This window comes from Muntiacus reevesi, chromosome 4 (assembly GCF_963930625.1).
Source record: "Muntiacus reevesi chromosome 4, mMunRee1.1, whole genome shotgun sequence".
In the NCBI taxonomy this organism is placed as follows: domain Eukaryota; kingdom Metazoa; phylum Chordata; class Mammalia; order Artiodactyla; family Cervidae; genus Muntiacus; species Muntiacus reevesi.
Window position 1 is genome coordinate 43,763,879 of NC_089252.1, and position 144,179 is coordinate 43,908,057.

A 144,179-nucleotide genomic window follows, 5' to 3' on the forward strand; every position below is an offset into this window, starting at 1 on the left:
AGGTGGAGGACTGGAGATGCTCTCCTCAAAGCCGGTGTTACCCAGAGGCTTTTACAAGTCTTCCTAATCACTCTGTCTTTGGAATAAGTCTTATCCACCACCCACAGGGAAGCCCCATGGGGCTCCAGGTCCTTCTGTTACTGAGTCCAAGCTTGCTCTGCTCGCCGCATGGAGGCCAATGAATCCAAGAGATGAGGTGCTGAGACAAGGAAGAGACTTTAATCGGGGAGTCGGCAGACCAAAAAGATGGCAGACTAGCGCCTCAAAATAACCATCTTATTGGGGTCTGGATGCCTGGTTCTTTTATAGATCAGAGAGAAAGAAGCAATTAGGAACTAAAGTCAAAAGGCAGAATAGGGAGGGCGATGCAGTAAGGAAGTCAAGTGAAAGGGCCTTCAGTCTTTCAAAACATCTCCAAGGGAATGTCCAGCCTTCAGAAGGGGTGTGTTAATCTCTTCTATTCACAGGTGGGCAGGGACAAACTATCCCTCCCAGAACTGAACAAAGGCACTTTAGTTTACAGTCAAGCAGAGGGACAGGGTCCTCCAGGCAAACCATTGAGTATGGTTATAATAATAAAAGCAAGTCAAACAGTTTCCAACATGGAGTCAGAAGTGGCTTCCTCCCTGCAACACTTCCTTTCTTTTCTAAAGCTTTCCTTTTTTTTCTCTCCAGTGGCTGGCAGTGACTTTCTCCCTCCCTCCCTCAGCTTTCCTGCCCCCCTGCCATGGACAGTCTGGGGTCCACGTTCTCCTTCCTCTCCAAGTGGGCCGGGAGGATCCGTTTTCTGCTGGCCTTGACCTGAACACCCCCCAGAAGTCCGGTGAGAACTTCGGACACGGCTTCCCCACGAGTGTTTAAAAAACAAAGCCCCGGCTCTTTCCACTCACATTAAGCCTCTGACTTACTACCTTCAGGCCTCCCACTTTCACTGTCCAGCCATGGGCAGCCAGGCCCTCAAGTTGGCATCCTTCAGACATCCCGGGGACTTTTCCACCTCTTGTCCCCTTGCCCCCAAAGGTCAGCTTCTCGGCACAGCTGTCCTTCAGTCACAGACATTTATTTCCGTGTTCTGACTGCCAGGCCCTGAGCTGGACACCGAGGCGGCTGCAAGGGAGGACGGCCTGAGTGCTGCCCTCCAGACGCTGAGCCCTCCTCTTTCTCAACAGCTGTCTGCAAGCCCGCCGCCGTCCTCCCAGCTTCTCACCCACTCGGCATCTGGTGCCACTTTCTTGTTTTGACATCTTTTCAGTTTTCTGTGTCTCCCCAGCTTACGTGCTTAGATGTCCTCCATCTACACCCATCCACGTATGGAGTGTGTCCACCGCAGAGCAGGACAACTCAGTTCAACCCCCTCGGAACTCTCTGATGTGTCAGACAGATGAGAAAGAAGATGCACGACAGGAGCAAAGGAGGGCAGATGTTAGGAACGGAAAAGCTGCTGTGGTGACGGGCAGTGGGTGCTAGTACTGATCAGGCATCAGGGGAAATCCTCACCCTTCCCATCCCAGAGGTCCCACAGGGTCAGGCGCTGTTACACAGACCTGTGCTTTTTTTTATTACCATATTCTATGGTCTTGAGAGTCCCTTGTACTGCAAGGAGATCCCAACCATCCATCTTAAAGGAAATCAGTCCTGAATATTCATTGGAAGGACTGATGCTGAAGCTGAAACTCCAATCCTTGGGCCACTGGATGCAAATAACTCACACATTGGAAAGGATCCTGATGCTGGGAAAGATTGAAGGCGGGAGGAGAAGGGGACGACAGAGGATAAGATGATTGGATGGCATCACCGGCTCAATGGACATGAGTTTGAGTAAACTCTGGGAGTTGGTGATGGACAGGGAGGCCTGGCATGCTGCAGTCCATGGGGTCTCAAAGAGTTGGACATGACTGAGCGACTGGACTGAACTGAACTGAATTGATGGCATATGGGATCTTAGTTCCCCTGCCAGGGATGGGGACCATGACCCCTGCAGTGTGAGCGCACAGTCTTACCTACTAGACAACTGGGGAATTCCCAGGGCTATTCTTTTATTTAAAGAGAGGAACTTCCCTGGTGGTTCAGTGGTTAAGAATCTGCCTGCCAATGCAGGGGATACAGGTTCGATCCTTGGTCCGGGAGGACACCATATGGTGCAGGGTAAATAAACCCATGCCTCCAGAGCCCTGACCTCTGCAACAAGAGGAGCCACAGGCAGCGCAGAGAAGAGGAGCCTCGGCTCACCGCAACTAGAGAAAAGCCCAGGTGTCGTTAGTGAAGACCCACCACAGCCAAAAATAAATATTTTTTTTTTAAAGAGAGGTTAACACATACTTGTTGAAAAACTTAAAAAACTATCCTTTGCACTTCTTTCCACTTTTTAACAGACTTACAGACTTTCCATATAGAAGGGGTGTCACCTGATTGGAAGGAGGGACTTAACCCAAGGGAGAGGAGCCGCCATCACCCACCCTGGAGGAGCAGAGCAGGGCAGTGGTGGGGCGACTCCACCTTCATGGCATCCTTTTGCCCTGTTCCGTTCTGGTTCCACGTGAACTTGTTGCTCTGGAAATATGAGTCCCTCGAGACGGCAACCGCACCACACTTGACCCGTCTGAGTCTGTGTAGGAGGCGCTGGCCTGGAGTGTCGCCAGCCGAACACCAGCCTTGCTGCGAGTGTTCTCTCTGAGCCGGGAGCTGTGCTCAGAGCTTTACCTAAACTCCTCTCACCCTCACCCCTGTTTGAGGGCGAGGACGCTGAGTCTCAAGGAGGTTACAGAACTGCCTAGGGGTCACACTGCTCGAGGGAGGCGGACCCGATCCACACCCACAGACCCCAGAGCTCCCAGTCCTGGAGCCTTCCACTAGTCAGCCTGCTTCCAGATAGCCTTCCAATATGGGGACATGACTTTAATTCTGTGGGATAACGCTGTGAGGCAGAACAGGGGATGTTCACTCTGGACGCGGTGACCTGAATGAAATGGGGAGGCCACCAGAGTGAAGACGGTCCACATCAGCCTCCCTGCACTCAGCCGTCCACTGCCCCACGGCAGGTGCGGGGGGGATGGCAGCGGAGGCTGCGTATGCAGGCGGGGGTGGAAAGGTGCGGGTGATTACACGAGGGAGGGGAGCCCAGAGCTGAAGGCTCCAGCCCTCGGATCGCCCATTTCCCTCATCTAGCCAGTGGTTCTAACAATAGTGCCCACCTCACAGGGGCAAATTTTGGAAGTAACCTGCTCAGTCAGGAGAAGACAGACTTCAGCCAAAGCAAGGCCGGCCACATCCTGATGCCGAGGCTCAGGCCACGGTGTCTAATAGGCGCCTGCTGTCAGCCCAGCCCCAGGTCCAGCGGTGAATCAGGTGCAAGCAGTGAAGCTGGAGATGACTCAAGGCTGGGCCTCCAGGGTTTCTGACAGACAGAGCAGAACTACTGATGCGACACAGCAGTAACGCCGCAGAGAGGGCAAGAGGCGGACATGTTGGCAGGACAGTATCTGAGAGCAAAGGAATCTTGGGAGAAATTTCCTACAGAGGCAACAGGACGTGGTTTAGACCGGGCTGGTTTTATGGAGATGAGATTTCAGGAGCTTGGAGGGCTGAGTATATAACGCGCAGGAGATTCCAGGAGGCAATTCCAAGACAAGTAGGATCAGCTGCCCAGCGCTTCCTGCTCCTACAGAAGGGGAAGAAGACAGCCAGTACCCTGTTTAGGGATCTAAATATGGCAGTAATAGTCAAAGTTGCTCAGTTGTGTCTGATTCTTTGCGACCCCATGGACTATACAGTCCATGGACTTCTCCAGGCCAGAATATTGGAAGGGGTAGCCGTTCCCTTCTCCAGGGGATCTTCCCAACCCAGGGATTGAACTCAGATCTCCCGCATTGCAGGTGGATTCTTTACCAGCTGAGCCACAAGGGAAGCCCAAGAATACTGGAGAGTGGGTAGCCTATCCCTTCTCTAGGGGGTCTTCCCAATCCACGAATCGAACCAGGGTCTCCTGCATTGCAGGTGGACTCTTTACCAGCTGAGCTACTAGGGAAGCTTGGCAGTAATAGGGATATTAGTAATTAGGATATCAAACTCCCCAGACTCCAAAAATAAGCAGTCCACTCACTGTAGGGAATTGACTTGTTGGTATCAAACAGAAGGAGCCAAATCAGTACCTTAAAAGTCAGGGTCCTACTTCAGCATCTCTGCAGCACTGATGAGATAAGATCGTGGAGAGGCTGTTTTAAAACTGAATGTAGTGCTCACTTTGGCAGCACGTACACTAAAATTGGAAGGATACGGAGATTAGCATGACTCCAGCACAAGGATGATGTGCAAATTCGAGAAGTGTTCCTTAGTTTTTAGTGGGAAAAAAAAAAGGAAAACTGAATATATTTGTCCATATTCATTCATTCATTTCAGACCAACAGCTGTCAATTTAGTAGTTAGTCCTTTTCTCTTTTTCTCCTGAAAGAGCCTGGGCTCTCGTCACTACCCCAAAACTTCTCAACTTCCTTGGGGACTAAGGAAGCAGGGAAATAAATGAATGAAATAACACACACAAACAACACGTTTATCTGGCACGGCATATGTTCTCACTGAATTTCAAGCAGGCACGTGGTGGTAGCAGTTGAGAATTCGGCCTCTGGAGCTGGGCTGTCTGTGTCACGCCACTTTTTGATGAGCGACCTTGGGCAGGTCACTATCACTGTCTGGCTCCCCTTCTGACATCTGGGGCCAAGAATACCACCAAACCCATGGAGTTCTTGTGAGAATTAGATGAATGAATCCATTTAGAAGCATAGTACAGTGCCTTGCACATAACAGGCATTCAGAGAAGTTAGCTATTATTATTAAATTATGTTATCAATTTACTCATTAAGGAATGGAAAATTGCCATGCCTGTAGGCAGTACGCATACGTGAGTGAACTGGGGGAGCTGGAGGGCCTGATCTAAAGGGGAGACTGACGTTAAGGGAAGCATGGAATCGGCGCTGTGATTTTCAGAATGTCCTCCAGTGGAATGTCACCCCAATTCCCAGCACGGCTCCTGAAAAGGTAAATACCTTTGACATTTTCTCTTCAAGCCCTTATGTATTCATTTATTTCTCAAAACCCTGCTTTCAGGGAGAGCGAAGCGTTGGCCAGATCTTAAGTTGTGAGGTTTGTTCTTTCTCTTTCTTAAGCCCACCTTACCTTTCTTTCAGGTCTCCCGTCCAGCACGTTTCTCCCTCGATCCCAGACCTCAGCGAAGGGCGCTGAAAGCTCAGGGCGCGCTAGTGCAAATCCGGAGTGACTGCAAAGGTGGGATTTGGGGCGTCTGCATAGCGCGTAGGGGGCGAAGCGGGGTCTCTCTGGGGGACTCTTGACTCACCAGCAGGTGGCGGTCTGTCTGCAAGGCGTGCAAGGTTCATCCAGAAAACTTGAACGGAATGTTGATGCCACTGCATGACAGAGGCACAGCCAAGTCTCCCCGAGCAGAGCCGTGGGCATCCGCGAAAAGGTGGGGGAGAGAACGGAGCGGACTTCCTTGCCGGCGTGACTCAAGGATTCAAACGCCAAGAGCGTCCTTCGGTAAACGCTTCAGGAGGGGTGAGTCCTGAGCAGCGCACAGAAAAGGGAGCGCCGACTTTCTCTTAGGGCATTGTCCGTGGCTTGTATTGACTGACTTCCCGACACCCACCCCGGGGCAAGACATTTCTTAGAAGGGAACTGCCTGAGCGGATACAGGGAGCGTGGGAAAACCCGGGAGGCCGACGCCGCGCGCCGGACGAGCTGCAGTGGGAGGAGCGTGGGGTCCGTCCCGCCAGATGGCGCTGTCTGGCTTACTTTCGGCCTCCCGCGCGCGTCCCTAGAGGTTCCCCCGTCGCAGCGGCCGCTCTAGCCGGGCGGACTCAGGGCTCTGTGGTTCCGGGCGGAAGTGAGGCGCCGAGCGGAACGGCCTCTGGTGACATTTTCTCCGGGCGGCGCGGACGAGTGAAGGGACTTGGTGGAGGAGGCTGCGGAGGCGGCGGGGTTCGCTTTGGCCTCCCCTCCACCCCGGTTGGGGTCCTCACCGCAACCCTCTACCCGTCGCTGGAGCTTGCGCTGAGGAGAGAAGGCGACGGTGGGGCCGTCGCGTTCCGAGTCGCCGCGGCCCGGAGGGACCCGGCCGAGGGGGGCTCGGTGCGTGCCCCGACGGGGCGCGCGCGGAGCGGGTGACGAGGTGCGGGACCGCTGAGCAACGCAGGTGAGACGCGAAGGGGCGCAGGGCCGCGGCCCGGCTCCGAGCCGAGCCGTGGGACCCGGGCTGCTTGCCGGGGAAGCGGGGGGTCAGCTTCAGTGGGACGGGGTGCGGGCCGCGGGCGAAGCTTCTGCGGCGTTTCGGGCGCCAGGGTCGTGACGGGCAGGGCTGTCGGGCGCCGGGTCTTCGAGCCCGGAACCCAGCGGGAGGCGCGGCCCGGGTGGCGGCCACCTGGAGGGGCGAAAACAGCCCGACCCCTGGCTCACCGGCTAGCCGGTGACCCTCGCGTCCTCCGGGCCCGGCGGACTCGGCGGGCCGAACCCTTCTCCCCGCTTCCCTGCCCCCGGTGGATTCCTTTCCCCGGCGGCTGGAGGTGTCGAAGCTCTTGGGCCGCGCGCGGGGGTTGGGGAGCGTCTTCGCGGCCCCGGAGTTGTCTTTCGCGCAACTTTCCGGGGCCCCGGGTGGCCGGGCGTAGCGGCCGCGGCGGCTTTGCCAACTCTGCTGGCCCCGCGAGCCGGGAATCTGGCGCCGACACCTGCTCGGACTCCTCTGAGAGCCCGGGCGGCCGCCCGAGCACCGCGGCTGCTAAGGCCTGGGAGAAGGGCTCTCTCCGGCTTGGCGCCGCCTGCGTTTTCGGGCGCTTCCACTACCTTCTTCGGTCGGCAGACGCCCCCCTGGTCAATGGGAGGGATGTGTCAGTGTCCAAAATTGACCTATTTCTGGCGAATTTGTCAACTATATTTAGAAAAACCCGGCGAGGATGTAACCTGACGAGCCTCAACTTGGTCGTCATCATCTTTCTCTTTTCCTCAGTGGTACTTTGTACTTTATTTTCTCCTGATCCGTAGTCAGACGCGTTATCCATTGCGCCACTGGCCCCTTGCTGTACTTTCTTTTCTCGTAGCACCGATTTCAGTGTCTTGTTGGGGCGGCAACTCCCCACAGAACCTCAGCCCGTCATTCATTCTCCTTTTTAAATCGTCCTCTCTGCTGTCACAGAATAGGCGCTCACAGGTTGAAGGAATGAACGTCTGTACCTGTTCCAGGTTGAACCGCTTGAGCAGTTTGTGCTGGATGTGCTTTTGGTTTTCGCCTGAGCTTCTGCTTTCTGAATCCTCCCACTCAGTAGGATGCAAAACCCACTGATGATGCTTTGTCAAGGTTGGGCCTTTTCATTACAAATACACCCGGCAGTTTTGCTTAGGCGCTTGTGCAGTGTCTTGTGTTAACAGTTTGAAATTACTCTCTCTCTCTTCTCCTGGGATATTTTAAGGAGGGAGGCTATTAACTTTCTAATGTGGTTTTGCTGATCCTGGCAATCTGGATCCCTTCAGTAAGAACATTGCCTTTTAACAAGCATTTTTAGAGGCATACAGTTGTTACCTGATGTCCTGAGGAGTGACAGTGTTGATCTTTTTTAGTAGGAAGTGTAATATTTTTGTCAAATAGTCTGGGTAATACAATACTTAGTTGAGTGTTTTATGCACAGTAAATATAAAATTAGGAATTAAATTTGAATTCAGGAAACTTAAGATGAAATTTACTGTGATGACCTATATACTACTTTATGAAGAGCTTTAGTGAAATTTCATCTAGTTTCGTAAAATGAGAAATAAAGACATTTCTAAATCATATTCCTTCAGAGTGCTTTTCAGTACCACTGTAATCTTGAGATGTGAAACCATACTTTTTTGATAATGTTAACAAAGAGGTAAACTTCAAAACATAAAATAGGAAAGGAGAAGCTTCAAGGTAATTACACCTGAAGTGTCAGCTAAATATGATTTCTTAATGGGAAAATTTTTTTTCTGACATCTTATTTGTGAAAAATGGGATGGACTAGATTTTGGAACTGGAAACTTTCTCTATTGTTAGCTTCATATTAAGCTCACAATGTTACATTACTGACTAATTCAGTTTGTATTACTCTTAAATGCATTTATGAAAGGGTGTCATAAATGCTCTTTCTTTTATAGTTTGCATGATTAAAGATAGATTTACCTTTAGATTCTAATTTAATGAGGTTCTGAGAGAACTGAATGTTCAGTGTTTGTTCTTCAAAGGTTCTGTTTCATATGTGACATTACCCTTAGTGTATGACTAGTAACTTGTAGGGGGCTGTGTAAGTTACTCATTATTCCAGGGGTTGTTTTGCTGGGATCTTCAGTCTTATGTTTTTTATTTTGATGTGTGTGTGAATAGAGTTGACATATGAGCAGTTAGAATGTTTTCTTTCTTTTGAAAGTTTGGAAGTGATATATGTATGCGTACCCAGACACACACACAGGCTTCCCTGGTGGCTCAGTTAGTAAAGAATCGCCTGCAATGTGAGAGACCTGGGTTTGATCCCTGGGTTGGGAAGATCCCCTGGAGAAGAGCATGGCAACCCACTCCAGTATTCTTGACTGGAAAATCCCCATGGGCAGAGGAGCCTGATGACTCTAGTCCATGAGATCAGTAAGAGTCCGACATGACTCGGCGACTAAGCACACACACACAACACACACACACACTGGAGACCGAGACCCTATGTTTGTAACTTTGATAAATCGCCTTAGACCTTCCTGATCTTCTTGCAGGTAACTGGCACCATGGAAACAGTTTATATTCATATTTACTGAATTGGCAGTAATTGAGAAAATCTTTACAGATTTACAGGTGAAATTTACAGATTTACAGGTGAAAAATGTGGTACTATTAATGTGTTTTCTTTTGAACCACACTGATTTCGGTATTCTGTATTATTTTTGTAAGGGCCAAATAAACTTTACTGTGTAAGTAAAAATGAAATAGACGTTGATAATTGAGTAAAAAACTATGAGACTGTAGAAGAGGGGAAGAGCCATTGTGAAAAGAGAGACCAAACACTCAGGCGGAACTTCTTCAGTCTCCCAGCACTAACTTATTGATGCTTACCGTGAGCCAGTAGCGCTCCGGTTGCTGCTGCTCTCTAGTGGTGAGTGTGACCGGCAGGCCTTGATGCTAAAGAAACTTAAAGGTTTTTTTTTTCCTAAGCTTACACTGTTCTCGGTGTTGCACCTTCTGTAAATTTGGTCCAATGTGTAGTGATGTGTATCCATCCTAATGGTATTACAGAGTATTTTCAGTACCCTAAGAATGCTCTCTCTGTCCATCTCTCTATCCCACCCCACGTCCAACAACGACTGGCAATCACTGATCTTCTTATTGTCACCACTGTTTCACGTTTTCCATGATGTCATATAGTTGTAATCATACAGTATGTAGGTTTTTCAGATTGGCTTTTATTTACTAATACATATTTAAGCTTCCTTTGTGTTTTTTCATGGCATAATATTTAGGTTGGTGCAAAAGTAATTGTGGTTTTGCATTGTTGAACTTTGCTATTTGATATTGGAATACATTCTTAAATAAATGTAGTTATATTATACATCATTTAAAAAAATTTATTTGTTTGTTTATTTGACTGTGCCAGATCTGGTATGTATGTGTCATCTGGCTCCCTGACCAGGGATTGAACCCCGGCCCCCTACATTGGGAGCTGGGGAGTCTTAGCCACTGGAACCACCAGGGAAGTCCTGTTACACATCATTTTAATGGGCATTTTTCACTTTTTTTTTTTTGCTAATGACTTGTTACTTGCTATTTGCTTTATATTTATTTTAGACCATGGAAATGATGTTAGACAAAAAGCAAATTAGAGTGATTTGTTTATTCAAGTTCAAAATGGGTCGTGTAGCAGCGGAGACAGCGTGCAACATCAGCGATGCATTTGGCCCAGGAACGGCTGAGGGACGTGCACTGCAGTGGTGGTTCGAGAAGTCTTCAAAGGAGACGGGAGCCTTGAAGCTGAGGTGTGCGGCGGCTGGCCACCCGAGGTTGACGGCGACCAATTGAGAGCAGTCATCAAAGTCGATCCTCTTACCACTACATGAGAAGTTGCCAAAGAACTCAGCATCAGCCATTCTGTGGTCATTCAGCACTTGAAGCAAATTGGAAAGGTGAAAAACCTCGATAATGGGTGCCTCGTCATCTGACTGAAAATCAAAAAAATCGTCGTTTGGAAGTGTCACCTGCTCTTATGCTGTTCGACAGCTATGAACCATTTTTTGATCAGGTTGTGGTGTGTGACAAAAAGTGGACTTTATGTAACAACTGGCAACAGCCAGCTCAGTGGTTGGACTGAGAAGAAGCTCCAAAGTATTTCCCAAAGCTCAACTTTCACCAAAAAAAGTCATGGTCACTGTTTGGTGCTCTGCTGCTGGTCTGGTCCACTACAGCTCTCTCAGTCCTGGCCAAACCGTTACATTTGAGAAGTATGCTCAGCAGATTGATGAGATGCACTGAAAACTGCACCTGCAGCCAGCACTGGTCAGCAGAATGGGCCCAGTTCTTCTTCACAACAGTGCCTGACTGCATGTCGCATAACCAGTGCTTCAAAAGTTGGATCAAAAAAAAAAAAGTTGAATCAATTGGGCTATAAAGTTTTGCCTCATATGCCACATTCACCTGACCTCTTGCCAACCGATTACCAATTCTTCAAGCATCTAGACAACTTTTTGCAGGGAAAATGCTTCCACAACCAGCAGGAGGCAGAAAATGCTTTCCAGTAGTTAGTTGAATACTGAAGCATGGATTTTTACACTGTAGGGACAAACTGATTTGTTGGCCAAAATGTGTTGATTGTAATAGTTTCCAGTTGATTAATAAAAATGTGTATGAGCCTAGTTATAATAATTTAAAATTCTCTGTGTGAAACTGCAGTTACTTTTGTACAAACCTAATCATTTCTTTGTAGTGTTGAATACTATACCTTTGTCTGGATCTACCACCTGAAGGTTGGTAGGTTGAAGAAACTTGAGCATTTAAACGTGGAACTGGAAATAGATTTCCAGGTGGACATTCCAGGCTAGGGAACAGCCTAAGCAAAGTTGTGAGTATCAGTGATTTTGGATGGTGTGGCCAGTGCCTTGAGTTTACAGAGGGATAGATGTAAGCTCAGTGGGGTATCAAATTATCAAATTTTCAATCAAATTTGATAAATTAATATTTTCCTTTAGTTGTCAAATTCCAGTCTTAAATGCGATTGGTGTCATGAAACTTTTCTAAATCCTTTTATCTTTAATTGAAACTCTTTACCTTACTCTTCAGAAATGATTGAACTTAGGGAAGTAAACAGTGTTTTCTGCTTCTGTGTGGGCAATTTCTTTCACCAGAAGTGAGATTGATGTTAAGTCAGTTTTCACATATGGCTTACAGGTCCTTGTGGTAAAAGAAAGGAACAAGATGAAACTAAAATTACCTTGCTTGTTTTACTCTCTTGTATTTCTAAACTGCCAGGAGAGAGAATATGTATTATATATATTATACATATTTATTACAGCATTTTAATAGAAGTGAATAATAGTAAATGTGATTTTAAAATAATTTGCAGTGTGTGTTATTTATTGAACTGTGTATGTGATTTACAGTGTTGTGTTAATGTCTGTTGTACAGCAAAGTGATTCAGCTGTGTATAGGTATATATGTATATGTGTACATATATACACACATTCTTTTTGTATTATTTTCCACAGTGGTTTATCACAGGATATCCAGTGTAGTTCCCTGTGCCGTCCAACAGGACCCCATTGTTCATCCATTCCGTATATGCTAGTCTGTATTGCACAACCCCAGTCTCTCTCCATTCCCCTCCTTGTCTTGCTCCTGCCAACCACAAGTCTATTATCTGTTAATAGGGTTTAAGTTTTGTTTCTATTCTCTTTCATGTCTTTATTCAAAATAGATACCTCATACCTCTTTGCTCAGATTCTGTCACTTGAAATAGCCAATAGATAGATGATGCAAGTCCTGAGTTACTCATTTGACCTTATTTACTTTTAAAACTACTTGGATGAGTATTTTCTAGTTGTGCTGTGTGCTTAGTTGCTCACTCGTTTCAAACTCTTTGCAACCCCATGGACTGTAGCCCGCCAGGTTCCTCTGTCCACGGGGATTCTCCAGGCAAGAATACTGGAGTGGGTTGCCATGCCCTCCTCCAGGGGATCTTTCCAACCCTGGGATCGAACCCAGGTCTCCCACATTGCACGTGAAGATTAGTCAAAAGTAGAAATCTGTCTGCAGAACTTAATTTGAGGGTGGGGCAGTCATACCTGGTTAAACTAAAACCCATTTTCTGAGCACTCAGGCACCAGGTGGAGATGGGCACAAAAAGAAAAGAAATTTATGCTGAAGGAACTCAAATCTAGGGAACCAGATGATTTCTCTTCTTTCCTGCTCTAAAATGTGGAGAAGAAAGCCATGATGTTAAAAAAAATAAAATGTGGAGAAGAAAAGTAGGCTGTAGGAGAAAAAAAGTATTGGATAACCAAAAAACTAGTGTATGGAGTTAGTCTTTTCATTTATAAAATAATTTGAAATCAGATATTGGAAAATGACTTTTTTTTCTTAAACGGGTCTGTAAGAGTAAAAGAAAATGATTGGAGACGTGAATGTTCTTTTCTGTACTGCCGGTTCGTGTACCAAATACTTTTTTTTTTTTTTTTTTTTTTATTAGTTGGAGGCCAATCACTTCACAACATTTCAGTGGGTTTTGTCATACATTGACATGAATCAGCCATAGAGTTACACGCATTCCCCATCCCGATCCCCCCTCCCACCTCCCTCTCCACCCGACTCCTCAGGGTCCTCCCAGTGCACCAGGCCCGAGCACTTGACTCATGCATCCCACCTGGGCTGGTGGTCTGTTTCACCATAGATAATATACATGCTGTTCTTTCAAAACATCCCACCCTCATGTTCTCCCCCAGAGTTCAAAAGTCCGTTCTGTACCTCTGTGTCTCTTTTTCTGTTTTGCATATAGGGTTATCGCTACCATCTATCTAAATTCCATATATATGTGTTAGTATACTGTAATGTTCTTTGTCTTTCTGGCTTACTACACTCTGTATAATGGGCACCAGTTTCATCCATCTCATTAGAACTGATTCAAATGAATTCTTTTTAACGGCTGAGTAATATTCCATGGTGTATATGTACCACAGCTTCCTTATCCATTCATCTGCTGATGGGCATCTAGGTTGCTTCCATGTCCTGGCTATTATAAACAGTGCTGCGATGAACATTGGGGTGCACGTGTCTCTTTCAGATCTGGTTTCCTCGGTGTGTATGCCCAGAAGTGGTATTGCTGGGTCATATGGCAGTTCTATTTCCAGTTTTTTAAGAAATCTCCACACTGTTTTCCATAGTGGCTGTACTAGTTTGCATTCCCACCAACAGTGTAAGAGGGTTCCCTTTTCTCCAAATACTTTTTTCTCTGCCTGGACTTAAAGTCCATGTATTGGTAAATTTGTTTTGATTATTGTTCAAAGAGCAACAAAATTAAATGTTAGATCTTATTTATTGACAGCAGCCGTTCCCAAGAATGTGGATAAGCTAGGATTGTGTTTAGGTAAGACAGAAATTCGAGTTTTCATTAGCATGGTTAACATTCGGGAAACCAGGTACTGACCAAAGGAATCAGTAGAAGTTACTTTTTTACTGAGTTGTCTGGCTTAAAAAAATAGCGTCTATGATGTCCAGAGTCAACGTTTTGTTAGGTGTGTTATAATTAGAGAGAGGTATTGTTGAGGATAGGGAAGTTGGGTGTGGACTAAAATTCTAGGAAAACAGGACTGTTTTCCTTTCTGTACCAAGAACAAAAACCTCATGTGGTCAAGATTTTAAGCAGTATCCTGTCTGCCTTAGTTTTAACCTAGCATAGAAGCATAGTTTATTCTTAAATCAGCATTATATCATCAAGGGTTTCCCATTATCTTTCTCTCCTATTTGCTATGAGCCTGAGGGCATGGTAGGTTTTGGCAATATTTTGGGGACCTCAGGTCCCAGCATGTGGTAACCCATCTTTATTTGTACCCTCTTCTGAGGGAGATAGAAAATGGCCAGAGCAGAAATCTTGGAGGAAATCTAGAACCTGTGCTTTTAAAATTATTCTTGATTTACACTAATAGTGCTTATGAGTACTTAGAGGGTCTGTCGTTAGCACTGGTGCATTCTTTGCATTTGGTAACTTCCTTGGCTGCTTTCTTGTTGCTAGTTTATTCACAGCCCTGGTGTTGGGCCAGATACATGTCAGCAGTGGTAGTATCCGCAACATGAAGTGATTTGAGCAGCCGTTATCACTTGTGGCCTATTTATAGAGCTTATATCAGTGAAGAAGAGGTTGGCTGGCAAGCAAGTAAAGCTGTTCTCTTCCCCTGGTTGCAATCTCATAATTTATTTTTCAGTTCCGAGTAGGCCAGATCCATTCAGCTGCATTAATTTTCAGTGTTCCTTTTCTGTACGCTAGCCCTTTTGCACTCTAGTGTGTTTTGGTCACCTTCACTTTTGAAGGAAAAAAACCAAATAACTTATCACACTGAAAAATAGTTAGCAGTACTTCCTTGATGGCATCTGCTATTCAATGTTCAGATTTCTCCTATCTCATAAGTGTGTTTTTACAGTTATTCAGATTGAGTCCAGTAGGTCTCTGCATTGTTTTGTAATCTATAGGTATCACCCTCCCGCCCCCGCCCCCCCCATTTCTTTTTCCTGGCCAATTATTTGTTAAAAAAACAGGAGCATTCCCACAGTTTGAATTTCCATTTAACATTGCTGTAGTGGTATACCAGTCTCCCATGTTTCTTGTTAATTGATACAGGTTTAAAGGTTGAGCAGATTTGGTTTCTGTAATATATTATCTCTTTTCTCATTTTTTTCTATTTTTTCTTTGAGGGGGCAAGAATATTTTATAGATGATGCTGCATATTTGCATCAGGAGACACTTAATGTTTGGTTCTCTGCAGTGTTAGCAGCTGTAATGCTCATTGTCCATTACTTACTCATTGTTCTTTACTCTGAATGCCTTTCATCATTCCTAGTTCTGAGTCTTTTATACTGTCTTGCTTATAGTTATAGCCTCTTCACCCTTTTTCTTTTGAGAGCTGAGGGAAAGGAAGAGATGAGTTGCTGTGTAGAAAAGGGTTGTTTCCACTGTATTCTAATTCTGTAGGTGTTTTTATTTCAATCTTGGTCTTTTTTTAAATAAATGCATTTATTTATTTATTTATTTTGGCTGTGCTCAGTCTTTGTTGCTGTGTGAGCTTTTCTGTAGTTGCAGCGAGCGGGATCTACTCTCTAGTTGCAGTGCGCAGACTTCCCATGGCAGTGGCTTTTCTTGTTGCGGAGCGTGGGCTCTAGGGCATGACGGCCTCAGTAGTTGCGACGTACGGGCTCAGTAGTTGAGGTTACCGGGCGCTCGAGCACAGGCTCAGTAGTTGTGACACATGGGCTTAGTTGCTGTGCAGCAGATGGGATCCTCCTGGAGCAGAGATCGAGCTTGTGTTTCCTTCGTTGGCAGATGGATTCTTTCCCACTGTGAGGGAACCCCCATCTCGAGTTTTGATTTCTGCACTGTCCACATTATCTATGCTACAACTTCTCAGTGGAAAAGCTTACCCCAAATCCTGACAAATAATTGAAAGAAGTCCTTCGAAAACAAAGTTTATTTTGAGATATTGGTACTTAAGAATACTGTTGTCATCAGAGTATGTTAGTATTTATGTATATAAAATAGAAAAGAGATTAATTTTTCTATTTTAAATGATTTGGGAACATCACGGTTGTAGTAGAATGTCTTCTAAGAACTAAATCTCTGGAGAGAGGAGTTTTTATTTTGATTTTTAGTAAAATAATGTTTTTTACATTGTTTGCGTTATGTGGCTTAAGATGCTTAGTTTCATGGTGTCTGATTTTGCATCCTTATAAATATGCAGTCACTTTATATAGTGTTCTAAATGTAAGGGAGCAGGTTTACCAGACTTTCAGCAGTTGTGTCTGTTTTGTCTATTTTATCTGGAAAGATAAAAGGGGAATTACTCTATTAGAAATCATGCTGATTCTATGTGATGGAATATATGTACATATATTAAACTTCTCTATTTTATTTTTAATTACTTTTTTGGCTGTGCCATGCAGCATGTGGAATCTTTACTGCCCTGACCAGGGATCAAACCCATGCCCCTTGCTGTGGAAGCATGGAGTCTTAACCACTGGACCACCAAGGAAGTCCATCTGATGGAATATGTTTTTATATACAAGTCACTAGTACTACTAAGCAAACACAGTATTTCATTAGTTGTCTTGGTGATATTTTTAAGTGATTCAGTTCATCAATTCAACCAGTATTTGTTAAACATTATGTTAGGAACTGTAGGGAATGGAAGGTGATTAACATAATCTCTGTTTTCAAAGAAGATTGTAATATGATGGGGCTGGGGAAGGTGAATAAAACCATTGATACAAATACGTTGTATCTTTAATTGCTCTCATCGTAATGTATCCTTTCTCCTCTCCCCATTTATGAGGTGAATACTTGACCCCTGGGGCTATGTACTCGGTCACTGTGCGTGTAGAGGGGGAGGCTGTTTCCCTTAAAATACTACCCTCTTACAGCAGTATATTTGTGTGCCACAGTCAGAAAAATCGGTTAATAATTGTTAGATGCTAATTTCTTTTGTATAATTGCTAGTATTGTGATTCTCTCCCACCATTAGATTTTCACAATATCTACTCTGATATCCAGCTTGTATAACACTGTAGAATCACTTTTTGTGAGTCTTTCTGTGACAATTGCCCATCGTAGCCGGAAGTAAGCACACAATACTGTTTGAAAGCCCTGCTTCATTCTAGTTTTTTTTTCTTTTCTTTTCTTTTTTTTTTCATTCTAATTTTATCTTAACAGATTGCAGTGCTGTCTCTGGTCTCAGTCTCCTGTTCTTGTTTGTTGCGGGAAAAAAAAGAATAAAAAAATAAAAAAAACAAAACAAGGGCTCAGTGGTAAAGAATCTGCCAGCCAATATACAGTCACTTTATATAGTGTTCTAAATGTAAGGGAGCAGCTTTACTAGGCTGTTTGCAGATGTGTCTGTTTTGTCTATTTTATTTTGAAAGATGAAACGGGAATTACTCTATTAGAAATAATGCTGATTCTATGTAATTTTTTTAAACTTCTCTTTTATTTTTACTTTATTTTTCGGCTGTGCCATGCAGCATGTGGAGTCTTACTGCCCTGACCAGGGACCGAGCCCATGCCCCTTTCAGGGGAAGCATGCAGTCGTAACCACTGGACAGGAGACGCAGGCTTGTTCCATGGTCTGGGAAGTTCCCACATGCAGCTAAAACCAAAAGCCTGTGATCCACAGCTGCTGAGCCTGTGCGCTAAAGCCCAGAGCCCCAACTACAGAAGCCCAAAGGCCCTAGAGCCCTAGCTCCGCAACAAGAGAAACCACTGCAGTGAGAAGCCCACGCACCGCAACTAGAGTAGCCCCTGCTTCTGCAGCTAGAGAAGAGCACACACAGCAACAGACGTGCCAGCACAGACGTAAATAAAATAAAAACCCAAGCCAGGCAAAGCTTTAAGGCACTTCAGGCCTTTGTAGTTTCTAGGTGTAGAGTAGGCAAAGTTTGACAAAGACCCAAGAGTGGTTTTAACTGATGACTGATTGTCAGGATTTTTTTCTTTTTAAAACCTCGATTCCAATTACATATTAGGGAAGTTACTACTTCTTAAAAAATGAGTTAGCAGTAGATGCAAGCTATAATCTGTTTCATATCATTACTATATTGAAAGGAGGAAATTCTATTATCCTAGAGTTAGCTACATTCTTATTGGTGGTCACATGACTTTAAGTCTCAGTGGCTCAGATCATGAACTCCTTGCCAAATTCAGACTTAAACTGAAGAAAGTAGGGATAACCACTAGACCATTCAGGTATGACCTAAATCAAATCCCTTATGACTATACAGTGGATGTGAGAAATAGATTTAAGGGACTAGATCTGATAGAGAGCCTGATGAACTATGGACAGAGGTTCATGACATTGTACAGGAGACAGGGATCAAGACCATCCCCATGGAAAAGAAATGCAAAAAGGCAAAATGGTTGTCTGAGGAGGCCTTACAAATAGCTGTGAAATGAAGAGAAGCGAAAAGCAAAGTGAAAAAGGAAAGATATTCCCATTTGAATGCAGAGTTCCAAAGAATAGCCAGGAGAGATAAGAAAGCCTTATTCAGCAATCAATGCAAAGAAATAGAGGGAAACAACAGAATGGGAAAGACTAGAGATCTCTTCAAGAAAATTAGAGATTCCAAGGGAACATTTCATGCAAAAATGGGCTCAATAAAGGACAGAAATGATATGGACCTAACAGAAGCAGAAGATATTAAGAAGAGGTGGCAAGAATACACAGAACTGTACAAAAAAGATCTTCACGACCCAGATAATCACGATGGTGTGATCACTCACCTAGAGCCCGACATCCTGGAATGTGAAGTCAAGTGGGCCTTAGAAAGCATCACTACTTACAAAGCTAGTGGAGGTGATGGAATTCCAGTTGAGCTATTTCAAATCCTAAAAGATGCTGTGAAAGTGCCGCACTCAATATGCCAGCAAATTTGGAAAACTCAGCAGTGGCCACAGGACTGGAAAAGCTCAGTTTTCATTTCAGTCCCTAAGAAAGGCAATCCCAAAGAATGCTTAAACTACCGCACAGTTGCACTCATCTCACACGCTAGTAAGGTAATGCTCAAAATTCTCCAAGTCAGGCTTCAGCAATACATGAACCAAGAACTTCCAGATGTTCAAGCTGGTTTTAGAAAAGGCAGAGGAACCAGAGATCAAATTGCTAATATCCTCTGGATCATTGAAAAATCAAGAGAGTTCCAGAAAAGCATCTATTTCTGCTTTATTGACTACGCCAAAGGCTTCGACTGTGTGGATCACAATAAACTGGAAAATTCTGAAGGAGGTGGGAATACCAGACCACCTGACCTGCCTCTTGAGAAACCTGTATGTATGCAGGTCAGGAAGCAACAGTTAGAACTGGACATGGAACAACAGACTGGTTCCAAATAGGAAAAGGAGTACATCAAGGCTGTATATTGTCACCCTGCTTATTTAACTTATATGCAGAGTACATCATGAGAAACGCTGTGCTGGAAGAAGCACAAGCTGGAATCAAGATTGCTGGGAGAAATACCAATCACCTCAGATATGCAGATGACACAACCCTTATGGCAGAAGGTGAAGAGGAACTAAAAAGCCTCTTGATGAAAGTGAAAGAGGAGAGTGAAAAAGTTGGCTTAAAGCTCAACATTCAGAAAACTAAGATCATGGCATCTGGTCCCATCACCTCATGGGAAATAGATGGGGAGACAGTGGAAACAGTGTCAGACTATTTTTGGGGGCTCCAAAATCACTGCAGATGGTGATTGCAGCCATGAAATTAAAAGACGCTTACTCCTTGGAAGGAAAGTTATGACCAACCTAGATAGCATATTGAAAAGCAGAGACATTACTTCGCCAACCAAGGTCGTCGGGTCAAGGCTATGGTTTTTCCAGTGGTCATGTATGGATATGAGAGTTGGACTGTGAAGAAAGCTGAGTGCCGAAAAATTGATGCTTTTGAACTATGGTGTTGGAGAAGACTCTTGAGAGTCCCTTGGACTGCAAGGAGATCCATCCAACCAGTCCATCCTGAAGGAGATCAGTCCTGGGTGTTCATTGGAAGGACTGATGCTGAAGCTGAAACTCCAATACTTTGGCCACCTCGTGCGAAGAGTTGACTCACTGGAAGAGACCCTGCTGCTGGGAGGGATTGGGTGCAGGAGGAGAAGGGGCCGACAGAGGATGAGATGGCTGGATGGCCTCACCGACTTGATGGACTTGAGTTTGAGTAAACTCCGGGAGTTGGTGATGGACAGGGGGGCCTGGCATGCTGCAATTCATGAGGTCGCAAAGAGTCAGACACAACTGAGCAACTGAACTGAACTGATACAAGAAGTAAATATTTTTAACAAAAGTATAGAAACAGTCCAATTGCTTTGATTTTTAGTGCTAGGAAAGTGCATCATTTTTGAATCATAAATTTGGTAGTAAAAGTGTGTAGTTGAATATTTAAACTATAAGGCAGCTAACAATTTTTAGATTTTCACGTTGAGCCTATTTTTAAAAAAGAACTTTAAAAAAATGTTTTTAGGAACTTCCCTAGTGCTCCAGTGGTTAGGACTCCGTGCTTTCACTGCCGTGACCCTGCATTGAATTTCTGATCAGGCAGTGCAGCCAAATAAAAATTTGTTTAGATTGCAGTGAAGCTATTTAAACTGCATATCCTTTGCTTAATAACTCCTTTTCTCTTCTTTTTTGGCATAGTTTTTACTTTACAAGATTAACCATTTGGCATGCGTTGGGCATAATATTAAATAAGTACAGTGGATGAAAAACTATACCATTTTCTTCACATATATGTATAAAGATAAAGAAATGGTGGTTGTGTGGTTTCTAGAAAATGAATCAAAACAATGGATGTTTTTAGGGAAAGCTATCAGAGGAGCAGTCTTGTTTACCTTCTTAAGTGTAAGATGTAGATATATTTTGTTATGCAAAAGATGTATTCTTATATATTTGTGGGAAAAACAAATCATGAAGTGGCTTGGTGGTTTTTGGAGGGCCAAGCCACACCACGGGTAGGGTCCTAGTTCCCTCAGCAGTGATGGAACTTGTGCCTCCTGCAGTGGAAGCAGAGTCTTAACCACTGGACTGCTGAGGAATTCCTGGTGTGTGTTATTTAAATATTACTAGCTTGTAGTAATTGAGTCATAGATCTAAGCAAGGATATGAGATGTATTTATTTGCATATCTGGTGGCTACTGTTTTGAAAAAACAAATTCATTTCTAAAGCCTTGTACCAAAAAAAAAGCCTTGTATCATTGTTAGGCGTATTTGAAAGACACGTGCTGTGCTGTGCCGATGATGCGTTTGTAGTTAAATCAGTGCTGAAGTAACTTAACTGCACAGTAGCAGTTTGTCCTTAAGAATTTTAAATGATTCATACATTATTAACAAATATGTGAGATTTTAAAATGTCAACTTAATTTAAAAAATGAAGCTATCCTTAAGATTCTATTTTAATAAAACATTTTATTTTAAAATGATATGGAACTTCCCTATCCATAGGGCCTAGCAAAATGCCTTTTGTTCAATAAATGCTGATTATATGTTTAAGGACAAGACTTCTCTGTTCAGTGGTTAAGACAGTGTGCTTCCACTCCGGGGGTCATGGTTTGATCCCTGATCAGGGAACTAAAATTCTGCATGCTGCAAGGCCAAAAACAAACAGACAAAAATAATATGTTCAAGAGATATTATATACCTACTACACATTGGATGGGCTTCCCTGGTGACTCGGACGGTAAAGCATCTGCTTGCAGTGTGGGAGACCCAGTTTTGATCCCTGGGTCAGGAAGATTCCCTGGAGAAGGAAACGGGAACCCACTCCAGTATCCTTGCCTGGAGAAACCCATGGACAGAGGAGCCTGATAGGCTGTAGTCCACGTGGTCGCAAAGAGTTCGGCATGACTGAGCGACTTCACTCACTTACTCACTCACACATTGGGTATTTTTCTAGTGGTTTGGTTATAATCGACAAAATCTATGCCTTCTTGTATCTTACAGTCTATGAAGCATACAGGCAATAAACTAGACATATCAATAAGCAAGATAATTTTAGGCACTTAAAGAATAATGGGCTATGGGTGAGAGGATGCATTTGATGCATTCAGGGAAGGCCTTTTTTAATGTGAATTTAAATTGAAATGTGAATATTTGCAAATACCTGAAATATTAGAGCCAACCTCATAAAGAGCTGGGAGGGAGTTCTTTCCTGGCAGTTTGAACAGCAAGTACAAAATACCCTGAATCTGAAAAGATGTGTTGAAGAATTTGGAGCCTAAAGAGACAGAGATGATGCTGAAGTGAAGTTTGAGCAATACATACCTTGTAAGCCAAAAAAAAAATTCAAATTTTATTCTAATTGTAAGGAAATTTATATAAACTCCCTACAGTTTCTAAGCAAGTAGCAGTCTTGTTTGCCCTCTGCAGTGTAAAATGTGGATGTGCCTTGATTTGCGCAGGTGATATATTCTTGTATATTTGGGGACAAAGCTAAATTTTAGCACCAGGTTCCCCACAAATATGTGTGCATGATGGGTGGTCTTTTTGGTTGCCCAGAAGCAGGTCATCTACAGACAGTTTAACAACAAAAACCAAATTTTGAATATCAGACTTCAAATATATTACAAAAACTTGTTTTAAAAGGAATCTGTGTTAAAACTTTATCTTTTAAATATAACTTACTTTATCTTTTATAAATATCCAGGTGTTCAGAATTTTTTTTGTTTTGGTTAAAGGAGACTACTTGTGTAGCATGATCTAGTCTTAGGTTGAGAAGCAGGTTGGAAATTCAGAAACTGTTCTAAATATATCTGTCTAAATATATCTAAATATAACTTGGCCATTGACCTACATAGTCTTTTCTTAGAAATGAGGATTATACATTTCAGGTTAACTATGAACAGTAATTAATAAAAATAAGATTTCTGAAATCCTAAATAGAATTGTTTAGATAAGTTGTCAGTGTGGATAGATCACTTATTCTGTGTATCTTTTTAAATTACAGCTTTTATAAAAGCCTACAAGTAGGCAGTAAAGCATTTACGAATTTCTTTTTTTTAAAATATATTTATTTTATTAATGGAGTCCTATGACTCAAAGTACTATTATATTCACTGATAAGGTTTTCTAAAACTGATTATTCAGGCATCAAGCATTTGCTAAAGGATATCAGTATCCTCTTAAAATATGTAAGCTTTTTGAATTTGGTGAGCAAGTCAGAAAGTATACTACTACAGTTATATCAATGGAAAGTCTATGATTGAAAATACAGATTTCATTGGGAAGGAATCTGTATTCCTGAGATTAGAGCTGAAAGCAGTTCTTTGTTGCAGAAAGACTATCAATAGAATATTTATGAAGTAACTACCAATTTGTTTTTAAAATCATTAGTGACTGAAAGAAAAATTATTTTAGGGAGTTTTTCAAATGAAATTTCCTATATCTTTAAAAAATATTCCTTGAAACTTTTTGAAAACATCAAGAGGCCTCAGCTAATTCATTGAGTATTTTATGTTGTGGCTAAAATTGACCAGCAGCACTAGTAGTGCCGCTTAGAGGCATTGGTTTTCTGATGCTGAGAAGGACAGGCCAGAGTAATGCAGTTTGTGCTCATGTTCCCTTTTCCATGAAGTCTGTGTAAGTAGAGCCACTAATTGCAGTGGTGTTCTGAATGCCATGACCCTAGTTTCTGTGGAGATGTTCATGCGGAAGATGACTGTAGTGTGTGTGTGTGTGTGTCACCGTACGGATTTTTTTTAAAAGCAAAAATGAGCTCTGATGGGTTCGTTTAACTGTGGTAAGTCCAGTGTACAACTGGCCTGGTTGAGTCTCGGAGCTCATTTGATATCATCTGGGCACATTTTGTATTTTTCTCACTCTTTACTGCTCTTTATGGGCTTCATTTCCAACCAGGCAGTCCTCTCATAAGGATACAGTTGGCCCTCCTAGCAGCTCTAAGCCCGCAAATTTCCTCAGCATTAATGAAAAAATTAATAGACTATTTTTAGAGCAGTTTTTTATTTGTAGAAAAGTTTAGCAGAAAGTACAGAGAGTTCCTTTATTGCCCCCCTCCTTCAGTTTCCCATGTTATTAACAACTTTGCATTAGTTTGATGTTTATTGTTTATTACAGTTGGTGAGCTAACACTGATAAATTATTAAAGTTCAAATTTGTATTAAAGCTCACTCTATTGAAAAAGAGACCCTCTGTTGAATAACACAGTATAACAGTTTTCTGGGTTTTGACAAATGCCTGTCCATCATTACTGTGCTTAGTTTCTCAGTCCTATCTGATTCTTTGTGACCCCATGGACTATAGCCCTCCAGACTCCACTCTCTGTGGGGATTCTCCAGGCAAGAATACTGGAGTGGGTTGCCATGCCCTCCTTCAGGTTGGTCTTCCCAACCCAGGGATTGAACCCAGGTCTCCTCCATTGCAGGCAGATTCTTTACCAGCTATGCTACCAGGGATTCTGTCATTAGAGTATCCAACAGTAGTTTCACTGCCCTGAAGGTCTCCTTGTTAATTCCTCCACCTTCTCCACTGCCCTCTGGTAACTTCTGATTTTTTGACAGACTTTATTTTCTTGGGCTCCCAAATCACTGCAAATGGTGACTGCATCCATGAAATTAAAAGACGCTTACTCCTTGGAAGAAAACCTAGACCAACCTAGACAGCATATTAAAAAGCAGAATCATTACTTTGCCAACAAAGGTCCATCTGGTCAAAGCTATGGTTATTCCAGTAGTCATGTATGGATGTGAGAGTTGGACCGTAAAGAAAGCTGAGCACCAAAGAATTGATGCTTTTGAACTGTGTTGTTGGAGAAGACTCTTGACAGTCCTTTGAACTGCAAGGAGATCCAACCAGTCAATCCTAAAGGAAGTCAGTCTTGAATATTCATTGGAAGGACTGATGTTGAAGCTGAAACTCCAATACTTTGGCCAACTGATGAGAAGAATTGACTCATTGGAAAAGACCCTGATGCTGGGAAAGATTGAAGGCAGGAGGAGAAGGGACGACATAGGATAAGATGGTTGGATGGCATCACCGACTCGATGGGCATGAGTTTGAGCAAGCTTCAGGAGTAGGTGATGGACAGGGAAGCCTGGCATATTGCAGTCCATGGGGTTGCAAAGAGTCGGACATGACTGAGTGACTGAACTGAACTTTCTCATCACTTTTTTTTTCTCTTTTTTTCTCATCACTTTAAATACATCATTCCATTTCCTTTTGGCTTGTAGAGTTTCTGTTGAGAAATCAGCTGATAGCCTGATGGGAATTCCCTTGTATGTTATTTGTTGTTTTTGCCCTTGTTGCTTTTAATGTTTTATCTCTGTCATTAGTTTTTGTCAGTTTGATTACTGTGTGTCTCGGTGTTCCTCCTTGGGTTTCTCCTGCCTGGGATTTCTGCGCTTCCTGGACTTGGTAGACTATTTCTTTTCCCGTGTTAGGGACGTTTTCAGCTATTACCTCTTCAAATATTTTCTCAGGTCCTTCTCTCTCTCTCCTGCTTTTGTGCTGTGCTAAGTCCCTCAGTCCTGTCCAACTCTTTGGGACCCTATGGATTGTAGCCAGATAGGCTCCTCTGTCCTTGAGGGTTCTCCAGGCACGAATACTGGAATGGGTTGCTGTGCCCTCCTCCAGGGAATCTTCCCAACCCAGGGATCGAACCCACGACTCTTGTATTGCAGGCGGATTCTTTACCATCTGAGCCACCAGGAAAGCCCAAGAAGACTGGAGTGGGTAGCCTATCCATTCTCCAGGGGATGTTCCTGACCCAAGAACTGAACCAGGGTCTCCTGCATTGCAGGACGATTGTTTACCAGCTGAGCTCCAGGGAAGCCGCCTTCTCCTTCTGGGACCCCTATAATGCAAATGTTAGTGCCTTTAATTGTTGTCTCAGAGGACTCATAGGCTGTGCTTATTTCTTTTCATCCTTTTTCCATATTCTGTTTTGTGGCAGTGATTTCCACCATTCTCTCCTCCTGGTCACTTACCCCTTCTTCTGTATCAGTTATTCTTCTGTTGATTCCTTCTGGTGCATTATTTATCTCTGTTCATTTGTTCTTAGTTCTTCTAGGTCTTTGGTAAACATTTCTTGCATTTTCTCAATCTTAGACTCCATTCTTTTCCTGAGATCCTGTATCATCTTCACCATCATTATTCTAAATTCTTTTTCTGCAAAGTTGCCTATCTCCACTTCATTTAGTTGTTTTTCTGGGGTTTTTATCTTGTCCCTTCATTTGGGACATAACTTTCTGCTTTTTCATACTGATTAACTTTCTGTATTGTGACTTTTGTTCTAGTTGTAGGATTTTGGTTCTTCTTGCTTCTACTGTATGCTCCTTGATGGTTGAGGCTAAGAGGCTTGTGTAGGCTTCTCTGATGGGAGGGAATAGTGCTGGGAAAACTGGGTCTTGCTCTGGTTGACAGGGCCTTGCTCAGTAAAACTTTAATTCAATTATCTGACAATGGTGGGGTTTCACTCCTCCCCTGGTAGCTTTTTGACCTGAGGCAACCCAGCCCTGTGGGCTGTGGTCAGGTTAATGGCAGTTTTCAGGAGGGTTTATGCCAAGGGGACCTTCCCAACTGCTGCTGCCAATGCCCTAGCCCTGTGGTAAGGCCCTCCTGACCCACACCTCCGCAGAAGACCCTCCAACACTAGCAGATAGTTTTGGTTCAGTCTTCTGGGGCCATTGCTCCCTTCCTCTGAGTCTTGGCTCTTGGAAGGTTTTGTTTGTGTCCTCCAAGACTGGAGTCTCTGTTTCCCCCAGTCCTGTGGAAGTCTTGTAATCAAGTTCTGCTGGCCTTCAAGTTTCAGATTCCCTGGGGATTCCCAGTTCCTTTGTCAGATCCCCAGGCTGGGAAGTCTGAAGTGGGATTCAGAACCTTTACAACAGTGGGAGAACGTCTTTGGTATATTTTTTTTCCAGTCTGTGGGTCATAGTGTATCATGATTGTGCCCCTCCTACTGTCTCACTGTAGCCTTGTGTTTGTTTTTGGACATGGGGTATCTTTTATTTGGTAAACTCCAGTGTCCTTCTGTCGATGGTTGTTCAACAACTAGTTGTGATTTTGGTGCTCTTGCAGGAGGAAACGAGCACTTGTCCTTCTACTCTGCCATGTTGTACCTCACAATTTTTTAAAGACTGTAGAATCTCTTTTCTGTTCACTGTTTTCTTCCTCGGTGAGCTGATATATTCAGCTGTCACCTCTGCTTATAGTGATAGTGTTCTCTTGTATTTCTGTTTGTTTTTTAACTTTGAGACTTGCGTTCCTATCAACATTATCTAACTTAAATCATAGTTGATTTTTTTGTCTTTTTAGTTTTCTTATAGACTGCATCTTAGTTTGGGTAGTTACCCTGTACCCAATTGTATATGTCATTAACCAACCCAAGGAGTGGAGTGTTCTGTGTATGTCTTATGGGTTGAGTTTGTTAATAATGTTAAAAACATCTATATTCTTGTTGATTTTCTGCCTAGTTTTATCCATTTATAATGAGAATTGACATCTGCAACTATTAGTGTTAAGTTATCTCCTTTCTATTGGGTTGGTGTAAACGTAATTATAGTTTCAGACTGCGAATTTTAGATCATTATAACTGGCTCAAACACATATTTATTAATCAAGGTAGGAACCATTACAGTCAACACATTTTTGCGGATGAGAAAGAAGTTTGTTTATTCCTGTAGCGTAAAAGCTGTGTTTCAGGATTCAGTGAACTCTTGGAAAGCATTTTCTGCCCTCTGCTGGCTTTGGAAGCATTTTCCCTGCAAAAAAAAGTCGAGATGCTTGAAGAAGTGGTATTTGGTTGGTGAGAGAGCAAGTGAATGTGGCAGATGAGGCAAAACTTCATAGCCTAATTTGTTCAACTTTTGAAGCATTGGTTGTGCGACCTGTGGTCAGGTGTTGTCATGGAGAAAAATTGGGCCCTTTCTGTTGACCAATGCTGGCTACAGATGGTGTGGGTTTTGGTGCATCTTATTGATTTACTGAGCATACTTCTCAGATGTAATGGTTTCCCTGGGATAGAGAGAGTTGTAGTGGATCAGACCAGCAGCAGACCACCAGTGACCATTAACTTCTTTGGTGCAAGTTTGACTTTGGGAAATGTTTTGGAGCTTCTTCTCGGTCCAGCCACTAAGGTGGTTGTTGCCAGATGTCTATTGTATAAAACCCACTTCAGCAACTTCTTGTGTGAGAGGATAAGCTTCCATGATTGCTCTCAGTTGGTCATTGTCAACTTCTGAAGCTGGCCACTGTGCTCCTTGTCTTCAAGACTCCTGTCTCCTTTGCAAAACTTCTTGAACCACCACTGCACTGTATGTTCTTTAGCAGTTTTTAGGTTAAATACATTGTTGATAATGAGAGTTGTCTCCACTGCTTTACGACCCATTTGAACTCGAATAAGAAAATTGCTCAAATTTGCTTTTTGTCTAATGTCATTTAATAGTCTAAAATAATTACAAAATAAACAACAAGTAATAGGTCATTAGCAAAAAAAATAAGGAGAAATGTGCATTATGATTATGGGTAACATAACATTTATTTAAGAAAGTATTCCAGTATCAAATGACAAATTTCAATAATTCAAAAACCACAGTTACTTTTGCAACAACATCATATTCTGTTAGTTTTTGCTTTATGTAGTTTGAACCTTTGTTAAGTGCACATATTTATAAGTAATGTATACATTTGCAGTTTTTATGTTTTCCTGATGCTTCTTTTGTGTCATTATGAAGTGTCCCTCTTTGTCTCTAGCATTATTTCTTAATGTCAGTTTTGTCTGATGTTGATATGTTTTAGCTTTCCTATGTTTGCTCCTTGCTAGTGTTATCTTTTCCCACCCTTTTTAAAAATTTAGTCTGTTATATTTTTGAATCTAAGATATGTCTCTTGGAAACTGCATACAGTTAGATCTTTTTTATCCAGTCTGACAAACTCAGTCTGTTGATTGGAGTGTTCACGGAATTTATATTTAATGTAACTATTAATATGGTTAGATTTACTGTTGCCATTTTGTTATTTATTTTCTAACAGCTTGTTTTTTGTGTGTTGTTGATCTTCTGTATTTACTTTTACTGCTTTTTTTGGAGGTAGGGGTTTTTCAACTATATTTTCGGAGTTGTTTTCCTAGTGGCTACTCTGGGAATTGCATCTTTATCTTCACTTAACCACATTCTACTTCAGATTAATACTTATATCCAATAAAATACAGAAACAATTCTGTATGGGAGAGCTCCGTCTTTCCCCTCCTTTTTATGCTATTATTTTTATACATATAACATCTGTGTATATTATAAACCTAGTAATACAGTGTTGTAATCAAACATTTGTACAATCTGGTATTTTTAAAAAGAAGATTCTCTTAATGTACACGTTGGCATTCTTGATGTTGTCCCATAAGTTTCTAAGGCTCTTTTCATTGTTCTTTAATTTTTTAATTCTTCAGATTGTATACTTTCTATTGAGCTCTCCTTATGTTCCCTGATTCTTTTTCTTCTGCCTTAAATTGGCTGTTGTGAATTTTTCCTTTCCAATGGGCAAAATGTCCATTTAGTTCTTCTTTTATTGATTTCTGTCTTCTTTCTGAGATTCTTTATTTGTGGAATCATGTTATCATATGTTCCTGTAATTTTAAAAATCGTTCGCAGCTTTGCTGGGTTTTCGTCGCTGTGCGCAGGCTTTCTTGAGTTGCAGCTTTCTCTTTGAGGGCTGTTCTTGGTTGCAGTGCTTGGGCTTCTCATTGCAGCGACTTCTCTTGTTGTGGCGTACGGGGCTCTAGGCACATAGACTTCAGTAGTTGTGGCACGTGGGCTTAGTTGCCCTGAAACATGTGAGATTTTCCCAGACCAGGGTTTCAACCCGTGTCTCCTGCATTGGTAGGTGAATTCTTAACCATTGAACCACCAGGTAAGCCCATTTTCCTGTAATTTTTAAAGCATATTTTTCTTCACTTCTTTGAACATATTTCAAATAACTCTTTTGAAGTCTTTGTCTGCTAAGCCCAACATCTGAGGAAACTCATTTTTCTGGTGACTTTTTTTTTTGGCCACACCTTGCGGCGTGCAGGATCTCAGTTCCCCAACCAGGAATTCAGCTTGAGCCCCCGCAGCAAAAGTGCCAAGTCCTGACCACTGGACCACCAGGGAATTCCCTCTAGTGACTTTTTATCTCCTGTGAATGGAGCACATTTCCTGCTTCTTTGGAAGTCTCTTAATTTTTTGTTGAAAACTGGACATTTTAGATAATATTGTAGCAACTTTGGATTCTGATAGTTTTTCCCTTTGAAAACATAGCTGTTTCTTCCTTTGACTAACTGGGTAAATTTGTGAAATGTGTCTCTCCGGCAGTGTGTTGTTGCTATGTCTCTGCTTTTTGTTTTTTTCCTGTTTAAAATTTTAAGACTGGTTGCTCTTATCCTTTCTAGTGTAGCTTATTGGCTAGTCAGTGCTTGGACGGAATTGTGCTCAAAACACCTCGTTCCTGGAAGGATTTTTGTTCTTTGTTGATGGACCTGTATGTGAATGGGGGAACACATTTTAAAGTTCAGGCCATTTTCAAGTCTGCCTGGGCTTTTACTTTCTGTTGGACCCTTTGGCATCTCCTCTGGATTATCATGCAGCCTCAGCCAAGAATATGCTGAACCTCATTTGTAACTGCATCCCCAGGTTAGTGAAACCTAAGACTGCCTTGATTTCTTGCTGCTGATATTGCAGTTACACCTACAGTGCCCCGGAATAGGTGTGGCTGTCCACGCCAAACTGAATGAGGCCCTTTTGTTAGTGCCAGCTGGCAGGTCCTGAGGGCATGCCCCCTATCTATAAGGCAGAACCTACTGAGCTACAGGTGGGGGGGAGACGAGAGCAGCCTCAGGCAAGACGGAATTTCACTATTCTTAATCCAAATTTTGCAGGTTTTCAAGCATCAGCACTTCTGTTTGTGTATGTTTTTGACTGATTTCCAGAGCACTGAAATTAACTGCTTCTGTAAATTTTGTCTTGCTTTATAGTTTCATTTTGGGGAGAAGATTTGCTAACCCCCCCCTCACTTGCCCATGGGCTTCCTTTATAGCTCAGTTGGTAAAGAATTCTTCTGCAATGCAGGAGACCCCGGTTCAATTCCTGGGTCGGGAAGATCCCCTGGAGAAGGGAAAGGCTACCCACTCCAGTATTCTGGCCTAGAGAATTCCATGTATAGTCCATGGGGTCGCAAAGAGTTGGATGCAACTCAGCAACTTTTCCCTTGCCCACAGCCAGAGGTCTTGCCCTGTCGATACTTAGGAACCCTGTGTACTCATAATCCATCACATCTCTCACCCGGAAGTAACAACTGACTTGACATTTTGGTAACCATTCCCTTTCTTCTTGCCACACAAGTAGGTGCTCCCCTGGAGGCTCAGTGGTAAAGGATCCGCCTGCCAGTGCAGGAGATGCAGCTTCCATTCCTGGGTCGGGAAGATCCCCGGAGAAGGAAACGGCTGTCCACTCCACTATTCCTGCCTGGAAGATCCCACGATCAGAGGTGCCTGGCAGGCTGCAGTCCATAGAGTTGTAAAAGAGTCGAGCATGCCCGAGTGACTAAACAACAACAACTGCGCATCTGTTTATCCATGTGTGACGTGTCTTTTCAGTTTGTCCAGTTTTGTACGTTATAAACATTGGATTATAGTGTAGGGTTTGTTTGTGTTTTTTTCAATTTGTATTTTCTTCTTTGTTTTTTTTGTTTCAGTTCAATCAGTCATGTCCAACTCTTTGCGAACCCATGGGCTGTAGCATACCAGGCTTCACTATCTCCTGAAGTTTGCTCAGACTCATGTCCATTGAGTCAGAGATCAGTCATCCACTCATCTCATCCTGTCGCCCCTACTCCTGGCCTCAATCTTTCCCAATATCAGGGTCTTTTCCAACAAGTTGGCTCTTCACATCAGGTGGTCAAAGCATTGGAGTTTCAGCTTCAGCATCAGTGCTTCCAAGGAATATTTAGGACTGATTTCCTTTAGGATTGACTGGTTTGATCTTGCAGTCCAAGGGACTCTCAAGAGTCTTCCGGTACCACAGTATAAAAGTATCAATTCTAAGAAAAAAAAAAAAGTATCAATTCTTCAGTGCTCAGCCAACTTTATGGTCCAACTCTCACATCCATGCATGACTACTGGAAAAACCATAACTTTGACAATATGTACCTTTGGTGGCAGAGTGATATCTCTGCTTTTTATTTTTTTTCTCTGCTTTTTAATATTGTGTCTAGATTCATCATAACTTTTCTTCTAAGGAGCAGGTGTCTTTTTCGTGGCTGTAGTCACCGTTTGCAGTGATTTTGGAACCTAAGAAAATGAAATCTGCCACTGTTTCCAGTTTTTCCCCATCTATTTGTCATGAAGTGATGGGACCAGATGCCATGATCTTAGCGTTTTGAATGTTGAGTTTTAAGCCAGCTTTTTTATTCTCCTCTTTGACCTTCATCAAGAGCTTTTTTAGTTCCTCTTCACTTTGTGCCATTAAAGTGGTATCATCTAGTATCTGAGGTTATTGATATTTCTCCCAGCAGTCTTGATTCCAGCTTGTGTTTCATTCAGCCTGGCATTTCACCTGATATACTCTGCATAGACGTTAAATAAGGAGGGTGACAATATACAGCCTTGATGTACTCATTTTGAACCAATTTTGAACCAGTCTGTTCTATGTCCAGTTCTAACTGTTTCTTCTTGACCTGCATACAGGTTTCTCAGGAGGCAGATAAGGTGATCTGATATTCCCATCTGTTTAAATAATTTTACACAGTTTATTGTGATCCACACAGTCAAAGGCTCTAGTGCAAACAGTGAAGCAGAGGTAGATGTTTTTCTGGAATTCCCTTGCGTTTTCTATGATTTAGCTGATGTTGGTAATTTGATCTCTGGTTCCTCTGCCTTTTAACATTCGGCTTGACCATCTGGAAATTCTTGGTTCATGTACTGCTCAAGCCTGGCTTGAAGGGTTTTGAGCATTACCTTGCTAGTATGTGAAATGAGTGCAACTGTGCAGTAGTTTGAGCATTCTTTGGCATTGCCCTTCTTTGGGATTGAAATGAAAACTAACCTTTTCCAGTCCTGTGGCCACTGCTGAGTTTTCCAAATTTGCTGGCATATTGAGTGCAGCGCTTTCATAGCATCATCTTTTAGTATTTGAAATAGCTCAACTGGAATTCCATCATCTCCACTAGCTTTATTTGTAACAATGCTTCCTAAGGCCCAGTTGACTTGACACTCCATGATATCTGGCTCGAGGTGAGTGACCACAGCATCGTGGTTATCTGGGTCATTAAGACCTTTTTTGTACAGTTCTTCTTGCCACCTCTTCTTAATCTCTTCTGCTTCTGTTAGGTCCTTACTGCTTTTGTCCCTTTTAGTGCCCATCTTTGCCTAAATGTTCCCTTGGTATCTGTAATTTTCTATTGTTCATTTAAGAAGGCTTTCTTATCTCTCCTTGCTCTTCTTTAAACTCTGCGTTCAGATGGGTATATCTTTCCCTTTCTCCTTTGCCTTTTCACTTCTTTTCTCAGCTATTTGTAAGTCCTCCTCATACAACCATTTTGCCTTTTTTGCATTTCTTTTCTTCTTGGGGATGGTTTCGGTCAGCCCCTCCTGTACAATGTTATGAACCTCTCTGTCCATAGTTCTTCAGGTACTCTATTAGATATAATCCTTTCAATGTATTTGTCACTTCCACTGTATAATCATAAATGATTTGATTCAGGTCATCCCTGAATGGCCTGGTGGTTTTCCCTACTTTATTCAATTTAAATCTGAATTTTGCGATAAGAAGTTCATGATCTGAGCCACAGTCAGCTCCAGGTCTTGTTTTTGCTGACTGTATAAAGTTTCTGCATCTTTGGCTGCAAAGAATATAATCACTTGATCTCAGTATTGACCATCTGGTGATGTCCGTTTGTAGAGTTGTCTCTTGTGTTGTTGGAAGAGCATGTTTGCTATGACCAGTGCATTCTCTTGGCAAAATTCTATTAGCCTTTGCCTTGCTTCATTTTGTACTCCAAGGCCAAACTTACCTGTTATTTCAGGTATCTCTTGACTTCCTACTTTTGCATTCCGTCCCCTGTGATGAAAAGGACATTTCTTTGGTGTTAGTTCTAGAAGGTCTTTTAGGTCTTCATGGAACCATTAACTTCATCTTCTCCAGCATTAGTGGTTGGGACATAGACTTGGATTACTGTGATGTTGAATGGTTTGCCTTGGAAACGAACCAAGATCATTCTGTCATCTTTGATATTGCAGCCGAGTACTGCATCTTGGACTGTTTTGTTAACTGAGAGCTACTCCATTTCTTCTAAGGGTTTCTTGCCTACAGTAATAGATATAATGGTCTTCTAAATTAAATTTGCCCATTCCTGTCAATTTCACTGTTTCCTAAAATGTTGATGTTCACTCTTCCCATCTCCTGTTTGACCAGTTCCAATTTACATTGATTCATGGACCTAACTTGGGGCTTGTGGCTCAGCTGGTAAAGAATCCGCCAGCAATTTGGGAGACCTGGGTTCTATCCCTGGGTTGGAAAGATCCCCTGGAGAAGGGAAAGGCTACTCACTCCAGTATTCTGGCCTGGAGAATTTCATGAACTACATAATTCATGGGGTCGCAAAGAGTTGGACATGACTGAGCGAATTTCAGTTAACCTAACGTAACTAATGGACCTAACATTCCAGGTTCCCATGCAGTATTATTTCTTTACAGCATTGAACTTTACGTACAAGTGGCTGCAGTTTCTGCTTTGGCTCAGCCTCTTCCTTCTTTCTGGAGCTATTTCTCTGCTCTTCTCCAGTAGCATATTAGATACCTAGTGACCTGGGGGGTTCATCTTTCAGTGTCATGTGTTCTTGCCTTTTCATACTGTTCATGATAGAAACCATGGCTTCTCTTGTGGAACTCTGGCTCCAGGCGTGAAGGCAGTAGAGGGCCCTCTACCTTCTGATAATAATACAAATCTGGCTTTCCCCAGAGGAGAAGGCACTGCTTCACCTTTTAAGGGGTGGCTGTGTTTTTTCTCCTTCAGCCCTCATTTCCTGGTCTGGAGAAGGAGCGTAAATGATCTACTGTTCCTCATTGCCACTTTTCAAATGATTTTTCTCTTTCATTTATCCCTATACTGCTGTGTTCTTTTAGCCACTGACCCCTTTATATTGAAATGATTTTTGTTCCTTGATTAGTGTCATTTTGTCCATTATTACTTTTGTCTTAATTCTTGGCCACTTCAGTATACGCATGGATGACCCTTCTGACACTACCCACTCAGTTCCCATAATGCTTTTGTTTTCTACCCTACTTCAGCCACTTATATCCATAGTCATACTATAACCTATGTTTCTTGAACTGTCTGTTGTATTTTTATTCCCATTCCATCATTGGTGGATTTTGGGGGTAAAATACTCAAGATCAGATACTAGGAAATGAAAATGCTGTTTGTTTGTCATGACAATATCAAGTTGCTCTAAGTCTCTGATCAGTTATTTGTAATTTCTGCAGTTCCCTCCTTGCAGACAGTCATTCAGGGATAGCACTTTGAATAGCACTGTTGCGGGATAGGGAGATGAGAGAGGATGGTTACGTCCCAGGTCTCATGTGAGTCCCTGGGTTGGCTGCCAAGTGTGGGTTCTTGGCTTTGATGCAGGAAAGAATTCAAGAGTGAGCCAAGGAGATTTATGAGTGTGGGCCATATCAGAAGGCGAGAGAGGCAGGCACCAGGGTATGGGGTTGTAAGTTTTTATAGGAGTGGGTAATTTCGTAGGTTAATGAATGGGAAGAGAATTGTAGCAATTTGGGGGAAGGGGTGGGCATTTCCAGGAATTGGGCACTGCCTACTTTTTGACCTTTTGTGGTTAGCCTTGGAACTGTCATGGCACCTGTGGGTGTGTCGTTTATCTTTCTGGTGTGTTACAGTGAGTGTGTACTGAGGGTTTGGCTTTCCTGGTGACTCAGTGGTAAAGAGTCTGCCTGACAATGCAGGAGTTATGGGTTCGATCCCTGGGTCATGAAGATCCCTTGCAGAAGGAAATGGCAGCCCACTCCAGTATTTTTGCCTGGGAAATCCCTGTGGACAGAGGAGCCTGGGCTACGGTCCATGTGCGTGCTCGGTCGTGTTCTACTCTGTGACCCCATGAACCGTAGCCTGCCAGACTCCTCTGTCTGTGGATTTTTCCAGGCAGAAATACTGGAGCAGGTTACCATTACCTACTCCAGGAGATCTTCCTGACTCAGGGATCAAACCCAGCTCTCTTGCGTCCCCTGCATTGGCAAGCAGATTCTTTACAGCTGCGCCACTAGGTCTTGTTGCATGCATGCATGCTAAGTCGCTTCAGTGGTGTCCGACTCTGTGTGACCCTGTATACAGCAGCCCACCGGTCTCCTCTGTCCACGGGATTCTCTAGGCAAGAATGCTGGAGTGGGTTGCCATTTCCTTCTCCGATCTCACGACCCTTCTGTAATCTCAATTTCATTCAGTGTTTTTGGACTAACACCTTCTATCTTTCCAGTTCAGTGTATACCCTTACTCCACTGGGATGTCCATTCTGTAGCTTCACTGCATTTTCACTACCCTATACTTTCTTAATGTTAGAACATTAAAATCATAACATTATAGACAGTCTTGCCTTTTCTTGAGTTGTTTTACTTGCTTGATGAAAGTACAGTTCTGGTTAAATCCAACTTCTACCTCTGCATTTAGACTTACGTAGTTGAACTTGAAAGGAGAAGACACATCCATGTGTACCTTGTAACTTTCATGGTGCTTTAAATTCATATTGTCTGGAGATCATATACTAGATCATTCCCTAGTTTCTTGACTTTCTCACTACTGTTTCACCCCAGTCCTATGATCAGCCTCCCCACCACCTTGTTTCGTCCTTACTAACGACCTTGCTTTCGACTTCCTAGAGAAATTTGCAGTCAGAAGAAAACTTCCATAAATTCCTATTATGTTTGTCTTTGAGCCATGCAAGGCTAGAATGACACCTTTTGTTTTGATGATAATTTTTGCCTTGTGTTCTCTTTTGCCTGTTAATCATAGGGACAGTCAGCTGGTGGGGGTGGTTATTTAATTTTCTGTTAATATATGGGGGATGGACATTAAACAGTGACACAGTTAGTTAACTACAGTTAAGCAAAGTGTCCTGAAGAATGATAGGTATATAATATATATTTGTACCAGGGATCTTATTAGTCTGTAAGGTGCCCATGGCTATCCCCAAGGAAGCAGTATTTATTCTGATAACCTGCAAAGAGTACCCAGCAAGAGATCAGGCACAGAATGAGTGGGAAAGGCCAGGGATCTGAAAAAAAATGTTTTTGTGATGCTCTCTGTATCAAGATTGCTGGGAGAAATATCAGTAACCTCAGATATGCAGATGACACAACCCTTATGGCAGAACATGAAGAGGAACTAAAAAGCCTCTTGATGAAAGTGAAAGAGGAGAGTGAAAAAGTTGGCTTAAAGCTTAACATTCAGAAAACTACGATCATGGCATCTGGTCCCATCACTTCATGGGAAATAGGTGGGGAAACAGTGGAAACAGTGTCAGACTTTATTTTTGGGGGGCTCCACAATCACTGCAGATGGTAATTGCAGCCATGAAATTAAAAGATGCTTACTCCTTGGAAGGAAAGTTATGACCAACCTAGACAGCATTTTAAAAAGCAGAGACATTACTTTGCCAACAAAGGTCCGTCTGGTCAAGGCTATGGTTTTTCCAGTGGTCATGTATGGATGTGAGAGTTGGACTGTGAAGAAAGCTGAGCGCCGTGCCGAAAAATTGATGCTTTTGAACTATGGTGTTGGAGAACACTCTTGAGGGTCCCTTGGACTGCGAGGGGATCCAACCAGTCCATCCTGAAGGAGATCAGTCCTGGGTGTTCATTGGAAGGACTGATGCTGAAGCTGAAACTCCCAATATTTTTGCCACCTCACTTCACTCACTCACTTCACTTTGAGTGAAGAGTTGACTCATTGGAAAGGACCCTGATGCTGAGAGGGATTGGGGGCAGGAGGAGAAGGGGACGACAGAGGATGAGATGGCTGGATGGCATCACCGACTCGATGGACATGGGTTTGAGTAAACTCCAGAAGTTGGAAGTTGGTGATGGACAGGGAGGCCTGCGTGCTGCAATTCGTGGGGTCGCAGAGTCGGACATGACTGAGCGACTGAACTGAACTGAACTGAACTGAACTGAACTGAACTGTAGGCTGAAGAGACCTAGGGTGTGAGTGGCCCAAGATGAAACTGGAGATAAGAATGAGGGTTTTTTTGTTTTTTTGACAGAGGCTTTGAGTAGGGAAGAGCAATCACATTTTAGCTTGTTTGTGTTAATGGTTTCCAGAAAATGAGTATTGTGAATTCTCTTTCATGCTATGTAAATCATTGTACTTAGCTAAGAGTTTTATTTTGTAAGATTTTCTGTAGTATATGTTAAACCCTTTTCCATTTTTCACAAACCCCCAAACCTGCTTTCTTTTTCACCTTGTATTATGCTTTGCTGAGGTCTGTTATGATACAAACTCCCTCCAGATTTTCCTAGTAGCCTCACTTACTTGTTTTTTATAAAAGATCTATTTTTGGCTGTGATGAGTCTTTGTTGCTGTGCGAGGGCTTTATCCTGTTGCCGTGAGCAGCAGGGCTACTCTAGCATGCCGGGCTTCTTTTGGCGGTGGCTCTTCTTTCTGTGGAACGTGGGCCCTAGATTGTGTGGGCTTTAGTAGTCTCACCTCTCGGGCTCCAGAGCACTGACCCCATAGTTGCGGTACATGGGGTTAGTTGCTCTGCGGCATGTGGGATCCTCCCGGACCAGGGATCAAACCTGTGTCCCTTGCATTGGCTGGCAGACTCCTAACCACCAGGGAAGCCCCTTATTCACTCTGATACTTACCACTTCACTGTCTCCTCGGAGTGGACGGTATACTGCTGCCACTCCCTGGCTTAACTTTTCCACCTGTCCTCATCTTCTGTTGTCTTAGTTTCTTAATTAGTACGGGACTAATAAAATGCTGCACTTTTTCTTTCCAAAATTGACAGCTAGGTTTTGAAATTGCATAAATTCTTTTAAAGGGGGGAGAGAAAAGCATCAGCAAAGCTCAAGTTGCCGTTAGCTTCTCTCTCCTCATGGTCTCTCCCTCCTTCCCACCCCACCTTGCCACCCAAACTTTACCGGGTATTTTAAAAATAGTTCATCGCAGCACTGTTTATTATAGCCAGGACATGGAAGCAACCTAGATGCCCATCAGCAGACGAATGGATAAGGAAGCTGTGGTACATATACATCATGGAATATTACTTAGCCATTAAAAAGAATTCATTTGAATCAGTTCTAATGAGATGGATGAAACTGGAGCCCATTATACAGAGTGAAGTAAGCCAGAAAGATAAAGAACATTACAGCATACTAACACACATATATGGAATTTAGAAAGATGGTAATGATAACCCTATATGCAAAACAGAAAAAGAGACACAGATGGACAGAACAGACTTTTGGACTCTGTGGGAGAAGGCGAGGGTGGGATGTTTCAAGAGAACAGCATCGAAACATGTATATTGTCCATAGTGAAACCGATCACCAGCCCAGGTTGGATGCATGAGACAAGTGCTCAGGCCTGGTGCACTGGGAAGACCCAGAGGGATCGGGTGGAGAGGGAGGTGGGAGGGGGGATCGGGATGGGGAATACATGTAACTCCATGGCTGATTCATGTCAATGTATGACAAAACCCACTTCAGTATTGTAAAGTAATTAGCCTCCAACTAATAAAAATAAATGAAAAAAAAAAAAGAAAAAATTTATAGGAAGTATGTGAAATATTAAAAAAAGAAAGCTTTCCCACATAAGCATGTCAAATTTGCCTTGTATAGATACTGTTCTGCCTGCTGTATGAAGAATAGGTTAGTGGGTAGGAGCAAGACTGAATACAGAGTCAAGAGTTGATTGTCAGTCATCCCATTGAAAAATAAATGGTAAAAAAAAAAAAAAAAAAAAAGAAATGGTAGAGGTTGTGTTTAGAGTGGTTAACAGTGGAGAGAGTGAGTAGTGGACAAACTAGTAATCTGAGGATGTAGGGTTGATAGAAATTAGTGAGTGATGGGATGCAGTGAATAAAGGAGAAGGCGCTGTCGAGGATAACCCTCAGGTTTTTGACATAAGCAGCTGAGATAATAGTACTGTTGACTGAACTAGGGAAAGCTAGAGAAGGAGCAGAGTAGGGTAGTAAAGAGATTGATTATGGTGAATTGATTCTCTTTGTGAATCTAAGTAATGTCAAGTGGATGCTTGAGAGGACTGGAATAGAGTTCAGAGAAAGTCTAAGATGGAAAAACAAAATTACTAGTATAGTGATGGTAGTGGAAACTGTAAGTGGAGAGTAGATCACTTTGGTGGGTGGGAAGAAGACCTAGCCCTGGGACTAATGACTGAGGGATTTGGTAGAGGAAGTTAATCTTACAAAGCAGGCCGAGAAAGAGCAGCCAGAAGTAAAATAGGGAAACCTGGAAGCCAAATAAGGACAGTTTCAGGAGAAGAGAGAGTGGTGAGGTGTAGAATGCTGCTTAGACATTAGGTTAGCTCTGTCTGTGGGATTCAGAGGTGTGGGGGGGTCATTGATGATCTTGGGAAGAACTGTTCCTGGTTTGATAGAAGCAGATGTCAGGTGAGATTTGGCTGGAGAGGGAATGTGAGAGGGAAGAAAATAGAGGGAGAAGTTTGGGCAGCTCTGTTAACAGTTGGATGTGATTCCTCCTGGGGGAGGAAATGGGAGGTGTGAGGTTGAAGGAATAGGCACAAGTAGGTTATTTATTTTTTTAATGAATGAGTGAGTGGATGAATGAACGGATGGTCTAGTTGAGTGTGAGAGGTTGATGAGTGCCAAGGAATAATCATAATGTAAGGTTCTAGAGAGATGAGAAGGGATAGGTTGTAATAACATATACAGTGTTTACATATATACATTTACACAGGAAGGGATTGATTGCCTTTAGATTGGGAGGAAGAATAGCATGGGGGGTGGGAATGCTGTTCTAATAGGATAAATGCTTATTGTTGTGGATTTCATACTTGAATGTAAATTCACTGAAAAACCCTCTGAACATTAAACCAGAGGGTTCTGCTGCTGCTGCTAAGTCACTTTAGTCATGTGCGACCCCATAGACGTCAGCCTACCAGGCTCCCCCGTCCCTGGAACTCTCCAGGCAAGAACACTGGAGTGGAGTGCCATTGCCTTCTCTAAAACCAGAGGGTTGAGAGTCTTTTATCTCAAAGATGCAACTCCCGTTTGATCATTTTATCATTTCTGCTGCCAACTACATTTGACTACCTCTACCAGGAAAATCCCACTTTTTCCCCTCTGATTGAAAACCATATATGCAGTAAATAATTTGTTTGGGAGGATTAATCTGTACATATGACATCTTTTCCCCTGGTGTTTTGGGTACTTCATCTTTATTCCATTGCAGAGAATTTTGTTAGAGTTTTGATTTCTACTTTGTTTTACTTTTTTCCTTGTTTTATGAATTACAACTAAATTCCAGTATGGGGAGAGCTTCTTATAGAATTAACTGACTAAATTTGACCTAAATAGTAATTGGTGTCCTGAACACAAGTCCTTTTTTCCTTCAGAAGACTTTTCAGTAGACTTTTATGTTAGAATGGAGTTTTGAGTAGAGTTGTATGGGATACAAAATTCAAGAGTTACAAAACTCTTGTACAGTAAAAAGTCTGTGACTCCTGTGCCTCAGTCACTCTCTTTCCTTCCCAGCGCAGCTGATGTTACTCTCTTCTTTACTATCCTTCCAGAGATTTCTGTGCATGTACAGACAAACTCATACAATTTTGTTCATTTTACACTATTGATATGATGTATCTTTTTTGTTCATTTAATGTTATGTATTAGAAAGTGCTCCATGTTAGTATATAGAGAACTTTTTAATTCTTTGTGGCCACATTGTATGGGTGTACCATGGTGTCCTATTTACGGTTGATGCCAGTGTTTGTGAGTGATACGGACATATTTAAGTGGTTTTGCCTGCAGTACTGGTTGCTTTTTTGGGAAGCAGAAGTCACTGTAAATCTCAATGCTTAAAATTTAAGGAACTTGAAAGGTTGACTTGTCATATTGAAAGACATTGATAATTGTTATGTTTCCTTACAAGGAAAAACAGTCTATATTTGTGCTATCCACATAATTTATTTACTTGGAAGAAGCAAGAGTTTTAAAGATCATTTTAACAGATTTATTTTTCATTTTAGTGTCTTTTCTGATATTTAAGAAGAACCTTATTCTAGAGTATATAACTTCACTCTCTGCAGAAGAGTTAACTCTCATGTTTATTTATTTAGAAAACCTTGTTTTATTCCTCTTACCCGAGGATATTGCATATCTATAAATATTTTATTTCTTTTTTTTTTTTTTTTTCTCTTTTCTGTCAGCATGCTTCATTTCAGACACTGGCAGTTTGTTGATTGAACTTTTACTCCCTCTGTTGGCTTTCAGTGGTGTTACATTCCTTTTGGAGTGGTGTTTGCAATGACCTTTATGCTATTTTTCTTTTAGCTCAAAAATTAATAATGATACAAATATACTTTTTTTGGGGCTGTGTCATGTGGGATCTTGGTTCCCCGACTAGGGATCGAACCCGGGCCCCCTGCAGTGTGTGGAGTCTTAACTACTGGACTGCCAGGGAAGTCCCATGGGATTTTTAATTTACAGATGTTCCCAGTGGTCATGAATGTTCTGATTTTCATGAATGTGTTAGGGAAACTTGGTCAGAATGCCTGTTTTCTTTCTTTCCTTGGCTGTGCTGGGTCCTTGTTGCTGCGCGGGCTCTCTGGTTGTGGCGAGCTGGGGCTCCTCTGGTTGCAGTGCGCAGGCTTCTTACCGCTGTGGCTTCTCTTGTTGCAGAGCATGGGCTCCAGGGCCTGTGGATTCCAGAAGTTGTGGCACGAGGGCTCAGTCGTTGCGGCTCCTGGGCTCTGGAGCCCGGGCTCATTAGTTGTGCTTCGGGCTTGGTTGCTCCGTGGCATGTGGGATCTTCTGGATCAGAAATCGAACCCGTGTCTCCTGTATTGGTATGTGGATTCTTTACCAGGGAAGCCGCAGAATGCCTGTTTTGTCAGCAGCTAAGAACAGGACCTAAGCGGGGAGAAAAATAACAGATACATAAAACATTCGTGTTTATATGTTTATAGTGAGCAAAAAGTAGACTTGTCATGTTAGACCAATGGAAGGATTTTTCAGTTATCTTCCAATTACTATCTACCACATGGTGAACTATCAAGTAACTTGATGGAATGATGTAATGGAAATGTCTTATTGTACCTTTACTAACACCATGTAGCTTAATGTTTGTGTCTGTCTGTGACTTGTGGGACATTATGATAATTGCCTTCTTTAACATCAGTTGTTCAAGGTGACATACTTACTTGCCTTGCACATTGTTAGGATCCTCTTAAAAACTACCAGTTAATGAACATCGTGCTGTATAGGTCACAACTCTTTGGTTAAAGATTATGTTCTGTTTCTCTTATGAGTAAGTGGAGTTGTGGCACACACAGTGGGGGAAAGATGTCAGGTTCTAAAGTTAACACTGGAGGTGGATAATGCATGTGTAGGGTGTTTTCTTTTAAACCCTTTAAGTCATTCTTAAAAGAGAGAGTATTAGGTTTTCTGGGTTCACAAAGTAGTTTATCTGTATTTAGTGGCTATTGTTTATGAAACAAAACATACGTTTAAACACTAGACTCACATTCGGCATGATGAGAGGTTTATGGAAACTAGGAAGAACTGATGAAACAACAGATTCAGGTTTTTCGGCTTAATGCCTGTCTAGAGCAGCTCCTGTTGAGCAAAATGGCAGACAGCTTTGATCACATAATTACTTTTGTTGTTCACTTGTCAAATGTACGTAATTGATGGGTTTTTCGCCTTTAACGAAGGTGTGCATTTGATGTCACTCCCCTGTAGCTCGCTCCCTTGCTTCTTTTCTTTGAAGATTTGAACATAAAAGTAATCATTCCAGTTAACTTGTTCTAGATCAATTTTTTGAAGCATTCTTTTTCATTTATATTAGAGTTAAAAATGTGTGCTACCTATATCAGAGTTTCGAGGATCCTTTTTTCGAACACTTTAAAGTTTTAAATTTGAGAATACTTGTTTGGTTGCTTGCTGGCCTTGCAAATTGAGTAATAGAAGATTAATATTGTGCCATTTTTAGTAGCCATGCATGCCAGTATTTGGTTGCATTAAGTCCTTTGAATTTGACTTGTTCAAGCAATTAATATATATATATATTTTTTTTTTTGATATATTTTAAAGGCCCATATGATGACTACTTTTAGTATCCACTTAGAAAGGTAGGATGTTGTGTTGATTCAATGATCTGCTATTTCTGTTTATTGATTTTTGTGTGTTTTTGTACAGGTTGGTTTCCTGTTACATCTTTGACATAGTTTCCTAGACTGCTCCATGAATTAACTCGAAAATCTGAAATGAAGATGGAGGAGGCAGTGGGAAAAGTTGAAGAACTCATTGAGTCTGAAGTGCCACCAAAAACATCTGAACAAGAGCCAGCTAAGGAGGAAGATGGATCTGTGGAACTGGAATCTCAAGTTCCAAAAGATGGTGTGGTGGATTCTACAGTTCTTTCTTCGATGCCCTGCTTGTTGATGGAACTGAGAAGGGACTCTTCTGAGTCTCAGTTAGCATCCACAGAGAGTGACAAGCCGACAACTGGCCGAGTTTATGAGAGTGACTCCTCTAACCACTGCATGCTTTCCCCTTCCTCTAGCGGTCACCTGGCCGATTCAGATACATTGTCTTCTGCGGAGGAGAATGAACCCTCCCAGGCAGAAACAGCGGTAGAAGGAGACCCTTCCGGAGTGTCTGGTGCCACAGTTGGGCGTAAGTCTCGCCGGTCACGATCTGAAAGTGAAACATCCACCATGGCTGCCAAGAAAAACCGGCAATCCAGTGATAAACAGAATGGCCGAGTTGCCAAGGTTAAAGGTCATCGGAGCCAAAAGCACAAGGAGAGAATCAGGCTACTGAGGCAGAAGCGGGAGGCTGCTGCACGGAAGAAATATAACCTGTTGCAGGACAGTAGTACCAGTGATAGTGACCTGACTTGTGACTCAAGCACGAGCTCATCAGATGATGATGAAGAGGTTTCAGGGAGCAGCAAGACAATCACTGCAGAGATACCAGGTAGAGGATGTTTTTTAAACTGACTGTAGAGCACCTGATGGCATTTCTCAGCTCTCGGGCTCAGTTAGATGAGTGACACTTGAAAAAAATCCAGGAGACCTGCAGCTCTATGTAAATTTGAAGACTGCAGTGCATTAACAAGACATGCCAATTAAAAAATCTGTTTTGAGGTTTCTAGTGCACTTTAGCACATCAGCCCCCCCCCCAAAAAAGAAATTAATGATAGGGACAAAATTATTTTTAAAGAATGGAATTTCTCACAAGTCTTTTTCTCTGTAACCCATTACCTGAACTCCCATCATTGCCTTTCTAGCACTGCTTAGATCTAATTCTCACTGTTTAGTGTTATTACCAAGTACATATTCCTCAGGAATAGGCACCTTGCTTTATTATATAGCCACTGCACTCAAGCTGATGGTGTCTGAAATAACATGTTCTATTTTTTGTTAAAGGTTTCTAATAACTGTTCCTGCTAAAACAGTAGTTTTATGTATTCCCCTTCTCCCTCATTCAGTGCATGGTTAGCTCGTTGTCACTTGCATTTGAAAAGAATGTTTTTTGCAAAATTTCCCCCTTAACACCCCCAAGTTTAAAAAGTTCAGTAGAAATCCACTGTTCCAGCTCTCATTGATATGAGTCTGTAATTTATTACATGTTTGACATAATCTGCTTTCTCTATATTACTTCGTCTGATACTGTGTACTATGAAGGCAGTCTTGAGATTTCCTAGTGGAAGAAAAATGAGATATGAACAGTCCTTAATTGGGTGAATTCTCATTGTTGAAGAGACTTTCGATCAGGAACATTCTGTAAAGTAGTCAGCATTTAATAGATCATGACAGTGTTATTTGTTGCTATGGTAAAGAGGGGGAAGTTTTGGTTTTCAAAGTTTTATGGGTGACTTTTTTTCTCCTAGTTTTTTGAAAGGTTTCTGATTCTATGCATCAGCATATTGCTGATATATGAAGACTATTTCAAGAAAAATCATATTGGTTAAGTAAACCTATAACTAACCAAACTTACAGAAACTCAGTAACAAGAATGATTTTATAGATGTTCAACTTACAATAAAAGTATCATTCATTATAGTATATTAAATGTTTTCCTAACACTTGTTGGACATGCTTACTGTTTTAATATCTATTGAATTCCTTTGGTAGTTTCCTGTGTTATAATTACTGGGAGAGAGGGTTTAATGAAGCCTGTCAGTTGACTGCATGAGAGAAGCAGACATTGGGGTTGTTTTAAGGCAGGTATATTTAAGTTTTATATTTAGTGTTTTAAGGAAAACCTATTAACAACCATACAATTGTTTATGCATTCTTAGGTCCTGTACTAATCTACTACTCATGATCATAATGGATCTCTTGATACAGTGCTTAATTCCACTCACTAAACAGATTTTTATGTAACTGCCCAATGCTTCTTTGTCTTTTTATGGAAATGGAGAAGGTGGGTGAACAAAAATTCTTTTTGAAGATAGACACCATTGTAGAGGTGGCATGAGAAATACCTTCAGGGACGTTCTCCCTGTTTGGCTTATATAGATTAGGTGTGCTTTGTTCATGTTTTCCAAACCCCTCTGCTAATTGACTACCTTGACCAGGAAATAAAACTTCTAAAATGTCAGTCATCTATTTCTTGTCTATTCTGAATTGTATACCAGCCAAAACACCAGAGTAAATTATCTGAATCTATAATTTAGTTTCTGTTTTGAAAATACACAGAGTTTTCAAAATATGGAGAACCAAATGGTAGGTAAGGTGCAGGGCCACTATATATGACTATCTGGGCTGTACGCTGCAGTTTCTGAAGATGCTGTACGTATAAGCAGCTATGAATGGTCTTTCCTAGAATTATGCAAAGCAACAAAGATAGAACAGCTTAAGTTTAAATATTAGGAAGTTCATTTCAACTATCCACATTGTTATCCCTGAACAATTTTGACATTGGCCTTTTCTGTTGTCATAATTATTTGTACCTCATTTTCTTGAGTCACATTATAACTTCGGGGTAGGATGGATACACCCTGCCCTAATAGTAAGGCAGTTGTTGAAAAGTTACATGGATTGTAAAGATAGGATAAGTTGTGAACTGACTTGAAAGTCGAGTGTAACACCGTGGACATTCAGGTGAACTTAAACTGGATATGTCTAACAACGAAACTCTTGGGATTTGGAATTTGAATGCAGCGATTTATACAGAATGGAAACCAAGAGGGAGAATAAAAACTGATATTCTTGCTTTATGTTTTCATTAAGTTGCAAATGATTTTAGTAGTTCAGAAGTGCTTTATAAACTTTTATTTGGCAGCAGTTTAAACACTGAAGGAATTATGCTAAATGTTGACTTATGCCAAACAATTTAGCAATTAATGCATTTTCTTTTAAAGAGTAAAAATAATGTTGCAGACTTGTATAGTGCCTGGTGATGCATAATAATTGAGTTTGATATTTGGACCACATATGTTTACAGAGTGGTTTTGTTGTCTTTGTTAGCATTTAGCTGATAGGCAGCTTAGTATCCACACTAGGTCATTCCCTCCTTGAAGTTTTCAAAACTATTGATATATTTCTCTTTTAAGAATCTGGAAGTATCATATCAAGATAATTCTGGCAGTTCTTTCATTTGGGGGACTTAGAGATGAGCAAAAATAGAGTATTTTGTAGTGGATATTAATGTGAAAATAGTGTGGTGGTTTTGAGTATTCAAGGTTTTTATTGAGTATCTCATTTATAGGTGATCTTTATATTATTAATCATTCTTTGCAGTTTTATTATTGGAGCATTATTTCTTCACGGGTTGTGAGAGATGTCAGTTTTTCTGTAAAATCACTTTGAAACTAGATATATAAAGTCTGCTCTTGCAGGGAATTTTTGTTTTTTGTTTTGTTTTGGCTGTGCCACATAGCTTATGGGATCTTAGTTCCTTGATCAGAGATTGAACGAAAGCCCTTGGCATTGAAAGCATGGAATCCTAACCACTGGATGGCCATGGAACTCCCCCAGTGACTTTTTATTTTAGTGAATGTGAATAATGGACATCAGACTTCAATTCAAAAATTCTCTGAACAGAGCAGCTTATGTGCATCATTGAGGGTGGGCTGCAGAGAAAAGTTTTTCCAGTGACATGTTTTTCATAAATATTTAGTATATAATAAACCTCACGGTAGCTTCATCTTGTGTGTGTGTGCTCAGTTGGTCCCTTGTGTCTGACTCTTTGCGACCCCATGGACTGTAGCCCACCAGACTCCTCTGTCCATGGAGTTTTCCAGGCAAGAATACTGGAGTGGGTTGCCATTTCCTACTCCAGGGGATCTTCCCAACCCGGGGAAGGAACCCATGTCTTCTGTGTCTCCTACATTGTCACGCAGATTTATACCACTGCACCACCTGGGAAGCCTGTAGCTTCATCTTACCTTGGCTATAATGACCTACTTTTGTGTAGTTTAGTAGTGCACCATGTAAGTGACCACTCAGACTGAGGTTCAAAAGTAGTATCCATCTTGGTAGGTAAGGGTCAGTTGGTTTGCATTTAGAAAATCTAATTGGTCTATTTTGGAGAATGTCAGGCTGTAGAGGACACCGAAGATCATCTGAGTCCTTAATCTTTTGTGGTCAGGCTGGAGCAGCTCAGCCCTCCTGAAGCTAGGATCTCAGCATTCACAGCTCACCACAATTATTTATACAATGAAATTCCTCATGATTAGCTATCATTTTACCTTACAGGTTTTCCTTTGTAGAGATTTATTGTGCCTGCTCATTTAACTCTTAGAAATGAAAATAAGTAGTAAATCCTTCATAGAAAAATTTGAAAATAGAAAAATGTGAAGTCTAAGATTAAAATCCTATTTCTGTTAACATTTAAGAATATTGCCTTCTATAATATATAACAGAATTGATCATACTATGTATACTTTTCTTTCCCTCCAACATTGCATTTTGAGCATTTAACCAAAACACAATAGTCTCCCTAAAACCATGTGTGGATTTTGAATAATTTAACTAACTATAAAATAACTTCCCTAATGTTGGCCCTTTGGCCTGTTTTTAGCTTTTGGTTTTATGAAGAAGGGTATGAACACTTTTAAGTCTCTCAACACATACTGCCAAACTACTCTTTAAGACTTTATTGAGTTTATTTCATCCAGGAGCTTAAGTGTTGGTTGCATTATATTCTCTCTTTTGAGTGTTTATGAAAATGTTGCTGGTTTGATGGAAGAATTGTATCTTGGCATTAATTTGTATTTCTTTACCTCACTAATGAAGTTGAAAAATCATACTGACCATCTGTATTCTTTTGGTAAACAAACTATTCATGTTCTTTGCACATTTTCCTCTTGCTCCACTTTTGTTTAAAATTGATTTGTGAGGGTTTGTAACCTACTGAGGGTTGAATTACTTGAAAAATTTTAGTATTAATTTAAGCTGTAGGGACTTGCAGTGGAAGATGAGACCCCAAACCCAGGTTGGGAATCCCGTAACCTTTTTCCTATATTGAATATGAGGTGACTGAAAGCCCTATGTCCACAATTTAAAATCTGATTGTATTTTGGCAGCTGTTTAGGAGACTCATTAAATACACTGATAACAAAATACCAAGACTGTGTAATCAGGTGAAAACTGCCTGAGAGCAGTGATAGTAAATGCAAACAAAGAACGTAGTATCTGTGCAGTTTTCATTCTGGCTGTATGTTAGAATCACTTGGGTGAGAAGCACTTAAAACTTAACGATGCCTGCACTCCATTCCAGACTTGTTAAATCAGAATCTCTGGATCTGACCCAGGCATCAGCATTTTTGCCTCAGCGTTTTGGAAACATAATTGACATATAACATTGTGTAAATTTAAGGTATAAAAGGTATTGATTTAATAAATGTCAGTTCAGTTCAGTCTCTCAGTCGTGTCCGACTCTGTGACTCCATGGACTGCAGCACGCCAGGCTTCCTTGTCCATCACCAATTCCCCAAGCTTGCTCAGATTGACATCCATTGAGTCGGTGATGCCATCCAACCATATCATTCTCTGTTGTCCCCTTCTCTTAAATGTATATATTGTGAAATTTATTAGCAAAAGGTTAGCTAATACACCTCTTCCTTTGCATATTTATGATTTATGTATTAGGAAGTTGTAGTTGTCTTCCTTTCAAATATATGATGCAGTATTGTTAACTGTAGTCACTATGGTGTATTAAATCCCTAGAACTTATTCTTCTTATACAACTGGGAGTTCATCCCCTTTGATCACCTTCACTCATTCTTGCTGCACTCTGTACTCTCCACCAAACTACTCTGTGCTTTTATAGTTTGGTTTTCTTAAGATTCCACGTGCAAGTGAGATCATACAATATTTGTCTTTTTTTGACTTACTTCACTTAGCATAAAGGTGCCAGCTTTTTAAGCTCCCTGGTGATGACATTGGGCAGCCAGGCTGAGAACTACTCAGTTAAGCAGTGATGTGTGAAGTCTCCCATAGCTGAAGGTCATTGTAGTCTGCTTCAGTTAAGTTCTGAACAGTAGAGTCTCGTTTTTTAAAATGTTGTTATTTATAAAAACCACAGCACAGTCTTTATTAATTAACATAAGCAATTATAAATTTTTCTCCATTTAAGTGATTATATTAAAAGCATGCATTGTTTAAATGTGATTTCATCAATACTGCAGTGTCCAGATAATGTTACCTTAAATTTAGAAGCTTTGAAATGTTACTGGTGGGTATTCTTTGACAATCTCTAGTGTTAAAGTACCGAGGTATTATTTTTGGCCTGTTTCTCCTAATTTATTTCCTTAAGTGAGTGCCCTTAAAACCTTCATTTATGCAAAAGCATAAACTTTGCTTTTGATAGGTCTTTCTCAAAGTGGATATATTTTAGTGTTAAAGGGACATATGTGTGTTTAAGATGAGAATATGGTCCCTGGTTGGTTTTCTTTTTTTAGGTGTATTTTTCAGAGCAATTGTAGGTTCACAGCAAAAGAAAACGGAAGGTACAGAGATTTCCCATTTATTCCACTTTTCACATGTGTACAGCCTCCTCCACTACCAACACCTGCACGGAATGGAACGTTTGTACCTAGATTGACTCGTCATCACTCAAGAGTCCATAGTTTATACATTAGGGTTCATACTTGGTGGTGTACATCCTGTTTGTTTTGACATGTGTAATTGCGTCTTCTTTTTAGACTTTAAAATGTCTTGCTTTTAGTGTTTTTTGCTGGTAGTCATCTTTATAAGGCTGCACTTATCTCACTGTCTTTAGCACAAGTGTTCTCACACCACTTTGTTGAATTCAGCTTTTAAATACTGAAAAATAAGCAGCACCAGAATCTGAAATATCAAAGTAGCCGTATAAACTCCTGTTCTATACACTGAAGTTTACCCAGCACTTATAATGGGGATAAACTGTTTAAAGAAAGTTTAATATACTTTGAATTCCTTTTAGTGTCTCCATAAGCTAAATATGTTATACTTTGGGGAAAGGTATGTCCTTCTTGAAGAAGTTTACTTTTATAAATGATGGGGGCTTTTTTTGCTTTTTTTTTTTTTTTTTTAAATGTGTAGAGAGGGAGTGGAATGGAGTCATCAGGGGTAGAGGAATAAAATGAAGTTAGAGGGAAAGTTGGTAACAATAACCTTCATGAAGTTTTTATTTGCTAGGTAGAATTGGGCTCAAAATTTGTCCCGTAGCCTTTTAGGCATTGAAAAGAGGTGGGGTGGCATGATGTAAGCTGTTCTCTTTATGTAGCAGAAACACTGCACTTCTTGAGACCTGGGAAGCTTCTTTTGCCTGTTCATACGAAGCCACTGTGAGATAAAGTGAACTTTGTTTTCAGAAATACTTTGGGATAAATGCGATAGAGCAGTTCATGGGGGCAGTTCTTTATAAAGACTTGGAATAGGTAGATGGTATAAGGCCAAGATTGATTGATGCCATCATTCATTCCTTCAGTAAATTTTGGACACCTGCTATGCGGCATTGGGAATGCAGCAGTGAATGAAACATGTCTGCCCTCATGAAACACACTCTCTTTTTGAGGAGACAGATAATAAATGAATTCATCATATGCTCTCAAGTAGGAATATACATTATGAATAATAATAAAGCAAGATATAAGAGTTCAGATAAAAATGAACTAGAGATGGGGTAGAACAGCTATTTTAGGTAGCATAGGCAAGAGTGATCTGAGGAGGTAACATTTTTAATAGTTACCTGAAGAAAAGAAGAGATCAGTGTAATTCGTTTTATTAGAAACCCAAAGTATTTGGGACCCAAACCAAAACTAATCTGACCTAGTTCAAGGATAAAACACTATATATAGAAGAGCATATCCTAAAACTGGAATCCTCTGAAACCACTGATCTACTTGATATTAATAGGTGTACACTGTTCACACATTTGGAAAGTGCTGGATCATGTGGAAACAGATTTGTCTACTGCAGGACAACTCAGAGCCATTAATGTGCTCTCCAAAAGAGGAGGATATGATTTGTATATCCAAAACTTAACCACAAAACTTTTTTTTTTGAGATATATGTTTTAGTACCTTGCACAAACCAGAGTTTATAAAAATTACTACACAGTAGTATACATGGATTTTGCATACCCTTTATGTGGTTTTTCCGTAAGGAAAACAGTTTTTTTTAACTTAAAGAGTATTTGATGAAAATCAGTTAACTGAGAATTATTTATACTGACTTATTATGGGTCAGCTGTTAAAACAGCTTTTAGAATTATTAAAGTCATGGTGTGAAAACATTCAGGGATACAGTGATTTTCAGTCAGGGTGGTACACTAGAATCACCCAGGGAGCTTAAAACAAACCTAATGCCTGGGAGCCGCCTGTGTTTTGGTATTTGTTATACCATTCCAGGTCTTTATGTTTAGCAAGTTTGAAAGCTGCTGATACTTGTCAAACTTGAGTAGTTAGTTGTATAGTACAAAATACAAAATCCCATGCAGATTCGGTGAAGCTATGAAAGTGGGTACTACTACTGCTGCTGTCACTTCAGTGTCCGACTCTGCGCGACCCCGTCCCTGGGATTCTCCAGGCAAGAACACTGGAGTGGGTTGCCATTTGCTTCTCCAATGCATGAAAGTGAAAAGTGAGAGTGAAGTCGCTCAGTCGTGTCCGACTCTTAGCGACCCCATGGACTGCAGCCCACCAGGCTCCTCTGTCCATGGGATTTTCCAGGCAAGAGTACTGGAGTGGGGTGCCATTGCCTTCTCCGATGAAAAAGGGTAGTGTCATGTTATTTTTCTCAGAATTACTTTTGTTTGGTTAATTAATTTAAGTGCTCCTTATCATTGCTGAATCTATTTGCCTGTTCTTGGTAATGCTTAAGTCATTTTCCTGAATAAGCATGTCTTAATAAAAATACAATTTTCTGATTTAATGACGTTTTATCAAATGGCTTCACTGCCTTTAAAGCTGACTTTAGTCATACTGGTGGATCTGAAGGAGCGCCCAGAGAAGTTTAAGGATTACTTGTCAGGGGTGCTGTGTGTTAGAAACATTATAGGCAGTGTCCTAGAAGAGGCCATGAGCTTTTATTCCAAGATGCAGAGGCAGACAGAGAAGTTCTGAATGTGGATGAAAAAACTAACTCACCTTGACACTGGTGAAGAGAACAAGCAGCTACTGGAACCCAGGGAACTTAAAATGCAACTGGTTGGCCAAGGCATTTCCCCTATCACCCAGTTAGGTTGCAGTTGCTTGAATCCTAAGAACTGCTGCAACAGCCCTTTGTGACTTGTCAGAATGTTGACAGCACATTAGAATTCTCAGACATTACAGTTTTCCAATTAACTTTGTTGAAAATGGGAATATTATAGAACAACCTTTGAATATATCACAAAATTAATTGTGTTAACTATCTTTTCTGAATTGTGTAGGAAAGAATATGCTTTTGCCCATTGTAAGTTTCTTTTGGTAATGTTTTAAAAATTAGAATAGTAAACAAGTTGATTTTTAAAAAACTAGTTACTCAAAACAAAGTTTCATGAATTCTAGTTAGAGTTTTATTACATGTGCTTGGAACATAGAACCATATTTATATGATGATAGGAGTGATCCTTATCTTTATGCTTTTTTCATGCCAAAAACATAAATATCAGTAAGATATAAAATAGGGAGTCTTAGTGAATCCAGATAGGTAAGTGGTTACTTTCCTGAGTCTCTTAGCATTAATCTCTACAATAGTGTTGACTTGCTTGTGATTCCTGTAAGAGGAATGGTGTAATGAACCTCATTCTGGAGGTCATGAGTGAATATTGCATGAGCATTTTTATGTCATTCTTTCATATGCCATTTAATGAACTGATTTTGTTGCTAGTCTTTAATGGCTTGTATGAAATAGCCTTTGTGTACAGGAAGAATGAATTACTTTTTGAGCAAATTAATACTCTACCTGCTATGTGAGATACTATAGGGAATGCAGATTAGACAGGAGTTTGAGTTTATGTGTGAGAAAAGCAGTATTTTTCCATTGTTAAATAGATGGGTTTTTATTTTAAACCTTAACTCTCTAGGCCAGTAACCTGGAAGAATCCGGTGAAATTGGTACTCTGATGTAAAGGGTAACCTCTAGAGGATACAGATGAAATGGTCACTCTATTAAGGGTGTGTATTGAATGGGCCTTTAAATTACTAGTGACTAAATGTATTGGCTAATGTACTACCAATTTAATTTTGTTTTCAGCCCCTGGACTGAAAATAAATGGTATGTTAAAGAGTCCATGGCGTGTGTAAAAGGGAGAAAACGGCACAGCATTGTTAGCTTTGCAACATGATAGATTTTCAGTGTGTGGCCTAGGACTGAGAAATAGTGGTATTTTGTCTTTTCTGGGTTGGTAGGAATATTGTGAGAAAAAGTTAAATTAGGAAGAAAATTTTCAGTAGGTGTATATAATTTTGCTAACATTACCTGTGCTTTTTTTTTTTTAATTGTGCTTCCTACTGGATTTACTTATAATAAAAATATGGTAGTTTTTCCCTTCAGATGTTAACTTCTCAATATGAGTAAGGTTATTTTAATATTTAATATAATTGCAGCTTTGAAAAAAGATCTGATTGTGTATTTTGCAAGAGGAAAGATAGGTGATATATTTGGAGTTTCATATATAGTTGGACATTAGAACGACAGGAGTTTGAACTGCACAGGTCTTATATGCAGAGTTTTTGCACTAAATATGAGCTGTGGTTCTGCACTATCTGTGCTTGATAGTATTCATGGATGTGGGACCACAGACTGTGTTTAAGTTTTGTGTGGATTCTCTTCAACTGTGCAGCGGGTGAGAGCCCAGCTTTAGGGTCTGCTGTATAAACAATAAAGACCTTTGTTTTGTTTTAGTAATTTACCAGTAACTACTCAGAAAAATTGTCATCACTTTTTCTATTTAGTTCTATATTCAGATATCTACACCTTGTAAATTAACTGTAATAGATTGAATCAATTTATTTTGCTTTTTTGAAGTGAAAAATGACTTTTAAGAATTTTTTTCTTTTTAGAGTTTAATATATGAGAATTGGGAATTAACTTTCGGAAAGTTATAATTGACAGGTTTTTCTCTGACATGATAGCACAACACTTGTAAACTACTTCAGCTAATATATATATATTTTTTTTAGCTAATATTTTTTTAACTTTCCTGTTTTATGCCAATAAGGAGAGCATATCGGTTTTGGATGAGAAGGTTTTAACTAATCTATAATTATTTGAAATTAAGATGTTTTCAGGGAAGTTTGTTCTGTATTTAGCTTCTCCCTGGGATTACAGATTTTACTAGACATGGATTTTTAGATATAAGAAAATGTCAATTTCAGCATGTTAACATGACTGCTTTTCTATGCATGCATAACTGCTTCAAGAACTTAACAGATTTCTTTTTTGTTTCATGATTTAATGTTTCATATATTAAGTATGTAGTGAAATGCTTTTTATTTTTAAAATAGAAAACATGAATGAATCCTTTAAGAATAACATAAAAAATAACATAGACATATTCTTAGTATTGACTGGATATGTTCTGATTCTTGTTATTAGATAATGGAGTGGGAAATCTACAGGTATTTTTGCCTAAAAGAGAAAAATGTCAATCGAGTGGAATTATCAAACTTAAGTTTTAATAATTGATATTCAAGGTAAAAATATTGTAAATATTTGAGGTGTCAAACATAATAAACTTGAGGAAGCCTTTTCTACATGAATTTGTGTAAAGGTATGGAAAGAGGTTTTGATAGAAAGAAGAGGGATACCAGAATGTCCTGATTTAATTCATAGAATATATGCTAAAATATTAACATTTATTCTAAAACAAAATTTTATATTTTGTAGTTTGAAAAATTTAATCTTAAGAATAATTTTGTATCAGAAACATACATAGTTTTTCCCCTGATTTTCAGTTTGGCATGGTGTCTTAAAAATGTGTTGCTGTCCTAAGGGGTATTGTTTTGAAAAACAGTAGTTTTTTTTTAATGAATTGTGCTTTAAAATAATTATGCTTTTTCCAGATTGCACAGTTTAAAAATTCTTCTTTCAGAAAAATTTGTTTTTGTACTGTATTCCGGACAAAGGAGTATTAAGTATTTGAAGTAGTTATAATAGTTTTTTAAAAACTTGACTGCTGTTTTGGATCATTGAATTTGCTTTGACTGAGGCAGAGTCTGTATCCCTAAGATTATAGTCTAAATGCGTACTGAGCAGTGGAAGTTATTTTTGGGTGGCGTGGTGGTGTTTTCATATGGGCATTATTCTGGAAGTGCCTGGTGGTCGTCCCTTGTGCTGTGCTTCGTCGCTCAGTCCTGCCAACTCTGTGCAACCCCGTGGACCCACCAGACTCCTCTGTCCACGGGGATTCTCCAGGCAAGAATACTGCAGTGGCTTGCCATGCCCTCCTCCAGGGGATCTTCCCAACCCAGGGATTGAACCCAGGTCTCCCTCATTGCAGGTGGATTCTTTGCTGTCTGGGCCACCAAGGAAGCCCGTGAATACCGGAATGGGTAGCCTATTCCTTCTCCAGGGGAACTTCCCCTGGAATTCGATTCCCAGGAATCAAATTGGAGTCTCCTGGATTGTAGGCGAATTCTTTACCAGCTGAGCTACCAGGGAACCTTGGTCTTCCTTTAACTTACCTTAAATTGGCTTAATTTCCCTAGAATTTTAAGTATAGGGAATATATCCTGTTTAGGCTTTTCTGTGGTGTATAAAGGGCTAATGCTGGACAGAAACGTCTTTCAGTTGATCTAGATCATGTCTAGCATTGATCTAGACATGGTTGAAATGCTTTTTATTTAAGAATGTAATCCCACTCTTCTCAGTGTTATGTGGCAGCCTGGGTGGGTGGGTTTGGGGGAGAATGGATACTTGTAGATACATGGCTGAGTCCCTTTGCTGTCCACCTGTAACTGTCACAGCATTGTTAATTGGCCACCCAGTTAATCAGTTATACCCTAATACCAAATAAAAGGTTAATGAAAGAGTATATCCCAGGAGAATGTGCTCCCAAATAGGACTACCACCAATGTCTACAGGCCCCAGGGCAAGCCAGGCAGTGGCCCCTCTGCTTCTCTGGGATCAGCAGAGAGATGACCTTTGGAGAGTCACTGGGGACTGGCAGATTGCAGTGCTTTGTAGGGAATGACTGCAAGAAAAGGAAAAAAAAGACAAACAGATTATTTATTTAAAATATCTTTGCTCATTTTAATCAGTCCAGTTTTCAAGAAAAGGATCAATTCTGAAAGAAACAGAGGAAAGATTAAGATGAAGACTATAAAATTATGGATTATATCAGCTCTCTAATGTCTACATATGCAATTTAGTTGCTGATATTTAAGCTGGGGGGGCACTATGGTGAATATGTTTTCTGATCATCTATCTATAGACTGTTTTCTGCCTAGAGTCTCCTAGTTCAGTGTTGTAGGACATTAGATTCCTAATCATTTTTAAGAAAATTTAACCAGCAAATTAAGATTAGAATTATCTGGTTATTTGAGCCTCTCATTGCATAATATCTTCAGTTACATTAACATGTAATTTGTATGCATTATTAAAACTTGAGTGTAATAAGAGCTCAAATAAAAATTTAAAACAGAATAAAATTAAAATCTTGAAACTTAATATTTTGCATGAAGTGTTTTTTTTTTTTTAACTCAAAAGATCTGTCATTTTTGGGCTCCAGGAGAAAAAGAAAAGCCTGTTCTTTGTTACTAAGTCAGAGGAATAAGCCTAGTCTCGAGTGTGTTTGTGCATGTGCTTGTGTAGGTGTGTGGACCTTCAGAATTATGAAATAATCCTGTATTTTTATTAATGCTATAGTTGGCAGGTTGTGCTGGAAACATAACTATGCAATAGTCTACAGGGATTTTAATGGATTCAGGTCACTAATATATCCATTCATTGCTTCCTAAATGTGTGTAAAAAAAATTGCCACATATGAGTTAGAGTGATTAAGTTAGAGGGAAAAATTTATTTCTTAGATTATCAGGTAAAGATTTGGATTGCTTGTTTGTTTCATTAGCAGACTGAGTAAAAGAATATACATGAATTAGTTTATTTTGCTTCATTGCTTCTGTTATTTCTTAGTTATATATGTTTAACAGCAGATACTGTGATCTGAAGGTCGAGGTATAGCACAATTTAATGAAATTTATTGCTTAAGGTTTATGTGCAAGTCAGATAACATGGGCAGGTTATTTTACAGAAGGTGACTTCTAAAAATAATTACCTGTTATATTTTGCTTAACTTGCGTTGATTTACTCTCCTGTTCAGATTAGTTAAATAGTATAGTAAGGGCACAATGGAAGAGATTTTGTGGGGTTTCACATGTGAGAAAACACAGTATCAAAACAATTTGAGCAGATTTATTAAACTGAAATTTTATTAATTTTTTATTAAATTTGTTCTAATAAAAATTGTTCTCAAAGAATAATTCTCAGAATATTTAAAAATGGCGTATATGCCCTCAATCATTGTACAGATAAGAAACTTGTTTTTAATTTGTCTAGAATAGTTGTATGAGTACATTAATAGTTATCAATGTGAATAACTTCCAAGTTCTATACTTTTCATTTTTTTCTTGATTGTGTTTTTAATTTCTCTGAAGTTTAGGAAAAGTTAGTGGGGATTGAAACCAAAGTAATGAGTAGATCTTTTCATATTATCTTAAATTACTACAACGTACAATAGAAGACATGTTAAGAAATGACAGAATAATAATCCATGAGGAAGTGTACTTATTCTTTGATAATGAAGTCTTATAACTTTAAGATTTGGGAAGAATGTTAACAAATTGCTGTGATTTTTATTTTTACTGCATTTTCTTTATATCTTTTACCTAATTCTGCATTTAAAGTGTATCAGTTGACCTAGATAAATAAAAATTTTTAAAAAGAAATGTTTCTTGTTACTCTATTTAGGATCATTTTACATTAGTTATAGTGATTCCCTACCAGTTAATTCACGTTAGGTGTTCCTACTTTTCCATAATGAAATGAATGGCATTAGTTTGTAGGTAATATCACTAATAATAGATTTTACATGGTGTTTTTCAGGTAATTTTCAGTCTTTTTGCAGTTGGTATATTGAAAAAGGAAATAACAAAATATCACTGCTAACTTGAAAGGTAGAGATTCTTCTCCTTTATATGTCCTTCTGAGTTACCCTTGTTAAAAATTGAGGACTGTTTAGAAAATAGCAAAATGTAGTCTACCTTGAGGAGTAATCAAAAAGCTGAATGGAGGGACTTCCCTGGTGGTCCAGTGGCTAAGGCTGCACATCCAATGCAAGGGGCCTGGGTTCAATCCCTGGTCAGGGAACTAGATCCCACATGCCACAGCTAAGACCTAGCACAGTCAAATAAATAAATGTGTTTTTTTTAAAAAAAAAAAAAAAGCTGAATGGATGTGTCGTTAGCAGGGTACATAGATGTGAGGATGTGGCTAAAGTCATATCAAATTTTCATGTTCTTCCTTTTTGTATGTAGTGTAGATGTTTTAGTTTTGTTCTCCATTGATCTGAATCCTCAAAAGCAGAAGTTGTGGATTTGTACTTGGAATACAAAGATAAATTGAAAGATGGTGACCTCTGCAAGTGTCCTGTTTTCTGTATTTAATCTTGAATATTTCCTTTTACCTCTTCGATACTTTAAAAGTTAACTGTCCATCAGTATTATAGGTAACTTTTCTGGGCAAAATGACCTATCGTTTGTCAGTATGATGTAAGAGCAGATGTAATCCTTAAAACTTTATTTCTCCCTTGTAAACTGAACATCTAAATTTTTAATAATTGAGCTGAATATAATGGGAAAAGCACAAAACAGGCATCAATTCATTTTTATTTAAAAATGATTTTTAAACTTCTGACATAGAATTTCAGTGCATATTGCTGCATTTTATTTTCATTTAGCACTATCTTATTTTTCTTTTTACTAAAATAGCTTTATAATACTATAAAGAAAAGATACACAGTTTTTGGTTTTTAAAGTTGTTTTTTTAGAAATGGCACTTTTTGTCTTCTCTGGTTGATATAGTTATCTTTTCCAAGAGATGCTTTGAAAATTACTGCTTTTATTCGAATGGTTCTTTGTGTATGTGTGTATATATATTACATATATATTAGATTGATAGTAATAAAATACAGCACATGTATTTTCTTAAGTATTTTATTTTTTCTTATTCCAGATAATCATTTTCCATCTTGGTAAATATTTAGATGTGTAATTAAAAAGCTAGTTTTTATTAGGTAGGTTCTGCCAACTGCAAATTCCCTTCCAACTCTTAAGGTTTGCTCTTTTCTTTCAGCCCCTAAGGCTCACACCTCATTTTCCCTACACTTCTTTTCCTAACTTGGCCACCATACACATGCTCCTCCTTCCTAAAATGCTTGGCTAGGTAATTTCTGAGAACTCTTCTTTTAGGTGTAACCTTTTTTGAGCCTCACTATTGGAGTGGGACTGAGAGTGACTTCCACCCCCTACCACTTTCTCTAGATGTTGTAGATAATGGCACTGAGCTTAGGACCTTTAATGCCTGGGGAGCAGAACTTCTGTTGGGTCCTTTGACAACAGCAAGAAAGTTTTTTTCTTTCCTCTTCTATGAGGGGTTTTGGGAAATTGGCTGTAGTAAAGCGTAGAGAAGGAATTTATTCTGGGCTTTATTGTACATTACTGTAGTCGTTGAGATGGGAATTGAATGAATAAAGGCTGTTTGTCTGTTGATCCACCTTTCCTTGGGCCGAAGATTTAGCAATAGAGAAGGAGGAGTGACGTTTCCAGATGTCTCTGGGATATAAGAGGAATTTCTGATTCCCAGATCTGCTTGGATTTCATACTGGGAGACTAACAACACTTGTGTTAGTGGAAGGGCTCTGTAGGCAAGAATGATGCCAAATATGGGATAATCCAAAGTGACATGAATACATCTAAGCTAACATTTCACTTCAAACAAAAATAAAAATACAAAGCCACGTATGAGATGACCTTATTAATCCTAGCAAAGCATTTGCTTCACAAGTTGGGTTAATCCATGACCAGTAGAAGGCACCAACTCAGGCAGTGATGTTTTCTCAAAGCTAAGAGCATGCAGGCTGTGTACAGCAGTTTCCACAAAGGTAAGCAAACAAAGAAGTAAGGTTAAGTGCTAATTATAATGGAAAGGTGGGCAGGTGGACCAGTATTTGAACTATTGTGTCCTGTGTTATTTTTTAACCTTCATCGTAACCCTGTAAACAAACTGAGTCATAGGTTAAGAAGAAGTAGGCAGCATTTTAGCCTATGTATTTACTGCCCAAAATCTATGCACTTCACATACTGCTCCCAGTCTTATCCTGTGTATGTCCCATTCCCTCACCACTGAGAACAACTGTAAACTATGCTGGTTTTACCTACCTAGGACTCAAAATTTCTCATCTGTAAAATGGGACTGGTAACTTATGTATTACATAGTTTTAAAATTCTGTACTTTTGGTTGTCAGCTTTGGAAAGAGGGATTTGTCAGAGATAGATGTAATAGATAGATTATAATGTAATAGGTAATAGATGTAATGTAATAGGTAATAAATGTTAGGTAATAGTTAGGCTTTGTTTTGCTTTGTTTTTGTGATTCAGATTGTTTCCATGAGATTTAGAAGAAAACACATTTGACTAAAAAGAAGACTAATTCATTAAATTAAACACTGTTAATAATACAGAAGGTTTAAAGTCACACAGGGTTAAACTTCACTGTAGTAGGAATGTGTGATGAATAGATAGATCTGTATGTTTTGTTTCGTTTTTCTTTTTTGACCGAACTGTGCGGCAAGCTGGATCTTAGTTCCCTGACCAGGATCAAACCTGCACCCCATGCAGTGGAAGCGCAGTGTCTTAACAACTGGACCTTTTGGGAAGTCCCATATCTGTATTTTGGTATTCGAAAAGTTAGAACCTATTTATAAACTAGGAGATCAGAGAGAGTATACAAACCTGTCTAGCACAAGATAGACCAAGTTGATGTTCTTAAATGAAGCAGTGGATTGCTGAACATTTTATTTTTCTTGTGATCAGCAAAAATTTCAAGATACTTAAATTAGATACAGCACTTGGATTAACCACAGACCAAATAGTTATTAAATAATTGAGTTAAATATACCTTTATAGAGAGATGCTTTTAATGACTGTAGAAAAACAGAGTTCATCATTATAAATTAATGATGTACGGTTGACAGATACCAAATGGGAGAATGTGCAGTTTGAATAACCTTTTATGTTGTAAACATGGAATGCTTAGTGACTGCATTTTAAATTGGAAATGTTTCCATGTGTAATTTTACTTGAAATTGCTATTTTGATGTTTTTAAAAGTCAGAATTATCTTAGTAGTGATGCAATTGTTTTAGCATCCCAGAGGAACAATCAAGTCAGAGGAAGAAAAATAGCTTCATGTTTATTCCCTCCTGTAATAAACTGATAGAATCAAATTGGAAGCATAGATAGCTGCTTCTGTTATTAATGTTCCTGGTTTTTCTAGCTCCTCTTAGTGGTTTGATTTTATTTTTTTCTTTCAAGAGATACTTATTTTAAAAGGATCTTACCTGTCTCTTAATTTAGCTGTGTAGCAGGAATCACATTTTAAAAGAATACCATATATTGTCCCCATCAGTTAGCTAATATTCATACTTCGTGGTTCAAAATCCAAGCCTTGATGCTTAGTTCTTTAAACGTATCTTACTTAATTTTGGTTTGCTGACAGTGTGAGATGACCTTGGGACACAGGATGCTTAATTGTGATTTCTTGTTGGAAGGCAAACTTGGAAGGACAGCCTTTCCTTGACTTTATTAAAGTTCATATAGTACTGACTTGTCATTGTTTGAATATACTAGATATGAAAAATGACAGTGATAATTTATTTTAATTTTAAGTATAATTAAAATGTGAAAATATTACTGTCTTTGTTTATGATGAATACTAAATTTAAGCTAAGCTATAAGGTGTGCTGTTTGGAAATATGGAAGATACAAGAATGAAGCCAGATAACAAGTTTATGCTTGTATATCCTACTGATGAAGACTTTCAGACAAGTTATTTCCATGGGTAGGTGATGTTACTCTGCATGTACATCTACACTTATACTTTTTGCATGATTTTACATGTAGGAGTGGTACAATTTTGACTTGACTGTTGACCTGTTGCCTCAATTTGGTGGTTGTGGGGTGGGGGAATGTGAGGGCAAGAGGTTGTGAATGGTATTTGTGATACAGATTTTTAAATAAATCTCTTTTATTTTTTTCCAAATGCAAAACACTTAATAAAGCTATTTAAAAAATAGAATATTTGGTCAAATAGTCAATATTGTACTTGACCTTCATATCTTCTGTAACCAAATATTTGGACATCACACATAATCTTGATTCCATAATAATCATTTTGAACTCTGACGAGAACTCCATAAATGATACAGCTTTCTTTTCTTTTTTGAAAAGAAAAACTGCAAACATGAACCAATATTTTGCTATTTGGTCTAAAATCCATTGCTAACTGATACTGAGGCCACACTGTTGAATTTTATGAACTTGATGTACCCTTTTGGGGAAATTGGAAATTATTTTTAAGTAGTCAGCTGAAATTGTCATGATCGTCAGAATTTCATATTGTGACATGTCTGTTCCTTATACAGTGGCACCTAACAACTCATTTACTTTTATGTTTGGTCATTTTTTATTTTAAAAACGTTGCCGCATAAGCCTATGGTTTGGGAACTTAGTCTTAAGAGATAAGTACCCCAAATGTGTTTCCTGTTTTGTTTAGTGACAATTTACACAATGGATGTTTGTATTAAAACAATAATCCTTCATTGTGTTCTATTTTAATGATTCATTGGCATATGTATTCCTTCATAGTCAAGAGTTTCATAAACTAGGTGTGTTTTTTAGATATTAAAATTTTTTCCCTGGAATTAAGTGATTTGCTTGCTCTTAATAAATAACTGTTGGGGGAGAAAAAGCATTTTATTCAAAAATGGCAATTAGTAGTAAGGGATATGCTTCATAGTTGATTGAAAACGATTTTTGCTTTTTACTTTTATATTAGAAAAGGGTAGCACTAGCATTTTAAAGCATGTATCTATTTTATAAGCATGAATATTGAATTATTTTAGCATGAATCACTGCAGTATAATTACTTCAGAGCTCAGCTGCCCTTTTCAGCAAGTTAGGGTGATTTGGAGGTAGAAGGGCTCTCTTATTTTTCCTACAGTTTTAATATCGTCCTCTCAAATAACCCATAAGGTTGTGTATCACTTCCTTGGAGTGTCAGCTGGTTGTTTTTCTCAGGGAAAAGACAATAGAAATATCTCTCACAAGACATCCAAAGCCAAGTCCTGAAGATGGATTTTATGAGTATTATCTTTTTGTTGGGGGCTTCCCCAGGTGGCTCAGTGGTGAAGAATCCACCTGTAGTACAGGAGATTCAGGTTCGATCCCTGGGTCTGGAAGATCCCCTGGAGTAGGAAATGGCAATCCACCCCAGTATTCGTGCCCATGGACAGAGGAACCTGGCAAAGAGTCAGACCCGACTTGAATACACATTCATCTTTTGTAGAATGTTATAAAATACATAACATCCCTAATATTATAAAAGGGCTTTACTGGAAATAGATGTCGGTCAAGTAGAGCTCTTGAAGTAGGAAAATATATATTTGACTTTCTTCTCTGATTCTACTAGGGACTTTTAGTATTAGCTACTAAGAGGAAGAAACTAGGTTGATCCTCTTAAAAAAATGTAAATTCAGTTTTAATAGTTTGCATCAGTGTTTCCTTTGAAAAATCAGCTTTACCTTCTTTGTAGTCGTCCCCTTTCTCTTAATCTTTTGCCCTTTAGCAGAATGACAGGAATTGAATGTAACGTTTGTTCAGTGTAGTCTTGTCTTTGTTCTTCATAACACCCTTTTTCCTCCTTCTCAAATGTGTCCCTCATCTTTGTAAGCTGGAGTATTTCTTTAACTTTCATTTCTTGTACAAAACAATTGGATTGTATAAAGTGCAGCTTTTCTGACTAGGTAGAATATATAAGAAATATAAGAATATATAAGGCAACAGACATTTAGAGGGCTTTTAGTTATAGAAGTATTTTTCACCCCACAAGTTAGATACAAGTATACATTTTCTTTCCTCCCTAGATGGACCTCCAGTTGTAGCTCATTATGATATGTCTGACACCGGCTCTGAGCCAGAAGTGGTAAATGTGGACAATTTATTGGCGGCTGCAGTAGTTCAAGAGCACAGTAATTCTGTAGGCGGCCAGGACACAGGAGCTACCTGGAGGACCAGCGGGCTTCTAGAGGAGCTGAATGCAGAGGCAGGTTGGTGTCCCTACCCCTACCCCTCCTTCTCTGATGGTGTAATATGCATGTGTCCTGGCAGCTCTTTTCCTTGCTTAGGAAAGCAGACCAACTAGAAGCATCTAACATTAGATGATTGTAGCTATCCAGGATCCCTTTATAACTGAAAAGATTTGGGTAGCATGTCATTTGTCTTTACTAATCAGAAGAAAGCAAAAATGAGACTATCTAAGACAATACTTGTAGGCATAAGTAAATTTCAGTAGACATCGTGAGTTAAAAATGCCTAACATATGTAAAAATCACCCAGATGACCTGATACTGCCTCCTACCCCTACCCCCAGTCCCATCCCCCCCCTCCCCCACCCCCCAGTGGATTCCCTCTCTTAACTCTGAACAGGGAGTGACCTTGTAGTTTGGGGAAGGGAGCTGTTTCAGTTTGCCCTGTGGGCTGTTCCGTTGAAGTGCTGCACCGTTCTTCTGCCTCTTAAGCAGTGTCCCTGTTAAAGTTCTCATTTTGTCTTTTCCAACTCTTCAGTTGCTGTCTTTCAGGAAAATCTCTCTCCATGTCTTGCATTGTTTATCTTGGTTCTGTGGTGATTCTTAAGAGTGATGTTTTATTCTCTAAGAAACCTATTGATTGCTGTTACCTTTGAAAACCTTGCATTATGCCTCCAAGTCTCCTTCAGTATGTTCCCCAAACCTCTTTCTTCCAGCATTCTTTCTAATTTAAACCTTTTTCTAAAAGTACTAGTGTCTTTAGAAAAGTCTAAGAAAAGAGGCAGAAGGGATTGAGAGACAGACTTCATGTATAGTGTGTATTTTCGTTATTGTTATAGAGGGATTTTCGTTTTCTAGTTAACTTATAAATTCCATTGGCTTAATAACTACCTAGAGTATTATTTTTATGGGAAATGAGTTTTGTGTCACAAAAATAGCAGCGGGCTCTGATTTAGAACTTTTTATATTGAAGTTGTTAGGAAGTAAAAGAGACAATTCTACAGATCATTGTCATTAATTCATTTCATAATCCTCGATTAGAACTAAATAAAAAAGTTTCTCTTTATTTGTTGAGCTTCCGATTAACTTGTTATGACTGATTTTGGAACAGGACCTGGATTTAGTTTTAATTCTGTTGTGACTGCTAACTGCCTATTTAACCTTGGACAAGGTGATTCCCCTCTGGATTTCAGTTTTTATTTGTATAAACACTTGCTTTGCCCAACAGGTGTCTTTTAAGTGTTTATCAATATGTATTGTGTATATATTATAACGTTAAATGCAGTCTTGTTGGTAAATGTAGACTACTTTATTGTGAATCCTTAGGAAAAATATGAACAATTACTGGTTTTTTTTTTTGCTTTTCATAGAGAGTTTTAATATTAGGTTGAACTCTTTGGAATTGTTAATATTTGAGTTTCTAATCTACAACCAATTTAGCAGTTTAAATATGACTTAACCCAATAGTGCAGCATTTGGGGTCTGACCATATCATTAAAGTCACTGGCATTGGTGGGGGTGGGGAAGCTTCACATTTTCAGGTTCAGGTAATTGTTAGCTTGATCGTTTAAAACAAGATTAGCCTTTGGTGCTTAGCTCTAAATTCTAAGAAATGAAATATGACAAAAGTATTTGAGGAGGGAAATACGCATGACTTCCTTCCCCTATTCTCTCTCCACTCCAGCACTGCCCTGAAATTGATATTTCTATTTAATATTTGGTATTCCTATGTATTCCTTCATAGTTTTACTGCATTTGCTTTGTATCTGTAAACAAGCATGTTTTAATACTACGTAGTATTACATAGAAGGTAATCATTTGCCACTTGCTTTTTTTTAGTTCAACATGTTGTGAAGTTTGTTCTTAAGTACTGCTGTAGTTCATTCACTTTTCACTGCTGTTTAGTGTTCCAGCACATACATATATGACAGTAGACTTACCATTCTCTTCTTGGACATCATGGTGCTATTTGAAATGACGCTACCATTAACATTTCCTATGCGTGTCTTTTGGTACATGAGTGATCATTTCTCTAGGATGCAGTATATCAAGAAAGCACACGTATGTATTGGGCCGTAAATTGTGTAGGTTTTTGTGTATCATAGGGCATGGACATCGCTGTTCTACAGATCCCCATGGTGTTTCCTTATGAAGCCATTTATTGGTTCATTCAAAGTCGTCTTTTTTTTTTTAATCTGACATTCGGTATGTGAGTAATGTATGTGTGTGTGCTCAGTTGCTCAGTCACATCCAACTCTTGGCAACCTCGTGGAGTGTAGCCCACCCGGGTCCTCTGTCCATGTAATTTTCCAGGCAAGAGTACTGAAGTGGGTTGCCATTGTTGTCTCCAGGGGATCTTCTCAACTCAGGGATTGAACCTAAGTCCCTTGTGTCTCCTGCATTGGCAGGTGGATTCTTTACCACTTAATAATACCCTCTAGTCTTGATGTAATTGTCATAGTGGGAATTTGTGAATTTTTGTTTTGTGAATTTGGATATACTTACTGTATTATAACAAAATGTTCATAGAATTTATGCTTCATTGCCAGTTTACAGTTTTGAGACTGGGACTGTTAGTATCAGTTAGATCATCATTCTTGTGTTTGGAGTTTAAGATAAATGTTGTGGTTAGTCATAGTCTTCCTTCTCTCCCTCCCAATAAAATAAAAGCCAGTCACTGAGTTAGACTGTTCAGTGTCTCTGTACACTGTACACTGCATTGGTTGCTCAGTCATGTCTGACTCTTTGAGACCCCATGGACTGTTAGCCTGCCCGGTTCCTCTGTCCAAGGGACTCTTCAGGCAAGAATACTGGAGTGGATTGCCCTTTCCTTTTCCAGAGGATCTACCCAACCTGGGGATTGAACCCGTGTCTCCCGCATTGCAGGCAGATTCTTTACCATCTGAGCCAGCCACTTAGGATGGATTTTCAGAGTCTAATTAATAGCAACATTTCAGACCAGATCTGCAGCCCTTCATTTAGAATCACATAAGCAATCATTAAGTGGCTTGTAGCTTGTCTCTTTTTCTAAGCAACAAGATGTTCTTGTATGCACAATAGTTTTTACTGTTTAGTTTTAGTTTCAACCAAGGTAAAAGAGTTGAAATTAGGAAAGCCACTGATCAAGAACAGACCTAAACTTTCCTTTTCAACTCTTGCCATAGGTTTACTTTTTCTCATTGATGCTAGAATTAAATAGTGTAGTGGGTGGCAGCCTCCTGTGAGCAAACAGCTGGATTTTGAACCAGCAGCCTCTTACAGACTGTGTGATCTCAGGTAAGTGATGCAAAGCCTCAGTTTTTCCTGTTAAAACTGAGATAAAACTAGTGTCTACTCCCAAAGGTTATTGTTACATGAAAACTCTTAAGGAGATGGGAGTACCAGACCACCTTACCTGCCTCCTGAGAAACCTGTGTGCAGGTCAAGAAGCAACAGTTAGAACTAGACATGGAACAACCGACTGTTCCCAAATTGGGAAAGGAATACGCTAAGGCTGTATTATTGCCACCCTGCGTATTTAACTTCTACGCAGAGTACATCTTGCGAAATGCTGGGCTGGATGAAGCATAAGCTGGAATCAAGATTGTCGGGAGAAATATCAGTGACCTCAGATATGCAGATGATACCACCCTAACAACAGAAAGCGAAGAGGAACTAAAGAGCCTTTTGACAAGGGTGAAAGAGGAGAGTAAAAAAGCTGGCTTAAAACTCAACATTTAAAAAACTAAGATCATGGCATCTGATCCCATCACTTTATGGCAAATAGATAGGGGAAAAGTGGAAACAGTGACAGACTTTATTTTCTTGGGCTCCAGAATCACTGTGGATGGTGACTGCAGCCATGAAACTGAAAGACATTTGCTCCTTGGAAGAAAAGCTATGACAAACCTAGAGAGCATATTAAAAAGCAGACATCACTTTGCTGACAAAGGTCTGTAGAGTCAGAGCTATAGTTTTTCTAGTAGTCATGTACAGATGTGACAGTTGGACCATAAAGAAGGCTGAGCGCTGAAGAATTGATGCTTTCGAACTGTGGTGCTGGAGTCCCTTGGATTACAAGGAGATCAAAGCAGTCAATTGTAAAGGAGATAACCCTGAATATTCATTGGAAAGACTTTAAGGCTTACTCACTATAAATGTAGATGAGGCCAAGAGAGGCTGAAGTCTAAAGTACTTCTGGTATAGAAGGCTTCTAATCATTACACCAAACTAATTTAGAGGTCCTCCTGCCTTGGAAATTAAAAATTCTAAACAAGTCTCATTTTTTCCATCAACCTTCTTTTTAAGAAGGTGGATTATGAACATTTTCTCCATCCTTAAAATTGGGCTGGTAATCTTGATTTGTCCATAGTACAAGCTTAGTTGTAGTGAAGAGAAAAAAATCTTGTGTTTCCTGTTGTTAGAGTAGGGCTTTTTATAATCAGCCCAGAATGACCATGTTTCTGTTGTTAGCACTTTAAAATCACTGTATCAAGTCTTATGAAGGAGAGTTTGTTTAGCTGCTACATGTGGACTGTAAGATTTTAGGTTTCTAATATCCTTTTCTACTGCTTTTTGAAGTTGTTTTTAATATTTTTGTTGAAAAAGCTCAACACAAGGTAATAATTTGCTTCTTTTAAAACTCTATGAGTACTTAAGATAGTAACCTTTTTTATACCTAACATGCCACTGTCATCAGTATGTAATAATTTTATATACTGCAAATACGACTAGTTCTCATTAGATAGCTGATTTAAAAAGAAAATATTTGCCATGGTAATTTAGTTATTACCTTTTCTGGTCTACTTTCTGACTGACTTATGTGTTGAAAAGGTCTATAGTAGGAGGACAGAAATTTAGAATTTTCTCATGAAATGAAAGAAGTTATCTTTTCAAAAAGCTACACAAACAAAGAACTACACAGAGGCAGCCAGCTGCCACAATAACTAAATATAAATCTGCTTTATTTTCAGTTTAATAGATGGTAATTGTGATATTTACGCTTTTCATGCAAAGCTTATTCTAGAATAGGAATAGATCACTACCAGTGACAATATTTGAAGAACCTCATGCATCTTTGACTCGCTTCTGTGTATGCTTTAGGCCCTGCTCTGCTGTTGGATTCCGTTGAGGTCTAGGGGCATTGGTTGGGGCCATGAAGGTGTGACCCGAAGGCCAGAGAGTGTTTGCCTCTGCATAGGCACTTCCTCGAACGGGCGACTTTCTGAAGAGGGTAACACTGAGAGAAAAGGGCTGATTGTCCTGGCTCTGAGGTAGAGGAGTGGATGCATTCCTGACTTCTGGAGAATGCCATGGGGTCTCTTGTAGAGCATGGCGCCCCCACAGACATGGTGTGGATCTCAGCTGACTTATTCCCTGAGTGGCACATTTTATTTAGTGGCTCTGAGAGGGAATGTGGCAGAATACTCACAGCATTAGTTCAGAGTTGTAAACACTCACCAGGAAATTCGTTTGCATCTTCCCCCTCTACCCCCTCCCCCGACCCCACCCCACCCTCTGGCCCTGCGTGCCTGGCCCTGTTTTGTCTTGTACTGACTTTTAGACCAAACAATAAAGAAAATGGCTGCATTGAGGTGTCGGGATCAGAGGCCTGCAGGGGAGGCAGCATTTTCAGGAGAGTCAAGTTTCCGCTAGGAGGCAAAGAGAAAGTTCAGTCCCTTTTCTATAGAGCTGGCATTCCATAGGCCAGTGGAAAAGTTGTAGGAAGGTGAGTAGTCGTGGCTGGAGCACAGGAGAATAACAGTTGAGTAGGGGACAGGACTGGAGGAGGGCACAGCGACCCACCCCAGTATTCTTGCCTTGAGAATCCATGGACAGGGGAGCCTGGTGGGCCACATTCCGGGGGTCACAGAGTCGGACATGACTGAAACCACTTACCACACATGCACACAGGGGACAAGACAGACAATGGGTGGTCCCAGAGGGTTGTATTTTGTGAGTGGCCAGGAGGGTAGAAGTACCTTTTACTTCTCCTAACCATTGGTTTCACTCTTACCTCTTCCTAATGCTTTCTCCTTTTGCTTAGCTATACTTACACTGTTACTTCCTGCTGTGCTATTCCTCTACCTTATTGAACACAGTCCATCACATAGTCCTTTTTCAGCTCCCCCTAGTTGCATCTTTCTTTCTCTGTCTAGTTTGTTCAGCCCAACTCTCCTTTGCTTATATCCTCAGCTTCTTATTTAGTTGCCTTTCTTGTACTCAGCTGGCCAAGTCTAATCCCTGGATGCACACTTTAAAGCCTTTATCCATGCTGGAGAAAGTCAGATAGTTGCAAAGTTGAGGGTCATGTTAACGTCCTGATTTGCAGCCTCACCTTGGCTCTCAGTACTGCCCAGCACTGTCCTCCTTTCCTTAGGCAGCATTATTTCTTCACGGTGGCTAGCTCACTTTTCTAAACCTACTCCAAACTGACTCTGCTATCCTACTCACACCTGTCAGGCTCTGCAGATGGCCCTCTGCCTTCTTTACAGATCAAGACTACCTCAGCTTTCTGCCATCGAAGCTGTTTGCTCTCTGCCTGTTTTCTGGATATGGCCGGTAAAAATAAATATATGCACGTACACATCCGGCTCCGTCAAGCCCATGTCCCTCTTAGAGCCATCTGTTGCCGTCTCCCCCAGAGCCAGATGCCTTCAGACGTGTCTGCCCCTCCTCCACGTCTGCTCTTCTTCAGCCTGCTTCGCTGCGACTGCTGCAGTCCCGTCATTCCTCTGAGGTTCCCCGGCCAGGGTTGTGTATGGTCATCTTATCACCTGTTCTAGTGGGCTGCACTTAGGTCCTCCTCTTAGCATGCCTCTCTGTCGGGCATTGTAGGCACTTCTGCCGAGAAATGCTCCTTATGGTGCCTTGGCTTCCTGTCTTCAGGTTTTCTTTCTGTCTCTTGCTTGACTTTGGTGAATGCCTCTTCCTATGCCCATCCCTTAGTTATTGGTGTTTGTCAGGGATCTGTTTTAGGCCCCCTTCATTCCTCTGGATGAACTTTACCTTCCCCACTGTTGGGAGGACTTACCTATTATTTCCTCTCTAGACTGCTGACCTGAGCTTTAGAACAGTAGTACCTTCAACTGCTTGTTGAGCATCTCAGAAGCGTGTCATCATCATGCCCTAAGCAGCCCACCCTCACATGTCCACTGGTGCACTGAATGCCACCAGTGACCTACATCAGAAACCTTGGCATCAGTTTTCCCTTCGCCTGATTTCCAAGGTTACTCGCTGTTTGTTCTTATAGAAATACAGATTGTTCCTCCTTTTGTTTCTTTCCTGGTTCAGCCATAGTCATTTCTCACCCTGGAAACTATAGCAGTCTAACTGGTTTCCTTGCCTCTAGTATTTCTTGTCCCACTACTGGTTCCATTTCCATACTTGAAAAAATTTTAAATTCAAAATCTGATCATGTCACTCCTCTGCTGAAATCCTTCATTGGTTTCCTACTTTTCAAGGTCAGGTCCAGACTCCTTACCCATGATCTGACCTCTGCTGACTTTACCAGCTCATTTCTGATTACTTTTTTTTTGACCAGCGTCACCCCAGATCTCACCCCAAAGGGCGATTTTCACCCTGAAGGGCTACACAGGGTTCCTTGCGCTACTTTGCTTCACCTGTGCCCACTCTTCGCTGCGCGCTCAGTGGCCTTGATTGTTCCCCAGCCTAGGAAACAGTCCTTTACACTGTGCATATAGAGCATTCTTTGCCTCCCTCTCAGCCTAGTTTTCCAGCCATAATGCCAGTGGACTGGTTTTTGGTATCCTTGAATACATTGTAAGCTTCTTGAGGGTGGAAACCATGCCTCCCTTGTTTGTTCCCTGTAGTAGTCCTAGCACTGAGCACAGCGCATTTGTTGTTGTTCAGTCACTTAGTCGTGTCCAACTCTTTTGTGACCCCCATGGACTGTGGCCCGCCAGGCTTCTCTGTTCATGGGATTTTCCAAGCAATAATACTGGCGTGGGTTGGCATTTCCTTCTCCAGGGGTCTTCCTGACCCAGGGATTGAACCCAGGTCTTCTGCTTGGCAAGCGGATTCTTAACCTCTGAGCCCCCTGGGAAGCCCAAGCACAGTGCATAGCATGTCATAAGTAAATATTTACTTTAGAAATAAATAGGTGAAGTATACTGTTAGAGCTGCGCACAGCAAGTCTGATTGAAATACTGACTATGGAAAAGCTGAAGGTTTGGAGAAAAGGGAGCCTGTCAATTTGTACTCCTCCCGAGCAGTGCAGGTGGAACTGTTTGTGACAGCAGTCTAACTGCAGCATTGAAGTAGAAATGAGACAAAAGACCTCACCACAAACGAAGTAGTGGGATCAGAGCAAGAATCTCGGTTTACCAAATCCAGGCTTAAACAAATTCCACTTAAGCAACTGCTCTAGACTTCACAAAACTGGGTCTGTCTGGTGGATGTCACCTTTGCATGCTTGTAGAGTTCAAAATCACTGCCCATACCACACAGAACCCTATCTGTTCTTTAATACAGCAGGGTAACAAGCCCATGTGCTGTGTGTTCAGACACTCAGTTGTGTCCAATTCTTTGTGACCCAGTGGATTGTAGCCCGTCAGGCTCCTCTGTCCTTGAATTTCTCCCGGCAAGAACACTAGAGTGGGGTGCCATTTCCTCTTCCAGGGGATCTTTCTGACCCAGGGATCGAACCTGTGTCTGTCCCATCTCCTGCATTGGCGGGGTGGATTCTTTACCACTAGCACCACCTGGGAAGCCCGCTAACAAGCCTGAGCAGACTGTAACACAATTTCAGTCACCGGTTGTGTCTAGTAGACTTTAATCTTCTGTTTTCTCATTTATGCATCAGTTTCAATTGAAGAAAAAAATAAAAATAATATTAAAGAATTATAAAAAAAGACCCACAATCATACTCAAATCCCCTTACTTTTCATAGCTTTTAACCAGCACATACATATTTTTAGTGTTATATGTAATTCTGTGTGTTATATTTTCCCCAAGTTTCTACATAGCAATCTGGTGAGTATCATTTGACATCATGACTCTGCTTATTTAAAGTGTAAATTTTTATTTTCTGTAAGGCTAAATTCTCAGAGGTGAGGTTATAAGGTCAGAGGGTATATAAATTATAAGTCTTTTTAACTTGTGGAACTGTCCAAAATTTTTTTTTTTTTTGGTCCAAAATTTTAAAAAAAGATTACACTACAAGTTTGCAGGAGTATGAAAGTACAAGGTTTGTCTTGACCTTGAAGCATAGATATGAGGAAGGTGAGAAGGGAAGAGAGAGTTGTGTATATAAAATCTTATTTATATTGGTTTAGTTGACCTAAAGATTCTCTTGATGAGGATGAAAGAGGAGAGTGAAAAAGCTAGCCAAAAACTCAACATGGAAAAAAAAAAGGCTAAATTCGTGGCATCCAGTCCCATCATTTCATGGCAAATAGAAAGGGGAAAAGTGGATGTAGTGACAAATTTTATTTTCTTGGGCTCCAAAGTCACTGTTCAGTGACTGCAGCTGTGAAGTTTAAAGCTACTTGCCCCTTGGAAGGAAACTATGACAAACCTAGACAGTTAAAAAGCAGAGACATTATTTTGCCAACAAAGATCTGTCTAGTCAAAGCTTTGGTTTTTCCAGTAAGTCATGTATGGATGTGAGAGTTGGACCATAAAGAAGGCTGAGCACCGAAGAATTGATGCTTTCGAAATACGGTGCTGGAGAAGACTTGAGAGTCCCTTCAACTGCAAGGAGTTGAGTCAGTCCTAAAGGAAATCAGCTCTGAATATTCATTGGAAGGACTGATGCTGAGGCTCCAGTTCTTTGGCCATCTGATGTGCAGAGGCAACTCACTGGTGGGAAACCAGCGAGGCAACCCTGTTGGTGGGAAAGATTGAAAGCAAAAGAAGAGGGCAGCAGAGGATGAGATGGTTAGATCACATCATCAACCCAATAGACATGAGTTTGAGCAAACTCTGGGAGATAGTTAAGGACAAAGGAGCCTGGTGTGCTGCAGCCCATGAAGTCTCAGAGTCAGATGGGACTTAGTGCCGGAACAGCAACAACAGTTGTTGGGAGTTTTTTTTTTTAAATAGGGAGAAATAATTTTGTATCATCAGATTACAATATATTTAAATAAAAATACATCTTTAAAGAGTAAATGAAAATTTATACTCCTTGCAACGCTGTTTCTTCCATGTTTACTCCTAGATATTCTGAAATTCATCCTAAGTCAGAACTTACTCAATAGCTGAATAAATAGGTTTTTAACTCTTTGTCTCTCTCTGTTTTTTTTTTTTTTTTTTTGGCTGTGACATGCAGGATCTTAGTTCTACCAACTAGGTATTGAACCTGTAACCCCTGCATTGGGAGTGTGAAGTCCTGTCTCACTGGAGGAACGCTGAGGAATCCCTCTGAATTTTAACTCTTTTTAGAATTGTTTAAACAGCTGTGTACTTTGGTGCTATGCCATTAACCTGTTTTGAGAGTCAGTTCTATTAAACTCATGTTTAGTGTTGGAAAATGCATTTTATTGCACCATGAAATAGATGCTTTGTGAAGATCTTTGTGAGAAAGTCCTTAAAGGCCCCAGTACTTTCCAGGGTGAAGCATTGTGTGGTGCTTTTTGTCTAATGAGGGGTGTCAGCAACGTACAGGTTATATGTTTCAGTTTCTCGGGGTAAAAATTGCTATTTGCTTCTAGTCTTCCCTTTTAGATGCTGTTTTGGGTCCATTTTTTTCCCCCCCAACCATAGATCAAACCTGCACCATCATCAGTGATAGTGCAGAGTCCTAACCACTGAACTGCCAGGGAATTAATTCCTTGGGTTTGATTTTGTCAAATCTGGATTCCTGGAGAGAAAATTATTAAAATTGTTTAAAATCGAGAGAAAATTATTAAATCTTTTGTAAGATTTCCCAGTGTAACTATGATATTAATAGTTCTTTTATTTACTCCATTTGTGCCTTTGAGCTTGCCTGGTTTAGAATTTTGTTACATTAAAATGATAAGCAGTGGAGAACCCCTTTGTCCTGAGTGGAGATAAACCTACCCACAGGTCATTTAAAAGCAGAGTAGAATTTAATGCAAAAAGCATCACAAAATATAGTATTATGGCAGTTTATATATACCTACATTTGTATACACAAACTTGTCAGAGTACTCTAGAAAGCAAGAGAGTTGGAGTTCTTACTCTTATGTACTTCTGTGTTGTTTGAACATTCTTTTAACAATCAGTCTGTATTGTTTAATTTTTTTTATTTGACATAGGTAACAGTTTCATGGAGGCAAGCTTTTATAAGGGCACTCTGTTTCAGTGATTAAACTGAGAGGAGAAATCCATCAATGCGATGTTTCTGCTGTTTTAAGGAATCAAAATATAGTGCTTAGTTTTTTCTCCCCTTTCTCTCTCAGGTCATTTGGATCCAGGATTCCTAGCAAGTGAGAAAACATCTGCTGGCAATGCACCACTCAATGAAGAAATTAATATTGCCTCTTCAGATAGTGAAGTGGAGATTGTGGGGGTTCAGGAACATGCAAGGTAGGAAATTACTTGGAGAGAAGAAAATGGTATGGCGTGCCATGGCATGACTGGCATGAATGTTGGGAGCTATTTCTCAGCTTCCTGTAGTTTAAGAAATAAATTGTGATTATGGATGCTTGGTGGGCTTCAGAATGTATTGCAGATTGTCTTATATCAGAAACATCTTGGCCACACATGTATGTGAACCAGAACTAATGTTTTTCTCTTATTTTTAGCAAATGGCTAGATGTCTTAACGGATTTTTCTGTTATGGCAGAAGTATTGCCATACTTCCCCCCTTCTCACCCATATTTTCTTGCCTTTCAGTTTATCTTGAAATATATCGGGAACAAATAATTGGAAAATCTGCATTTGACATCACACCTCTTCTTAGAGCACCTCTCCTTATCTTTCATGAAAAGTTACAAGTTACTTTAGTCAGTTCCTAACAGTTTATTTCTGATGATGTTCATGTGATTTAGGGTATCTTATTTCTCAGGAATTAAAAAAGCTGTAAGACATTGAATTAGTGTGCAGTAGTAGCACAGAGTCGGACACAACTGAAGTGACTTAGCAGCAGCAGCAGAAGTGTAAAAATTTTGAAATTTGTCATTCTTTAAGATAAGAGTGAGCAAACTAGCCCACGGGCCAAATCTGGCCTGATGCATCTTTTTATATGGACCTCAAGCTGAGAATTGTTTCTGCATTTTCAAATGGTTGGGAGGAAAAAATCAAGACATGGTTTGACATAAGAAAATTAAATGAAATTCACATACAATTTATTTATCCATAAATAAAGTTTTGTTAGAACAGACCATGCTTATTTACTTACATACTGTCTATTTTATACTCCAGTGGCAGAATTGCGAAGTTTCTTCAGACACCTTAGGGTCCACAGAGCCAAAGATATTTATTGTCTAGCTCTTTGCAGAAAAAATTTACTGACTCTTCCTTTAAGATATGGTCCTAAGAATTAGTTGCAGCCCTGTCAGAGATATACGTGAGGAACATTTAACACACACATATAAAACAAAATCTTGTCTTTGGAAAAATCTGTATTCTTTGTAGTGAACAATTTTTCTTCTGTGCCACAAGAATTAAGATTTTGTGATTTCCTCAAGTAGGTATATAAGATAGTATCTTGCCTTATTTTTAGATCTGATTTTCATCTTTGGTTAGCAAGATAATAAAACATTCACCAGCACTTACTTCTTCTGTTGGCTTATTTAAAAGGTGCATTTAAGAGTGGAGAAGTGGGGGCAAAATACACATGCACATAAATTGAGGAATCCTTTTTCTAATGAGAACTGATTTTACTTTCTGAAAGGACTTTTTAGTTAAACAATTGGGGCTTTAAGGGTGGAGAGTTAAGTCGTAATTTCACAAGCCATCTCCCCATAAGTGGCTAATTCTCTATCAGAACACTTTACCTTCTATCTTGTATTTATCCCATAAGTGTGTCTGCATAGCTGCTTCCATTTTTCTTGTCTTTCTAAATGGTTATGTTCACCTGTTCTGGTGGGAAAGAACTTTCATTCTTGAACCTTTCCTTTACCTCATTCTTTCTTCTCTTCCTTAATAAAAAACTTTTTCCTATTACGTTCTCTTTCATTTTCTCACATATTTTCTTCTCGCTGACTTATTCATCAGATGAAGAAGATAGAACTCCAGATTTCTTCCTTCAGCATACATTTGTCATTATTTTTTTTCAGCACTGTATAATTATAAAGGAGTTATTAGACTTTTAAGCCCCATGTCAAGATCTTTCTAGAATATGATAGTATTTTCCATGTCTGACTGTACTATAAAATTTATTCTGCCTATTGACTGATAGATTGATGTAGGTTAATTATCTTCTGTTGTGCCAGGAGCACGTTATCCAGTTACCAAACTTCCTCTTGACTGACTTTTCAAATTTTAATTCTTGTTACTCATGTGTTCCTACTTAAGTAGGAAAGAATAGGTCATTACCTGTGTTGTCTGTTTAAATTCTTGCTCATTCTGAGACATATCACTTGGTCCAGTTCCCTATTAACTCCTGCCAATTCTCCCTTCTTTTCTTTGTGCCTGGAAATGTTACAGATGCTACTCTTCTTTTCAGGGACTTCCCCCAGTGGCTCAGTGGTAAATACTCTGCTTGCAATGCAAGAGACACGGGTTCAGTCCCAGGGTCAGGAAGGTCTCGTGGAGGAGGGCGTGGCAACCTGCTCAGTATTTCTTGCCTGGAGAATCCTGGAGTCTGGTGGGCTACAGTCCATAGGGTCGCAGAGTCGGACTTGACTGAAGTGACTGAACATACACAGCTTTCTCTTCAGAGTCTTTGTTTAACTTTCCTTTCATAATGAAATCTTCAGCTTCTTTTCCTACCAATATTTTTGCTATCTGGAGTTGAAATTATTTATGTTAAAACTTGTAGATTTAAATTCTAAGTTTCCCTCACCTTTAGTACACACACATACTAAAAGATTATCTTTAGTAGACCCTTCTGTGAACTTGTTATTCAGATTGTCATTTTATTCTATGAGCAAACATACTTATTTCAGTCTTCACTAAGTCAAATGACTTTGGGTACATTTTAAATAACATGCTATAGCATTACTTTTGAGGACTTTTTCTTACGAGGCTCTGAAATATAAAGATGTGTTTTTGTTTTTTAAATTCTGATCTTTTAGTTTGAATCATATCTTAGCAGTAACAGCTTTATCTTAAAATCTCAGTGTTGGTTAATAACTGTCCATGCAATGGAAGATAGGTAGAGTTGACAAATTCTGCTGGAGTATTTTGAATGGACTCTTTTATCATTATGAGGGGATCTCTTATTTTGGCCCTTGGTCTAGGAATGAGTAGAATCTCACTGACTGTTGTGCCTTTCTCAAAAATTTTCCAGCAGTTTTATTTAGAAGAAGCCTGATATAGTCTTTCAAACTTTGAGGTTAAAAAGCTGAGAAGCAGGTTGAGGGGTGGGGGGGTAAGAGGCTTTCTTATTGGTTGCTTCGAAATTGCCCCTTTAGCTGGCTGTATCTCATTTGGAATTTGTTTCTTTTACAGGTCTAGGGTTGCAGTTATGAAGTATTGATGGGCTTCTGGCAGGGTTATCGCTTGGAAGAAGGTTTTAGGTTTTGATCCACATCTTTGTGTTCTAATTTGATTTTTTGCATGCGTAGATGTTTTGTTTGGATTTAGTTGTCCTTTTCTTGTTTTTCCTTTTGGTATTCTACCTTGTGGGCTTTCTGAGAGCTTTAAAAAAAAAAAAAACTCAGACTTCGTTCTTGAGTTGTTCTCTTTGGGGCTGTGGTTCTGACTTGCATCGAATACCATTTTTCCATATTAGAAACATTCTGGTTTGTTGACCTTTGCCCTCAGTAATTCTGGTTATGATGTGCCTTTTTAAAAATTTTTTCAATAAACAGTCATTTTTCTTTTCTTGCATGCTAATGTCTTTCCCTGCTCTTTCATTTTAGATTTTGACATAGTCACTTAGCTTCTGTGTTTCTTCTAGTTATAGGCTAGAAAGCATGCTTTCTTAACTTGAATGCATCTTTTATGGCTGCCTTGGATTGCCGTGGTGAACTCTTGTCATTGTCTACATGTCATTTCTAGGTGTTATTTTTGGACAGTCCAGTTTTATAAGATGCTGTTTGCTAGTGAGATGGGAACTTCTCTAAAATCTCTGGTTCTTCTGCACCCACTTAATTTTGCCATAAGTTTTAAGTTATAACCCTCTCTTGCCAGTATTTTTTCTTTATCCTTTGTCCTTTTTCCTTCTTTCTTTCTACCAGCCTCACTGGTAATTCCCCTAGGGTGATGAATGCATGTAGCATGGGTCTTTATGTTATGGAACTGTGTTGAAACAGTTCTTTCAGTACTTGTTCTCTGAAGCTTTTTTGAATAATCAGACTCTTACCTCCTTTCACAAACATGGCCCTGTGGTCATTGGTTAATGTTGATTGACCCATCAGCAGAAGAATTAGTGTGGGAAGGCTTTTGCATTTAAGACTGATTGTATGTATCCTAGAACCACTTGCTAACATTAACCCTAAGAGAGCAAGGGGAGTGGGTGAGCATTTCCCTGAAGCTACAAGGGTTCACTCCACCTTCAGTTCAGAAAAATAAGTAGGAATGTTATCTAAGAGGTCACCTTCAGGATCTGTAAATGAGAGCAAAAAATGATTAATTTTTAATGTTGTTTTCTTAGAATAGTAAGTTAACTGTATCAACAGCTGATCATCATCAGAGCCTGCCCTCCTGTGTTTCTCTTCCTTTCTACTCCAAAGTCTCTCCTTTCTTGGTTTTAGTGTATGAAGAGCAGGAAATTATTCTATCAGAACTTACTATTTATAAATAGTGGATTGGTGGGGGAAATGGAAGTGAGGCCTAAGCAGTTTTTCTTGGCTATAAGACTCAAAATGTGACTCGTTTTGTAGACGTATTGTCAGTCATATGCAGATTAAATGCTTTGTGAGGAAAAAGCTTTTGTCTGCGCTAGAATCTGATTGGACTGATTGTAAAACAGAAGAGTATATTCCCACCCCATATCTTTCATAATAGAAAAAGGATATGTTCTAATACATGGAGCTGTTTTATGTTAGTTAACCTTCCAAACTTTTGAGCGTCTCACATCCTTCTTTTTTAAAAAATGTATTTTTATTATTTATTTGACTGCACCAGATCTTAGTTCCTGCATGCAGGATCTAGTTCCCTGACCAGGGATCAAACCTGGGCCCCCTGCATTTGGAGGGTGGAGTCCCAGCCTCTGAACCACCAGGAGGTCCCTCACATCCTCCTTTATAGGGCATCTCTGTGGGGTTAGTAACAGTTGTTGTAGTCCCACGTCTTCCTGAAATTTTTTTTCTTTTTTATCTAACTTATTCTGTAATGCACCATCTTACAAAATAGAGCTTGACCTTTTTCCCCCATACTTAAAAACATGTGTTAAAAGTCTTGTTCTATCCTCATCCATCTCCTAGCTACCATTTTATTTAAAGTGGTTGAGGTCTTAAATCATAAAAAATTTTTTGCATGTTTTGTTGGCTTTAAAGACACAGAGAAAAGCTATAAGTTTGCATTCTAGCTTTTGTACCCATACCCAAGTAATCAGCACTCAGAAGAAGAAACAGAAGTCCCCCTGTGCCACTTATTCATTATACCTTCCCCTGTCCCCCACCTTGTCCCCATAACTACTATCCTGACTTCTAACAGGATAGTTTGCCTATATTCAGAATCTTATTAACATTCCTGACAGATGCCTCAGCAATTACTTAAATGTTTAAAAGGCAGATTATTCTGTTTTGTGTAGTAAAGACCATTCAAAACTTGCCTTCTAGAAAACGATTCATGGTTCTTACTATGCCCTCAAGATTGTGTACATGGAGGAGCTGCCTTCCATGGTGATTCTCCCTTCTTTGGCAGCTGCCCTTCAGTTGCAGTTAATAGGAGACAGGGAAGTGTTTGACCAAAGAAAGGATCATCACGTTCTCCAGAGAATCTAAAATTTTGAAGAGAAGCAGAGTAAGAGGATTGGTTGTTGTTATTGTTCAGTAACTAAGTCATTTCCAACTGTTTGCAACCCGATGGACTGCAGCACACCAGTTTCCCTTGTCCTTCACTACCTCCCAGAGTTTGCTCAGATTCATGTCGATTGAGTCAGTGATGCTATCCAACTATCTCATCCTCTACCACCCTCTTTTCCTTTTGCCTTCAATCTTTCCCTGCATCAGGGTCTTTTCCAGTGGGTTGGCTCTTTACATCAGGTGACCAAAGTGTTGGAGCTTCAGCTTCAGCTTCAGCCCTTCCAATGAATTCAGGGTTGATTTCCTTTAGGATTGACTTGTTTGATTGAGACTTCACCAGCACCATGATTTGGAAGCATCAGTTCTTCAGTGCTCAGGCTTCTTTCTGGTCCAACTCTTACATCCGTTCATGACTCCTGGAGAAACATAGCTTTGACTAGACACACCTTGGTCGGCACACTGATGTCTTTACTTTTTAATACGCTATCTAGGTTTGCCACTGCTTTCCTTCCAAGAAACAAGCGTCTTTTAATTCCATGGCTGTAGTCTCTGTCTGCCGTGAGTTTGGAGCCAAATAAAATAAAATCTGTCACTGCTTCCACTTTTTTCCCTTCTGTTTGCCATGAAGTGATGGTTCTTTGAGGTTTTCAAGTAAAGGTGACTTCCAATAAATTTTCTCTTGCTTAAAGTAGCCCAATTTGTTTTCCAATAACTGGAGCTATTTATGACGTAACTACAGAAGTGGTTTAGTTTCTATAGCTGAAGAAATGCCTTATCTCCTTATTATGTCTCCTTCAACCTTTCCCCATTAATAAATATTCTCTCTAAACCTCTCTCTCTCTTACTCTAGACACTTTTCTAGAATCTGCTTTGCTTTTTGTTGTATTATTCCTAGGGGCTAAGCAGTTCTTCTTAAGATAAAACATAGTGTATAATACTTCAGGTGCAGTCTGGGAAAGACATGGTTATTTAGTTGGAAATAAACTCCCCAGAGGAGACCTAATTTTGTTCTGGTTCCATGCTTTACTTTCTTAAGACCTTGGGAAGTTGTCTTTTGGTCTTGGATTTTCTCTTCTGTAAAATGGGAAGATTGGATTAGGTCCTTTTTAAAGACAGTCCTTGATGTCCTGATGTTACATTGTATGATTACTTTAGGAGCAGTGCAAAGTAATAGTTGGGAGTAAATACTGCTTTTATTTCAGAATTATTTCTTGCAGTTCTGTCAGAGATTACATTGACTTTTTTGGGTAGCTTTTCATTCCCCGATTTTTCTAAGTTTCCAACCAGCTTTTACTTCAATTACTGCTTGTATAAATAGCATTTGAACTGTTGAAGAACTTTATATTTTTAAATTGTTGGTCTGGGTCTGTCTTTGCACCCTGCTGACTCCTTTGTGTTTTGCCTTACCCAGCTTAATACACACCTTTGTTTTTTTTTTTCTTTTTTCCCACACCTTTGTTAAGTGACAACATTATGTTGTGGAAAGCATTGGACCAGAAATCAGACTTGGCCTGAAGTTCTCTTGCCTACACTTTCAAACAGCGTGACCCTGAACAAGTCATGTAATCTCTTTAATCCTCAGTTTCCTCAGTTTCCCTGTCAGAGTATGGATAATAGCTTCCACATCTACTTCATGGGTCTGTTGGGTGTGTCAAATGTGGAGAAACTGCTTAATAATTTTGGTATTCTGTTTTCATCTGTCATCAAAACCATTTCTTGAAAATGTTGAATGGACTCCTTTGACTGACTTTCTTCTATGACTTGATCATTTAATCTCAGTGTATTTAAAGAGTGGACAGATTTGGATTAGACTTTGGGTTTTTGTGTGTCTTATTTTAATGCTTTTCACTAGCTACTCATTGAAAATATGGTGGCCTCTGGGTTAGTAGCTGCTTGACTCATTTCTGGAAAGCTGATGGCCCTCCGATAACTATAATAAGTCCACGTTCTATCCCTACTCTGGCCCCAAGGGATCTGTTTTTTGGCACCTCTCTTGGGAAGGGAGTCCTTTTCAGGCTGGACTTTGCAGGAGCTGGGCCTCTTTCTGCGATCTTAAGGATCCTCAGGGGCGGTTCTATAGCTAAACTTCGTCTGTGCATGCTCGCTCAGTCTCTCAGTCATGTCCCACTCTGCGACCTCATGAACTATGACCCACCAGTCTCCTGTGTCCGTGGGATTCTCCTGGCAAGGATACTGGAATGGGTTGCTATTTCCTTGTCCAGGGGGTCTTAACCCAACCAGAGAGTGAACCCACGTCTCCTGTGTGTCCCACATTGGCAGGCACATTCTTTACCACTGAGCCACCTGAGAAGGCCAAATTCAAACTGAAACACCATCAGTTCTCCTGCTTCTAAGCCTTCAGACTGAGATGAAACTACACCCTTGTCTCTCCTGGGCCTCCAGCTTACTGACTGCAGACCTGGGAACCTCTCAGCCGCCATGAATTCCTTATAGTAAACTTTGTCTATTGTTACTCTGTTTCTTTTGAACCTAGAGGTGCAGGTGGCATGGAATGGAAATTGGAGTTCTGAGGTGACTAAGCATCACTCAGTGTATACAGGTTGTCAGAACAGCTGCTTGCGATCCACTGTAGTAGTCTGTGTGGTTAGAATCATGCCGCTTGCCACTTCTCACGTGGGCTGCATAGTGACAGGCCTTAAAATTGAGATGAGACAGCATAAGGAGCAGTGATGGCTTGTGCTGCTTGCTCTCCTCTCGTTTGAATCAAAACTTATTCCGTGGCTCACCCTGGAGGGAGGTTCATGGTTCTATCATTTGACTGAAATGTGCATTCAATCTGGAGGTATTTCTGAAACAATTCTCTCCTGGTCGGTGAACTCTGAGATATGTCAGCTTGGCAATTCTTTCACTCTTATAGAACACTTTTAAAGAATCTAAGCTAAGTACTTGTGCCTTGTTATTTTCACTGAACTAAAGAATAAGTGTGATGAACTAGCCAGATTTTTCTGTTGTCACCTTCAAGATGAGGAAAATTGATCTTTAATTCATGTTGTTGTTGTTTAGTCGCTAAGTTGTATCTAACTCTTTGTGACCCCATGGACTATAGCCTGTCAGGCTACTCTGTCCCTGGGGTTTCCCAGGCAAGAATACTGGAGGGGGTTGCCATTTCCTTCTCTAGGGGATCTTTCCAACTCTGGGATCAAACCCATGTCTCCTGCATTGGCAGGCAGATTGACCACTGAGCCACTAGGGAATCCTCTTTAACTCATGACCTAGTACTTATGTAGACATTTAGAAATCTAATCTGTAAAAGGGGTATTACTGTTAACTGTTTTTGAAAGTGGTATTAACAAATATGGCACGGAACTTATTTTAAGAACAGATTTCACCTATATTTCTTATTGTTTTATTTGCTCAGACTAATTGGGCATCTTAATTTTGCTTGGGATTTATATTCTGCCCTATCCTGAAGATCCCAGAGACTAAATGAATTCAGAGAAACATCTTGTCCGTTATCAGTAATAGATCTAGACATAACTCAGGAGCTTGTGACTGAGACAAGGCTTTTGGCATTTCTTAGACTACACTGAGAGAGGCAGGGAGACTGACAGACAGAGGGAAGAAGGAAAAGGGGGAAGGATATTGGTTGTGGGTTTTATGAACTTGTGTAGTAAGCTTATCTTAGGAAAAATATTAATACAAATGAAGCCATATTGCCTTCAGTTTTTTCTCTGATAGGATTAACCATGCTTTTGCTCTTCATCTCCATTGCAGGTGTGTTCATCCTCGAGGAGGTGTGATTCAGAGTGTTTCTTCATGGAAGCATGGCTCCAGCACACAGTATGTTAGCGCCCGGCAAACACAGTCATGGACTGCTGTGACTCCTCAGCAGACTTGGGCTTCACCTGCAGAAGTTGTTGACCTTACTTTGGATGAGGATAGCAGACGTAAATACCTACTGTAATACAATGTCACTGTGTTTCCTCTGCACTGTTCCCTTCTACTTCCTCCTCCTCCTCCTCTTTGTGACATGGAAGTTCATTGTCATAGCTTCAGCCTCAGAAGCTGTTTGTGGCATTTGTATAATCAAAAACTCATGGAAAACTGCTCTCCTTCCTCCTCCTTTTTTTTTTAAATTAAAAGAAGTCACTTAGGAAAATAACTTATCACAGAGAAAAGAATTTCTTTTCTTGTTTCCCTCAGTAGGAATATGAGAATGATGACGTTTATTAGATAACTTCATTTTACTTGGTGACTTTCAGTCTTAGGAAACTCTGCCCTCCTTTTAGAATGGTATTTTAATTACCAGGTAAAATGGATTTCAGTTTTTGAGTCTTGTATTTATTTTTCTGTGTAATAAAATTAATATGTAGACTTGACCACTGTCAGCCCACCCATTGGCACTCCTATCTTAGGGCATCTGCACACATATTAGTCAGGTCGTTATTGGCACCTAGTAGGGCATGTACATTGAAAACCTGTCCTTAAAAATAGAAGACAGAAGTTAACTTTTTCTTTTAGCTTAAGTCTTCTGCCTTCTTTCCTGACTTTGCTCCTGGCTGACTTCCCACAACCCAAATAATTAACATGCCCTCTTTGTGTTTATAAATACTGCTAAAGTGACTTAGTTGATCTCCTTGTTGCAATAATTCATAACCCTTTGGAAAATATCTCCTTGTGGGGCAGAGGCATTTCAGATAGATACCCACCATGAGGCTTGAGCATCTGAAGAGAGTATTGAGAGATCCTCTCCCCTCCCTGGTTTGTTCAATGGGAGAAACAGGGCCTATTACTTGGGTAGACTGTGCCTAAGTGTATAGCTGGTAATATGAAAGCTGTGTGCCTTCTAAGGCTGTGGGCACTTGTAAATCTGAGAGGACAATGCCTTTTTCCATAGCTCGTCTCTCCAAAAAGGACGCATAACAACTGTTCAGTGCTTGAGCTGAAGTTGACCTGATGCTGTATTTGGGTATTTTTCTCCTCTACCTTTTAAAAGTGGAAAGACCAGAATGTATCATAGAAAATCAGATACAAAGCACATTAACGGCACTGTAGATTTTGCAGTATCTAACAGGAATTATAAGGGGTAGTAGGAGCTTCAGGGAATTCAGGAAATGCCAGTGTTGGAGTTTCATGGCATTAGTTACTACCTTTTTTTCCTATAACGTTGTAGTTACTAGTGAATTATTTTACAAGCAATACCTAGAGTTAGAACACTATGTACTGTGCGCAGGGAACAGTGAAGTAACATTGGCGTAGAAGACCTCACTTTGTGTTTCTCCACAGTTTTTGTTTGCTTTTTTTTGGGTTTCCATTTTCACCATACAGTGTGGCTATAGCCCTTTGCCTCCCTTCCCAAATGTCTTGGTGGCTCTTCCTTATCATGAGAGCATGAGAACTCCCGCATTCAGTTTCCGTTCAGCGGACACATGTTTACCAAGTGCCTGTTCTGCAGGAGGCACTGTATGGGGTGGTGCGGTGGGGCTGCTGGGTTGAGCAAGACACCCCCACATGCACATGAGTCAGAGTCTGCCTGGCTCCACCTGCCTGGCCTTTTCTTCTGTATTTTGTAAAGAATCGTTTATTCCTTCACCCTTCTTCCTGCTGTTTTAGTTCATCTGTATATCCTTCTATGGGAGTATATTTAAGCATGTGTTCTCCTCTGATAACATCTCATTTGATCTGGCCTCTGTTGTTCATCAACTTTTTATTTTCCTATGTATCTATTTTTAATAGATCAAGCTTTTGAAGAGATCGTGAACCTCCAGTTTTAGCCCCTCACACATGGCCACAATTCTAGGCAAAAACCAAAGACCCAGAGGCCAGAGCAAAATAGGACCTTCTGCAGATTCACTACTGGTGTATCCTTGGACCTTCACATTTTACTTTAGGTTTAATTTATTGAATTTTACTGTTACACGTTGTTTTTGACTTGAATTAAAATGCTAGACAAAGCAGAAATGTACAATTTCTGGTCTGTATTTTCCAGGAATATCATTGGGGAAAGAATAGAGTGAGTTATATGACTTGAAGTTTTTGCAGCTTATTTTTTCCCCCAGTATCAGGGCAGAGCCCCATTTTATTTCATTTTTAATTTAATTTTTTGCCACACCTGGTGGCTTGTGGGATCTTAGTTCCCCAAACAGGGATCAAACCCACGCCCTCAGCAGTGAAAGTGCAGAGTCCTAACCACTGGACTGCCAGGTAATTCCCCAGAGCCCCATCTTAAAGAACATTTTTGCATTACCTGTTCTTACGTTAGCAGTATGTTTTGTTTTGTTCACTTCCATATAGCAGGTGATTCCCCAGGACATATTTTCTTTAGTCCCTCACAGTCATCCTTTAATGAGAATTCTTTCAGTTTGTTTTATGTACTGTGGGTTGGGAACAGAGAGTGGAGTTTTAACCAAGCTCTTTTCTGGCTTTTTGCTTTTGTATTGGGTTAAAGTTTGCCCGTACCTGTCCCTTTTCCACCACCCTGACTACCTGCCTTAGTGCATCAGAACAAAAATTAAGATGCAGAAAGCAGGGAGGGGAAGGGATGGTGGAAACAGTCAGCTTTTCTCCCTACTAGTTTGAGACTTTTCCACCTACTAACTAACTATAGAGAGACTGTGTTTCAACTCTTCTTTCATTGCCAGGTCCAGGAGAGTAGGGATGGGGTTTCTGGCAAGCTATTAATGATAAATTCTGTGGTAAATATTCTGACATTTAAAATTTCTTTAAAGGGGATCTTTTCTAACCAGTTTTGGATTTGGTAGCATAAACACTTTATACTTCACAGTCTCTTCAAAGTAATATCTGGTAAAATGGTACACTTGGGTTACAGATTGGTTTATGGCACCAAAATGGCTAAGTGCCCCCCTTCCCTCAATTTGAAACCACAGAGTGGTAACTTAGCTATTGCATCACCATGACTGCCCTGCGAGATGTAATTGCTGCTTGCTTCATTTTGATGGAAGGGGCCAAACTGAATGGACTCCATTATTCATAGCAACTGAGCATCCCATAAACTCTGCTTTCATTATTACCAGTTGTGAATATGAACCATCTAATTTGCTAATTTAGTCAATTGTTCACTGTTACTTTTAGCAAATTAGCACCATAGATAATTTAAAAATGAATTTGTTGCCTGCTTTTTATATATACTGTATCACAAGGTTCTTGAAAAAGCTGGGGGCACAATTTTGTCTTTGAGTTTAAAGTTGTTTTTTTTTTTTAAAAGGCAAAGAGTTCCCCCAATCCCTGTTTTTCAGTATGTGTATGATGCGACTTCCATGTATATATAAAAATGATTGCGCCCTAACCAAACTTCCTCAGATTGTGCACTGTTTGTTTAAAATAATCACGTATTTTAGTCCAATGCTGTTGTATTTTTCATTTTATTTAAAACACTACGTACTTCTTATTCTTTTAACAAGTTTTAAAGGGTAGTGATCTTAAAAAAAAAATCACTGGATAACTAGGAAATAACTTTTTGTTGTTGTTTTGTTTTTTTAAAGAGTACAAAGGTCTTTAAAGCCTTTTGCTCCTCTTACCGTGAAAGTGAAATGTTAGCCATTGTATGGCTAGGAACCAATGCACTTGGTGGTTAACAGATCTGCTGTTGCTGGAGCGTGGACTTGATGCAGTGACGACAAATCATTGCTTAGAATTAATGTTTTAAAATGTGCAACTCTAGTTTTTAAAATAGAATTTGGTTCTTCTTTACGTTCATTATTTAGTTTTTGTTTCCATTTAGTATTTAATGGTCTTTGGAGAAAAAAAATAAAACAGAGTGTTATATATATATTTTTTGGTGCAAGATAAGATTTTCTGTTTTTTGAAATAAGTCTGTAGCATAAAGGTTAAACTATTTTAAGACAAAATAAAATAGAGTGTATTTAAACAAAGATAATTTCTGAGGATTTTTTTTTCCTGTCTGCTTCAGTTAATTAGATGGTGCCTGGAGCAGCTCCCAAGTTAGCTTTTGGATGTGAGAGTGAATTATATTTTGTTATCAGATCTTATTGTTTAAGTTGCCTGATTTTTTTCTAAGCAACAGCTGTATCCTACTCCTAGAATGTTTTGCAAATGGCCTTTGGTGTATTAGATCTAGATAAAAATAGTTTTGTACTAGCTTTCCTGTAGCCCCCACTTCCTGTTCCAGTTTGAACCAGTGAGATTTCAAAGTCAACTAAAGGCTCCCTAGTGCTTGACCCCTTTGCTCCTGGGAACAAAAGTCAGCTGACAGTTACTTCCCAGAGTTCAACGTGCCAGGGTGAGATGCCGTGACTGCGTGCACTTTGCTCGTGGTTCAAGCAAATATAGGATGTTTCAAAAATAGCCTAAAGAATTTTCCTCCTAATTTGGTTCTATTTTCAGGTTTTTAATTTGGTTATCAAAATGATAGGACTACTGTGTTAGCATTTTATTACTTTTGTAACTCTGCAGCAAGGAGAATGAGGAACCAGAGAGAGTAAATATTCACTCCTGGATCTCTTCATGTTCGTCGAATTCTTGTTCTACTTGCACCGGAAAGAGACCTGTTATCAGGAGATGTTTTTAGTTTTTGAAAATGGTTCTTTTATACTACCTTGTGTCTGAGACCTAGACATGTTAATACCTATGAGAAACTTCTTTTCTTGGGCTCTAGAGGAAATTTTTTTACTTAAGAGTCTTGCTTCTGAACCCTTTTGCCCTTAGAAGCTGCTTTTGAGGAATAGTAAGTAAAGGCATGAGTAAGTAAAATAATCAGTGGCTAGTAATTAATCTCATTCTGACTTCCTCTTTCTATGTTACACTGGCTTTTGGCCTTACCTTCTCTTGAAAGTAAAAGTGTTAGTCGCTCAGTTGTGTCCAACTCTTTGCGACCCCGTGGACTGTAGCCTGCCATACTCCTCTGTCCATGGGATTCTCCAGGCAAGAATACTGGAGTGAGTTGCCACTTCCTTCTCCAGGGAATCTTCCCAATCCAGGGATCAAACCTGGATGGATCCACCTGCATTGCAGACAGATTCTTGACCATCTGAGACACTCAGGAGCCTTCCCTTACTCGTATGTTTTTCACAGTAGATGACAGCTATTTATAACTTTACTCTTAACAGAGAAAAATTACATAAATCTTTATGAAATATCTGTTCAGCTTCAGTTTTACAACTGAAGTAATATGGTGAATTTCTTTTAGCTTTTGTTTTAGCAGTATTGCTGAGTGATTCTCCTAGGTTACTGGTAGGTATGCTTCTCTTTACTTCCTTGACTCTGTGTGTGAGAGCACTGGTTTATAAAATTAGAGAAGTTCCTGGACTGCACAGTGGAGCTTTGACTGGGAGAATCTGCCTGGAACAGAAGAAGGCAGTGGCAGATACTGGAAGGAGCAGTGGACTCAGAAAAAGATGCTTTTGATTATCGTGAACATCATCGAGATGTGGAAAGAGCGTCCAGTAGCTCAGCCGATGTTGTGACACTGTTGGCTCAATTCAGCTGCCATTGCGCTACTTTGTGGGTAGCATGCCTTCGAGGTGGAGATGGCTTTAGGCAGGGATCCCTTTGTGTAGCGAGGCTTCACCACTTGTTTCCTTTCTGCCAAGCCCTGAGATCTCATTTGGTAGGTGGATGTGAGTCAAGGATGAGAGCGAGTGCTGGCAGTAAAGTCAACCCTCGGAAAGGAGGTGGCGGCAGCAGCTGGTTCGATCTGCTCATAGGTCCTGGCTTACAGGTGGGGTACATCTCTTGGTTGTAAATTCTGTTGATCTGACTTTTTATTCTTTGGCAAAGGAACCTATCTGGTACCAGTTTTTTCCTTTGTGTTTTGATAATTGACGCCTCAGAGGAGTTATTGTGTTTCCTTTCCGTGATTGCTCTGTTGTAAGAATGGGAAGGTGAAATGTTGTGGACAGTTGAGGCCTTACACTTGGCCTTGTGTCTAAAGCAGGCAAGTCTGACTTTAGGATGGATCTGCATCTACAATACAAGGGACATCAGAACCAGAGGGCAGAGGGACTGATATTTACAAAGCCTGAACCAGCATATAGGAGACCCCAGAAAGACTATCTGACTGCTAAGGGATTTGATTTCTATGCCTTAAAATGAAGCATTTCTAAAATTTCTTTTCTTAGAATGAAAGATAGGGCTGTGTTATTTTAGGGGGTAATTCATTGTTCTGCAGAGCCATCGCTTTTCAGGCAGTAATACAGGAGAATGGCTCACTCCAAAAGGCTGTTTTACAGTTCTGTCCTCTCACAAGTTTTTTGAAGGCATTGGATAACTAATACTCACAAACCTTGAATTTCTATAAACTCTTTATTTTCAAAGTTTTAAAAGAGTATGTATTTCAAAATTTCCACATGGGATTAAGAAGTGGTGTAGATTGTTATCCTCATTTTGCAGATTGGAAGACTGTGAACAGCAGAATAATATATCCAGATTTACAAAGCTTGACTTAGCAAGAGTAGATTTTTTTCCCTGTGGTCCAAATTAGGACTTTCTAACTTTAAGAAAAACAAAAACCTCTTTTCTCCATCTTATTTTTCCTTCATTCTTATTACTGCTGATTCTACTTTGTTCTGGCCTGAACTGAATTTTAAGAAGTCTTTCCCAAGAAGGTAATGTTTGATTGGTTGCCTTTTTTCTCGGGCAGGTGGTCATAGATTTAAACGTCAGAACCACACACCTGCGTATGCCTCTCAGCCCCAGCTCAGGATGGCCATGGAACTTCCTTCTGCCAACAGATTCCCTATCTCACAGTTTATGGAACAGGAAAATACAGATGGTCAATAAACACAGAAAACATGCTCAGGTTCACTGCTAATTATGGAAATGCATACATATTACAGGACACCACCCCACATAGGAAGAAGCAGTTAGGATTATAGTTAAATCCAATAAGGAGGCAGGACAGTGGCAGCTCACTTGTTGGTTTGTTTGAGCTTAATTTGCTACAGCTATTTTGGAAAACAGTGAAGTTGTCTAGTAAAAAAGCTGAATATGTGTATACCTCAAGCTGCAGACTGACTGACTGGGTCTCTCTTCCCTCCCTTGCATATGGTGAAGCTCTCCTACCCAATGTGAGGTTATTTGGAGGTAAGACCCTTGACAGATAATTAAATTTATATGAGATCATGAGGGCAGAGCCCACATGGTGTGATGAATCCATGATCTTATTAGAAGAGGAGGGGACCTCAGCCGTACATGTAAGACACAGTACGAAGGCCGCTGTCTGCAAGCCAAGAAGAGGACTCTTACCCAGGCCTGACCTTGCCAGCACCCTGATCTTGGATTTGCAGCCTCCAGAACTGTGAGAAAAAAGGTCTTGTGTTCAAGCCACCCACTCTCTATAGTGTTCTGTTGCGGCAGCCCAAGCTGGCTAAGATACCCAAGACCCAGCAGTTACACTATCTGGGATAATACCCTTGAGCAACTCTTAAACTGTGGTAGTAACCTAGGTAGAGAAGTCATGAAGTCGGTTCAGTGTCTGTAAACCGTCTTTTGTTTATTTAAGGAGATATTAACAACATGGAAATAACAGGAGACAATATTGTTACACAAGACTTCTGTTATATACTGATAAGCATCTACATACAAATATATGTACGTGTACCTAGGGTCAAGATATAAACTATATTTATTTTTACTGTGGATTGCAGTAAGAAGATACGGAAAGCCATGGTTCCAAAGGAACGGGTTTATGTGCTCAGAGATGTTTCGTGTTAGGGTTTAGTTTTTCCTAGTTTTTGGCTATTTCAACATGGATGTTCATCTATAGAATAGGTAAACATTGTATTTATAGAACATTTAGACACTGTGAAAACTAGTGAACTAGAGCAATATTTATACCCTTAAATTAGTTGTATTAACAAGGACAAACCTCAACACTGTGAAGTGGGGGCGGGGAAGCAAGTTACAGAATATGTAGTACATGGTGCCATTTATATGAAGTTAAAGAAGACAGAGTGACACCACATTTTGGTAAAATACTGATGCACACACAGTAGGACTATAAAGAAATGCATGAGAATAGTAAACACCAAATTCAGAGTAATGGATACCTCTGGATATGGGAGGTAGGGAGGGGAGACAGGGATTTCAAGTTTATTGGCAGAATTTCTTAAGCTGGGTAGTGGGGACACAGATGTATGTTATTATTTGCACCTTTATGTATATCTTAAATATTTCATAATAAAATTAAAGATTGTTTTCTGTCTCAAGTAGAAGGAATAAAAGTTCTTTATGACATTGCAGATGATATTAATGGAAATGAGTAAGATCTGAAGCTGATTCCTTTTAGATGCCCGGAACACCTTTTGGATGTATCACCATAAGCAACAAAAGCAATTTGATAATTTGGACTTTAGCAAAACCAAGTTTGTGCTTCAGCAAAACCAAGTTTGTGCTTCAAAGGACAACATCAGGAAAGTGAAATGACAACCCGTGGAATTGGTAAAAAATACTTCTAAATCTTGTATCTGATAAGGGTCTTGAATCTAGACTATATAAAAACTGTTCCAAGTCAATAATAAAAGACAAAAATCCCAATTTAAAAAACCCATAGACATATCTCCCAGGAAGAGATACAGTTGGTCAATAACGTGTGAAGAGGCTTAGCATCTTTAGTTATCCAGGAACTGCAAATCCAATCCACAGTGAGATATCACTTCACACCTACTAGGACCACTAAAGTCAAAAAGTCAAATAGCAGCAACCGTTGGTAAGGAAGTAGAGAAATCAGAAACCTCATAGATTGCTGGTGGGAATATAAAAAAGGTACAACTACTTTGGAAAACAATTTGTTTTCTCAAATGGTTAAATGTGACAGTAACTGAAGGCCGGGCATGGACATGACCAACTTTCTCTTGGGGTGTGACCTGCCCTGAAACTGAGGTGCAAGTTCAGCTGGGAATCTACCCTCCATGGAGAGAGAGGCGGCTTGCTGAGGGTGAAGATAATTCAGCAAGAAACCAACCATTCCCCACTGAAATGTAAGTGCTTGTCCTCAAGGCAAGGCCAGGACCATTACCTGTGAACTCTTGAGATCTGCCCCAGGTTTTTGCCCAGAAAGCTTACAGCCAGCGCGAGAGACCAGTTTCTGACAGCTGACATCCCACTACAGCGGCCCTCACTGCATCCTTTGGGCGGTGAGTCACATGGGGTCAGAGTGGGGGCAGTTTCTCGCCAGACCTGCCCCTGCCCTCTGTGAGATTCTGCTGCAACTGCCACCGCCTCGCTTGGTTTCCAGCTCCTGAGAGTCGCTGTCACTGCTGAGAGTTTGTGGTGTCCCTCGGATGCTGAGGCAGAAAACACCCTTAGGACCTTAGTTTTATGTAGTGCTGGGTTATCCAGTTACCCGGTTTCATCTAGTTAGTAATTTTCCACTTCCCAAAGTAGAGGACTGAATTCTGCTGATTAGCTCTTTGGGCTCTTGGCAGCGTATGTTCGTTTGTTGTGACATTAAAGCTGTATACCATTAAAAATGCAAACCTTGCACTCAGTGGTAAAATATGCGAAATCTTCAGCACAGACATTAACCAGTCAGAACCTGCACTGAAAGCAGGACTCAAGCAAGTTCCTGTGGCAGGTGTCGGAGTAACCCTATCATTGCTAGACTGCAGATCCTGGGGAGTGACCAGGATGGTGGGAAGGGTACACCAGGGCTAGAGTGTAGGTCACCTGTGACTGAAATGTGTCATTATATTAACAACTGATAGAACCAAACTAGTATATACTGTGACTGAGTCAGTCTTGCATTCACCTAACCTGTCTGTGCCTCAAGTTCCTAACTCATTTAAAGTGGGGATGGGAGTACTCACCTTATGGGATTGTCTTAAGGAGTAAATGAATCCTGGGCCAAGTTGATGGCAGCAATCTTGCCAGCTCTGCACCAATCAACGCCGTTCGGCTGACTCAGCCAGGAAGCATGTAGACCAAATTAAACTTGTCTTTAGGCTGCTAACAAATCTCATAGCCGCAAAGTTAAACTCTTGGAACATCTTTTCAGAAGTGAAATGCTTCAAAGAAAGCAATCAGCAGTTTGGGTATGTGATAACTGGCATGGGGTGGTGAAAATTAGAATGTCCCAAGGTCTGCCATAACTGCTAACAAGCTGTGTGACCTCCCGGGGTCAGCCACCTCTCTGGATCTCAACTTCTTCATCTGTGAAGGGAGTCTACTTGCAGGCCTACCACTGCGGTGAGGGTGGGACCACCCCTCATCCTGTAGGCTGCTGAAACCTCCGAACTCCAGGTGCGTCTCTGCAAGGGACAGAGGATAGATACCTCAGGGAGCTGTGGTCTGGTCTGGTGTATTGCCTGAGTACATCGCTCTGGTTGGCTAGACAGTCTGAAGAGAATAGAGGCCAATTTCGTGTCATCAGTCTCACCAGCCCTGTAACCTGAATCAATCCTATTTGACCTAGCTCAGCCAGGATCTTTGTGGGCCAAATAAAACTTGCCTGCAGGCCTGATTTAGCCTGCGGGCTGCCAGTTCGCTGCTTCTGTACCATGCAGATTTCACTGGTGCAGCAAATACGAAGTACTTGTTATGTTCTAGGCACTGGGCCAGACCGCAGGGACACAAAGGTGGACTGGAAGTCAGTCCTCACCCTCAGGTGACTTTCTCTGTCTGGTGTAACCAACCATTGTCACAAAGCCTGATAAGCGCTAAGACAGAGCTCAATGCAGTGGAAACAATAAGGCTCCCTGAGTCAGCTTGGGGATGGAGTGAACAAATGGAGGAAGAGCTCCTGTAGACGGTGTTGGTGAGCTAAGATTGCAGGATGTTAGGAAGGTCTGTGAGGTCAGGGGAGATAGAAGGTGGAGGGTGTGGGTGGCTGCTGTTCCAAAGCTCTGGCAAAACATGGAGGTGAGAAGGGAAGCACAGCTCAGTGGAGGAAGTGCAAAGTGCACCTGGCGGGGAAGCGGTGAGTGCTGGAGAGAGGAGTTGGGAGCCATGAGGCAGAGGGCCGAGTGCCTCACTAGCATCTCAGATGCTCTGGCTGTTGACCTCCACCAATAGAATATGTATTACCCTCAAAAAGCCTGCATTTCGAGGCAGAAAATGAACATCTAAACAACGCAATGGGGGTGTACCTCAAATGATGGGAACCCTAAAGTATTATATGGAGGAGGAGGAAGCAGCTCTTCCTAGCAGTGAAATGGGGAATTGGAAGTGGGAACTTTGATGAGGAAGCTTCTGCAGGAATTGAACAGTTACATGAACAAGGCTGTCTAAGGTGGTGGGAACAACAGGGAGGAGAAGTCAGAATAAAGAAGTCAGGTTATGAGGTTGAATTTTCATGATTTAGTTAGAATATGGGGGTACTCAGCATGTGAGTGAGGAAGGAAGAGTCAGGAAGAGAGGTTTGTGGGTTATTGCATCCACTGCGTGGAGATGCAGAAAAGGACTCAGGTGTGGAGACTGCCGCAGAGGCTTCAGGGTGTCCCGCGTCCTAGCCCTCTGAGATGAGGATAGGTTATTGCCCTTTGTACTCTCTGCCTTAAGAAGGAGACAGCACCGAGTGCTATGTCCCTCTTTGGCTTTGGGACACAGTACATACCACAGTTGAGCCACTTAGAGCAAGGAAGTGCTCTTCAGCAAATCCAGGCTAGAATATAAGCTGCCTTGCTGCTTGGACCATTATGATACAGCAAATTCAGTGGTGCTGGAGGTATTCTTCATGGATTAGGGTGTGCTGTGGAGTCTGACAAGCCCCAGTAGGAGGGGTGTGCCATGGGATCCTACAGGTTTTGGAGGCAAAGCTGTGCCTTCTGTAGCAAAGAACTATTCACCATTTGAAAAGCAGCTCCCAGCACGCTCTTGGGCCCTGACCGTGCAGCATTAGTTGACCAAGGCATCAACTGCTCATGATGAGCTGGATTTTGTACCATTCATGTGTCACTCCAGTTGTACCAACAGAAGTCCAATCTAAGATGGAAATAGTACATCTAGGATAGGGCAAAAGGCCGAGGGGCACGAGTAAGCTGCACAAATAGGCTAGCTGCATAGGCTTCTCCCCCAGACCTCCAAGGCACACCCCCGTTGTGTAGATGGCTCTCCCTCAGTTCACACCAAGCATTTTCTTGTGACGAGCTGCAGGAGGAAGAAAGATCCCAGTTCCGGTTCAGTGTGTTGGTGTTAGCCGAAAACAGACTGTTGGTTTCACTAAGGCCCTAGCAGGGTAGCCCTGAGAGACAGTAGTGAGTGGACCCCCTCCCAGTGGGCAGGACTTGGAGCAGTGTATCTGTCCATCAGTGTGCTCTAGAGGGAGAAGTCCATGTATTCCATAAGGATCTGTATTGGGGGCTATGACAGGAGCCTGGTTGGTTGGTCAGGCCTCAAAGGAAACAGAAGAAAGGCAAGGAGGTCTGGGGAAGCAGCAAGTGTGCAATCTTATGGGAGTGGGCACAAAGCGTGTGGGTCTTCATTATATTCCTGCTAATGTTTGCCAGAGACCTCCCAGCACAGAGGAGGTGCTGAATAGTGTGACGCCCTGTGGAGGTCAGCCTTGTCCTGGGCCATCGGGGCTTGCACAATGAGCCCATGAATAGGGTAGCCATGGCAAGGCATGGAAGCTAGGCAGGGCCTCCCTTCAAGGTGGCTATGGTCACCACCATTGCTGACTGATCTGCCAGCTCAGAGACAGGCTCCAAGTTCTTGAGCAGCCAGCTCCTGGAGGAAAGTTCATTACATTCGGCCCCTTCCACCTTGGAAAGAGCAGTGAATTGCTCTTCCTGGGATTGATACCTATCCTAGCATCCATCTGAGGGCTTACAGAGTGCCTGACTTATTTACATGGGATGCCTCATAACATCACGTCTAAGAGGCCCATCTTGTGGCAAGAGAACTGTGCTGATGGGTATGTGATCACAGAATCCGCTGGTCTGGTATATATCAAATTGCTGGAAGTTGCGGATCTCGTAGGATGATAGAATGATTTGTAAAAACTCAGCTAAGGTCCCAGCTGGAGGAAGACATTAGGTTTGGTTGCTGTCACTCAGAGTGAACCTGTTCTATGGCACTGAGTCCCTAGTTGCAAGAACACACAGGTCCAGGAATCAGGGTGAATGTAGAATTGGTCCCTCTCCCCATCACTCTTCAGTGGTCCACTTGTAACCCCATGATAGGATGTCTGGAACTCAGGGGATGCACTCACAAATGTGTCTTGAACTCAGGGCTTCCATGCCTGGTGATATTGGAAGAATGGGCTCTTGTAACAACTCTGAGCTGCCAAGGCCAAGTCCACTGAGGACTCAGCCTCCTCAGGGATGTAGGTCTGAGTCACCCCATCAGGCAAACCACCTAGACCAACAAGGAAAATCTTGAATAGGTGGTGGAGAAGGAAGGTAGCTATCAGCAGTGTTGGCCTCTGGACCTGCTACAGCAGCGAGTTGGGTTGTAACCTGTCCCACTAACTCTCCTGTACAAAGTGTTTTCACTAGAATAATTATGACTGACCACCACCTTGAGTGGAGAAGGAAATGGCAATCCACTCCAGCATTCTTGCCTGGAGAATCCCATGGACAGAAAGAGGAGCCTGGTGGGCTACTGTCCTTGGGGTCACAAAGCGCTGGACATGACTGAGCAGTACCTTGAGGCCTCCATGACTAAACAGACTTACTGTAGATACGAGTACTGCAGAGGGATAGACTGTTTGGGGTGCCCTGCATTGCATCCCCTTCAGTAGCCTCTGATTTCAGCTGCAGCCTCTGATTTCAGCTGCAGCTGTGGTAGTTCTTTGTGAGCTTGGACTCGTATTGATAGCACCCCCAATTCAAGCACATGGGGTGCATCATTCTGGTATCTATTCTAGAGCCTTCTTCTAAGCCACAGGAATCTATTTCTCTTGTGGTGTTCAAACATAGCCCAGAGGGGCTGACTTCCCTGGTGGTCCAGTGGCTAAGACCATGCTTCCAATCTTGGGGGCCCAGGTTCAATCTCTGGTCAAGGAACTAGATTCCACTTGCTGCAACTAAAGATCCCACATGCCTCAACCAAGACCCAGCACAGCCAAATTAATGAATAAAAATAAATATTAACAAATACATAACCCAGAAGCCCAGAAGTTGGGGAAGTTAATGGCCCTGGCCATACGTGTCCAACTCTTTGCGACCCCATGGACTATAACCTGCCAGGCTCCTCTGTCCATGGGATTCTCCAGGCAAGAATACTGGAGTGGGTTGCCATTTCCTCCCCCAGAAGATCATCCCCACCCAGGAATCAAACCCACATCTCTTGTGCCTCCTGTATTAGCAGATGAACTCTAATTGAGCCCCCTGGGATGCCAGATGGCCCTGGGACAACCCTCTAGAATGGAGGATGGGAGCCAGTGGATGGATGCTCCCACCTCACCTGCACTAGGTGGGGGATAAATGCCTAGCCTCACATTTGTGGGGGTGGGTGGACAAATCTGGGAGGCATTCTTCATGCTTCTTTGGAGAGTCCAGTGGGATTGAGGCCCCCCACCCCAACACTGCTCACAGCAGTAATTTTGATGTTGGACCTGGTATTGGCTTTTCCTCCTTTGCTCTCCCTCCTCCATTCTGCACTCCTATTTCCTGAGATCACTTCCTAATTAAACTGCCTACATCTGAATGCTTGTCTCAGGCTCTGCTTCTGGGAGAATCTAAACTAAGACAGGAAGAGGTTGAGTTCACTAAGAACTTGACATGCTGAGGAGATGTAGAGTGGAAACAAGCAGCAGGCAGTGGCCGTATGACTTTTAGAGTCATGTATGAGCATGTATATATGAGCATAAAGTACAGATAAAAGTCACAGCCACACCGCCGTTCCTCAAAAAACCCCCCGCAAAACCCAACCATATTTAAGAGACCCATGGAAGAGAAGCTCCCTTCTAGAGCTTCTGGCATCGAGTGAGTGAAGGTTAGTGACACTGCTGAACACGCTGCAACACACAAGTCCGGTCTCCATGACAAAGAATTATCCAATCCCAAATGTCCATAGCGCTGTAGTTGAGAAACTGTTCTAAGATTGCAAAGATCAGGGGTAGGAAGAAAACCTGGAGAGAGAGAGGCCGTGAAAACCAGAGTCCCCTGGAGCCAGGAGGGCCAGCAGGTCAATGCTACAGGGGGGCAGGGGAGGTGGGAACTGATAAGCGTCCATTTAGTTTAGCAACGAGGACTTTTACTAATGTGATTTCATTAGCAGCGTGGAGGCAGAGGTCAGTTTGGAGTTGGGGAAGGAGGACTGAAAGGCAGACAGTGAAGACAAGGACAGACTCTTTCCAGGAGCTTTGAGGTGAACAAAAGGGGTGTTGGGATGAGCTGCAAGGAGCTATAGAGGAGAGGAAGAGCTTAGGAAGATGTTAGAAAGACAAACACCCTGTATATGCTGATGACAGAGAACAAGTAGGGATTCAGAAAGGGGATGATTGATGGAAGAGAGGACCCATCGGCATCTGTGGTACCAAAAACTGGAGCAGAGGTGCCCTCACTTGAATCAGGTAAGGAAAACTTCCTCTGAGGCTGGAAGGAGGCAGGGTGGGCATAGTTATACATACATTTGGGTAGGGGAGTATAGACTGTCAAGGGTTAACCTGGGGGCCTTTTGGTTTTTGCATGTCTGGGAGACATGACCTGCAGGGGAGAGGTGGTGGGGTAACAGGCTATGAATAACTAACTGTTGATGGATTATAGGGGATTATTTATTGCTTTGCAATTTTGTATTGCTCTGCTCTCCCAAATGAGTCTTCTTCGGCAGTTTGTCTGTTTTCTTGCCTCAGATGTTCCAAAAGTGAGCACAAGGCAATTGTGCAAACTTGGGTCCCCCCAACCCCAGGACATCAGCTGAGCCTGTCCTCTGTGGAATGCCTGTGGGAATCCCAAGTTCCCTTCAAGATGTTTATGGACTTGGGTTTTGGGGATCACCTCTGTCTCTTAGTTCCTGTGTCTGCATGTGTACTCTGTTCTGTCATGGATTTACGCTTGGACATGAAATCCTTCTCTCATTCTACAAAATCACCTCACACCAAACATTCGGGCATGTGGCCGGGTCTGGGTCCTTGCAGAGCCCACACCTGTGCCATTTTTTGAGCACCTTGCTCCTCCTTATCCCTTCCCAGCTCCTCATCTGCCTCCTGCAAATTGTCCTCATCTCCAGTTCCTTCTGCCACTTGTAACTCAGCCGTGCTGAGCTCCCAAACAGGCTACCCCAAACACGGTAGACAAGAAAGCTTCCTTTAGACAGGTTCATCCTCCAGCAGAAAGTGGTTATGGCTTAAAGTCGTGAAAATGTGTTTTCTCATTGGAGAAGTTCAAAATACAAAAAATAATAATAAAATAAATTTAATGAAATGCTCATTTGTCTTAATTTCTAAAGTGAGTACTGGTCATCAGTCCCACACCGTCTTCTCTATGTCAGACTGCTTCATCCAATCCTCTCATCTCCCCAGGAAGAACTGAAGCTCTTGGGGGCACGCTGAGTCCTTGCTTCCCACTCCGCCCCAAATGTGTTTTCTGTAGGACTGCAGATTCAGTTAGGGTTTGGGGACCTCTAAGATTTAAGCCCAAACCCACCACAGCAACTCGCTCTAAGTCAAGAAAGGCCCACTCTTCAAGATTGTCTGTCACCTTGTAAGGTGTCAGCTCCTTTGGGGACAGCGCAGGGAGACGTTGGGAAATGGAGCAAAGTTAGAGGAGGAAGAGGCCCAGCTGGGAAATGGTCCCGGTCCTCTCGACTGCCTCGTTTGTCTCCAAGGGGCTGGCCTAGAAGTCAGCAGACTCAGCTTCTGGAACTGGCTCCTTGTCAGCCGTGTTCTCGTCTAGACTGAGGGTAATAAGGGAGGAACAAAGACATGATGAATAGATTCTACGAACACCTCCCTCGTAGTCGCTACTCAATAGGCTCCAGATGCCACATTTCCCCCTGCTTTTGCCACAAGGAAAGGGAGCCGCACCATTACTTGCCTGGTGCTCAGAATGATTAGCCAAGTGTTTGGTGACCCTCGACAGCTTCCTTCTGCAGAGCTGGCTCATCAGTCAGCGGGGGCCCTGGAGCCCCGAGCCTCACACCGGTGTGTCGGGTGGGTGTAAGATACCAGCGTGCCCCCAGAGCTTCAGCTCCTCCTGGGGAGATGAGAGGACGGGATGAAGCAGTTCGACCACAGGGAAGACGGTGTGGGACTGACGACCAGAGCAGTACTTAAGACAGATTAACATTTCATTAAATTTCTTATTTAATTATATATATATATTTTGAACTGCTCCCATGAGAAAACGGGTGCTGCCTCCCACACCTGTCCTGCAATGCAGCGCCCTGCCCTTCCCACCTCGCAGTCGCGGAGGCTCCTGGTGCAACACTGGCGGCGCCCAGCAGGGGCCGACTTCGCTCTTCTCCGGCTGACAGCAGCCTGGAAAAAGGATTCTGCAGGCTTTTTGGACCATGAGCTACAGTAGGACGTGCGTTTTATCTCACGATCCAGTATGGATTTATGCACATGTGTATTTTACCAAACAATACTTACTCTACTGCTTTTTGTGTGCATTCTGACCTAGTTTTCTCGGTTCTGCCCCTTATGAGGTCATTTTAAAGCATACTGCTCCCGCCTACCAATAGATGGAGACCTACGCTCTGAAATTCGCTGGGAATCTTAGGGAGTTGGAGAGGTTAGGACTTGGTCTCCTGGGGAAGGACAGTCTGGCTGCCCCTGTCACCCCAGCTCTGCCCTTTTCTCCTGCTGTGACCTGAACAACTTACTCCACCCCATCTGTGCTCGATAAAGACAGCATCAGTCATAATAACATCTCCTTTCCCACTCAGAAACAAGGATGAATGGCTGCAGAGCCCCAGTCGGAGCCTGCCTGGCGTCTCAGGGGTTCATTGATCCAACACATGTTGACACCTGTTACTGAAGATGACTGAGCAGGAAGCTTCTGTCCAGGCTGAGGTGGCCAAGAAGACAAGCACACCGACAGAGTGATGGGTGCATGGGTGGTGATTAGCACGGGACACTCTGGGGACAGCTGGGTTTCTGGAAGACTCCTTAGCTCAGGGCATCTCCAAGCATGGTCCCAGGGCCAGCAGCAGCAGCAGAGCCTGGGGACTTGTTAGAGATGTAAATTCTCAGGCCTTAAGCCAGGTACACAGGGTCAGAAACCAGGGGTGGGCCCAGCTATCTGTTTAACAAGTCCTCCTGGGGATGTTGGTGCATATTCCGATTTGAGAATGGCTGCCAGTGGTTACCAGACTTTGCTGCATTTTGGGACATCCAGCAGCAATCTGATCATGACATCTGGGAGTGGGAGTCAAGCATCAGTAGTTTAAAAAAAAAGATTCCCAGGTGATGCCAATGTGGAGCAAAGCAGCGCAATCACTGTCCCCACGCACTCCTGGGGTGAGGCATCTGAGAAAGCTTTCATGGGTGGTGCGGGGGGAGCGCCATGTAGGCCAGAAGCCTTAAATGCAGCAGAGGCTTGTGAGTGAACTTGGGTTGGAGGGGTGCCCATAGAAGTTTCCAGGGGACTGTAATCTAGTATTGAAGAAGCTGGACTCTGGAGATAAGCTGTCTGGGTGTGAATCACGCTGCCCCCTTCCTTACTGGCTAGTGGGACCTCAGGCTTATCTCAGTAGAAACAAGGGAGGAGGTTTCTTTTATGTGCTGAAGGCTCACAGCAACCCGGTATCTTGGGAGCTTCATGTGACAAGAGGTGGCCCTGGAGAGACGGGGGAACAAAGCCTCAGGAGGTTTCATCACCACGTCTGGAGCCAAGGGCCCAGAGAAGCCACTGGGGGGCTTCGGCGCTGGGGGACCGTGAGGAGGTGTGTGTGGAGAATGTGCTAGAGAACAACTCGGCTGGAACAGAGAGGTCAGAGAGGGGCTAGTCACCCGAGACAGATCAGATGTGACCGAGGCCCACCTGCCAAAGGGGTGGAGATGGTGAAACAGGGGGACTTGAGGGTGAGGAAGCGGCCCGTTTCTGGGCTCGATGAACAGGGTGATCTGTGCACAGGGCTGGGGAACCCTCTGCACCCAGCTTCACCACTAGGTTTTCCCTTGATTCTGAAGGTGGAGGCCTGGAGATAGGCATGGTCAGACTGGGCCTTTTGACACGTGGCCCCCGGCCTCCCCACCCCTGCCCCTCGCACACACTTCTTGACAACGGCCTGAGCACATTTCAGAGTCATTCCTTGGCTGAAGGTTTGAAGGCCCGTCCAGGTGGGTTGACTTGTTGTCACTGAATGTGTCATGCGTGTTCCCACCTCCAGGCCTTGGCCCATGTCTCCCTTTCTCCTCCAATCTATCAGAATCCTGCCTGCAGTCTACCCTCCTCCAAGACACTTTCCCCAGCTTGTGGCCTGGAAATCTCCTTAGCGCAGTGACTGCCCTGCAAAGGACAGTGTCCTGGACGTGCCACTGGGTCCCGTGGTTGGCCTGCACCTATGGCCCCGAAACAAACACGTGGAGCCTGAGAAGGGTCTCCATGCCTCTGCACCCCTCCCACCAAGCCTGGCCCAGTGTTCTGCTCAACAGATGTGCGGGTAAGGCCCCCTGACTAGGTTGGGAGGAAAATACAGAATTCAATTACCAGCCAGAAAGACCTTGTTGAGAATTAGATGATCAGAATTATCAGTTGAGGCCTCGGACCCTAGGGGCTCAGTGGGAGAGAACAGAAGGCAGAAATGTGACAGTGTCAATCTCCCCAGGGGCTCAGCGGGCTGAGAACATCCCTCTGGTTTCTGCACGGTGGTCCCTTCTTCACCCTGCAGTGAGAGGTGGAGACCCTCCAGCCGGGCCCTGGGCATCCCTGCCCATACCCCTCCAGGGCGGCTTCTCCCAGCGCCTGGCCTTTTAGGGGATGGATGCTGCTGGCTCCCAGCGAGAGACAGAACCAGGGGCAGCATTCAAGAAAGATCACTTAGCAGCTAAGGAGTGTACCTAAGGCCATTTTGGGGGGTGGGGTGCTGCCCAGGAGGTGCCAGAAATATTAAGGTGAAAGTCCCAGAAGCAATAGGAGAATGGTACAAAGTGAAGGGTGAAATTGTGTAACACCGATACTCATACCTGGGGGATCGGACGTAAGAGCTCAGACTTTGGACCGAGACAAACCTGAGCGTATTCACTAGCGAAGGGACATTGAGCATTATACGGCTCAGAATCTCAAGTTTTCTCGTCTGCTAAATGAGGATTATGCAAGTGAGTAAAACTTTAATTATATATATTCAAAAGTATGATACAGTGATTAATTGATACATATGATAAAGGTATATAAAGCCCTTCGGCCAATAGTCTGGCGCAGAACAAGCTCTAATAGGTGGTAGCTGTTACTGTTGCTGCTGTTCCTTCTGGTTATGAGTCGTTGCAGGAGTTCAGGGAAGGGTAAATCCGCGGAATGATCCCCAATGGCCTGAGGAGACAAGACTTGTAGGATGGGTTAGAGAAGAGAAGGACTACTCAGCCCGAGGGAGCAAAATGTCCTGATTTTCAAAAAGAGAATAATATGCTTCCTGGGATGTAAGCTTAATGTCACTCCACAGCATTCTAGAATTATTAGACAGATGGTCCGGGAGCACTTTACAGAGAACCATACTCATGCCAGAATTAATTCATTAAATCATGTCAAACCCAAATCCCCATTACCAAAGGATTTTTTTTTTCAATCACTCAACATATTTATTGTTAGCATGTTAGGGAAAGCAAAGAGTGTCTTGGCAAGCCCTGAGCGAAGCTTCCCGTGCTGTCTGTGTGGGCTTGAGAGAGCCGCGAGCAGGGTGATGGGCAGGTGAGGTCTGTCACAGTGTGAACAGTTCTGCCCCCAGAGTGGGACGAGGGGACGGATGTCAACCTGGAGCGTGGTCCCAGTGGCAGCCAGTGGGCTCTGGTCCAGCCACTGAAGAGCCAGAGGAAGCAAGTGGTGGGAGGGACGCACAGTAGAGCACCTCATCATAGCATTAAGGATTCAGTTCATTAGGAGCAAGAAGTAATAGCAGAAGAGCAGAGAAGTAACAATGTATGTTAAATGTTTTTTCTAATGGGAAGATGCAAGCTCATGGAAGAAAATCTAGAAATTATAGATCATGAAGATGTACCTCAAAGGTAACTGTAATTCTCCCTGAACGAGTGATTTAATAGCCTAAGAAGAATAATGGTGCAAAAGGGAATTCAGGGGCTACCGGGGAGGATGAGAGTTCAGGATTGTTGAACCGAGAAAAGGTTCATGCTGTTATCATCCTTTGAAGAGTGGACAGGCTGACGGGAAGGACATGTAGGCTCTCCTGTGCTGTTCCAGAGAGCAGAACCGGAACAGGGAGGCTCCTGGAGGCCACTCAGCTCACAGAGAACAAAAACACCTTCCAAAAAGTAGTTGCCCCCACCAGTGGGACCGGCTGCCTTGGGAGGGGGAGGTTCCATTCATTGGGAGTGTTTGAACAGAAGCTGGTTCTTGGCCACTTTTTCTCTCAATGTTGACAAAGACCCCTTGCCCTGCTCCTCTTCCTTTAACCTCGAAGATTTGTGTGTTTAGAGGTGAAACCATGGAGGCAGAAAAAAACGTGTTCAGTTATCACCGAAAGAGAACATCTTGTAAAATGGTGTGCTCTGAACTCCGATGAAAGCAGAAAGTGTTCCCTGAAAAGAGATGGTGAGAAAATGAATGTTAATGCTTATACATGCTTTTCACTCTGGGATGTTTTGATTTCCCCAGCGTTTCTACAATTGACCTATTTAAAATACAGTCAATGTCATGTTAACATAAAGTAAATGTACCTCTTACTTGTGTGAGGCTACTTCCTTTACTGAAACAAACTAGGGATGGGGTCAGAGGGAACATGGTCTAGATAAATATTTGGGGTGGGGTTGATTGTAGAAGGCCTTGAAAGTCAAGTAGATTGTTTAGGTTTGATGGTCACTACAATGCAATGACCTTATTTGCTGGGCCAAACTCAGGACTGGTAATTGGACAGATAACAGCCCATGTGTGGGGATGAGAGGACAGAATATAGTAACTGAAACTGCGAAACTCACAGAGAAGCAGTGTCAGAGTAGGAAGTCCTATGGAGTTCTTAAAGGACTGATACTCGTTTGCTTATTCATTCATCCAGTTGAGTATCACTTATTAAGCCCTATCTGTATACCAGACACCGTGCTATGTGCCTGATGCAATTAGGTCCTTTGAGAGCTGAGTGCAGGACACACTAGAACATAAGATGGAGATAAAATGGCCAATTAGAAGGTCCCTGCAAATCCAGGTTAGAGGCTCTGAGTCTCAGGAGCAGGAAGTTCTGGTGATACTTAGAGATAGTCTTTGCTTGTCTTGAAGCTGCACGAAGGGTCCTTTTCAGTACTTTGAATGGGGCAGGGTGCAGAGCAGGCAGATGGGCATGTGGTGCAAAGAAGGGCTTGTGGCCACTCCATGAATAGCCATCCCTCTGTATCCGTGGGGATGCTCAAGTCTCTCATATAAAAGGGTGTAATCATTGCATGTAACCTGCCAGCATCCTCCCAGGTGCTTTATTTTTATATATTTGTTAATTCAGCTGTACCTGGTCTCAGCTGCAGGATCTTCAGTCTTCATGGAGGCGTGTAGGATCTTTAATTGCGGCATATGAACTCTTAGTCACAGCAAGTAAACTCTTAATTGTGGGCATGTGGGATATAGTTCCCCGGCCAGGGATCAAACCTAGGCACCTTGCATTGGGAGCGCAGAGTCTTAGCCACTGAACCACCAGCGAAGTCCCCTCCTGTGTACTTCAAATCAGTGGTCCCCAACCTTTTTGGCACCAGGAACCAGTTTTGTGGAAGACAGTTTTTTCACGGACGGGGGTGAGGGGGTTGGGGGGATGGTTTGGGGATGATTCAAGTGCATGACATTTAGTGTGTACTTTGAAAGTGAAAGTCGCTCAGTCGTGTCCGACTCTTTGTGACCCCATGGACTATGCAAGTCCATAGAATTCTCCAGGCTGGAATACTGGAGTGGGTAGCCTTTCCCTTCTCCAGGGGATCTTCTCAACCCAGGGATTGAACCCAGGTCTCCCGAATTGCAGGCGGATTCTTTATGAGCTGAGCCACAAGGGAAGCCTTTGTGTACTTTATTTCTATTATTATTACATTGTGATATATAATGAGATAATTTTATAGCTCACCATAATGCAGAATCAGTGGGGAGCAGCTGTAAATACAGATGAAGCTTGCTTGCCTGCCAGCTCATTTCCTGCTGTGTGGTCCAGTTCATAACAGGTCAGGGACCATACTGGGGGTTGGGGACCCTGGCTTTAAATCATCTCTAGATCACTTATACCTAATACAATTTAAATACTATGTAAGCAGTTGTGAATACAATACACTTCAGTTCAGTTCAGTCGCTCAGTCGTGTCCAACTCTTTGTGACCCCATGAACTGCAGCACGCCAGGCCTCCCTGTCCATCACCAACTCCCGGAGTTTACTCAAAGTCATGCCCATTGAGTTGGTGATGCCATCCAGCCATCTCATCCTCTGTTGGCCCCTTCTCCTCCTGCCCCCAATCCCTCCCAGCAGCAGGGTCTTTTCCAATGAGTCAACTCTTCACATCAGGTGGCCAAAGTATTGGAGTTTCAGCTTCAGCATCAGTCTTTCCAATGAACACCCAGGACTTATCTCCTTCAGGATGGACTGGTTGGATCTCCTTGCAGTCCAAGGGACTCTCAAGAGTCTTCTACAACACCATAGTTCAAAAGCACCAATTTTTCTGCGCTCAGCTTTCTTCACAGTCCAACTCTAACATCCATACATGACCACTGGAAGAACCATAGCCTTGACCAGACGGACCTTGGTTGGCAAAGTAATATCTCTGCTTTTCAAAATGCTGTCTAGGTTGGTCATAACTTTCCTTCCAAGGAGTAAGCATCTTTTAATTTCATGGCTGCAATCACCATCTGCGGTGATTTTGGAGCCCCCCAAAATAAAGTCTGACACTGTTTCCACTGTCTCCCCATCTATTTCCCATGAGGTGATGGGACCAGATGCCTTGATCTTAGTTTTCTGAATGTTAAGCTTTAAGCCAACTTTTTCACTCTCCTCTTTCACTTTCATCAAGAGGCTTTTTAGTTCCTCTTCACTTTCTGCCATAAGGGTTGTGTCATCTGCATATTTGAGGTTATTGATATTTCTCCTGGCAACCTTGATTCCAGCTTGTGCTTCCTCCAGCCCAGCGTTTCTCATGATGTACTCTGCATATTAAATAAGCAGGGTGACAATATACAGCCTTGACGTACTCCTTTTCCTATTTGGAACCAGTCTGTTGTTCCATATCTAGTTCTAACTGTTGCTTCCTGACCTGCATACAAGTTTCTCAAGAGGCAGGTCAGGTGGTCTGGTATTCCCATCTTCTTCAGAATTTTCCACAGTTTATTGTGATCCACACAGTCAAAGGCTTTGGCGCAGTCAATAAAGCAGAAATATATGTTTTTCTGGAACTCTCTTGCTTTTTCGATGATCCAGCGGATATTGGCAATTTGATTTCTGGTTCCTCTGCCTTTTCTAAAACCAGCTTGAACATCTGGAAGTTCTCGGTTCACGTATTGCTGAAGCCTGACTTGGAGAATTTTGAGCATTACCTTACTAGTGTGTGAGATGAGTGCAATTGTGTGGTAGTTTGAGCATTCTTTGGGACTGCCTTTCTTAGGGATTGGAATGAAAACTGACCTTTTCCAGTCCTGCGACCACTGCTGAGTTTTCCAAATTTGCTGGCATATTGAGTGCAGCACTTTCACAGCATCATCTTTCACTTAATGCCATGTGAATACTCGCATGGCAAATTCAAGTTTTGCTTTTTGGAACTTTCTGGAATTTTTTTCCAAATATTTTCATGAGCAGTTGGTTGAATTTGAAGGTGAAGAACCTGAATGTACGGAGGACTGACCGTAGTTTGCTGGTGTAGAAATGGCTCCTGGGCATATTCCTGCCTTTCACTGTGAAAGGTACAGGGCCAGAGATTGTATCGTGATGTGAGTGTGTCCCCTGAGGCTGGGCTGTGAACATGTGGGTGTGGCAGGAGAAATAAACTTTGAAGTGATGAAGCCAGAAGCTAGTCTGGGAAACATTCTTCTGATCATCAAATGCATAAAATCAGAAACTTTGATTCTTATCAGTCCCAGTTCAAAATGGAAGTGCAGTCTTAGGATTGATAAAGAGTCTCTCCTTGACTAGATTCCAGTCAGGCTCCTCTGAATTCTTTTAACTTGGCCCTGACTTTTGGGCTTCTGTATCTGTCTCTGCATTGCCCAATATTAGCAAGGCTCCTGCGATGTCAGTCAGTTTAGCCAGATTCCCCTAATCCCTTACTTGATCACTCTGGTCCTCTAGTGCCCCCCCCCCGCCCCGTGATGCCTGATCACCTTATACTGCCTTCAGCAGGAAACCCCTCCCCGATGCTTCCTCTTCATAACTTTCCATCTACTGACCACCACCCTGCTCCTGCTCCTTAACTGTAAATCCCCTCTTTTCTTGCTGTTTTTAGGGTTGAGCGTGCTGTCTCTCCCTTCTACAAAACTCCGTTGTAGTAGCCAACCCCTCCCCACCTCCTTACCATCTTAAGCAAGTGTCATGAATGTTTTTTTTTAAACATGATACCCATCATGCTTTTTCTCAAGTGGGAAGCACTTGAAATATAATTTATCACTTTTTTTGTGTGTTTAATTTTTTGGATGATCTGAACACAAAAATTTGAAATGCCCTGAATTCCTATCATTTACATCCAAAGAAACTGATAGAAGTTTCCCCAAATTTAACAATAATCGTAAACATTTACATTGCAATTCCAGTAATAATTTGTGAACATGAAAACATTTTCTAAACTAGCCCTAGTCAAAGAGCAAATTTAGATCAATCACATTAGAGGAAAGATTAGGCTATCTTTCTATTTTCTCTGCGGGAAACAGAACAGTTACAAAATTTTCTCAAGAAAAGGTAATCAAAGAGAATAAAACTCCAAAAAAGATAGAAGAAAGTATAATAGAGGTGGATTGGGCTGTAAATGAATTTAAAATGTTATGTTATTTTTCTGTATTTTGAGAAATTTGTAGTATTTCTTAGCTTTTTCTTTTTTTGATATAGGTCATTTTTAGAGTTTTTATTGAATTTGTTACACTATTACTTCTGATTTTTATGTTTTGGTTTTTTTGGCCTCAAGGTATGTGGGATCTTAGTTTCTTGATCAGGGATCGAACCTTCATCCCCTACATTGGAAGGAAGAAATCTTAACCACTGGATCACCAGTGGTCCCTCTTAGCATTTTTTAATATTTGTAATTTAGCGTGCCATTTCCCTCATTCTAGATTAGTTTTCAGTTTTGTATTCACTTTAATTTTGTATTTGTCACTTTGTATTTTTGTTAGAGTCCCACCTCCAACCAGACAAAACAACTGTATTTTGTTAGCTGCGCGCCCCTCTGTCCCTGCCCCACAGATGGTGACACAGTGACTCTCCGTGGGCCTCTGAGTCTCTCCCCCCAGTGAGGGTCGGTGCCCTGAGCTTTCACCAGACCGTCTTCCAGGGAGAATTAGAGAGATGAGCCGGATAATCCTGACATCATGCCTCACGCCTGCACAGGGAGAACACATGTCAGCCAGTATTTCATTTGATCCTTCCTGCAAGCCATTAGGAAAAAAAAAAACTCACTTTTTAATTATGGAAATGTTCAAATTTATGCACAATTAGGTGGAATAACCCCAGCTCCCTGCTGCGGGCTGGGCTTAGTGAGGTGAGGGGAGCGCTGGGTGGGGAGGTGGGGGGCCAGAAGTTAAATCTCTGTGGGCAGAATCTTCTCTCACCCCCCACCAAGCTTCCTGGCCTGGGGCATGGATATTGATGTTTTCACATCCGCACCCCTGTGCCCGCCTTGGAAATGTGCAGAAACTCTGAACTACCGGGAAGGTGCAGGAAGCCGGCAGCGGGCTTGGGGCTCCTTCAGAACGTGAGATGGGACCGAAACTGCTTCTCTCAGGGACCCAAGAGACCAGATCCCCAGGCAGCAGGCCTCTAGTGGCAGGCCTGGGAAAGCATCAGAATCATTGCCGGGGCTTCTTCCACTTACGCGCTGTGCGCCTCACCCCAGCCTGTTCTGATACAGGCTGGAGCAGGGATAGGATGGGGCATTCGGGGGAAAAAATATTAGCCAGTAAATCTGATGCCCACTCACTTTCAGGCTGAGAACTATGGCCTAAGGGGCTCACGGGAGTCACTGGGAGCCTGGGGGAGCCCAGATCTGCTCACTGCTGCCCAGAGTCATCTGCTCCAGAGGAGCACGGAGCAGAGCAGACTGCCTGGAGTGAACCCCTGACCCACCTCCTCTCTAGCCATTTGACCCTGGCCAGGTGCTTGACCTTGGGATCTCCCTGCTTACCTAAAAAAAAGCAAATAATTGAAGCATCTTACCTTAAATGTGATAATGCACATGAAGCCCTTAGCACATAAAGAATTAGAGACATACTGCTCAAAAATGTTAGCCACTGCTAACATAAACTTCCTTCATTGGCATCAGCCACGGCTAAAGAGGAAGTGTATGTGGCAGCCTCTTCTCCCTCTGCACAAGAAGGAGGCAAGATGCCAACAGCCAGAGGCTCATCCTGAAACCCAGTCCAGCTGGAGTCTCCTTTCAGCTCTGCTGGGACCACTCTCTTTTGTGTGAGGCTGGGGAGACGAGTTTGGGGGAGCATCTCTGGTGTCATCCATTTCCATCCTCCCTCTGGGCAGCTGGGGGCTGTCCCAGGACAGGGAAGAGCGCACAGACTGTATTCTCTTTAGAGCCAGAACAGATGGGAAGCCTGGAACCAGAGAAGGGACCTGGGCCGGCCAGCGAGGAATGGCAAAGGGGGCGGTCTTCCTCCGGCATCCCATCCTCCCCCTTTCCCTCTTGCCTGGAAGCCCTGACCCCCGAGGGGTGCAAGTGTGCACGCCGCCAATATGCCCGCTCAGGAGGAAGGGGCTTCAACTCATTTCATGAAGGCCTTGAGGTCTAGATGCCTTTCATCTAGACTGGCGATGCCTTGGAGTCATTTTCAAATGCCCACCCTCAAGTGCTCAGACTGGGGAGGGACTGGGGTATTGGCACTCTGCCCGAGGCGCCTTTGGAAGCCCCTAGGGCTGGGGAAGGGTGTTCTACACTGGAGGGTCTCCTCAGCCATGAGGCCCACTATCCCGACTCCCCTCCTGAAGCCTGTCAGGGCTGAGTTGGCACTTGATCAGAACTCCATCCTGCACTGCTGGTGGGCCCTTGGCAGCTGGGCACTGGGGACTGAGGCACAGCCTTCTTCGCTGCCCACCCTGCCAGGCAGCTTCTGGGGGACCCTCCTGGATGCTCAGATGTGGGCTCAGCACCAGGCCCTCTTGACCTCACACCCTGGGGTCAGAAGGCCAACACCTCTGGAATTAATCTGGGCTTAATTGGGTGGACTTGGACACACAGCAGCCACAGCGGCCATGTGGTAATGCGGCTAAGGAGCTGGGCCCTGCTGGTGATGAGACAGCTCTAATGTTTAAGAGCCTCGGGGCTGCGCCCTTTGGGAATAACTCAGCACTCGCCCACCGCCACCGGCGCTCACAAGTCCAGTGTGCTGCCCCCCAGCCTCCCTGGTCTATCGTCGGGTCTGTGTGATGCCGCAGTCTCAGAAGTAACAGATTTGATGTCCAGACGGCCAAACGGAGGAGCTTAAAACAGAGCCAAGAGGAAAAAGTCAGTGAGGGAGATCCCTGACACAGTTCGTTTATATTCATTACAATGACATGTGGCCCAAGCAAGAATGTCCATGCGTAGAAAATATGAAATCCACTAAAAAGGTGCCGCTAGAGAGGGAGAGAGAAGGCAGCGGGACCCAGAGGAGATGAGAGGGAAATGGGTTTCTGTTGTGTTCAAGCCCTTCCGAGAATCCGGGTTGGGTTTTTATTAATTAATTTATTTTAATTGGAGGCTAATTACTTTACAGTATTGTAGTGGCTTTGCCATACATTGACAGGAATCAGCCATGGGTGGACATGTGTCCCCCATCCTGAACCCCCCTCCCACCTCCCTCCCCATCCCACCCCTCAGGGTCATCCCGGTGCACCGGCCCTGAGCACCCTGCCTCACGCATCGAACCTGGGCTGGCGAGCTGTTTCACCGGGCCGTTATGACCGCAGCTCGCCCTGACTGGTGCTCCCGGGGACCTTCCTCTCTGTGCTGGACACTGGATCCCTGCCTTTCCTCAGGGTGCTCCCCACTGCCTCTCCGGCTTCTCTAAATCCCACCCAGCTTTCCCAGACTAGTGCAGACCCCACATCTGCCGGCAAGCCCTCCCTGACCACTTCAGACCTAGCTCAGCGAATCCACGAGTGCCCTCCCCGTCCGGGGTGGCGAGGCGGGGGGACAGGACCGGAGCCCTCCCCAGCTTGGGAGGGTGGGAGTCTCGGGTGGCAGAGGAGAGGTGAGGCCTAATGTTAACTGCAAACCCACAGGCTGTAGGCAAGTGAGAGAAACGTGAGCTCTCGGTAATGAATTGCACTTCTTGTGGGTGTTCCTGGGCATGTGCCCCCCCACACACACACATACACACACACACACACACACACACACACACAGGCCCACAGACAAGGCAGCAAGGCCAACTGTGCCTGAAACAGCTGAGCAGTTGGGTCTAAAGTAGCCAAGAACAGAGGCCACCCCCCGCCCCCACTAGAGTAACCAGCTTGGTGAGTGAGAGTGGCGATGGCGGCTGGCAGCACTCTGACTCATGGGAGGGCCCAGCGAGAGGGCTGGGAAGGAGGGGGCTGAGCTCAGCCTCCAAGCCCGAGGATCAGCAGAAAGTGCCGGAAAGAGCCCTGGAACCCGAGCCATGCCTTCTTCTCCCCCGGTCTTCTCCCACCTGTGACTATTCGCCTTTCTGTGTTTTGGAGTTTTGATAGGCTGGTTCACCTCCTCTGTGGAGCCTTCCTGGATTTCATCAGACACAGAAGCTCCTCCCACCTCTTTCACGTCTCAAATCCCATTGACAGAGGAGCCTGGTGGGCTGCAGTCCGTGGTGTCACAAAGAGTCAGACGTGACTTAGCAAGTAAACAACCACAACAACAAAATTATAACTCTCAGGACACTGTGTCAGATTTTTCTCTCCTTCTAAACTGTGACCACCCAGGTGTAAGATTCCTAGTCCCCAGCATGGTGCCTGGCATAGAGGGGGTAGATGCTACATGGCAGTAATAAAATGAGATATCTCTAACATGTAAATAATAAAAGAAATAAGGAAAATGAAGTCGCTCAGTCGTGTCCGACTCTTTGCGACTCCATGGACTGTTGCCTAACAGGCTCTAGGTCCATGGAATTTTCCAGGCAAGAGTACTGGAGTGGGTTGCCATTTCCTTCTCCATAAATAATAAAAACTGAAAGAAAAAAAAAAAGATTAAATTTTTTTTGTTTCTGGCCATGCCGAGGGGCATATTGGATCTTAGTTCCCAGACCCGGGGTCGAACCTGGGTTCCCTGCAATGGAAGCACAGCATCCTTACCACTGGACTGCCAGGGAATTCCCTAACATTTTTTTTAATCTTAAAATAATTTTTAAAGATATCTCCCTTTAGAAGAATGGGCCAAAAATCTAACAGAAAATTCACACACGCAAAATGATATAACAATAGCCATTAAACAAGTGAAAATATTAAGAGAAGTGCTAATTAAAACTACACTGAGACATTTCTCATTCATCAGATTGGCAAAACCTCAGACTTCTGATAACCTATTCTGTTGGTGAGGAAGTGGGGAAATAGGCTGTCTCACATGTTGCTGGTGGGATTGCGGGACCCAAGACTCTGCAACGGAGAGTTTGTGAACACCTAAGAAAACCGCATGCAGGGACTTCCCTGGTGGTCCAGTGGTTAAGAATCCACCTTGCAATGCAGAGGATGCAGGTTTGATCCTTGGCTGGGGAACTAGAATCCATCATGCTCGGGAGCGACTAAGTCCACGCCTTGCAACTGAAGACTCCCTGAACCACACTGAGAAAGATCCCAGCCAAATAAATAAACAGAATGGAATTTCTCAAAAGTAAGCAATAAAATGGGAGACTATTTCAAAGGGAAAAAAAAAACGCACATGGGCTCCCAGGATTTAAAGAAAAGAGAGAGAGAAAGAAAACTACATACATAATAAAAATAAATGGGAAAAAAAATAAAGTAAAAAAAAAGTAATAAATAAATAAAGTCCCTTTCCATCCAAAAAAAAAGAAAAGAAAACTACATACAGGTTTACCATCTACTCAGTAACTGATTTGCAGAAACTTATACTGAAGAGGTGCCTGAGCGCTCAGTCTGTCAGTCATGTCTGGCTCTTTGTGACCACATGGACCAGGCTTCTCTGTCCATGGGATTTTTCAGGCAAGAATATGGGAGTGAGTTGCTGTTTCCTCCTCCAGGAGATCTTCTCAACCCAGGGATCAATGTCTCTCGTGCCTCCTCTGTTGGCAGGTGGGTTCTTTACCGCTGCTCCACCTGGGAAGCCCTGACACTGAAGATACAGGTCGACAACATGGAAATGAGTTAAATACACGTGGTTCATGGCAGCATGAATTGTGATTGCAAACTATAGGAAATTACCTAAATGTCAAAGCTCTTAAGAGATTAGTTGAACATCCGTTCAGTGGATTCACGTTGACACAGCTGTGAAATGAGTGAGGAAGTTCTCTTTGAATTGATATGAAGTGAATTTCGGGATATACTATTAAGTGACAAAAGCAAAATGCAAAAGAGAGCATATAGCATGTAAGAAAGGAGGGAAAGAAAACATAATGGTATCTGCTTGTTTTTTGCAAAAGACGCACAGGAAGGATAAACTCGGAACTACTGAAATTGACTACAAAACGGATGGTGGGAGAGGGAGGTTAGAGGGAAGTTTAGGGGAGTGGCACTTCTCTGAGTGTACCTTTTATGTAGGTTGACCCTGGAAATTATGTTAATATTCTATACATTAAAAAATATATAGTATGAAATCAACCAGATGGAGGGAACTGTAAAACTGAGTTCAAATGAAAATAAATGGATCCAACCGTATTTGAAATAAATGTAATAAACACATTGAAAGAAAAAAAGGTAATCCATGTAATTTTTTAACACAGTGCTTTGTCCCTCCATCTACAGACAAAAAGAACCAGAAATGGCTCATCTTTTACTAAACTTGCTTTTTGTAGTGGTATAAAGAACATTGGGGCAATTGACAAAATTGGAACATAGACTTTAGTTTGTAAAAGAAAAAGAGTTGCATTAATGTTACAAATTGACTGTTTACAATGTATCGAGTCCCCCAAATTTGATAGCAATAAATTATTAAATAATAGATGGAGATGGAAATTGGAAAATAAAAGGCTCAGACACAGACTAGAAGGTTGCATGGGAACCTGGCACCCCTGGCAGTTGGAGTGGGTGGGCAAGGTTGCACGAATGAAGTGAGTGTAGGAGATGACATGGCAGAGGCTAAAGATTGCCTGGCCAGTATCCCTCCCACCCTCCTTAGCGACAGAAACCTAGGACAGTGCCCAGTGGGAAAGACTACATTTCCCAGCCTCCCTTGAGGTTAGACATGTCTGGGAACCTTGCTTCTCTCAGTGGTACCTGGGACTCCCGGAAAAGCTCCTGAAGGGAAACTTGGGAGAGGTATGCCTTTATTTCTCCTCCCACCTTCCTTCTTGCTGCTTTTGGGTAGATGTCGTCCCTGAGGCAACCTTGGGTGCGCACTGAGGATGGCAGAGCCAAAAATGCAAGAGAAGCCTGGGTTCCTGACAACTTGTGGAGTTACCAGACCAACCTGGGTCGCTCACCTTTAGACTTTACCCAAGTAGAATACACCCTTGGGTATTTGAGCCATTTTCATTAAGAGATAAATAAAAGCAGCACCGCTGCTGCTGCTGCTGCTAAGTCACTTCAGTCATGTCCAACTCTGCGACCCCATAGACGGCAGCCCACCAGGCTCTGCCGTCCCTGGAATTTTCCAGGCAAGACCATGGGAGTGGGTTGCCATTTCCTTCTCCAATGTGTAAAAGTGAAAGTGAAGTCACTCAGTCATGTCTGACTCTTCTGACCCCATGGACTGCAGCCTACCAGGCTCCTCTGTCCATGGGATTTTCCAGGCAAGAGTACTGGAGTGGAGTGCCATTGCCTTCTCCAGGGGAGTATGAGGGGTCACTTATATGCAGCTAGAGTCAACCTTGATACTGATGAAAAGGATTGGAAGGTAGAGAGCAGAAAGGACTGGACAGAAGGGTGGACAGCATGCCTGAGAAAAGCCTGGAGAAGGCCAAGTGCGCTAAGTGGAGACCAGTAAGGGGAGGTAAAGCTGGGAAGGTTGGCGGGGGCCAGACTGTGGACAACCTTAAAGGAACCTGAGTGCCACTAGCCTGCTGGCAAACTTCAATAAGTTGCTTTCTCTCTCCTGGATTGGAATTTACTTAGATCAGAAACTTTTAACCTGAACTTCATAGTCAGACTTCATGGAGTCCAAGAACCTCCTACCAAATCACATAAGATTTGCAGTTTGCATCTGTGTATATTTCTCTGGAGAGAGGCCCGCAACTTTTATCAGACTCTCTAAGAGGTGGGCAGCTCCCAAAGAGTTAAAAATCACTGCCCAGATGCTTCCAGCAAGAAAAGTCTCTCACTAACTTAATTACATGGGAGTCTTTGGTGTTTGGAGGAGCAGAGGAGTGAACACAGTAAAATTTTTAGGTACCTGAAATTATTTATTAATCTGGTAACAAATACTTGTATAAAATGTATTTTAAAAAGAAGAAAAACACAAAAAAGAAAATTAAAAACATCCCCATAATTATTCCAACTTGTTAGTCAAAATGCCAGGCTAAATAAATCACAAGCTGGAATCAAGACTGCCAGGAGATACAGTTCTAAATGTAAGACCAGAAACTACAAAACTCCTAGAGGAAATCATAGACAGAACACTCTCTGATATAAATCACAGCAAGATCCTCAATGACCTACCTCCCAGAGTAACAGAAATAAAAGCAAAAATAAACAAATGGGACCTAATTAAACTTAAAAGCTTTTGCACAACCAAGGAAACTATAAGCAAGATGAAAAGGCAGCCTTCAGAATGGGAGAAAATAATAGCAACGGATACAACTGACAAAGAATTAATCTCCAAAATATACAAGCAGCTCATGTAGCTCAATACCAGAAAAATAGATGACCAAATAAAAAAATGGGCCAAAGAACTAAACAGACATTTCTCCAAAGAAGACATACAGATGGCTAATAAACATATGAACAGATGCTCAACATCACTCATTATTAGAGAAATGCAAATCAAAACCACAATGAGGTACCATCTCATGCAGTCAGATGGCTGCTATCAAAAAGTCTACAAACAATAAATGCTGGAGAGGATGTGAAGAAAATGGAATCCTCTTACGCTGTTGGTGGGAATGAAAACTAGTACAACCACTGTGGAGAACAGTGTGGAGATGCCTTAAAAAACTGGAAATAGAACTGCCATATGACCTAGCAATCCCACTGCTGGGCATACACACCAAGAAAACCAGAATTGAAAGAGACATATGTATCCCAACATTCCTTGCAATGCTGTTTACAACAGCTAGGACATGGAAGCAACCTAGATGTCCATCAGCATATGAATGGATAAGAAAGTTGTGGTACATATACACAATGGAATATTACTTAGCTATAAAAAGAACACATTTGAGTTGGTTCTAATGAGGTGGATGAAACTGGAGCCTATTATACAGAGTGAAGTAAGTCAGAAAGGAAACACTGATACAGTATATGAACGCATATATATGGAATTTAGAAAGATGGTAACTACAATCCTATATGCAAGACAGAAAGAGACACAGATGTCAAGAACAGACTTTTCAACTCTGGGAGAAGGCGAGGGTGGGATGATTTGAGAGAATAGCATTGAAATGTGTATATTACAATATGTGAAACAGATGACCAGTCCAAGTTTGATGCATGAAACAGGGCACTCAAACCAGTGCACCGGGACAACTCAGAGGGGTGGGATGGGGAGGAAGGTGGGAGTGGGGTTTGGAACGGGGGGACACATGTCCCATGGCTGATTCATGTCAATGTATGGCAAAAACCACCACAATATTATAAAGTAATTAGCCTCCAAAAAAAAAAAAAGACTGCGAGGAGAAATATCAACAACCTCAGATGTGCAGATGACACCACCCTTATGAAAGACAGTGAAGAGGAACTAAAGAGCCTCTTGATAAGAGTGAAATAAGAGAGTGAAAAAGCTGACTTAAAGCTCAACATTCAAAAAACTAAGATCTTGGTAACTGATACCATCACTTTATGGCAAATAGAAGGGGAAAACATGGAAACAATGGCTTATTTTATTTTCTTGGGTTTCAAAATTGGTGTAGACAGTGACTGCAGCCATGAAATTAGAAGAAAAGCTATGACAAACCTAGACAACATATTAAAAAGCAGAGACATCACTTTACTGACAAAGATCCATCTAGTCAAAGGTATGGTTTCTCCAGGAGTTATGAAAGAATATGAGAGTTGGACCATAAAGAAAGCTGAGTGCCAAAGAACTGATGTTTTCAAACTATGATGCTGGAGAAGACTCTTGAGAGTCCCTTGGACAGCAAGGAGATCAAACCAGTCAATCCTAAAGGAAATCAACCCTGAATATTAATTGGAAGGACTGACGCTGAAGCTAAAGCTTCAATACTTCAGCCACTTGATGCAAAGGGTTGCTTCATTGGGAAAGATCCTGATGCTGGGAACGACTGAGGGCAGGAGGAGAAGAGGGTGACAGAGGATGAGATGGTTGGATGGCATCACCAACTCAGTGGACATGAGTCTGAGCAAACTCTGGGAGATAGTGAAGGGATACTCTTTTTTAAGATTTTTTTCCCATATAGGCCATTGCACAGTATTGAGTAGAGTTCCCTCTGCTGTGTAGTAGATCTTTATTAGTTATCTATTTTATATATAGGAGTGTGTATATGTCAATTTCAACCTCCCAATTTATTCCTCTCCCTCCTTATCCCCTGGTAAATGGTAAGTTTATTTTCTACCTCTGTGACTCTACTGCTGTTTTGTAACTAAGTTCATTTGTATCCTTTTTTATATCCCACATATAAATGATATCATATGATATTTCTCTTTCTGTATCTGACTTACTTCACTGAGTGTGACAATTTCTAGGTCCATCCATGTTTCTGCAAATGGCATTATTCTGTCCTTTTTTATGGCTGAGTAGTATTCCATTGTATACTTGTATCACATCTTCTTTATCCATTTCTCTGTTGATGGATATTTAGGTTGCTTCCACAACTGAAGTGACTTAGCATACACATGTCTAATGTGAATAGTACTGCAGTGGACATTGGGGGGCATATATCTTTTTAAACTGTGGTGTTCTCTGGATATATGCCTAGGAGTAGGATTGCTGAAACATATGGTAGTTCCATTTTTAGTTTTTCAGAAACCTCTATACTATTTTCCATAGTGGCTCTACCAATTTACATTCCCACCAGTAGTATAGGAGGTTTCCCTTTTCTCTACACTTGCTCCAACATTTTTTGATTGATAGCAATTCTGACTGGTATTAGGTGATACCTCATTGTAGTTTTGATTTGCATTTCTCTAATAATTAGTGACGGTGAGCATCTTTTCATGTGCTTTTGGAACGTTTGTATGTCTTATTTGGAAAAAAGTTTATTTAGATCTTCCACTCATTTGTTGATTGAGTCTGTTGGGGTTTTTTTTTGATATTGAGCTGCATGAGCTGTTTATATATTTTGGTGATTAATCCCTTGTCAGTTGCTTCGTTTGTAAACATTGACTTCCATTATGAGGGTTGTCTTTTTGTTTTGTTTATGGTTTCCTTTGCTCTACAAAATCTTAAGTTTAATTAGATCCCATTTATTTATTTTTGTTTTTATTTTCTACTTTAGCAATATATCAAAAAAGATCTTGCTGTAATTTATGTCAAGGAGGGCTTTTGCCTATGTTTTCCTCTAAGGGTTTTATAGTGTCCAACTTTACATCTAGGTCTTTAATCCCTTTTGAGTTTATTTTTGTGTATGGTTAAGCCCCACCACTTCATGGCAAACAGAATGGGAAAGGTTGGAAGCAGTAACAGATTTCCTTTTCTTGGGCTCAAAATCACTGCAGATGGTAATTTCTTTTTCTTCTTCCATTGCCGTGGCTCGGAATTTCAAAACTCTTTTGCGTGATAGTGGTGAGAGTGGGCATCTTTGTCTTGTTCCTGATCTTAGAGGAAATTCTTTCAGCTTTTTAACATTGAGAATGATGTTTGCTGTGGGTTTGTCATATTATGACCTTTATTATGTTGAGGTAAGTTCCTTCTATGCCCATGCCCACTTTCTAGAGTTTTTTTTAAATCATAAATGGGTATTGAATTTTGTCAAAAGCTTTTTCTGCATCAATTGAGATGATTATATGGTTTTATTCTTCAATTTATTAATATGGCATATCACATTGATTGATTTGTGTATACTGAGGAATCCTTGCATGCCTGGGATAAATCCCATTTGATCATGGTGTATGGTCTATTTAATGTGCTGTTGGATTCACCTTGCTAGTATTTTGTTGAGGATTTTTTGCATCTATGTTCATCAGTGATATTGACCTGTAGTTTTCTTTTTTTGTGATATCTTTGTCTAGTTTTGGTATCAGGGTGGTGGTGGCCTTGTAGAATGAGCTCGGGAGTGTTCCTTCCTATGCAATTTTTGGAAGAGTTTGGGAAGACTAGATGCTAGCTCTTCTCTAAATGTTTGATAGAATTTTAGATTGAATGTTTTGATAGAATGTTTGATAGAGTTCTATCAAACATTTAGAGAAGAATTTAAAAAATGGAATTCAAAAAATAGAATTTTTGACAGAATGTTTGATAGAATTCACCTGTGAAGTTGTCTAGTCCTGAATTTGGTGTTTATTGGAAGATTTTTAAGAAGTATTTTTTTATTTATTTTAGGCTGTGCTGGGTCTTCATTTCTGTGTAGGCTTTTCTCTAGTTGTGGCGTGTGAACTCTCATTGCAGTGGCTTCTCCTGTTGGTCAGCACAGACTCCAGGGCATGTGGGCTCAGCAGTTGTAATTCCTGGGTTCTAGAGTACATGCTCAATAGTTGTGGCACATGGGCTTAGTTGTTCTGAGGCAAGTGGGGTCTTCCTGGACCAGGGATTGAACCTATGTCTCCTGCATTGACAGGTGGATTCTTTACCACTGAGCCACCAGAGAAGCCTCTGTTGGAAGATTTTTCATCACAGAATTTTAACACAAATCACAAATGTCAATTTCATTACTTGTGATTGGTCTGTTCATATTTTCTATGTCTTCCTGGTTCAGTCCTGAAAGATTGCATCTTTCTAAGAACTTGTCCTTTTCTTCCACGTTGTCCATTTTATTGGCATATAGGTGTTTCTAGTAGTCTCTTACTCTTTGTATTTCTGTAGTGTCCGCTGTGACTTTGCCTTTTTCATTTCTCATTTTATTGATCTGAATCCTCTCCCTTTTTTTCTTGAGTCTGGCTAAAGCTTTATTACTTTTGTTTATCTTCCCAAACTGCCAACTTTTAGTTTCATCAATCTTTGCTATTGTTTTCTTTGTTTCTATTTCATCTATTTCTGCTCTGATCTTTACAATTTCTTTCCTTCTACTAACTTTGGGTTTTGTTTGTTCTTCTTTCTCTAGTTGCTTTAGGAGTAAGGTTAGGTTGTTTATTAGAGATTTTTCTTGTTTCTTGAGGTAAGATTGTATTGCTATAAAATTCTCTTAAAACTGCTTTTGCTGCATCCCATAGGTTTTGGATCATCCTGTTTTCATTGTTGCTTGTCTTTAGGTATTTTTAAAATTTCCTCTTTGATTTACTTAGTGATCCATTGGTTATTTAGCAGCATATTGTTTAGCCTCCATGTGTTCGTGTTTTTTAAAGTTTTTTTTTTTTCTGTAACTGAATTCTAATCTTATAGCGTTGTGGTTGGAAAAGATGCTTGATATGACCTCAAGTTTCTTAAATTTACCAAGACTTGATTTGTGACCCAAACTGTGATCTATCCTGGAGAATATTCTGTGTGCAATTGAGAAGACAGTGTACCTGATGTTTTTGGATGGAATGTCCTACAAATATCTGGTCTAATGTGTCAGTTAAGGCTTGTGTTTCCTCATTAATTTTCTGTCTGGGTGACTACCCATTGGTGTAAGTGGGATGCTAAATTCCCCCATTATTATTCTGTTACTGTCAATTTCTCCTTTTATGGCTCTTAGCATTTGCCTTGTATATTGAGGTGCTCCTATAGTGGGTGCATATATGTTCACAATTGTTTTGTCATCTTGGATTGATCCCTTAATCATTATGTAATGTGCTTCTTTGTCTCTTGTAACAGTCTTTATTTTAAAAAGTCTATTTTGTCTGATAAGAGTATTGAAGTATTTTTCTATGACATTTATTTTCTTGTCTGCAGAATATCCAATAGACAAAAATTTTTGCTCTTTTGCTATAGTGACAAAGGGTTTTAATGGTGGGTGTGGTGGGGACACCAGATTAGTAAGAATCTGACATTGCGCATAGCCCCAGGAGACTGGCTGAAAGAAGTAAGCCCATTTGGTAGATGGGAAAAACGAGACTCACAAATGGTGACGTGCCTTCTAAGATGTTTTCCAGTCATTGACAGAGGACTTGTAACCCAAGTGTTCTGAGCTCCACCACTACCCGTGTGATGAGTCTGTTCTGAGAGGCAGCTTCCCTGGGGGTCTCCATCTCTGATCCTCAGGCTGTGACTTGGGGTACCCCCCATCCTAGGACAGGGGGACCTATACTCCTCTGGTCTGTCAGCCACGGGAGCTGTGAAGCGGGGACAAGGAGCATCCCTGTGGTCCCGTGAGGAGCCTCTGGATGAGCAGTTCTGTCCAGGCTGTGGGGATAAGGGATGGGGGAGTTGGGGTGGAAGGAGAACCTCTTGACCTTCTGGTGAACTTGGGCTGGAGGACTTGCTGCAAGCCCAGCGGAAAAGCCCATTAGGGCAGGTTGACCTCCTCTCCCCTGCCTGAGGGCCTCTTCACTGTGAGGGGCCGTAGGGGCCTTCAGGCACAGCTGCTCAGCGATGCTCAGGGGACAGGTGGCCAACGGAGGAGCCAGGGTAAGGGGCTGGGGTGAGGAGAGCGCAGAGCCTCTGATCCGTGTGAATGCCACTCTCTCCCCCAGAAGAGGGGCACCCAGGCAGAGTCTGGAGCTCCAGTCTTTATGCTCCCTTCCCTCAGATAGAAGCGACTGGGATGGGTTTACAGAGAAAGAAGGGTCAAGGACTGAGAGCCTCTGGCTGTCGAGCTGGGCGGTATGGCCCAGTGATTAACTTGTGCCTCTGCCCTGGAGTTTGGGATGTACCACATCCTGGTTCTGTGACCTTGGGCAAGTGACTTAATGTCGGTGCCTCAAAGTCCCTCTCTGCAATATACAGCATAACAGAACTCAGTCATAGAGCGGAAGAGGGTTAACTAAGATAGCAGTGTCAAGTTCTTGGAACAGTAGTAAAGGGGAGAGATTACTGCGATTTGCCCATTATCCACATGCAGTGCCTTAGGCCTCAGTTTTACTAGTCTAATGGTGGAATTGCTGATGCTCTCCCAATAGGGAACATTTTAGAGACAAGGATTTCTCAGGGTCCCTCTCAAGCTGTACATTTGCAGGTAGATTCAGCCCTAGTCTTCTGTTTCCTTTGTGCCTTCAACTAGAGGAAGGCTTTCCTGGAGGAGTAATCTTTTTCCCTCCTGGTATCCTGTGACCCTTGGAACACATGGATAAGTTTAGAGCAGGGTCTGGACTTTTGCCTCCATAAGACTGAGCTCAGTGTATAGCTTAATACATGCAGATTGGCCAGGACTCTCCTGCTGAGAGCCAGCTCAGACTCTGTATGTGTGTGTGTCTAAGAGGCGACTTGTACATCTGAACCTTGTGCTTCTGTTTCCTTGGTCTTTAGTTGTCACTGGAAGTGCCTGTCTAGCTACGAAAGACATTTCCAGGCCTCTCTTCTGCTTTCACCTAGGTGGAGCCAAGTGACGAGTTCCTGCCAAAGGCACTGAGGAGAAATGATGACTCACTTCCAAGACAAGAAGTGAAGTTAACAAGCAGGTGTTCCTTCTCCCTGCTTTCCTTCCCACCTGCCGAGGGGAAGTTGGCAAATTGGTAGGAACCTGGGGCCCTGAATCGCCAGATGGGAAATTTTACTTGCCTGCCAGTCAGGAATACCCACTGCCATGGACTGAATGTCTATGCCCCCACCCCACCCCAGTTCCTATGCTGAAACCCTAATCATCAATGTGATAGCATTTGAAGATGGGGCCTTTTGGAGTTAATTAAGTCATGAGGGTGGGGCCCTCATAAATGGGATTAGTGCCTTTATTAAAAGAGATGTAAGAGAGGATGTCTCTCTGCCATATGAGCACACAGTGAGAAGACAATAGTGAGAAGACAGCTGTCTATGAACAAGGAAGCAGGTTCTGACCAGCCACCAAATATACCAGCACTAGATCTTTGAACTTCCATGAACTAGCCCCTAAAATGGAGAGATAAATGTTTGCCATTGAAGCTGCCAATCTATGGCATTTTGTTATAGCAGCCTGAGCTAAGATACTCACTTTTTGATAAGGAGAGATATATTCTGATGCATTTGAGGTTTATTTGTTACAACAGCTAGTATTAGTCTAATGTGGAGAGAGATGGGGTTAGGGAAGATTTCACAGAGAAGTTAAAGCTCAAGCAAGGTTTGAAGGATGAGTAGAAAGTGCAGGAGTGAAATCAGGGTGGGAAGAAATGGAGGGCAGATTTCAGCTCAATATAGGAAAGAATTGTGGAGCAGTGAGAGTTGGCCCTATAAAATCTCTATGAAGCAGTGAGCTCCTTGTTCTTGGGAGTATATAAGCAGAGGCTGTCCGGAGTGTTCTCCTGGGGAGCACACAGGACTAGCTGTCTTGTGCTGTCCCCATCAGTTCTGTGGTCCCCATCAGCTTCCAGAAGGAAGGGATGAGCTGCCCCACAAGGTTGCCCAGAGTATCCCACGGCTTTCTCTAGGGCTTTCCGAACCTGAAGCAACAGCCCACTGTTAACTCCCCACTGTGGCCATGTTAACTGGGTATACTGAGAAGCCACCCACAGTTCCCAACATTGTGGCCAGGCTGTGTTCCAGAAATCTCTGTGTGAGCCAGTTGTTTGGAACTCAGAATGCATTTTCCCATAGAAACCGAGTTATAAATGATGGTTGATTTTTCAGGCCAGTCCACAAATTTCTACTTAACTCATAATGTTCCTGAAGTGTGTCACTAACAGAACGTTAACTGCACTTTGTCACCATTTACAGTGTGGTTTCCGTGGGAAAATGCATTTTATTTTCCAGTTTGGAATGCAAGGGTGCATCTCGCTTCTAGGTAGCATCAGAGGGCTGGAGACACCTTAGTGAGACTGGGAAATGCGGTGAGTATTTTGGGTACCACGAACTCCTTGCTTCTCCCCCACAGTGGACAGAGGACTCCATGCCCCAGAGGTTGTGAGGCAGGGAACAATGGGCCAAGTTCCAGCAGTGAGAGTGGGCAGGGCCCAGGACTCAGACACAAATGCCTCCTCTCCCACCTTGTTGAAGCAGATCAGTCATGGTGCCTGCACACACTCAATGGCCCTACTCAAGGAAATAACTGAACCCTAACTGGTTCCAGGCAGGTCCCTGATTGCGGGCAGCCCACATGTAAACCACTTGGTGACCAGCTGGAGGGAAGAGCTCTGCTCCTTAGGGGTGATGGAGGTGTGCAGAGTCGATCCACTTGGCTGCCTTCAGGATTTGGACTGTGGAATAGAAAGGCACCAGGTCAGCTGGCAGCAGGAAGGACTGGATTAGAGACACATTCATTAGCCAGGGCTCTAGGATGCAAGCAAATGGCACTGACTCTAGCTGATCAAACAGAAAAGATATTTCTGAAAGCCATACTGGCTTAAACATTGTAGCAAGCTTTGTCGCTGCCCTGCCCAGACCCCAATCTGAAGACTCCACACTGAGACAATGGGCAGATCTCTGGCCGCAGGGAGCACGCTTGCTTGTTTGCAGGGCAAGCAAGTGCTGGAGAGGGACTTCCCTGGTGGTCCAGTGGATAAGACTCTGTGCTCCCAATGCACACACTGCAACCAAGTCCAAGTGCCACAACTACTGAGCATGCATGCTGCAACTGCAGAAGTCACCCACTGCAGTGAAGACCCAGAGGAGCCAAAAGAAAAAAAAGGTGCTGAAGAGTTCATGCCCCTGGAAACAACTCTCAGCTGATGACAGATGGAAGTTGGTGAATAAATATCCTGACTCTCCCTTTCCTCAACTGATTTGACTTTGAGGCATATTCTTTTTTTTTTCAAAGATACTTTAGCAATCCCATGTATTTGGAACTTAAATGTCCACTTTTAAAAAAATAAATAAATGTCCACTTTTAAATGATGGGTGTTTCTAAGAAGTCATACAAGGAAAATTAGAAAATATTTGTAATAGAATAAAAATGAAAAGAAAATTTACCAGAATTTGTTGCATGTAGCTGAAGCTGCTCAATGCATTTAAATACAGTGTGGAGTCTTGAATAAGGTATGAAAACAATGGACACTTAATTTTGTGAAATTTGAACAAAGTCTGTGCTTCAGCTGATAATACTGTATCACAGGTTAGTTTCTTTACTGTGTATCACATAGGATTTCCTTATATTCTCAGAATTGGATTAGAAGTCTCAAGCCTCATTCAAATTTTTTTTAAAAATCACTAAGCTAATAAGCTTTCTAGACATTCAACAGTAATACTAGATGCCAGAATAGATGGAACTATATCAAAGTTTTGAGTGAATATAAATTAGAAATCTAGAATTCTGTTCATACTAGGTTAAAAAAGTAGAATAAAAATGTCATAAATTTTTTAACTAAGCAAAAATTCATAGGTTTTCTAAAGTATATATATATTATACATACTAGTTTTATATATGTATACAACAGCTTAGAGAAATTGGAAAACATAAACTAAATGAAATGGGAGCATTGAACATTAAATTGAAAAAATGAAAAAAAACTAAATAAAAGCAAAAGGTCATCATATAGGCCGGGTCATTAGAAATACAGGTCATTGCTCATTAGAAATACATCTGAAACTTTAGAGAAAAAAAGCAATATCTGGTCATTTGTATTTTTCAAAAAATTCCAAGATAATTCTGGTATGCATTTGGATTTTAAAAAGTGATTACCGGTTTTTCTATTAAATAGTAGTTTTAGTAATATAGAATTCTATTATATCCTGCTGACCAATCGTGATACAGTGGTATTAAGCAAATAATAGTTACAAGCCTTTGACTGTGTGGACCAAAACAAACTGTGGAAAATTCTGAAAGAGATGGGAATACCAGACCACCTGACCTGCATCTTGAGAAACCTGTATGCAGGTCAGAAAGCAACAGCTAGAACTGGACATGGAACAACAGACTGGTTCCAAATAGGAAAAGGAGTACGTCAAGGCTGCATATTGTCACCCTGCTTATTTAACTTATATGCAGAGTACATCATGAGAAACGCTGGGCTAGATGAAGCACAAGTTGGAATCAAGATTGCTGGGAAAAGTATCAATAACCTCAGATATGCAGATGACACCACTTTCTGCAGATGGCAGAAAGTGAAGAAGAACTAAAGCGCCTCTTGATGAAAGTGAAAAAGGAGAGTGAAAAAGTTGGCCTAAAACTCAACATTTACAAAACTAAGATCATGGCATCTGGTCCCATCACTTCATGGCAAATAGATGGAGAAACAGTGGAAACAGTGTCAGACTTTATTTTGGGGGGCTCCAAAATCACTGCAGATGGTGACTGCAGCCATGAAATTAAAGAAGAAAAGTTGGAAGAAAAGCTACAACCAACCTAGACAACATATTAAAAAACAGAGACATTACTTTGCCAACAAAGGTCTGTCTAGTCAAAGCTATGGTTTTTCCAGTAGTCATGTATGGATGTGAGAGTTGAACTATAAAGAAAGCTGAGCGCCAAAGAATTGATGCTTTTGAACTGTGGTGTTGGAGAAGACTCTTGAGAGTCTCTTGGACAACAAGGAGATCCAATCAATCCATCCTAAAGGAAATCAGTCCTGAATATTCATCAGCAGGATTGATGCTAAAGCTGAAATTCCAATCATTTGGCCACCTGATGTGAAGAATTGACTCATTTGAAAAGACCCTGATGCTGGGAAAGATTGAAGGTAGAAGGAGAAGGGGATGACAGAGGATGAGATGGTTGGATGGCATCACCAACTCAATGGACATGTGTTTGAGCAAGCTCCAGGAGTTGGTGATGGACAGGGGAGCCTGGCGTGCTGTAGTCCATGGGATCACAAAGAGTCAGACATGACTGAGCGACTGAACTGAACTGAACTTTCTGTAGTATGGTTTTTGTTCTAGCTGCTGTGGAATTGTGATTCTTCTTGCTTCTTCTGTCTGCCCTCTGATGGATGAGGGTAGGAGGATTGTGTAAGCTTCCTGATCGGAGGGACTAGTGGTGGGAAGAACTGGGTCTTGCTCTGGTGGTCAGGGCTGTGCTCAGTAAAGCTTTAATCCAATTATCTGCTGATGGGTGGGGTTGTGCTTCCTCTCTAGTTTTTTGGCCTAAGGCGACCTGACCTGGGGTCTATAAGCTCTATGGTAGGTTTAGTGGTAACCTCCAAGAGGACATACGCCAAGGGGCCCCTTCCAGGACTGCTGCTGCCAGCGCTCCTGTTCTCAGAGTAAGCCACTGCTGACCTCCACAGGAGACCCTCCAGCACTAGGTCTGGTTCAGTCTTCTGTGTGGTCACTGCTCCTTTCTCCTGCGTCTTGGTGCATGTAAGATTTTGTTTGTGCCCTCTAAGGGTGGTGAAGTGAGTGAAAGTCACTCAGTCGTGTCTTTGCGACTCTTTGTGACCCCATGGACTATACAGTTCAGGGAATTTTCCAGGCCAGAGTACTGGAGTGGGTAGCCTATCCCTTCTCCAGTGGATCTTCTCAACTCAGGAATTGAACTGGCGTCTCCTGCATTGCAGGCGGATTCTTTACCAACCGAGCTGTCTCTAAGAGTGGAGTCTCTGTTTTCCCCAATCCTGTGGAAGTTTTGTAATGAAATCCCACTGACCTTCAAAGTCAGATCCCCTGGGGATTCCCAGTCCCTTTGCTGGCTCCCCAGACTGGGAACCCTGATGAGGGGCTCAGAACCTTCACAACAGTGGGAGACTTTTGGTGTCATTTTTCTCCAGTTTGTGGGTCATTCACCTGGCAGGTGCTGTCATCCTTAAAATTTCCTTTGTTTTCTCTTGAGTTGAGGGGGGTCTACGTATCCTGGATCTCATGACTTTCTCTTCTTTGGTTTATTCCCTTGCTTTCTTAAAGCACATCACCAGGGGAATTATGTGATAAAGCAATTAAGGGCATGATACCTACTGCTCCAGTCTGGACTGGCTGTCATCTGTGGTCTTCCTCCATCGTCATCCTCCAAGAAATTCTTTTGGCTTTCGGTTGGATCTCCTGTTTCCTGTGTCCCTCTTGGTTTTAGTGGTGAACAACTTCTGTTAGCTCCCTGAGAAAAAGTTTGGAGTGGTGATTTCTGGAGACTGCATGGCTGAAAAACACCATATTCCCACCTGCTTAAGAATTTGTCTGGATATAGAATTCTGGGGTGGAAATCATGCTCCTTCAGAATGCTGACGGACTTGCTTCACTGTCTTCTCTGCAGAGGCTCACTGCAGACACTGAGAGGTTCAAATCCATTGTGATCACTGCCCCACATATGTGCACAATGCTTTTTTTCCTGGAAGTTTGCAGCACTTTTTCCTTATCCTCAGTGTCTTGAAATTTGCTATTGTCATGCATTAGAATGAGAATTTTTTTTTTCCAGTTACTATGCTGGAAGCTCAGTGGGTTATTCAGTCTCATGGTGCAGAATTATTTAAAAGACCCTGAGGGGGAGTGGGTGTGGGATGGATTGGGATATATATATATATACTATGTGCAAAATAGATAACTAATGAGAATGGACTGTATAGCACAGGGAACTCTACTTGGTGATCTGTGGTGACCTAAATGGTAAGAAAATCTGGGTAGGAGGGGATATGTGGCTGACTCACTTTGCTATACAGCAGAAACAAACATGACATTGTAAAGCAACTATACTCAATAAAAATTAATAATAAAAAATAAGTCCACATAAAAAAATACCCTGGAGCCTACTCTGGGTTGCCTAGACATAAGCTGGCTTGGCTCCAGGGTCTCCTCCTCCTTAGGAGGAGATACACCTAAGCACAGCTATAAAGGAGCAGAACCCTAGGGGCCTTCCCAGAACAGAAATCAACCCCCCAACCCGATGTCCTCTGCCTACTTCTTGTTTGTAGAAAAATTTTAGCATCCTAGCGCTATCCCAAGTTCCAAAGAATAAAGTTACTCAGAGAAGTGAGAAAATGCAGAAACAAAGGAAAAGTCAAACAAGACAAAATCATAATAGTTTCGCCTTTAGGCTGAGTCAGGGACTTTCAGCTCCTCCTCAGAGGCTATAGATAATATTCTGAGCCATGTCCTTTGAGCTGTTTTGCAGATACTGAAACCCCTACCAGGTGAGAGAAGTTGCTAACCACAAGCACAGAGATCCCAGGTAGGTTGGAACCAGAAGGTTAATGATGTTGACTCCTGGTTACCTCGCTACCAACCAGTAAGAGGAATACCTGCAAGCTGGTCACATCCCACAACCCTCTCCATCATTCTGTCTTTAAAAACCTTTCCCTAAATGTTCGGATCTTTTGACCCATTAGCTGCCTGGCCTCCCTGCCTGGCATCCTGCAACAAACGCTGCACTTGCCTTGACCACAGCCTGGCGCCAGTGGATTGGCTTTACTGCATGCTGGTGAGTGGACCCAAGTTGGTTTGGTAACATAGCTTCCTTTTGCACCAACAGCTTCCTCTCTCCTGCCCTTCTCCAGTAGGGGTTTTGCTGCTGTTCAGTTGCTAAGTTATGTCTGACTCTTTGCGACCCTATGGACCGCAGCAGACCAGGCTTCCCTGTCTCCTGGAGTTTGCTCAAACTCGTGTCCATTGAGTCAACGATGCCATCCAATCATCTCACCCTCTGTTGCCACCTTCTCCTGCCCTCAAACTCTCACAGCATCAGGATCTTTTCAAATGTGTCAGCTCTTCACATCAGGTGGCCAAAGTATTGGAGCTTCAGCTTCAGCATCCATCCTTCCAATGAATATTCATTGGCATGGGGGTTTAGGGGTATACTTACAAACTCCTGCAACCAAGGTCACCAGATGCTAGACAGTTGGCATTACCCAACATCTGCAAACTTCAGATACCCTGAATGCAGACTGCCTGTTGTCAGTAGCCTGTTCAGTTCAGTTGCTCAGTCATGTCCGACTCTTTGCAACCCCATGAACTGCAGCATGCCAGGCCTCCCTGTCCATCACCAACTCCTGGAGTTTACCCAAACTCATGTCCATTGAGTCAATGATACCATCCACCCATCTCATCCTCTGTCGTCCCCTTCTTCTCTTGCCCTCAATCTTTCCCAGCATCAGGGTCTTTTCAAAAGAGTCAGCTCTTCACATCAGGTGGCCAAAGTATTGGAGTTTCAGCTTCAACATCAGTCCTTCCAATGAACACCATGTTAATTATCCCTTATCAAGACTACATTCCTACAGTTGCCTATGAAAGGCAGACCCACAGTGAGGATGGGCTCCCTCCACTGGAATCAGACACACTTTCCATCCCAGCAACACTGTGGCCCCAACATACCTCCCTGTGAAATAGTGGGAGATTCCAGGATTGTGACGCTTTGTCTTCCAGTCTCTTCTTACACACCATGGCCTTGTGGTTTTCTCTTCTCCAGTAAAAACTGTTCCTAACCATTCACTGTGAAATTCTCCTTGAACCCTGGTGCAAGTAAGAGGTGAAGACCCAGCAGGACCATGTTTACAATAGCTCTGTAACTCATGTTCTTCTTGATGGGGAAATACTCTTGAATTGTTTTAAGAAGGATTTCATTAGCTTCATTTTCTCTGTGTTCTCTGTCTCTTTTTCTCTGTCTTTTTCTCTCCCTCCCTCCCTTATTATTATGATACTGGTGTTCCTGGGTTTTCCGTGTCTCTGCTATCCTTCTGGAAAATTTCCTCAGGTTGATCTTCTAACCTTTCTATCGAGTTTCACATGTCTGCTCTCATGTTTTTGATTTCCAGGAACTCGTTTTATGTTCTCTAAATATTCTTTTAAAAAATAACATTTTGTTGTTGGTATTCAGCATCTTTTCTTATTTCTCTGGAGATATTAATGATTTTTAAAAATCATTTTTCCTTCTTCCTGCATAGTGTCTGCTGCCTCTGGTTTGTTTGACCTCTGTATTCCTTACCGGAGGTTTTCATAGGAAGTTTGGTAACCTTCAGTTGTCTGCTTGTGATTAAGTGTAGTGGTGGGCAGGGAGGAAGCAAAACGCTGACGGGAAATGCTGTGTGGTGGATGAGGCTCTTTGACTTTGAGTTTCACTGTAGGGAGATCCTGGTGGGCCCTTTGTTGGGGGAAGACCTTTCCTCTTGGATGCCCAGAGAGTTGTCTTTTAATCTGCTGTCTGCAGGGCAAAGTTCTGCTGCCAGTGTTGTGGAGGCTGAGCTGGGGAGGAGAACTCGAGGAAGAGGTGGTGGGGAACATGAATTAATTTCCCGATAGTAGAGATAAAGACTCTGCTTTATCTCCTTCAGAGAATAAACATCCAGAGCCCCTGTCCTGCTGGAGAAGGGGGCAGATGCCCAGCACTGTGGAGTGAGGAAGGGGACCCGAGGGGTCTAGCTGCCTCTCAAACCACTTAATTTTTGTCAGCCCCCTTACTCCCAATTCCAAGGGTACCGCTGTGGTCAGCTCTTGAGCCCTTTGAGATTTCTGCAGTGGAATCGGATCCTTTCTCAATACTTTTCCCCCATTTGATTAGGATTTAGCCCCCGTAGGCCTGCCTATTTCCAGTTGCCGTTTGTCCATCTGCTTTCCAGCCTCTCAAAGTTGTTGCTGAAATCTTTTTTCTGTCTTCCTGTCCTTTATAGGTTTTTGTCTTTAAACAAATCTTTGTTTATTAGTTTTAATGAATTTTGGAAGGGAGCAAATTTTGGCATGTGTGTTCAATTTGCTTTTCTTTTTGCCTTCTCTCTCACGGTGCTCTAATTATCCTACCAAGTGATCAGATCCTTTTACAGGCTTCAGTCCTGCTGACTTCATCTGTCTGTCACCTGGCAGTTAGGCCAGGCTCCCATGGGCTGCTTCTCAAATTGCTGCAGCTGGGAGGTGGAGACAGATTCCCTAGGGACAGAGCCTCACCCTGTCCAGGCCTCTCAGAGCCCAGAAGCCTGCACCTCTTTCACAGGGAGCTGGGAGGGAGGGAGACCCGGCCAGTGGTGACTACTTTGGTGAGAGGGGCTGGACTCCAGCCAGGCATGGTCGCAGACAGCCCAGTCCAATAGCCTGGTTAGGCAGCACAGTTGCCTTCGGGTCTATGTGGCTGGCTGCTGTGGATGGCAGAGAGGATGGACCACACACTGGAAAGATACTAAAATTGCCCCTTCTGGTCATTCAGGGGCTTGTCTCCTGGACCCTGATTGTTTTAGGGGCCCAGGCTCCTTCTGTTTAGAACTGGGGCTGACTCTTGCTTGTTAAGTTAACTCCTTCCTGGTAATGACATCCTCCCATATGCTGGTGGTTCTTGCTCTGGAATCTGCAGTGTAATTCATGGGACGCTGTTGGTGCCCACCCAAGGGGCATGGCCTCTCTTCTTGCCTAGCAGAATATCGACTGGTATGGCTGGTGTCAGGCCAAACCCAGGGTGGACCATGAGTGGTCAGTGTTAGTCATGACAATCCCATTTCCCTGTGCCGTGACTTCCAGGGATGGATATGCCACCAAGTTCTGGCCAATGAGATATGTGTCTGGGTTAGGCTAGGGATGGTGTAGTGTGTTGTAATTTCTTGGAGCAAATTTTCTTTTCAGTAAAAGAGAGCTGCCTAGAGTCAAAACCTTCATTCCTTTCCTCTCCTTCCTGTTTTTGATTCTTTCATGTGAGAATATGATGCCTAAGCTAGGCAGCCAATTTATAACCATGAGACAATAAAACCAGAAAAGTAAAGGTCTTACTTAGTTAGTGGAGTCAAAGCAAGAAAGAGTGTGGGGCCTTGATTACAAGGTGGAGCCTCTGAACCCATCTTGATACCACATTTACTCTCACCATGAGACTTGCTGAGTCAACAGAAAATGAACTTGCGGCTTAAGTCTCCATTAATAAGGTTTTCTGCCCATACGGTTAAAGGCAGCCTGACTAATAACACTCACAGACCATGTTTCTGGTTTTAGAGTCTTCTGGTGCCTGGAAAAATACTTAGTCTGGGCTGCTATAACAAACTGCCATAGACAGGTGGCTTGTGATCAACAGAAGTCTGTTTCTCAGAGTCCTGCAGGCTGGAAGTCTGAGATCGGGGTGCCGGCATTATCAGGTTCTGGTGAGGGCCTTCTTCCAGGTTGCAGACTGTCATCTTGTGTCCTTACTGTCGCAGAGAGCAGGGGAAGGAAGTGAGCTCTTTAGTGACTCTTCTAAAGGGCACAAATTCCATTCATGAGGGCCTCACCATCATGACATCATCTAACCCTAGTTACATTTCAAAGGTTCCACCCCCTAATACCATCACACAGTGTGAGGTGGGGTGTGTGTGTTTCAACATATGAATTTTAGGGAGACATAAACTGTTAGTTTGTAACAAAACCTGTGCTTCATGGTAATTGAAGATAAACCAGCAATTTACACATTCAATATCTGAGTGCTTACTCTGTGCCAGGCACTGATTTAGGTAGAGAAACAAAAATGGTACAGATAGGCCTGGACCTAGAGGAAGTGGGGGAAAGCATTTAAGAACACATAATAACCCAAGGCAGGCTTAGCCTCATGCTGGGGGCAGGGGAGCGCCAGTTGTGGGGGATGTTCACCCAGGAGGGTGTCTTGGTAGAGATGCATCAGGGCCTTCAGGGTGGGCAGCGAATTAAATGAGACAAGTGAGGCTGGGTAGGAAGTAAGACGGTAGGGGATAGGGTTATGTGGTGGACTGAGGGGTTTTGCAATAAAAACCAAACACAATCCAGGGCAGTGCTGGCTCGACAATCACCCTCCAAAGCCCCCACCCCTGCGGCCCTGAACATCATGGGGCTGCCAGGCTGTGATCTGCCAGGAAATGGCCAAGGGTCCCCTGTGCTGTTACGTGTGTCCATGTGTCATGGTCACTTGGAAGTGCCTGGGATGAATATGCTACAGACCCTGGCTCCACATGCAGACTCTCCCTTCAGCCAGGACTGCTGTCAGCTGGCATAAAAGCAAGCCCTCTGGATCAGAAACCCAAAAGGGGTTAAGAATCCGAGGGCCATGAGAGTGCTGGAGAGGGCAGTGACTCTGCGGAGCATCTGAATGAACCTCTCAGGGTAGATGGGACCCAGAGGGACAAAAATGTGAAGTGGGAACCCCTTGCCACTAGAAGCATTCTTGCAAAGGCTGAGTGACCGCTCATGGCTGATGCTACAATGAGGATTTTCTTCTGAGTTGGCAGATGGATTGGATTTTGTAAACCATCCCTTCTGGTTCCACAAGTCCCTAATCCCAGGCCCCCCACGAAGCCCTTCTCCCTGTGGATGGCAGCTCATTTCCTTCTTCATTCAATTTGAACTCTTCCCATCTGGCTTTGCTTTGGAGCAGTTATTATTGGTAATCAACCATCAATTCAGCTCTAATGATGCAACCTGAACACTTGCAGGGCAAAGCCTGGACCACATCTGCCTTGCAGAGGGACAGTCCCAGGAGGTCAGGCTGACCTCTGACCTCTTCCCAACTCCCTCCAGGCCCTGTTAGGGGGTAGAGGCTGGCCCCTGCCCTAAATCTTCCCCTCCCCCTTCTACATCCTCAGGATCAGCTTCCTAGGCTCAAATCCACCCCTCTGCCTGGCCCCAAAGGAAAGTCAAGCTCTGGAATCTGAGGCTTTGATTACCAGAGAGGCAGGGACGGAAGCCCAGGAGAGGGACAGAGAGGCAGGCTCTGGGGGTAAATTCAGCGGACGTGGTGGATAAGCTAGGGGTGCTGAGCAGTGCTTCCTGAGCTGTGGGAAGACTCAGCTCCCAGAAGGCTGGCAGGTCAGAGGGGGCTGGTGCAAGTCTTTACTGGAACATTTACTGCTTTTGACCAAGGGCAGGAAAGGTTTTCAGCAGGAGCAATGCCTTAAGCCAAATCAGTGAGGGATGGCGGCACTTTCTGGCTGTGCCTGATTTAGGGAGAGATGTGGAGGGGAAGGTTGGGGATTTGGGGCTCCTCCAGTCCCTCTGAAAAGTGAGGCCAATACTTCCAGTGAGGGGTGGAGTCAGTCTGGCTTCTTGGGTTTGGGACCAAGAGGGACACGATACTAAGAAGAACAGAGTCTCCGTGGCAGGGAGATGGGGGGCACCAGGCCTAGGTGGCACACCCGGGTGTGACTCTCATGCCCTTGACCTGGATAAATTGACCTGGCTTCTGGGAGCCTTGTTTTCTTCACCCGTGAAACGAGGACAAGCTGAGCCACCCCATCCTTTGCAGGAAGGACAAGGAGCACGTGTGAGAAGGTGTGAGGACATAGAAGGCAGGCTCTGTAAGTGGAAGGCCTCAGGCCCCAAGCTCTGCCTCACCTCCTCAGCACTGCTTCTAGCTTCTACAGGCAGGATCACCTAATTCTAACCAGAGTTCCTTGTGGGCTGATCAGAGACTGCAGTCAGAAAGTAGGTTGAAGATCAAAATGCTGGCCTGAGAGTCTGAGGTTTTTTAAAAAAGAAAATCCTCAATTCCTGTTGGATTAGAAATTTCTTTTGTTCTCCCGCAGCAGGCTCAGAGCAGCAGAGCCAGGAGAAGTGGAAGTGATTTTAAAGTCACTCTCTTGCCCAAGATCGCTTAGTGGCTCCTCATCATCAATAAGCACGGAGCAGCCCCTGGTGCCAACTGAGCCCTGGGTGCTGGGCACGTGGCGGACAGCAGAGCAGACCAGCCCTTGGGGTGGGTGGTCAAAATCTAACAGCTGGGGTTTTCCCAAATGCCTCCTCACCAGCTGGAGCAGATTCACTGGGGAAGGTGTGGGGCTTGCTAAAATGCAGGTTCCTAGGCCCAGTCCTGGGGCCTCCTGAGAATCTCAGGGACTGGGACCTGGGGAATCCACTTTTTAAATGTCTCCATATGGTTCTTGTGCACACTGACATATAAGACACTGTCCTTAAGGATGGTGAGTCTAGGGACTGGCCTCTGCCTGCTCCATGGATTTCCATCTCTCACCCACCCTCAAACCAAGGCAGACACCAAGGCAGAGTGAGAATTGGGGAACAAAGGAGCTAAGAAATGTCCTCTGCCCTCATTTCTTCAAGGCCAGGCTAACCCTTTCATCCCTTCACACCCAATCTGTTCCATGTGCCCCAATGGATTGGACATTGGACATTTCCTCCCTTCCTCTTTGCCTCTTTATGTGCATGGACGTAGTGCCTCTACTTAGGAACTCAGAGCCTACACATTTCCGGAAGTCTGAACAGATCCTTGCATCCCAGATGAGACATCTCATTTCTGTCTGTACCCATTAGATAGGAATCACTGGTCACGTGGTGATTTTACACCTAGCAGCATGTGGGAGAAAGTAAGGGAAAGTTGCCAAATAACAATGCTTTCAATGAGATAGAAATTTAATTCTTTCCTACTTTAAAGAAGTCACAGAGAGGCCATCTGGGGCTGGTAAAGTGGTTTTATGGAAGCATCTAGTGTCTAGGCTCTTTCAAACTGGCTTCTACACCATCTGCATGAGTTTCACTATGTAATTTCCACTTTATGGTCTGATATGGCTGCACAAGCTCTTGCCCTTACACCCATCTTCCAGTTAGTACAAATGATAAAGGGGAGAAGAAAAGCACATCTCCTTGCCTTAAAGAACACCTTCTGGGAGTCATGCATTAACTTCTGCTTATATGTCACTTGTCAGAACTTAGTCACGCTGACCGTGGGGGCACTTAGCACATGGCAACACCATGGTCATCTGCCTCAACCCGAGACGTGTTTGCTGTGGTCATATTCATAAATCAACATTTGAGTTATGAATATATGTGGGGGCTTCCCAGGTAAAGAACCTGCTTGTCAATGCAAAAGACGTGAGACTTGGGTTCGATCCCTGGGTGGGGAAGATCTCTAGAGGAGGGCATGGCAACCCAGTCCAGTATTCTTGCCTGGAAAATCCCATGGACAGAGCCAGGCAGGCTACAGTTTACAGGGTCGCAAAGAGTCAGACACGACTGAAGTGACTTAGCATGCATGAATATGTATGACAGCCTCAAGTCAAATAAAAGCAAAATAGGAGAAAATATGAAACAGTAAGAGAATCAGATAATTACAAAGGGGTTGAGAGAAAAGTATAACTTTTCAGGGGTGAGAATATGAGATTCCTTGAATGACATCACTTTGGATTTAGAAACACCTGGGCTTGGGAAGCACCTTTGTCATCTCCTCTCCTCATAAAGGAGGGACTGCCTGTAGGATGTTCTCTTTCTTGTTTAAAAATGTGAGACGGGTCCCCTGTTCCTCCTTTACACTTCTGGGTCATTTGCCATTCCAAAGTCTGACTTTTCGACTCCCCTGACTGATTTCCTGGCTCTTAGGATCTACCCTCCCCTTCATTCTATGCACAGATAGATTATTCTTCCTTCTCAGCTCGGAAACCTCCAGTGCTTCCCACTGCCTACCAAATCAACTCTTAATTTCTTCACCAGGCATATAGATGCGCGTGTGTACACACACACACACACACACACACACACACACACACACACACTATTCCCGTTGAGTAAAACCTCTGGCTGTTTCCTAGCTCACCCGATGAACGCTGCTATCACAGCTGGAGTACCTTAAGAGGCTTTGGGTCTCCATCTGCCACTGCCCGAGAGGACCAGGTCCTGGCTGGCTGAAGCAGGATGAGACCCGTGTCTCCGTGGAGCGGAGCCGCCCAGCAGCCCACAGTGGCTGCATCGCAGAGGCAGAGCTGGCCAGAGCAGCTGATCCCCAGCCAGCCCGCACATCTGTGAGGGTAAATGCTTATTGCTGTCTGCCACCGCGATTTTTTAAGTACTTAGTATGCAATGTCTCTGTAGCCATAGCAAGCCGATGCATCTAACTAGCTAACTCTCCCCTCACCTGAGCCCCTGCCGTATTTTCAGGGCCTCTTTTAGAGTGTGAATCACGTCTACCTTCCCTGGTGGCTCAGTGGAAAAGAATCTACCTGCCAACACAAGAGGAATGGGTTCAATCCCTGAGTCGGGAAAATCTCCTGGAGAAGGAAATAACAACCCACTCCAGTATTTTTGCCTGGGAAATCCTATGGACAGAGGAGCCTGGCAGGCTATAATCCAGAGCATCAGGTCGCAAAAGAGTCAAGCGCGACTTGGTGACCACCGCCAACAACATTTCTACCTTCAGTGAGAATTAGATTTGGATGCGAACACAACCAAAGAAACTGGTTTAAACCAGACAGGAATTTATTTCTCTCTCGTATGGTGGTTGTGAAGTAGGTGAACTGTCCACAGCTGCTGTGGGTGTGTGAACTGAAATTCAGCCCGAGCTCCTGGCCTAGGGCTGAGAGGAAAAGGAGGAAGGCACACCGCTTTCCACTTTGCCCAACCAGAAGAGACAACTTCTCATGTATCCACAGAGTGAAGGATGTGTGCCTGCTATCTTTTTGTGTATTTCTTACTTAAAAAAAATCAAATATAAACTGCATTTGTCAGAGTTCTCCAGAGAATGGAACAAATAGGATGTAGCTATATAGAAGGAGATTTTTCAATAAGAGATTGACTCACAGGATCACAGAAACTGAAAAGTCCCACATTATGCCGCCTGCAAGTTGGAGGCCCAGAAAAGCCGGAGGATGTGGTTCCAGTCAAAACCCCAAGGCCTGAGGACCAGGAGAGTTGGCAGCGTGCATCCCAGCTGAGTCCACCGGTCAGAGAACCAGGAGTACAATGTCTGATGTCCCAGGCGGGGAGACAATGCATGTCCCAGCTAAGCAGAGAGCAAATTCGCCCTTGATTTGCCTTCTAGTTCTACTGGGGCCCTCTGTGGATTCAGGGATTCCTGCCCACATTGATGAGAGTGGTCTTTACTCAGGCTACCCATTCAAATGCTAATCACTTCCAGAGACACCCTCACAGATACATCCAGAAATAATATTTTACCATCTATCTGGACGTCCTTTAACCAAGTCAAGATGTCACGTAAAATTAACCATCACATAAACAAAAGTAGAGAATAATATGATGAACCCTCATGTATCCTTCATTTAATTCCAACAGTTATCAACTCAGTGTGAATCTAGTTTCATCTATATCCCTCTCTCTGGGTTTCTCATTTAATATATCTGTAAAGCAACTGAAAATAAGGATTTGTTGTGGAAATACAACCTCAATATGATTATTCTATCTAAAAA

General features: G+C 42.3%; 1 protein-coding gene and 1 non-coding gene across 4 annotated transcripts; both read left to right on the top strand.

The window, feature by feature from the left end:
• Positions 1 to 4,231: 4,231 nt before the first annotated feature.
• On the top strand, positions 4,232 to 4,335 carry LOC136168049 (U6 spliceosomal RNA). The gene has a single exon (XR_010663212.1). It is a non-coding gene; the product is annotated as a U6 spliceosomal RNA (small nuclear RNA).
• Positions 4,336 to 5,901: 1,566 nt separating this feature from the next.
• Positions 5,902 to 94,885, top strand: ARK2N (arkadia (RNF111) N-terminal like PKA signaling regulator 2N). 3 transcript variants are annotated; one of them, XM_065932642.1, is made up of 5 exons: positions 5,902 to 6,202; positions 44,175 to 44,957; positions 65,600 to 65,782; positions 77,125 to 77,251; positions 86,479 to 94,885. In XM_065932642.1, the coding sequence occupies exons 2-5, from the start codon at positions 44,243 to 44,245 to the stop codon at positions 86,666 to 86,668; spliced, it is 1,215 nt and encodes a 404-aa protein (XP_065788714.1). In that variant the 5' UTR covers positions 5,902 to 6,202; positions 44,175 to 44,242; the 3' UTR covers positions 86,669 to 94,885. The 3 variants fall into 3 exon arrangements, with proteins under 3 accessions (XP_065788714.1, XP_065788716.1, XP_065788715.1); XM_065932643.1 differs by lacking the exon at positions 5,902 to 6,202 and adding an exon at positions 42,769 to 42,823; XM_065932644.1 differs by lacking the exon at positions 65,600 to 65,782.
• Positions 94,886 to 144,179: the final 49,294 nt, after the last annotated feature.

Coding starts and splice junctions, on each gene's coding strand:
- ARK2N (XM_065932642.1), top strand. CDS start 44,243: ATGAAGATGGAGGAGGCAGTGGGAAAAGTTGAAGAACTCATTGAGTCT. Junction 44,958..65,599: donor AATCACTGCAGAGATACCAG/GTAGAGGATGTT, acceptor TTTCCTCCCTAG/ATGGACCTCCAGTTGTAGCT. Junction 65,783..77,124: donor GGAGCTGAATGCAGAGGCAG/GTTGGTGTCCCT, acceptor TTTCTCTCTCAG/GTCATTTGGATCCAGGATTC.